We start from the raw sequence: 123,480 nt of genomic DNA, 5'->3' as shown, positions 1-123,480 counted from the left end.
GCATTTTAATAGCAACGGCAAGAAACAAAAGTGGTTTGGCTCAGGGTCATGCTGGCCTCCTGAATTCATACATTGCAAAAGCTGTACCCCTCCCCCCCTTGCCCACCTCATCCTTGGAATTCCATGCTTAGAACATAATTCACAGTCTGATTGACAGGACCCAGGACAGACATGTGGAGGACACACAAAGACTCTGTAATGTGTGAATTGGTCATCAGTTCTCTATAGGTTACCTGCATGTTTCCTAGCAGCTCTGAGGGAAGGGGAAAATGGGGAAGCAGTAAACCATGAACGTCCCTGCCAGCTCCTCCAACTGAATTACACCTCATCCCCCAACATCTCTTTGCCTTTTCAAAAACCTTGGAAGATCTTGACCACGGACTAGGTTTGCCATCTCCAAGCTGAGAAATTCTTGGAGATTTGGGGGGTGAAACCTGGAGATGGTAGGGTTGGGGGAGGGAAAGGACCTCAGCATGGTATAATTCCACAGAGTCCACCCTTCAAAGCAGCCATTTTTCTCCAGGTGAACTGATCTCTGTGGCCTGGAGATCAGTAGTAATTCCGGGAGATCTCCAGCTACCACCTGGAGGCTGGCAACCCTACTGTGGATCTTCCAAATCAGGTCTAGTTTGCTTTTCTTGTTGTTATGGAATAAGAATTCGGCTCAAAGTCTGTGGAAGGCATATGGAATGGCAACAGTCTGTGTTAGAAGAAAACATTCACCAGCAAACCCAGACATTTTTTTACCTAAGTCTCTTGTGTTTTCTTTTGCTTACTTAACAGCCAGGTGTTTCTTCTCTCCATTACAACCAGGGGAGATTCACACAAACCGCAAGGAAGCAGATGTCAGCCCAAATTCTGTGAAATGCTAACGGCGACGAACCAACAGTTGGCCCCATTACATTTCCCATGACCCTGAAGCAGGAACACCGTTTAAGTCTTGCTGACTCCTGCAACTTTAAGGGGCTTTTGCAAGAGGCGTAATGCAAATCTGGAGAACAGGCATTTGCATCTATGTCTAGGCTACTAAATCCTGCAGCCAACAGCAAGTTTTGTGTTCATGTGCAAGTACAAAAAGTAGCACATCTCAGCTTCCTAGAGATCGTTACAAGGGAGAAGACTGCTCAATCTTGAATTGTGGGTAAGCAGCTCAGGGGGATTTCTCGGGATCGGAGCACTGGACTTTGTTGCCTTACATGACTACTGATACCTCCCTGTATAAGCAGAAGCTATAATTGTGTCAAAAAAATTGCTAACCTGCTTATTTTACCTAATTCACAGTGATCGCACAGCATTCGGGGTTTTGGGACATGGTTTTACCATTTTAAAAATACAGTCTCACTACGTGGCCCCTTCCAACATTTCAGAAATGAACAAGTCCCTCCAGCAAGGAACTTACAATGCAAAGAGGCGAAACAATACAATACATTGTCGAAGGCTTTCACGGCCGGAGAACGATGGCTGTTGTGGGTTTTCCGGGCTGTATTGCCGTGGTCTTGGCATTGTAGTTCCTGACGTTTCTTACAGGATGACTCAGCTCAACTCCACCCCTCCTGAGTAGATACAAATGACCTACATCTTTTCCACACTGTGACACTGAGAGATCTCTGTCTTTTGGTGCTACACCTCTGAAGATGCCAGCCACAGCTGCTGGCGAAATGTCAGGAACTACAATGCCAAGACCACGGCAATACAGCCCGGAAAACCCACAACAGCCAATACAATACATTACGATACGATACGATACGATACGATACGAGAGGTGAAACCACAGAAGGTGGCAAGGGAAAGATGAGGGGAAGCAAAGCTTTGGGGAAAGGCAGGTATGGGTACTTAAAAATTTGATACAGTTAAGAACGAGGAACAGGAGGATAAGCCAAAAGTCATGCAGAGAAAGTAGATTTGGGGAAAGGAAGGGTGGCACTTAGGGTTGCCAACCTCCAGGTGGGGCCCAGAGACACCCTGTAATTACAACTGATCTCTTGACTACAGTTCCCTTGGAGGAAATGGCTGCTTTGGAGGGTGGATTCTATGGCATTATACACTGATGAGGTCCCCAACCCTACCTCCCCCAGGCTCTACCCCCAAATCTCTAGGAATTTCCTAACCTGGGTTTGGCAACCCTAGCACCATATGCATGTTCAGGGAGGGCATTTCTCATGCATAGTGGGCAGTGAGAGAGAATGGGCAGTTGTGATTCCAAGAATATTCACTCACCCAGCACTGCACTTTCATTCTTGGCATATTAAAGGGGAGTCCTTCTCAGTATTAAGCATGGGATACATTTACAGTCTGGCTGTTTCTTAGGGCTATCTCCTCCAGATGGGGACTAGAGATCTCCTGGAATTACAGCTGATCCCCAGACTACAGAGATCAGTTGCCCTGGAGAAAATGGCTGGTTTGGAGGGTAGCCTCTATGGCATCGCTTCTCTACCATACTCCATCTCCTTGCCAGGCTCCACCACAAATCTCCAGGAATTTTGCAACCCAGAGTTGACAAACTTACAGTATCTTTATATAAGTCCTATGCAGATAGTTAGCAGATCATTTCTGCTCCACTTTAGAGAGGTTACAACTAATGATTTGCAGAATAGAGTCCAAAAAGTGTGAGCACATTTTGCTCAGCCTCCGACAAGCAAATATGTCATTTTTTTAAAAAAAACTTGCACGTAAATAAATGCACATTTATTTGCTTCTTTTGTAAATGTACACTGCCTTCCTGTCCTGATGAGAGATTTTATATATATTTACAATATATTAAAGCAAACTGATATAAAACAAGAAGACATTAGGTGGTAGCAATAAATACAGCACCATCAAAGAGCAACAATAGCATTTAGAACTAAAACGAATACATGCAATTTATAAAAAGCATCTATTAATTAATTGTGAAAGAGTTGGACATAAAACTGACCTTAAAATGGCAACATTTAGAAACCAGCAGCGAGACTATTGTAGTCTCTCAGGATGCTTTTCTATTTATATGAAAGTTGCCATTGGTTAGGAACAGCATCAACAAATCTCAAAGAGGTCTGAATGAGACTGTGTGAGCTATTCTGATTGTTATTCATTTAGGGTTCAATTTAAGGCCAGTGTGCTGTAGTGGTCAGTGCTGGACCAGGATCTGAGAGAGCCTAGTTCCAGGTTCAAATCCCTACTCTGCCACAGACTCAAATCCTGCTCTTCTACTGCAGACCAACATGGCTACTTTACAGGGCTGATGTGAGGATAAAATGGAGAGGAAAATAATGGAAGCTGCTTTGGGTACTCATTGAGGAGAAAGGCAGGGTATAAATGAAGTAAGTAACTAAGTAAGTAGAGATCTGAGTTTTCTTTCCCATAAAAGACAATTAAATTACAGTGCAATCCTAAGAAGAGTTACTCCTGTCTAAGCCCATTGAAATCAATGGGCTTAGACTGGAGTAACTCTTCTTAGGATTGTACTCTAAGTCTGGGAAGGCGAGGGCGATTGTGCTATTGCAGAATCGTTGTCGTGAACAATCATTCAAACCACAAGAATGTTGTTTACTTTTGAGCTTTGCATAGATATCACAGTCTTTGCTTCTCAAGTTGCATAGCCTTTTGATTTTTCTGTGCACAGTTTTCTCTCTGCCAGTTGAGGGTTGGAATAGGGCTGCAGTAATAGTCAGGGAAAGCATTTTCATATAAGGAATGTTGCAGCTTATTGTTATGTGTGTGATTCGGTTTGAACTGCACCAATTTTGAATATTTGTTATCCAGTTTCTTTTCTTCCTATTATTTATTCTGATTTTGTAATCTGCTTTGTGTCTTAGCGAGAAAGGCAGGGCTATCACTGCAGTGAATAAGTAAACACTTCATGCCTCTTGGCTAGTCGATGAACACTTTTATACGTCACAATAAATCTGTCTTTAAGGTGCTACGAGTTATTTTTTAAACTTTAGGATAGTCACCTTAGAGTTAATCTAGTCACCCAGTCCCATCTTTCCTTCCTGATTTTGCAAAGCTAACTTCCCAGTTCTATGCATCATGCCTCAGAAAATAGAGTCGGTAACTCCAGTGGGGGCAAACTTCCAAGTGAGCATCAACAGGCAATAGCTTTTTTGTATTAGGCATCCAGCCTCAAGGAGGGTTGTGGCGAGTTCCAAAAGCTCACCTGTCTTGTTGATGTTTCATGTGGTTTAAAAAAACAACCACGTATTAAGGTTTTGAATTCCCCCCCCCCCCCGTGAGCCAGAGTGCTAACTCCATCTATGAATATTGTGCTACTAATCAGTGCTGTTGTGAATGGTCACTGAACTTTGTATACTTTTGATTTGATTTTTGCACACAAATGTCCTGACTGTCCCTTGTGCACATTTCATGACCTTTTAATATGTGTGTGTGTGTACCAGATGATTCTCTTTTGCTGCTGAATTTAGTATTATAACCTCATGCAGATCTTGCACGAAGTCCCACTGAAGTCAATAGCATAATCTGCTTCCAAAGCAAACATATGTTGCTTAGCTGTATTCCTAAACACACTAACCAGGCAGTAAACATTCACTGTGTTCAGTGCTTTTAGGTGGATAGCTGTGTTGGTCAGTAGGATTTGAGTTCAGTGGTATCAGATCTGGTATCTGAAGAAGGGAACTTTACCTCTTGAAAGCTTATACTCCAAAAAACTTTTTGGTCTCTGCCACTGAACACAAATCCTATGTTCAGTGGGGCTAACTTTGAATAAAAATAGACTTGGGCTGCACAGTTGCACTCCTAAAATGCACTTACTTGGAAGCAAGGTGCATTGAACGCAACGAGGGGCTTTTATTCTGAGTAAACCAACATAAGATTGTCCTGTAAAGATACGATGGTAGGTACCCTTACTTGGGAGTAAGCCCGCTAAACATATGGAAGTTACTTTAAACAGGCATAAGATTAGGCTCTTAAATGGCAGTCCTAAACAGATTCCCAGTGCAGTCCTAAGCATGTTGACTCAGGAGTAAGTCTTGCTGAGTTTGATGAGTCTTACTCCCTAATAAGGTTGTTATGAGGTGGTGAATTTCTTTTTTGGAAAAATCACTTTTTTTAGATGTGGCCAATGATTCCTCTTGTTCTCCCTTTTCTCTTTTGAAAGCAGGGATTCTGTTTTATTTCTCTTCAAAGAACAACCAATGAGCTCTTTTGCAGCTTCAGCCTTTGCAGTTGTTTTATGTTATACACCCCTGGGTGCTGCTTTAGCAGGAGGACAGAAAGGTATGGGAAGACATTGCCTGCCTCTGAGCATCTACAGAGTGACATTCTGAAATTCTGCAGGACCTGCCCCTCCTCTCTTCAGTTTTCGTTCCGATCAAGAAGGAATTGATTAGAAACTGACTCTAAAAATCCTTAAAAGGGAGGGGTGATTGCTGGATTTCAGGGAGAAACTGGGTAAAGAGGAATTAAGATACTTACTCTTAACAACCCTGCTCCCTAATCAACAGGATTTCAGCCTTACTGGAGATATCCACTGTGCAGTCCTATGCAGACTCAGTCTAAACCCATCGGTTGATCTGATTGCAATCCTATGTAGAGTTACTCCAGTCTAAAGAGATTGAAATCAATGGGCTTAGAGTGTGGAGTGACTTTGCATAGGACCACACTGATCCCGATGCAGCAACCCCTTAAAGACCAACTAGATTTCCAAGATACGAGCTTTCCAGAGTCAGAGCTCCTTCTATCAGTCAAGAAAAAAGGAATCTTTATAATCCAAGCGGAGGGTAGGAGGCGTATTGCACATTGTAAATCGCACTGTAAGCGACGGGCGGCCACCGCACACCCTTCTTCCCGTTTACTCAGAAGCAAACTCGCGAAGCCCAATGGGGCTGTTCAGCAGGTAGGCGCGCAGGGCGCTCCCCGCCTGGGCTGGCCTCTTTTGCTCGCCCCGCCCCCGCCCTCATTAGCCATGCGCCTATGCAGATTCCCGGCCCCGGGGCCACGCCCCTCGCCTCCCTATTGGCGGCGCGGCTCGGCGGCGGAGAGGGAGGGGGCGCCGCGAGGAAGGAGCGGGGAGGGGGAGCACCGCCGCCATCTTGTGCGCGTACCTAGGCGAGCGGCCCCTCGGCGCGCCAGCGGCCCTCCAGCGTCCTTCTCTCGCAGCCACCTTCGGGCAGCCAGCGGTGAGGGAGAAGCGGGAGACCCGGCTGCGACGACGAGGCCGCCCGCTCCGCTCCTCCTTCCCTCCCTCCCTCCCGCGGGATTTGTGGTGCTGCGCTGGGGGAGGATAAATGGTGCCCAAGGCAGACAGCGGCACCTTCCTCCTCCTCTTCCTCCTAGTGCTCAGCATCACCGAGCCGTTGCGGCCAGGTACGGGGGCTGGGAAGGGACATGCCGAGGGTGGGGGTGGGAAGGCTGACTCTCCGAGCAGGGGAGGGTGCTGAAGGAGGGCACCCCCGACCCCTCAGTGAGAGGCTTCTCAGGGGGCGAGGGAATGGACTCAGGGTTGGGTAAGCTCTGAAAAGGGGGGCAGTGGTGGTCTCCCCCCAAACCTGCATCACTTTGAATGCTTGGGTTTGAGGGAGGATGTCTGAAGGGGGCGTTACCTTAACAAAGAGGGCGCTCAGTTCGGGGAGTTGCCCTTCTGAAGAGGTAGGGATGCCAACTCCGTTTGGGAAATTCCTACAGGTTTGAGGGTGCAGCCTGGAGATGGTAGGGTTTGGGGAGAGGATCTTGGCAGGTGTAATGCCACAGAGTCCACCCTCTAAAGCAAGCCATTTTCTCCAGGGGAACTGGTCTTTATGCTCTGCATATCCGTTGCAATTCCAGGAGGTCTCCAGGCCTCACCTGGAGGTTGGCAACCCTATGGAGATGCAGACCTTGGGGCTACAAAGAGTGGGCAGGCCTAGGGGCTTCCCAAAGCCTGCCATAGTTGACATAAGCTGGGGTAAGGTGCTGCTATGGCATTGTTGGGCTGTCCGTCAGCACTTTGCTGTTTCGAATTCAGCTAAGTGCCAGGAGCACAGCCTTGGGTAAGTCCCAGCTGTATTATGTTGATAATAATAATAGCACTGATTTTGTTCACCACTCTGAGTGGGGCAACAATCTGTCTAGAGGAGCAGTATATAAGCATAGTTGTTGTTATTATTATTGAACACCTGAGTGCCTTATTGAAAGGGGGGGCTCCCCTCTGGTGGTCAGGATGAGGAGTTCCTGTGGCTTCTTAGTGGCTGTGGTTGTTGAAAGTACTGCGGGGTGTGTATGTCTGTCAGGGTTTGTTTTGGTAACTGGGAACCCAATCTAGAATCCCTGTTTGAGAAGCGGGGAGCCTGGTGGTTTCTTTGACACGGAATGTAAGCATTGTTAAGTTCTTTTGATGAGAGAGGAATCTTTGTTACTCCTATAGTGAAGAGAAGGGGGAAGCCCCTACATTGAGTCTCAGGACCTGTGGGTATTAAAAGTGCTTGAGAGTGTAGTTTCAGTTTTGATAATGGGGGATTTGGTGCTTAATAGGGGAATCCCCTTTTTGGCTGGCAAAGAAGAGGCAGCATGCTTGTCTCTTTGAACTGGATGAGAATGTGGTTTAAATATTCGGAGTGGGGGTTGTTGAGTGTTTGTAGTGAGGGGAGTGTCTGAATTCTTAGGTTTGGCTGTACTGAAGTGAAAGGGGCCCTTCTCCTGGACAGGGGCTATGGGGAGCTCTTAGTGATTCTAGGGGTGAGATTTTGTAATAAGGGTTCCATTTGTTAACATTTAGTCTGTGGGTGGATTCCCATGAATTATGAATTAGAGAGTTGCTAAGATCTTAAGATGAAGGTTGGTCTCTAATAGGTGACTTGGTCTGACATAGTTTCTGCCGGTTATGCTTGCTGAAGCAAGACTCCCCTTATTTGTTCTGTAAATAGTGGGGAGCCTATGTTAGTTTCCTAGGAACGGGATTAGAGCGCTGAAAATACTCAGAGTGAGGAAGTTCTCGGAACTTTTCTTTGTAAAAGGACACAAATTCCTAATTCTGATTCACACATGCAATGCAATAAGGTGGCAGGATGCTGAGATGGTAGAAGATTCTGTACCTTCAGACAGTATCTGGAGGATCACCTTTTGGAATGCTACCATATATAAATAGCAAACCAGCACAGCAAACTGACGGGCGGGAAGACTCTTTCTCCCTGCTGTGCTACCTTTCTATTTGCATGCAGCCTTTTATGCAAATAAATGTTCTAAGCTGGAATCCATCACCTACAGTCCGAAGTGTTGCATTCCATTCTCCTACCTCACGCTTTGGTATGTATAAACCAGGCCTGAGTTCCAAGGGATGCTTTAACTGAAGATGGTGAGGGTAAAGGTCCTTTGGATTTGCATCCCAGAAAGGGGAAGGGGATTAAATAGCAGTAGTTAAAGCCCACAGAAGAATAAAGTGCTGAGTTTTAGCCAGAGGTCAAAAGGGCATGAGATTTACTCTGGAATTGTGGTATGTGGAGACTGAAGTGGTGTCCGAAATAGGAGGTGAAGCCTGGAAAGGACCCTGGAAGATGCCTAAGAGATTTAGGGAATAGAAAGACTTCAGGATCGCTTGTGGCATAAAAAGCGATGGTTATCTTTGAATATATCTTAACAAGTGCAGACTTTACCGTTCTCTCAGGAGAAGAGCAAGATTATTGCTTTTCTACTACAGACCAACATGGCTACCTACCTAAGGAAGAGGGTATAGGATCCGGCATTGGGAGTAAACAGAAAACTGAATAATATTCTCATTTCCTGGGGCTTAGGAAATGGGACCTGAGGAGAGAGATGTTTTCTAAGAATTCTTGAGGTGAAGTTGTGTGTGAGAGCATTGGGAGATGAGTCCAAGGGTATGTGTGGCAGGGTTGGGGAGGGGGCGGGAACGCACATGCAAAAGAAGGGAAAGGCAAATGATTGGCCTTGGTATAATACAAGCATTTTTCTATAAGTGCTTTGGTGGTAGCCTTGCTAGGAAGATATTCTTGAGTTTGGAGTGCGTAGGTTGCTTAGGAAGTGTGTGTTGGCAGCCTGTTCTCCAAGGTGGTGGTGGAGGGGAAGCAGTCATATGTATAATGGTGCTTTGTTTGTAGGTACTTCATTGAGGTGTCTGCTCCTCCAAGACTTGTTTATTAATTTAAGCTCCCCGGTTTGTAAAGTTGCTTTAGCTTTGAGGTAGCCAGTATATGGAAACCACCTGCTTTGTCCGCCAATTGCAGTATACAGAAGCTGTTTGTGAGAAGGAGAAGCAGGGTGTGTGCAGAATGAGATTTACTGTGCAGTAGAGTTCTAGCTACTGATGGAAACTGGTTTTGTTGCTGTTTTCTTTTTTTGTAATATGGTTTGGTATGCTATTGGCCAATACATTTTCTGAAAAATTTGCACCTAACTGGGGGCGAAATTAACTCCATGATGCATGCCCTCTCTTGCTAATCCATGTTGCTTTGAAAGGTGTTTCTATCAGGAAACCATCTCCAAGAGGCCATGATGTAACATTTTTGAAGTAATGTAGCTGAGTTACATAAGGGTCTATTGCATGTGTATTGTCAGCATGAGCAGGAATTTGGGGGGGGGGGAGTGGAGGGCTTGAGACTGTAGGTTTTGTAGACCTGGAGGAACAATTGTAAATCTTCTTTGTGAAAATGCTATTGCTAGGTTATATAATATTGTTTGCCTGCAGGATTTAACAGGTTTTGCTGTCTGTGCATTTGGAAATAAGAATATTTGATAGAACTTGAACTATGATCTCACAGTGAAACCAAGTTGTGGCTTGTCAGATTGCTTGACTGCTGATGCAAGCACTGTTATGTAGCGCAATGTTTAAGATCTGATGATAGCATTAAAAAGCTTTAGGACATACCCTGGCCTTCAGGTGTCTTTCCTTGAAAGAACTTTATTGGTACAAGATGATCGAATCTTTTATAGCACATTCTTTCCTCTCATTTTATTTTAGTGGCATTCAAAAACCTGTCTATAATATGTGTAGACAATGGGAACTTTCAGTCCCTTGAACAACCAAAGCAACAAGGAAACAGGCTGTTGAATTTTTTGTTTGTGCAGAAATGTATGAACTTTCTGTCTAATGCATGGGGTTTTATCCCTGTGTAGGAACTGGGATTTTGATCCAACAAAATTATGTAGTTTAGGGGGGGAAACGGTGCATTCAACAGATTTCTTTGAAGTCTCCACGGAGGTTGCTCATGCTGATAGACAGGCAAACTCCATTTCAAGCCATAAATTTTCCCCTCTCTTCAGCAGCATTCAGAATTTCATAGAAGCCGTTGCTTGCTGGGCTTCCCTATGTGCCCTGTATATCATTAGTCTGTGATCACTGTTTAATTGGTGAATATATGTGCACTATCACTTTCACATTGTGATGAAAAGAGTTTAAAAGTGAGTAGTAGTGCCTTCTGTTAGTGCATGATAGACTTATTCTTTGGATGTTTAGCTTTTAGGCCAATTGAGTCTTTCTCCTGTCTCACTCTATTAAGAAATTAACAATGGATTTAAATGTTGTAGATAAGGAAGTGTCCGCAAGAGTAGGGAGATTGCTTCAAGCTCTTACTGTAAGAACACCTCTTCTCCCTGCTGCTCTGGCCCTTCTTAACAAACCAATCCATCTGTAGTAGCATGTCCCTTCTTTAGTTCTTCCATTCCTTCTTGAAGAGCTTCATATTTGGGCATGGGCTTGTAAAGATGAAAGAATTTTGCCTTGGATCTTCAGTGCTTGTATTCAAAAGCCCTTTCTTGCATAATGTTAGTGTTTCAGAGCATATTTACCTTTTAACTCAGTTGTCCTGTCCTATCACAAGGGCCTGTCTTTTTAAAACGGTACATATTTTTGAATTACCTCTTCAAGGAACTGTGGAGAAAGGAGCAGAAGGCGAATTTCTAAAGTTTTAAAAATGGTGCTTACTCCCTCATTCTTGGCTTCTCCCTTTTTGCTTAGCTCGCCAGTTGGTGAGTTGTGGGAGGAGGTAGTGTTAATCTCCCATCTGTCTCCCTTTCTGCCCTGACTTTGTGCACTCTTTTATGGCGAGGCTTCACTGCTAGAAGAGCAATACAATATAGATGCTTCCTGTCTAGTGTCTGCTCTTCGCTGAGCTGTCCATGGTGACTGGGTGTCACTCCAAGCAACTTACCATGCACAGCTTGTCAATCCTAAAGGAGAGATGTAGGCTGCTAATTTTGTTCCTAGTACTTCCTTCAGGAAATGCCTCCAATATAATATTTAAACAATAATTAGGCTTTGTGCTTTCCCCTGTAATGAGGCAGAAGATATAGTAGGATGCAATCCTGTTTAAGGGAGCCCCTAACCTTCAACTTTATTTATTGTCCGCTTTTCTCACTGAGATCCACAGCGAATTACACAGTGCAAGTGAAGCACAATACAATCAACAGGTAGGACATTCACTGAGCAGGTACAGTAATGAACAATGTTAGTACATTCAGTGAAAACAAATAAAGTAGCAGAAAATTTGAAAGCATAGAGATGAAATGTTTCTGAAACAATTTGTAACTAATTTATATGGCATGTTAAGCAACATGGAAACTCTAGTGGTGCATATCTGCATCAGCATACAGTATCCAATAGTATAGCATATAGTCCCTGTCCCACTGATGCATCCCTGTGAGCTATTTCTTATGAAACAGTCCTATAGTCGAAGTAGAAAGTCCTCCTGAATAATTCAGTTTTGCATAGTTTGTGGAAATCAAAGAGAGTGGAGTCTTCCTGACCATCTCAGGCAGGCCATTCCGTAAGGTGGGGGCCACTACAGAGAAAGCTTGTGTGTGGCAGCAATGATTTTTCCCAACTGCAGCATGATATTTGCAGAAGGCCCTGTTCAGAGGAGTGAAGCTCCCGCGGCAGAACATGGGAGAGATGGTTGCACAGATATGAGGGGCAGAGGCTTTGACTGTGATAGTCATGAACCTGAATTGAGCCTGGTAACTGGCGGGAAGCTATTGTAGTGACTGCAAAGTGGGAGTGATACGTATGCTCTGTCTAATTCCTGAAAGGAAAACTGCAGTGTTCTGCACTAGTTGGAGTCTTTGAGTCACCTTTGACTCTAGTAGTCTAGTCTCGATGTCACTGTGGCATGAATCCAGGTGTCCAGATTGACCTTGTCAAGGTAGAGAGTCATCTTCCAGGCTAGTCTGAGTAGAAGAAGAAGGCCTTTTTTGCAGCTGTATTTATTTGTTTCTCTAGGCCTTTGACTGAGTCAGCCAGGGTCAACTGAATTCCATCTGAGGTCGGAAGCACAGTGCCATTCAAGATCTCTGTTTTTCCAACCAGCATCATCTCTTTCTTGTCTGGGTTCAATTTCAGTTTGTTTGCTTTCAGCTAATTGACGACCTCTGTCAAGCAGCGACTTAGTTCTGCTGCCTCACCAGGGGATTTGGATAGCAAAATATAGAGCTGGGTATCATTTGCATATTGATGGCATCCAGTTCTGTAGCTATGGATGAGTTCTCCTAAAGGCTTTACATAGAGGTTGACTAATATGGGGGATAATATTGCACCTTCAGAACCCCACAGGATAATTCCCAGACAGAGGATAACCGGTCTTCAGTAGCAACCCTTTGTAGGTTGCTCAGAGGGTTGCTACTGGTTTCCTTTGTTAGGTACACATAGGATAATGCCTTTATATTCCTGTCTTTAAAAAAAAAGAATCTCATTGAGGAATACATTACACCAAAGTAAAGCTATTAAAACTCATCTGTACCCCACGTTATAAACCAGTGTCAGAAGATGCCATATGAGCAGGGATAAATAACATCCTGTTCGATGAATATCCTCCACCATGAAGTTGTCTTCACTTGCCTTCTAAATGCTAGTAAGGGGGGAGATGGACAAACCATCCTGGGGTGGGGATTTCAGAAGTGGAGCATCATCTCTGCGAAGGCTTCCAATCTTCTAGGGATCTGCCATACTTCAGGGTGCAGAGGCATTTGCCAGTGGCTTTCCTCATTCATGTCAGTGTAAGGGAAACATGTTCTTTCTACATGAGCTGTGCTTGGACCTAAATGTTCACTTCCACTGGATCCTTCTGCTGGTGGAGGCAGGGCCGGCGCGCCCATGGAGGCCAGGTAGGCGGTGGCCTCGGGCGCGTGTGCACGGGAGGGGCGCTGGAGGGGGTGTTGGGGGTGGAGGCGCGCGCAGCGAAGCTGGAGTGACTGGGCTGCCTTCAGCTACTGCTGCCGCCGCCGCCGCCGCCGCCACACACGCCAGCCGGGCACAGCCTCTGTGCGCCGCTCAAGCAGCGGCTCGCGGCTTCTGTGCCCAGCTGGGGCGTGCGGCGGCGGTGGCGGCACGGAGCTGGCTGGATGGCTGCAGCAGCAGCTGTAGCCAGCCCACGCCAGCTCCGCTGCGCACTCCTCCGCCCCGGCCGAGCGCAGAAGCCATGAGCTGCTGCTGGGGCGGCGCACGGAGCAGCCTCCGCGCGCCTCCCCAGCCCCGGCTCGCAGCTTCTGCGCTCGGCTGGGGCATGTGGCGGCGGCGGCACGGGGCTGCCTGGCTGGCTGCAGCTACTGCTGCAGCCAGCCACCTCAGCTCCGCTGCGCACTCCTCCGCCCCGGCCGAGCGCAGAAGCCATGAGCTGCTGCTGGGGCGGCGCGCGGAGCAGCCTCCGCGCGCCTCCCCAGCCCCGGCTCGCAGCTTCTGCGCTCGGCTGGGGCATGTGGCGGCGGCGGCACGGGGCTGCCTGGCTGGCTGCAGCTACTGCTGCAGCCAGCCACCTCAGCTCCGCTGCGCACTCCTCCGCCCCGGCCGAGCGCAGAAGCCATGAGCTGCTGCTGGGGCGGCGCGCGGAGCAGCCTCCGCGCGCCGCTCCAGCAGCAGCCCGCAGCTTCGGCGGTCGGCGTGCCGCCCAGCCCCCCTGCGGCGCGTGATGACGTCTGCGATGACGTCATCACGCCGCGCAGAGGCGCAAGGCACGCTGCCGCAGGCGCCAAAACCTCTGGCGCCGGCCCTGGGTGGAGGATGCGCTTTGCTTCAGAGGAATGCTCCACTGTGAGAACAGAACTGTTGAATTCAGTCTCAAGAGGACTTTTAAAGTAAAAATCCAAAGCTTGGAATTGTTCTAGGAAATATTTGATGCAAATCTTCTGTGACCATGTTGTATGGTCCTGGATTTCAGCTAAAATTCTGTCTGCTGTGCTTTGGACTATTTACAAAGAGTCTTCAAGGGCTGCTCCACGTAAAGAGCATTGCCAAGGACATAGAGGCAAGGAGTCCATCCTCAAGTAAATGCAGTGGCTACCAATTGTTGCATCACAGATTACAGAAAAGAAGGAAAGTGGAAAAGAGATAACTGGTCATCTCCCACTCCCCCCCCCATTTCAGGACCTGTATTTTATATTACAGCCATGTTTTAAATCGCCTTAAGGTGCTTTGGGAATCAGCCTTTGAGAGAAAGTGTAAAAATATAATAAAAATATGCACTTGCATTTTGTTATGTTATATCATGGTGGATCCTACCCATTTCTTAGCATTCCACTGAGCAAAATTTATGTATTTGTTAAAATATTTATGCTCCACCTTTCCTTTTGACTCAAGTTCTTTGGAGGATGCTTGGATCCACTCGATCATTTATAATGGGCAGTTGCCCCAGACTATCAAGGACAGCCCTTTTGAATTGGGCCCTGTTTATCCCATATCCAGCACCTGTGCTTTTCATGTGCATTTTCTTTTGCTGAAATGGGATTTTGTGCACATCACTAACGTCCACATTGAAAGTGCCAGTGAGCTGATTGGGAAACTTGGACTTAATCCAGATTCTCTCCTGTTCCCTGAGGTGGACTGGGAAGCGAAAATGGCCCTGCTTGTTCCTGGCTGCCAGCCACTATACAAGGTAGTAGTCCACTGGGAAATTTTCCTGTAAATTAAATGGCTGGTCTGCCCCTGCTCTCCCAACTGTGTGATTGACACTGTCATAGTTAATACTGCTGACTGTCTCTGGCAAATACGGTGTGCACAAAACTTAAATGCACAACCTGTTGCTACATGCACGTGACCTCAGGCTCTGGCCCAGGCACAGCTTCAGTTAAACACAATATGGTTTTATTTCATATGTGAATTCCTAAATGTGCTGGTTTATTTGCACAGCTATCTGAAAAAAGTGACATTATTGTAAGCTCTATCTGGCTTGGGACCAAGCTATATGTTAAGGCTGCAGTCGAGCATCATGCGAATGTGAGAATGTATGTGTGTGCAAGCCTCTTTGTGCTGATTATGTGCATAAATTCAGCTGTCATTGCTTGTTCTGCCATAGCTACTTTATTTGGCTTTTTGTACCTAAGGGGCAGAATTAAGTGTGGGATTGCCAAGGGAAGGGATGAACATATGACCAGTGCTTGACTTATGAAGGTTTGTGACTTACATGTTGCTTTCATGGTCTAGTGTGCTGTGCTTCTTGTGCCAGTTGCAGTGTATCACATGACAGCCTACATGGGGCAAAGTAGCAAATTTTCTGTATTCCAAACCTACAGAATGTATGCATGTTGTGGGGGGGATGGGACGGACAGCTGTGTTTTAGAGAGAGAGAGAGCACGTTGTTTGTATGTGGATGTCCCAGATTCAGTTCCTGGTGACTCAAAAGAATTTTGGAGAGCAGTTGTTGGGAAAAATCCTTTCACTGCCTGAGACCTCAGGAGCCAACCAGAGTGGATGGTACCAAGCTAGATGAACCAGTGGTCTAAGGCACCTTCCTGTAGTCATGCTCTCATTTTGCTACATTGGGATCTAAGCCTGTGCTTGGCAACTTGAATCTAAGAGACTAGGAGCTGCATCAGTAGTGCTGTCACATAGATAACATCCTTTCAGCTTCACCACCATCCTCTGGAATCCAGAGAGTTTTGACTACTGCTGTAGAGCTACTGAGGTTGATGTTGTTACCGAAGGGGTGGGTTCAAATGGCACTGACCAGGAGCAACGTCAAGATCTCTCAGCTAGGAAATATGGTACTTGGTCTTGTGCCTGGAAAGTTCTCAGTAGAGCTCTCCTCAATCACAGGCTTTAGTGGTCTGTAGGTCCTAGGTGTGACTGGGATTTATGGGTGCTGGTGGGTGTCTCTGTGGCACCTTGCAGTGTTGTACAGGACACCAAAGTTTGCCTTCCATATAGACTTGGCATGCTGGATGAAGGAAATGGCAAAAACATCACGGGAATGCTTTAAGCAAGTGCCTTTGTCCTAAGGCTTTGACTAACTGCTGAAGACCACAGCCTTTGTAATGCTGCAAAAATAAACAGGAGTCTTGTGGCACCTTAAAGACTAACGGCAATACAAAAGGTAGCCTGTGTTCGTCTTTAAGGTGCCCAAGGGCTCCTGTTGCTTTTTGCTGCCGCAGACTAACACAGCTACTCTCCTAGAATTATTCTCCTGCTGCAGTATTTGAAAATACCTAACCAGCGCTGCTTGTGTTAATTAACATTGGCATTAACCTGTTTCAGTTGCATTCACTTCTCCCCCCGCCCCCCTTCAGCTTCCTTGCCGTAAGATTAATAGGGCTTGAGAATGCTGACAAGTTCGATTTAATGCCTGAAATGATCTCAGGGCAAGAAGTCTTTCATTGGTTTATTGTGTAGAACTCTTATTTGGGATGATTATTGCTAAGGGCAATGGAATGTTTTACATATTTCTTCAGAGAGCTATTACTATTCAGAAAGGATTTTAGCAGTGGTTAGTTTTTTTAAAAAAATATTAATCTTATTAGGAGTTGGACTCGGCAGTGCTGAGTTGCTGTTACGTGGTGTCATTGGGCATTGGAGCAAGGCATTCACTAGGCTGCTTAATTGCCCATTGATTTCTCATTTTTATAGCAATCTTCCCACACCATGGGTAATCAAGGTTACCTGGAGGAAATAATTTAATGTTGTTAGGATCTTGTGTGTGTTTCAGCTAATCAGCGTTGGCCACAAGAATTTCCATTGCAAGTATAATTAAAAATTGATTTGGATCTAGTTTTGTCATTAATCTGAATATGCTTTGATTCCAGTTCATTTATGCTGTACATGCTGGACTAGAAATTGGCCCAAACAGTAAAATAATATATAAAATATTGCTTTGCCATTAATTAGAAGTGTAGTCTCCTAACTTTTTTTTAAAAAAATCAGTATTAAAGTGATAAGAATTTAGGTTGTTCATCAGTATTAAAGCGGTGATAAGAATTTAGGCTGTTCATTTGAGACTACTTTCAAAATAAAGAAAGCCTACTCTTGTTTGAATAGTGCTAGCGGGTAATAGTATGACAGAAGTTTATAACATTACATATGATGTAGAGTAAGAATTGTTCCCTTCCCATGATACTTAGAAATTAAGACAGCAGGATATGAGTCAACTAGAACTTTAGAGACCAACACGTTTTTTAGGGTATACGCTCTCTTCTTCAGATACAAGTAGGAATGGAGATCCCTGAGCCTTTATATCTCAGTCAGGATGATGGGAGGGTGAAGCAAAGAAGGGAGTCAGGATGTAAAGATGCAGCGTTACAATGCAGTTAGATGCTAATTCTTGCTGTAATCAAGCTGCATTGTCAAGCAGTGTTGACTCTTGAAAGCTTATACCATGGAAGTCTAGGTGGTCTTTAATGTGCCTGCTATGACCTTTACTTTCTTTAGGGTAGATTTTTCTTTTAATCTATCCCTTAACCCTCTGGGTAGTCTGCTGCCTCCAGGAATATTTTATTCCAAGATATTTTATTTAAATTTTCCCTTTGGTAACGTTCCTAAGCGTCAGGCTCCTTCGTGGTTCTATGTGGCCCTGAAGATAGGAATGGGATATAGCAATGACAGCTACACTGGGATATAACAAAACAAAAATAAACTTTTATTTAGTCAAGAAGCGTATCGGTTTCATAAACGTAGTTCTCGGTTCTTAAAGTTACTTCATTTACTCTCATTCACACAGCTGGCTTCTCTTTCCCTGACTGAGTGTCCTTTCACAAATATGCTCAGTTCAGGTTCCACACAGGTTATATTTCTCTCATAAACACTTCAACATATTCAGGCAGCACACAGCTAGCCTGCTTTCTTCTGACTGCCACTTTTCTCTCTACTCTCAGTCTCAAACTGCATTAACTCCGCCCACCCTCTCAGTCCTCAACCAATCATCACTCACTCACTCATCCATCTCCTTCACCCCCCCACTCTTCACCTATCTCATCAAGCATTTAAAGATACATGCACACATTTACTTGGAATCATTACAGTGCCACTGTACTCAAATCCTGCTGTTCTACTGCAGACCGACACGGCTACCTATCTGAAACTAGAAATCAGGGTCACCACTGAAAGTGGGCAGTAGGTTCAGTACTGATAGAGGAATTCATTGACTCACCCTGTGTCATTCACCTTGACTCTCAGTGAGAAAGATGGTCTATAAATAACATAAATAAATAACAGACATAAGAGCAGTGCTTATTAGACTGGAGAATGTTAAAAGGAAAACAGACAAATTCATGGAGGTGTTAATGGTTATTAGCAGTGATAACGAAATGAAAGCTCAATGATGACAGGCAGTGTTTCCCTGAGTACTAGTTGCTGGGGCACCGTTGCCTTCAGAGAGGCATTTGGGGGAAGAGGATAGTGGAACAGATGGACCTTTGTTCTGATCTGGCAATGCTGTTTTTATGTTCTTACTGGGGCTTGTTAAATGCTGTGTATTGAAAGTGGCCCACTGCTGTAACTTGATGAACTCAAGTAAACAAATGACAGAGTAGGATCCTGTTGCTGATGTCGAATCCTTGAGTTGTAAGCATTAGGCCATCGCTGCTGTTCTTGATAACATCTTTGCTGGTGGTGCAAGTTTATGAAAATTAGCATCTTATTAAATTATATTGCCTGATATGACTTATGGATTGCAAGGGAAGCACTCTGGCTATTTCCAGGCTTCGGCAAAAGATGCAAGCTCATTTGTGCTAGACTAATTTTGCAGAAGATCATTATTGTTGTTTTTTAATAAAGATATTGGGATGATAAAATTGGTCCTTTAAAAACTAAATGGTGCGCAAATCTTCCTGTGCAGTATTACAGCTGGTAAATGTTAAAAACCCTGTTTTAATATTATGAGAACAGTATTATAGGCATCTTTTAAGCAAATGATTGTTGGAGATTGCACACTGAGGAAGGACCACGTTGTGTGGGGATCTCTGGAAATGTAATCGGTGACTGTCAAAATAGATTTGGAAGCAGCCCTGAGTCCAGCTGGTGTATTGACCGTTGAAAAGTATTCCAAGTGTGAGGCAAGACCTGCCTAAGCAGACTTGGACGGATGCCCGGGCGGCTTTGTCTTGACCACCCACATTGTGTGCATCTTGATTGGCTCAGGAAGCAGGTGTCAACTTGCCATCTCTTACCCTCACAGAGACAGGAAAAAGTCTAGTCACACACCACCATCGTCTTTATTGGCACTTCCAGTTGAAAAATCAATCTGGTTTCCTTTGCTAAACTTCCAATACAAAGTGTGTGAGGATACCAGAGGATAGTGTAGTGGCATTTGATGTTCACAGAGAATCATAGTCACTGGTAGCTTTCAGTTTTCACAAGTTCAGCCTGTGAATTACCATTGTCCTTTTTAATCTCTTGTATTTTCCTCAGACAGTGCAAATCCATTTCATTTCCTTGTGTGCATGAGAGAGTGGCTTGTCTTCTCAATGAGGCAGTCTTTGACCTTGGGACTCTTTTATTCCTAGCTCAGTCACTATGCTACATCGGCTTGCAAGTACAGCTCATGGTTTGCAAGTTACGAGGTGTCAGGGTGCTGAACTCAAGATGCAACTGTTGAAATCACACTGAGTTATGTTTCTGATGACAGTGGTTGTCCACATGTTCCCAAGCCTGTTTTCACAGTCACGTAGGCTAAAAGTGTAAATCTCAAACTGAGGAGTGGTGAATTTTGAACCCAATACTTTTCATTTGCATATAACTATGGCACATAGACTGTCCTGGCTATAGGAGCCTGTGGTGTTGCTGTTTTCTGATTCATGGTGTTATACCCTTGACTAGATGATTCTGAGAAGTCTGCAAGGACAAAAGAAAGAAAAATGAGCTGACTGAGAATATGCATGTGTGTTTCATGTGCTGAGGCCATAAATGCAGTCCCAGCTCCTTGATTCTTGCTGAGTACCACCTGTTCTTCAGGGTCAGCAGTTCTATGTATTAAATACATGACAATAACAAAGCAAAAATCCAACAAATGTACACTGGAGAAAGAGGGTTGCATCAAGTACGTGGTTTGTCTTGAAGGCTGGTAGACTTTCATGGGTGGAAATGTTTGTTTGTGAACTCTCCGCTGCTGTGGTTAGTCTGCTCACAATTCATATTTGTAAATTTTTATTCTCTGCCAGTTAGAAAATTATTATATGCTAATAAGATGTATCTTAAAAGCATTATCAGTAGCAATGAAAGTTGAAACATCTTAAGTCTGAAGTATTCTCTAAAGCTTTTTCTGCTTTCTTTGCTGCTCCGGGTTTACCCTAAGCCTTAGAAGCCTCGCCAGGCAGAGGGTATCAGTGTTTCTTGTCTCTTGGAAATCTTGCAGTGATGGCTGTGCACTGGGAGGAAGGCAGTGATGTCCCTCCCTGCACCACCACCACCTTGCTGCTTCCGGCCTTGCAGAGGCCATAAGGGAAATACTGTGTTACACACTGTAAGTGTGCTGCTGAGCATTAGGCCCAAACCACATGTGACATGATAGCCATGGGGACATGCAACCATATAGCAGCTACAATTTCCCAGTGGGGACTCAATTATGTACCTCCAGATTTGGATCAGGGTCACAGTGTGTTGGTGGGGGAGGCTTCAGACTCCACCGGTTTTCCTATCTGAGATGGCCCAGGGTGGGCATTATTTTCCAAGCTGGGCTGCACTCGCACTGAATACTTTCACACGTAGCCCTTCCCTTAGGCAAACAATGCCCCCTGGGACTGTTTTAGGTAGGAAATGTTGGAGGAAAAGAAGGCTTCTCTCCCCCCCCCCCCCATTATAGTCTTGATCTGAATCGGGTCTGCAGTCATTCAGAATTGAGATCCTGTGGGCAGTTTGCCATCACGTGTTAAATCCAGAGTGTGATTTGACCTCTAGTGTCCAAAGCAGGGAGCGGCTGTATCTTACCAGGGAAGATAGTCTCAGTTACTCTTGGCATTCCCTGTTTAGTGCATCCTCCTCAGTTCTGCAGCAAGCTGATCTGTTCATCTGCTTTGGAATCATAGTTTAATTGAGAGCCGTGGATGCGCAAGCTGTCTTGTAGGCAACACGGAATGGGAATGGGACTTGGTATTCAGTCGTCACACTATGTGGTCATTTGGAATGTCTTTACTGTAGGGGCTAGGGCTCCTGCTTGCCTATCATGGTGCATGCACTATATTCCTCTTAGAGCTTCACATGCACTGGTCTGAACCATGGAAGCTGAACACTAAATCTCTGTAAAGGCTTGAGGACACGCCAGACCTCCACTCAGCAGACATACTGAAGGCCAGCAGAGGCCCTTGTTTAAATGATCATTTTATAAGAAAAATAGTTGACTAAAAGTAGTTTTGCAAATATTTGGATGTACTAGCATATATATGACACGGTCCAGCCAAAGTTAAGCCTCATTAATCTCAATGGCTGACAGTTAACTTATGTACTAATTGAGTTAACATCCTACTTTTTCTTCATTGAATCAAGGTCTCGTTCATTGGGTTTCCTTCTAGGCAATGACCAGACCTGCTGACCTTCAGCATGATTGATGCATCCTGTGACTTTTGACCAGATCCTGGTTACTGCCATTGAAATCCGTGGGACTTTAAGGATGTGTGTAGGTCGGTTAGCCCTTGTTTACAGAGCTACAAAGATTGGATGAAGTTGATGTTTTCAGTGAACACGAACAACATATCGCATTGTGCTCGCCTTTCTTAACAGGCTGGGTGGATGCAGCCTGTCAGGCTTGAAGTGACCTGTTTGCCTCTCCAAATGGCTAGTCCAGTTTGGTAAGAACGGTCATACAGCTTTGTGAGGCGCTCTTAACTTGTTTAAACTCAGTTTAAGTTCAGGAAAAAGTCGAAGGCCAAAAACAGAGTAACATCTGTTTTAGAACCAACTTAAAAACACACACGCACAGTGTAGCAAGCAAGTTTAAATTTATCATAACACTTCTTCAAGCTGGAAATGAAGCAAAAATGGTGGTGGGGGAAGACAAAAGGCCTAAGTCAGAGATTGTCACAATCTAGAGTATGGCAAACCACTTCTGCTCCTGTCTTGCCTGAAATGCCCTGTGAATGGGGTCGCCAGGAGTCAGTTGCGACTCAAGGGCACATTTTTCTCCTAAAACAGAGCAGAGGGGATAAGATGTAAGCTTTGCTAGGTTAAGCTATGCTACATATCAGGTTGCACCAAAGGCTACTGGGACAAAGACATAATGGCCGATCTGCCTTTGAAAATATAAAGGTAGCAGTCCTTTGGCTTAAGATTCCGTTAACTGAAATGCTTAAGTTGTAGTGAGCTTTGTCTGCTATTCTAATGGAATGTGGTGACCTACATTCTTGACAATAAACTGCTCTAAAAAAAATCGAAAATCTATTCAAGTATCACTTAATGCTAAGAGTCGGTGAGATGGAGAGGGATGACAGAACAATGGCAAAGATTCAATTTTCTTTCATTTCATTAATGAAATACAATTCTTGTACAGAAGTACTCTTCCCAATAACACTTTGGCAACCATCAACTCCCTCTGCAAACTTATGGCCAACAATCAGAGAAGTCACAAAATTAGCAAGGACAACTCAAGAACTGCTGTCCTCATTAAAGTCATAATTTCACACACACACAGCCCTAAGATCACATCAAATTGTTTTTGTATCTTGCATGAAGTAACAAACAAAAGTAATTTGCTATCACTAACTAGAGCTTAAAACCTGCCTTGCAGGGATTAATATTCCAGCAATCCATCTTTCGTAGAACCATGCAAAATATTATGCAAGAGGAAGTACAAACAAACAAGTACTCCAAAAAACTTATTTTGAACTGGTGAGTCCAGTATAGAGCTGATGGAAGTGGGGAGACAAGGGGACAAAATCCCAGGGGCCCTGATCACCCTAAAGTCAGGCAAATCATGCAATTTTCCACAAGTTTTTAGGCTGGGTTTAGGGTGTACAGGAGGCTTTCAGATGGAATCTTGCACTGGAGGGAAATGGTGTTTCTAAACAAAGAGGTAGCAGAATGAGTTTGGAAAGTAACTCTGAAGTGGCGGTGGTATTCTTGGCTTAAAGCTGAATGGTGATTGCTGTCATTTGAGTTTCTCTTGTGTCAGCACTTGACTTGGACTTCTTCCCTTGTTTACTTGGTGTCAGGAAGCAATCATTTTATCCTCACCAGTAGTTTGGAAGGAAGAGCGCTGTTTGATTCAAGTTCCTGTGTTACATAACTTGCAGCTCTGTTCAGTGTTGGGAGAGGGTTTTCTGCTTTCCTTCACATTTGAAGATCCTTGGAAGTTTGGAAAATACCTCACTGTCTTTCAGCACAAGAAAAGGTCCCTGTTTAAACATGCTAAGTCTTCCAAGGGGAGGGAGAGGCAGGGGGGATCTCCAAACCAGGCATTCCATTCACATAGCTCTGGTGTTCTTGCCAGTCCTGATGTTCAGCCAAAATGACACGTTTCTTTAGCTCCTTGTTGATCTTCACTGGCACTACACTGGCCCTTTCAGAACAAAGGACGGAGTTGCAAATGCTGCGACTGAACTGGTGGCTTGCAAGGATAAGGCAAAATTTACTGTGATCCAAGTTCTTATAGAAACCTGAAACAGTTTCAGCTGTGATCTCAGCTTGCTGTGCTGAAACAAGCCCTATTGATGGCAGTGGGATAAATGGCTGTGGCTTTGAGTAAAGCGCATGCTTTGCATGCAGGAGGCCCTAGATTCAATTCCTGGAATTTTTAGGTAGGAGGTCTGTTTGTATGGGACAGCTTCTGCTGATACGGCTCTATGAGAATTGGCATGCAGTGAAGTACAATGCTGGAACAAGCCTTAGGCTCAGTTGTGACGTCAAGGCAGGCTGTGGTTTGTGCTAACCATAGTTTAGAATCCAAGTGTATAGTTTTAGTTCTGCCATCTTAGACAGTGTTATATCTTTCCAAGCCACTGACCTCTGTTTAGGGTGGTACCATAAGTCAATACACAGGCCAGTCATGGTTTACAAGGTTGTCATTTGTGTCCTTTTGCGTTCTGTCCTCTCAACATTCTGCTTCATATATTTGCTGTTATCTGAACATAAGGTGATTGTTTATCCATTGAAATGTCCTGTCAATGGTTTCTCTTATGGTTTGTTGGCTCACAGTGACCTGTGGTTGGTCAGCTCAGCCATGATGGTGAACCATGGTTAAGCGTTACTAACCATGGTTTACTAGGATGGCTGAATTTGTGTTGGTCATGCCTGTGACAATAATACATGGGCTACCTTACACTGAATTATCTCCAACTCATTGCACAACAGGCCTGGAGTCTTTAAGCTCCTAGCATATTGCCAATGTGGTTTACAGGATTCAGCAAACTGCCTTACCATTCATAGTAGGGCAAATTCTTCCCTGGGTGCCAAACTCTACTTTGTAAGTCTAAGAATAATGAGCACTTCTTTTTGCTTTCATACCTGGATTTGGCTTTTTACCACTATTTAGTTTCTCTTCCCTTTCATTGCTTAGAAATTGGGATCTTTGGTATCCCATGGTGAAAAGCTGATTGTCATTAATACCTACTTTTGTTGATCAAATCTCTACTGGCTATGCAATTTCTCTTCTAACTTCTAACACTTGCAGTGTCCTGTCTGGTACTCCATCCTGTGTGGCTAAAATGGCTCATTGCTGCTGTGTCTTGCAACACTGACTGGTATCTCTCCCCCGCCCCCGGAAGCTGATTGAGGATTTGAGTTTTCATAGCTGGGATTCCAGAAAACATTCTCTGTTCTGTCCTATTGAATGTCATTCAGCTGCTTGTTAAATTGGAATAAGGATTAGCGATGTCTTGTATCCAGTGAAGCATGCCTGGAACGCTGACTCCTTCATATTTTGCCTCACTCTGGCAGATTGTTCTTTGGGTTGTAGGATTTGTGTAGAGGAACAACCACATGGTTTGGGGGCTGCAGTAGGAAGGGGATGAAATTGTCTCATCCTCTTTCTTTTGCATGAATGCAAGAGGGAGGAAGAGCAGTTTCATGCGTGTCTCACTACAGCCTCCCAACCCACATGACTGTTTATCTATGTGGGTCACATGACCCCAGGAACAATGTTTTTGGACTTAAACAGGACTAGATGAGTGGAGAGGAACATGGGGAAAACTCATACTTTCTGTGTATGCATCATCGGATACGAGCCATTAACATAGCATGTTCTGAATGCAAAGGAAATAAAAAGAATGAACTGCCTTTAATTATGCTAATGTAAGTTGTTTGGGATGTAGAGACCTAGCAGTGTTGATGCCACTTGTACATGAATCATGATACTTCATACATTTCAAGTATTCCACAACCCTGTAGTAAAGAGCTTTTGCCCATGTCTGAAACTAAGCTTCTATTTAACCAAAAGAAAGATGTGTCTTTTCTCTTGCAAAGCTTTCAGCAATTAGTTTTCAGACATGTCAAACAGCTAAGTTCTTTGAACCACCTGTTTATCAGTACATTTATTTTATATAGGGTGCAATATTACTTTGCAACTCCTTATCAAACACACAGACACCTGTCTAGAGTTTATTTCACTTGTTTTTTAATGAAGCAAGTAATTGAAATATAAATGGTTATTAATATAAACCATATAAAAACAGAACACAGAAAGGCAATAAGAAATAAGTTTGCTAACATTTCCTAATAAATTCTAAGTTTAACATAATCAAAGTTTCTATGAAATGCATAGGTAAAGATAAATTCCCACCTAAATTCTGTCAAGAGATTTCTTCCATCAGAGCTCTGACATTCTATCTGAATTTGCATTTTTATAAGTCATCATATGCAAATATCTAAGAGCTTTTCACGTGATAGCACAAACAAACGATAATTGGTCTGATGCTTCATTGAATATTCATAGTTTCTATTGTATAACCTTCCAATTAGTAAAAAATGGCGTTATACTCACACTTGCAAAACAAAGCTATAAATCTCTGAGAAATGTCAGAAAAAGTTAAGTTGAGAGATCACTATTGGTTGAATCTCTGATAGAGGAACATTAATCTCGATAGAGTCCACTATTTTAATTAACTGTCAAAAGATTAAAGCACACCTGTTAGAATTACCTAACACTTAGAAAAAAACACACAGACGGTTCATGCAGAGTTTGAAAGTTCATCTAGAATGCAAGTACATGGCATAGTATTGCTTAGTATTGATTACTGTCATGTGCTTTTATCTATATTGGTGCAACACTGTAATACTGGATTGTATTTATCCTCACATTGTGTTGTTGAAGAATACCGAGTGCTCCCAAGGCCTCTAGTGTTCTCTGGCAGGTGGGAGACTTGAGCGAGGTACTTTGCTGATAAGTCATGATGTTGCTGCACCCAGACATGCTGGTGCCATCAGTGCAGGCTCTGCTTCTTATATTCTGTCCAAAGGCATATTAGGCTAGATGCCAGAACTGGCACGTAGAACATAAATAGACCTTGGGTAGCAACTCACTTTAGAGAGCCAGTTTGGTGTAGTGGTTAAGAGCGGCTGGACTCTAATCTGGAGAACTGGATTTGATTCCGCTCTCCTCCGCTTGAAGCCAGCTGGGTGACCTTGCGTCAATCACAGCTTCTCAGAGCTCTCTCAGCACCACCCACTTTACTGAGTTATTGTTGTGAGGATAATAACATACTTTGTAAACCAAAGGTTACAAAGTTGTCCTGAAGGGCATTCGATATAAATTGAATGATGTTGTTGTTATTATTTAGCTCATTTCTCCTTTGATTTTCTCCCTGATGGGAACCTAAACTGGATTACATCATTCTCGTCTCCATTTTATCACCACAACCCTGTGAGGTAGATTAGGCTGTGAGAGAGTGACTGGCCCAAAGTCACCCAGCAAGCTTCCATGGAAGAGTGGGCATTCAAACCCTAACCACTACACCACACTTATGGAATGTGAAGTTATGTACTAAACTAGTTTAGTAAAGCTAGTAAATGGTCTCTGTATTTTTCATAGGCTTGAATTTTACAGAATTACATTCCACCCTGTAATTCTTGCATCTCATAGCTGCTTGACCCTGCTGTGAGTGTTTTTTAAAACTTCCTACATAATAGGTCTGCCTAGCAAGGGGCCACTCATTGGATATGAAGAACTGGACTCTAGTCCATAACAGTTTATGCTGTAATAAAATTCTGTTAATCTTTAAGGTGCCACTAGATGACTTTATTTTAGCCAAGCTTTAGACTGCCTGTGTGTGGAAAGGTGATGCTCTGCCTTGTTTATTTATTTATTACATATCTTTCACTGCCTCTCCTTGAGAGAGCTCATGGTGGCATGCATTGCATTCCCCATTTAAATTTTTTTTACTTCATTTATACCCTCCCTTTCTCTGCAGTGGGGACCTAAGGTGGCTTAATAATTCTCCTCTCCTCTGTTTTATCTCCACGACAACCCCATGGGGTAGGCTAGACTGAGAGTGTCTCAGTGTCCCGGGATCACCCACATTCTTTAAAGACAGAGTGGAGATTCCAACCCGGTTCTCTCAGATCCTAGTTGGACACTCTTAACTCTACGTCACACTAACTCTTTGTTCCCAAGGGCAGTCTCCCCTCCAAACACTAATCAGATCTACGTAGCTCCTTCAAAGTTGTTTTGTCTTGGGTCTTCAGGCTATGCTACTAGCATGATGCAAGAGATGGGGCCCTTCCATATGCCATTACCTTTTCCTGCTGCCTTTCTCTTCTTCCCTCTGGAAAGTGTAGGTCACATGCAACACTTGAGACAGAACTGAGAACCCATTAGATGACAGTTCTGTGTCCCTCCTTGTCAGCTCCTAAAATTGAAATGGAAAAAAGACAGTTGACCTTCCTGGTATTGGTATGTTTAAGTCTCTTACTCTTTTGTAAGTTTCTTCCACATTTCAAATTGCAGGTTCACGACTAGCTCTGGCAAGACTTCTTTCAGGAGAGTGTCTGATCGGGACAGATTGTTTACAGAGTCTTGATGACCCAACAAAATGGTCAGGTCTACCATCAGTTTTTGAGTGTCACACTGTTGCCTTGAAAGTTTTTAAAGTCTTGGCTGGCAGTGTTGGTCCTGGCCTTCCAGGTGCTTCTATGTAGCTTGGTACCTCTCCTTGTTCTTCAGTAAAAGCTTTTTTTAAAAATAGAGGATAAATCCCATCTTAATTAAAATAAGGTTGTACTTCTAGTTCAATAATGTTGATTTGAGCAAAGAACTCTAGATAAAGGACACTAACTAGAATTAAGGGAGCTCTCTAGTATGATGAACCCCAAACCATAGTTTGGAGATATATGAAAGAGCTTTCAGGCTGCTTAAGTGCCCTTTCCTCCTCTTGTGCAGTGTAATCTAGGTAGGTAGGTACTTCTGGATCTTTGTCAAACTGTAGCTGGCCATTGCAAATGACATTAAAAACTGTAACTTGAGTTTGCCCTGCAAACTAAGAACAACCTGGGTTCTTTAAGCTCTGATGATTGGCTTAGCAAGCTCAAAACATAATGCCCTAGTTTAGATGTAATGTCAGAATGTGGCTTGTGGGGAACCGGAAAATAATTACCTTGCTGGACATGATGAGAGGCTGGACATGGGTGTATGAGCAACCCTAAGGTAGCTTCCAGGCTCAATCTTGTCAAATAACGATGGTTCAGTATTTCATCTCAGTGATACGAATACAAGTGTCTAAGCCATGCAGGGTCTTTGACAGTTTTCGGTGCTTGTTGCGTCTCTCGGGCTGCATTGGAAGGTGTGTGACCTTCAAAAGCATCTTTTGGAGTGGGAAGATGAGAGGATAAGACTGGAAGGGGAGGAGACCACTGGAAAATGTTGAGTGCATAGTCCCTTCCATCCCGCTTAACACATTTTTTTTAGTTCCCTTTATTTGCATATCATTAACACAAATCATGATGGTTCGAATACATTTTACTAAATTCAGTTGAGAACCTTTTGAACAGGTTCTCATATGTCGCTTCTCTCGTTTTGCTTAAAATGTTTCAGATTTTTCTAACTCTTTTATAAAGCAACCCCGCCCCCCTCACACACACACATTTCACAACACAGGGGTGACATTTTGCTTGGCACAACCGGCAAGAGTTCCAAGATGTACGTTTTTCATAAAACCTGCTGACTTGTGAGCTCTCCAAAGCCTCTGTGAAGAATTTGTATGCCCTAGGCTCATTCTATCAGTTGCAAAACCTGGTGGGGAAACAATTGGAAGTCCCAGCCAGAAATGTTAGACGCTCATTTTCCCCACAAGCTTTCAGAGTAGTTGCTCAATAGGCCCCCTATAGGCCCCTACTTGCGATCTTTTTAAGCAGGAGATACCAAGGATCAAACAGGAGATACTGGGGAATCAAACCTGAGACCTTCTGCATACCAAGCTTGTGCTCTTGAGAACTTTGCTTGTTATCATCCTTCAGTTTGGATTACGTGGGGTAATTGCCTGGCTTTTCGAACTTGGAAACTTAAGGGGTTCTTAACAGTCTGACAGTTCTTTTGCCTTTTAGTAGGCCTAGCAAGTAGCATTTCTGCTTCAAGAGCTTACCCCTTGAATACAGGAATTTGTACAGTGTTATGGGCTGGTTATAGAGGACATAAAGGGTAAGCCCTCTGACAGCAGTCTCATATAGCTGGTAGTTCCACTGTCCATGGTACCCAAGTTCAGATAGTGAAATGACAAGAACTTATTACAGATTGGAAGCCTCAGAGTCGCTTTCGTAACCTGAGTGAGGTGTAATTGGAACGAATAGGAAGAAAACAATCCTCTCTGTGTTAAGCCTGCAATTGTAGGCATTCTTGGGAGTAAGGCTCCTTGAACTCAGAGGGATGGATTTTTCTAATAAGCTCGAGATCAGGCTGTACCTTAGTACGCTTTGAAGTTACATTCAGAAGTCCTTCTAGCTGAATGTGTCTGGCATTGCAGAGTATCTCTTATTTGTGCAGTAAAGCATAATAATGAGTTTTAAATTACAGTGTGTTCCCTCTTTCTGCAGTTCGGGGAGACAGAGATATTCCAGAGTGGTAAAATAATGGGTGTGTTTGAATAGTGTGGCCTGTTGTAGTAGAATATTCGCCTTGGATCTCTGGCTTAATAAAAGCCCAGTATCTTCAGCAGTCTGTGCTTTAAATCTTTATGTTTGGAGTAAAAGCATCTTAAGACAGGTTGATAGAAGCTACATTGTAAGAATCTACTTTTAAAATGCAAGCTAAAAAGTAAACCAGCTTGAAGCATAGCGTGAAAATCCATTACACTCAGTGGGTTGAATCTTGTGGGTTTGTTCTGCTAGCCGAGGTACTTTCTTCTAACGAAGGACCGTTCCCCTGACACAAGATGTGTTTCCTGGAAGAAAGCTTCCTCAGTGAGTAGAAGAGATCTGTAGCATCCAACCCATTGGTATCCGTTGAAGTTTTTGAATGGAAATGAGTATCTGCTTCTGGCAATCTTAAGTCAAGTACATTTATTCGGAAATGAATGCCACTTAATGCTTAGGATCGGGTCTAGGCTTGCAGCCTAAACTTTTCTTTCAGAAAGCCTCTTGCAGTTGCTTGGGCAGGAATTTATGAGACCAAACAGTGAAAGCAATTTTAAATCTGTGGAAATTGGATGAAATCCGTAGCAGTCCCATCAGGCTGGGAACTGTTGGGAATAAGCTTCTCTGTTGAATTTCAACTTTCTATTGTTTAGAGAACCAAGTCTTCTTTTATTTCTTTTCCAAACATTTATGTGGTCTGGCACTTAGCAGAAGTATGCAGTGGGTTTTGAAATCAGATTATTTTAAAACCAGAAGTAATGCTCAGTTGGCTGCTATGCAAACACTTCCAAACCAGTTGCTTTCATTATGTATTAGTATTGGAGTGTGATGATGACCTCATACAACCGAAGCCGATTCTTTACTGTTGTGTTCAAAATAAAATGAGAGAAATTAACAATGCAAAGTAATATTACACTTCCATTCCCTAAATGGCTGTAATTCCATTAAGTGTTTCTGTTGAGCTCATAAACAATATGAACATTGCTGAACATTGAACATTCGCATATGCTCCCAAGCTGCACGTGTCATTGTTTTTCCTCCTCCCTGGCATCCTGTTTTGCTAAGTTGGGTCCCCAGTATGGTACTGTGGGTGCCATGGTGCCTGCTGATACTTTTCCTGGCACTTGCCAAGGGCTTTTAGAAAGTGGGTGGGTCTGGGTGGGGCTTGTGCCCGGTAGGGTTTCTGATTGGCCATGGGAGATCTGATTAGCTATGCAGATTAAAATGTTGCTACTGTGGCAGCTGCTACCACAGTGCTTTTTTTCTTTCTTTCACATTTTTCTTTCCCATTGTATTTTTAAAAACTGCTCCGCTTGTCTTCTGCACTTGGGCTTTCTCTTTGTGCATCCTGTTCTGTGTCTTGTGGCCACTATTTTGTGGTCGTGGCCACCATCCTGTGGCAGAATTCCAAAGGTTTGCATGGTTGGGGGACCCAGGCTGTAAAGAGAGAGCAAAATTCCTATATTCTTAATTGCTGTAATGCACACAGCACGGTGTCTTCAGAGGATACAGCCTGAGCCTTCAGCTGTTGCTTGCTGGTCTCTGAGCATCCCATTTGCATTGTTTCATGGGAGTGTGCTTACTTCATTGCTTATTGTTGTTCCAGATGGTTGAAGCCAGACTGTCCTTTCAGTGTAGTCTTCCCCCTAAAGATATTCCAGTAGAGTGTGCCCCCCCCCCCCCCGTGGACGTTTCTCCTTCTTTCAGTTTGGGCTTTCCACTCTACAGCTCTGTTGGCCTGGCTTGAACAGTTGTCTGTTTCTTAAGCGGCTATGTTGGGATTAAGTGGCAGAGTTCCCCAGTGCTATCCTCTGTGGCCTGCCAATCTATTTTGCTACTGATCCCTGACCGAGAGACTTTTTGTGTTTTCCTAATGCTGTGATGGGTGCTTTTGCCATGCTCTGATCATGCAAGCTGAGGAATGCAGCCACTGGACAGCTTGCTGTGGGGTCATGCCTGACAGTTGTATTGATTAGGGTATCTTGTCCCGTGCAGCATATCATACAAGGAGGGAGAGCTGCAGCATTCCAAAATTTCTTCTTCAATGTTAACTGAGATTAAGAAACACTCTTCCTCTTTATATTGGAGCTCCCTTTCATACCCTACCTTCAAAAAGAAACCAAAGGGAAAAGGGCACTGTTCATACCTTGGGAACCTAGCTTAGTTTAGCGTGGAATGTGCTTAGGAGCTGAAGACCAGTTGCATATGCATTTCAGTGCCACTGATGGCTTTTATGTGATGCTAGTCTTTGTGTTTGAGTCAGCATTCCGCCATGCTTTGTACATTTCAGCCCTTATCTCTTCTTAACCATTGATCTTAAAACTTCTAAGGAATGATTTATGAAAGAGGGGCAAGTATTTTGTCCATGCAAGATCTCCTGGAGCTCAGAGTCTGCTTCAAAGTGTGTTTCTCTGGAGAGGTGCACTGCTAGCACATCAGAGTGGCTTGTTTCTAGGCTGTAGATCACTAGCATGTCAGAGATGTATGCAGAGGGACTGGCACACATGGGCCAAATATTTAAAAAATGAGATGCTGTGCCATGTAGTCTCTGCATGGGTAAGTTCATGCATAAACTGCCTGTTGGTGCTGCACTCTTTTTCATGCTCACACTTTTGTCTCTGCATATCGGCTATAGATTTTTCTATTGTTAAAAGCTAGAGATTTATGTCCTGCACACGCAGCTTATATATATTAAAAATAGAGGGTCTTTGGTTCTCCTGTCCAATGCACATTAATATTTTAAATGGCTGCAAGTAAGTAAAATAGCTGTCTGGCTTCCCAGAACGTGAGTGGCAAGTACTTGAAAAATGTAGTGGATGGATTCTAATTTAGAAGCTCCCTCCATGCCATTTATTTAATTACAACCAAACCACTGCTGTTCCTGAAGTAGAAATGTGATGGCTTTCATTAAATCTCTTTTGCATTGGGGGTGCATTTCTTCCTGCTCACATCAGCACATATGAGGTATTCAGAAGCCAAAAGTTTTGAGAATTGAGGACTTGGGTGGGGGTGGATTCTAATAGTAGATGGCAGGGGATGTATGAAGCTGCTTTATATATGGCCAGACCAATAGTAGCATTTTGTCTACTCTTGACTGGCCGCAAAAAGCAGGAAAGCCTTCCTCTAGAGAGTTACAAAACAAAAGGCTCGAGGAAGTACACCAAAAGAGACACCAGAAAGTGAACCGTGCGAATTATATTATCAGTGAATAGACAAGTGCTACGTTATATCATATATCATAACATGTGTTTCCAAACGTGTTATGTGCGAACTTTTTTGGAAACACATGTTATGATATATGATATAACGTAGCACTTGTCTATTCACTGATAATATAATTCGCACGGTTCACTTTCTGGTGTCTCTTTTGGTGTACTCTTGACTGGCAGCAGATCTCCAAGAACTTGGGCAACAAAGGTTGTTTCCTGTATCTGCTATCTGAGATTGTTTAATGGGGGAATGTCAAGTGTTGAAGTTGGGAGTTTGTGAGAGGGGCCATGGTGTTGAACTTGAGGGATGCATATGCATGAAAAAGCTCCCTGATCCAATTAGTGGCATCTCCAGTTAAGATGAAAAAGATGAGGTAGTAGGTGATGGGAAAGTGAACTGCTGCTGGTCAGAGTAGACAATACTGACCTTGATCAAGGTCAGTACTGATCAAAGGTTTGACTTAGTATATGGCAGGTTCACATGTTTGTTTGACTTTCTACTTGCAAAGTGTGTGATCTGCTACTGAGCCATAGCAGATCTGGAGTATCATCTGGTGGGTCAGGATGCAGTCTACCTTGCCTGATGACTTGTGGGTGGAACCTGGTTGCTATGAGATGGAGAGAAGAGCAAAATCACTTATACTGGGTGGGGAACAGCCTGCTTCCTTGAGTCTGGCTACTCTTAGCTCTAACTCCCTTTCTTGTAGATCCTGAGAAGGAGTCTCAGACCTTCAGATTAAACTCTGAGACTTTCCAACCTTAGCAGCTGTTGCCTGGTTTGAACAGCTTGTGTGGTCATATTAGCATACAATGCTAGGATGTTTCTGAGGTTTGTGAAACGGTACTGGCACAGCTGGCTAGCCATTTCTTTGTTGGCACAAATGAAGCTGTTTCTTGCTTTGCATTTACAGACAAGCTTCAATATGAGTACAAAATATTCCATGTCTCCTGTTAGTTCCAGTTTCATAATTCTCATCCTATTGCATTGGTTGTTGGATGTCTTCTACCATCTCATTGCATGGTTTTATATTTTGTAATCTGCCTTGAGTCTCAACAAGAAAGCTGGGCTGTAAATAAATATTTTTGTATCCTGTTGAGAAGATAAGAAATCCCTCTGATGTGCAAGCACCTGCCTACTGACTGCAGAGTTCTGGTGGGCTTCTGCAGTCAGGACCCAGACCGGTTAGAACCTTCTACACATGGGGGGGGGAGATTCAAAAGGAGCTTGTGTGTGGGAGGGAGGGAGGGAGGGAGGAGGAGCATGTCCATGTGAGTGACAGCTGGAAAGCATCTTTTTCATGCATACATCCATCTATATCTTCCAAGTGGGAAGGATGAGCAGTGCCAGGTGCTATAGTTTCCACGCTAGGTTAGAAATATTTCTCTTTCATTTTCTTTATTAGTCTCTGCACCATACCTTCTGTAGCCTGTATACTGTCTAAAGATGCTGATAGTAGAATAAAGTTCATATTTGTTTAAGAGATAAAGAGACTGCCTGGATTCCTGCCTGTGAGTTTTGTCAAGCTGCCAGTTTTAATGAACAGCCCCATTTGCTGCTGCTCTGGCAACAAGCTGGAACGGGGGTGGTGGTAAAAACCAGGAGGTGGCAGTGACACCCCCCCCAAAGCTCTTACGAGAGAGTTGGGGAGTAGTGAGGGATCCCTGTTAGGAAGGATGGGTTTCCTTCAGCAAAACTACCCCCCTTCGGAAGAGAGTTGAGTCTTGCTTGCTTGTGGGATGGTTTCACAGGTTGGAAGTGAGGGCCACCTGGCAGATGCCGGGGTGGGAAACATTACAGGGGAAACAAGTTCTCTGTGTCTACTTCTTCTCTGGCTGATCGCAGGCATCAGGCTGGTCTTTCACTTATCCAGGTGTCCTTCCTGATTGGGAGGTGTCATTTTCCAGTGGGGACCTTAGTCTTCAGGCTGGTGACAGAGGCAGAATGTCGGTCTCTGCACCGAGTAATCTCCCTCCAAGCTACGGCCAAGTAAGAGTCAAATCTCTTCATGGCCTCCCTTGGGGAACTTTTATTATTATTATTATTATTTTACAAGGAAGAGATTTAAATGTACTTGCCCTGTTCCTGACAACTGTGATGTGTGTGTAGTTTCAACTTTGGTTTCTGTGCCATAGTTTGGCTGCATGATTCCTGTAAACATGAATGGTAAAGTGTTTTAATTCAGAAGTTATTTGACCCCCCCCCCCCCAGTGTACAGAGAAGAGCCTTGAACATGGATTGGACATTCTTAAGCTCTGAATGAAGTGTTCGCCCTCCCCACCGGTGTTATTTACAGAGACCTTGATCTCAGAGTTTAACATTCTCTCTCTCTCTTGGCTGTGGAGAGCTACCATTTTCAGTTTTGCTTCGTGATGACGTGTTTTGTGTTGTATCATATGTTGTGATAACTCTGGGGGAAAAATAGCGAGTGGGTCAAAGTCTAGCTGTAACATACATTGTCTTGTGTGGTAGTCTAGCAGGTCTGAGTTCTTAGCTGATTTGTGACCTGAAGGATTCTTGTGAGTGGGCGGAGGATAGGCTTATTTTTATTTCCTAGCTTTGGCTTGAGGTGGTTTTATGGTCTGAGGCAAAGCACTCTGTAATACCAATAAACTCCTTATTTGTCTGCACTGACTTCCCTCACCCCTGTTTTTAGGTTTTCCTATGTTTTGATTTTCTGTTGTTGTTCCCCCATTACATTTGGTATTTATTTGTTTGCCTCATTTATAACCCATATTTCTCCCCGGCGGGGACCCAAAGCAGCTTACATTGTTCTGCTTGCCTCAGAGCAGCCTTGTGAGGTACGTTAGGCTGAGGGTGTGTGACTGGCCCAGGGTCATCCAGCAAGCTTTCCTGGGGATTCAATCCTGGGTTTCCCAGATCTATCTGAAAATCTAACCACCACACTGGCCCTGTATGCATGTAGTTTGAAATTTAAAAGACCCTTAAAACCAATTTTAATTTTGAAGCAGTTGGCGCTATTAACTTGTAGAGCAGTTATGCCACAGTAGGAATAATTTTTCAGTGTGAAACATATACCCACTCATAGAATATTCAGTTCTCTCTTGTCTCATAAACCTAGGATTGCATGTGTGAAAAGGGGGAACTTTGCATTCTTTTGCTGTTTGTGGAAGCTGATGAAATGTAATCTGCATTTGACTCATGCCTGTTTGGGTAACTCTTTTGTTGACTTTGGAGACTAGTCCTATTAATGCCTTAAAGCGTCAAGAGATGGCTGTATCCTTGCTCCAAACCTTAATTGATTTCAGACTGCAAAGAGCCAGACCACTGTGGAACTGAGAAGGCAGTCCTGCTGATAATGATCGCTGTCTGTCACTTGAGCTGCTACAAATCTGTCTCCAGACAATTGTTCTCAGCAGTCACGATGCATGTTGATTAAAAATAATATTTTGTAATAAGGAGATTGAATTTGCAAGTCAAGTCGAGTTTATTTTTTGTTGTGGTTGAATTTGTGTTTAGGATTCCTGATATTTTAAACTTTTAGCACAAAGTCATGGAAGCAAGCTGTGCAGTATAGCTTAGTTGCCGTTCTGTTGGTTTTAGAGAATGTAATGGAGTCCCCAGTGCTGTCAGAAACAGGTTTTGGCAGGCATATCTGCTGCAGTAAGTATGCAGAAGCTTTCTTTCTCTCTCTCTTTGAGATTCATGTGGCATTTTATTGGATCGGTTAATGTAGGAATGACTTGCAGTACACAGTTTCGGAAGCAAACCGAGGGGCAGAGCTACTGTTAACCATATTGTCCATATGACTATTTAGTTAGGGGCCAGCCTGTACCTGTAGTGTTGACAGGTCTATATTTTATTTATTTATTTATTTATTTATTTATTTATTTATTTATTTATTTATTTATTTATTTATTTATTCGATTTATATACCGCCCATCCCCAGGGGCTCTGGGCGGTGAACAGTTAAAATTGATAAAAACAAAAACTAAAATCAATATACAAATAATAAAACAAATTAACAAGGTGCAGTGGTGGGGAGAACCCACTACTGGGAGTTTTAGCCTGGGAGTTATTCCTTTTCTTTCATTTTTCATATTTTGCCTTTTCACCAGTTAAGGCTGTGTCTTTGGTTCGTCAGCAAAGAGAATGGGGGACACACACCCACAACTCAACCCGAAATATACTGTAGATGCTACAAGTGTCATGGTATAACCATTAAAATATATTCAAAATAAATGTTTATTATACATTTATTATACATTTATATATTAAAAAAGGCATGAATATCAAGCTGCACAGGAAAGCTTTAGATAAGCTGTAACATTCTCCAAATACAGTTGATAATCATGTCAAATGACCAACACAAGACCATACATATTTTGGCCCAAGGGCCTTCCTCCTATGCAGCCTGACATTCACAGCCTTGGTTTTAATTTTATTATTGTGTACACTTTATAATAAATAATTATTTTGAATCTATTTTAATGGTTATAGCTTGATCTTTGGTTAGTCATCCATTGGAAAGTACTTAAGGGGGAGGCAGAAATTCATAGATGGTGCAGGGAAGTGTAACTTTTGACTGTGTTTCTGTCTTGCTTTTCTTCTATCAAGAAGATGAAGCTGATGTATGTAGAGTTCTTGGGGCGGCTTTCATTCAAGTACAACCCTGCGTAGTTTTAGTTTGTGCCTCACAGCTATATCCACAGGTTGCAATTCTAAGGGTATTTTTACAGAAGATCCCTTTGGCATAAATTCTGAGTAAACTAGGATCTGGCTGTATGTTCCAAAGGTCATGCTTTCTACAGAAATTTTGACGCCATTGGGTTGGGGAACAAACCTTGGGAAAAAAATTGGTGTGTGTATGGGGTCGGGGTGGGGGAGCGGGAATGGAAATATATGCAGCACTTCCTTATCAAACCTAAATGTATCGTACTGCTTTATCCCTCCCAAGGAAATGGAGGTTATTTTGACCCCAAAAATCATTGAAAAAAAATTGGTTTACCCATTTAAAACTTTCTATAGACATCACTCTCCTGTTATGCCTTCTCCTCAATGAATGCCAGGGCCCTGAAGTCTCTCTCTTCCCTCCACACTTCCTTTCTTTTTAAAGTGTGAGGTTCATCAGAAGTGTAAATGGGGTCATTCTGGCCCCTGATAGACTTGGCTTGAAAGTGAAAGTACTTTGCATAATTGTAAATAGGGGTTCTAGTGACCCCAACAAATATTGGAAAATGATTAGTGCTGTTTCCACGTATGAATAAATGAACCAACACCTTATCTCCATTTTATAGGAAGGTGGAGCAAATAGTGGAAACTAAAATTTCTCTCCATAATTTATATCCATAGACTTTTGCTGTGTAAAAATATCACACCTTTGGCTTTGGGGTTTTACGCTACTTTTGGAATTGGGAGTCGCAGTGACCCCCAAGGAAACCGCTCTTTGCCGTCTGAATTGTTGTGTATATGGTAGGAACAGGTAAGAGTCCTGTGTTTGCACTCTCTCAAAGCTTCCCTTATGTCCACAGACACATAGAAAAGCTCAAATTAAAATGTACCCCAATTTTGGAAAACGGGGTCATTGTATCCCCCTGAAAGCCAAGCCTGGGAATGTTTGTAGGCATCCTCTGAACTTCTTCACATTTTCCAGACTTGAAGGAGCCATTCATCCTGGAACTTTAGATGCCCCCTAGCCATCTGTCCATTAAACGGTTTCCCTTTGTTATTCAGGAAGAGCTCTTAATTGTAAGGCTCTAACAGGTGCAGCCTGATGGCAGGTTACAAGAAGGCTAGCAGTTACAACTGTTAAAAATTATTGCTTTCTTTAAAATGTCTTGTTCTTTAAAAGGGGTGGGGGGTCAATTTTACCCCACTTACATTTCTGTGAGGATTTAATGTTTTCAGTGAGGGGTAATTTTGACCTCCGATTCCAGATTTTATAGTTTTTGTCCTGCATTGCTGAAGAAAGTTATTCTTGAGGCCTGATTTTTTTTATTAGTAGCTTATGCCATGATTGAGAGAACTATCAGGTTTCCATTTTGTGGGCTGTAAATTGAGGTCATTTTGACCCCAATTCCCAAGTATTGTAGCCTGGTTTTTTCCTTGAAGGGTTAAAAATATAAAATGCATCATTTATAAGTTTGCATACTACTTGGCATGTTTATGGAATTAAAAATTATAAATACCTTGCTTTTCTACAAACAAAACTGCAAATGTACCCAGCATTAGAGAGAAGGAGAGCTGCAAACTGCTGCATTCCAGACAACTTAAACAAATGTATCTTACTCCTTGCCATTTCAGAGAGAGGAAAAAAATGGAAGTTGGAAAATAGCAAACACAGTTTTTTAAATAAAAGGAAGTTATTTGGGGAGGTAATGTCTCCTACTGTCACAGCAGCATTTTTGAATGTTGAGTTAAACTTTATAACATTGAACACTAACGTTATCAGCAGACACATTATACTATATTAATTGTGGACAAAATAATATTTAAACAACGAACAACTCCTTGTCTGTATTATAGACAAAATTTATTGTTACCTAATGCTATAGTTTGTCTTACTTAAAAATATTCCTATACTGCTTTGAAGTATTCCACTCTTTCTAAAAGAGGAAATACATTGTACCAATTTATTTCAGTATTCCCCCAAATGTCCAGAGTTGTTGTTGTTGTTGTTGTTTTTGAAAAATCAGTGCGGGGAGTGGGGGAGGAGAGAGTGCTGGGGAGAAAAGCCTAAAAAATACTTTGCATCCTCCCAAATATTTCCACCCCCCCCTTAGTCCTTCACATTTCTGGTGCATTCATAATAGGCTAGGAAAGACTCTTAACCCAAGCCTAAAAATGCAGGACTATTCCTCACTCTCTTCCCAATGGGCCTTTGGCAGAGCATTTTCCAGCCTTACCATTTAAATGTTTTCATTATTAGTCAACATTGCAGGGAGGGAATGATAATATATACCTTATTTTTATATAAAAGAGGCCACTTTCCTAGCTACTGTGGCTATGGAAATTGGTGTTGATTGCACAGATGACGGCTTAAGAAGCATTTTATGTTGACTATTAGCCTATTTTCAACATTGTCTTGTTGTCCTGGCTCATCTACTCTGTGTGTGTGTGTGGGGGGGGGGGTGTAATCCATATTGTAGATGGAGAAGCTGAAGCTGGGAGAGGATAGCTTGTCTGAGGCTCTCTCTAGTATGGCAGAGGCAAGATTCAAGCTAGGGGCTCCCTAATTTGTAAGAGTAATGGTTGGCTGTGGCTGCTCATACTAGCCCATCCTTAAGGAAAGCTGGGTGCTGTTAGCAGGGATTGAAAGTGCATTGTGAGAAGCAGCCTGACGTCTCAAGCGTCTGACTAAGCAAGTAGTCGGCGTTGGTAGAGCCACACCCGTTTTCAAAGCTTTTTATTTGTTCTGTGTTTACAAAATTTGACACAACCTTTTACAGGTGGTTACATGTTGAGTCTTGAACACGTTATTTCTTCTTCAAAAACATAGATGTGTAAACCATTTTAAGGGGATGTATTCATTTGACAGAACTTACTGGTTGTATAGTGTTGTAATCCTTTGAAGTTTCCAAGTAGGTCTATTGAGATTTTGTTTGACACCTCTTTCAAACAAAACTTGCTTTTTTTTGTCATGCAGAGCTGCGCTGCGTACCAGGGCAATTTGCTTGCCGCAGTGGTTCGATCCAGTGCATCCCCCTGAACTGGCAGTGCGATGGATGGCCCACCTGTGAGGATGAGAGTGATGAAGTTGACTGTCCGAGTAAGTATTCCTAAAATAAATTGTGTTCTCTGCTTAAGTCCCATGAACATTTTGTGAGGAAGTGATTATCTGAGAACTGTGTATGTGTGTTGAATATATGAAGCTGTTTTATACAAAGTCAGACCAGGGTTCCATCTTGCTCAGCATTATGTACTCTGACTGGTGTAGCTCTTCAGGGACTTGGTTGGAGAAATGTCTTTTTGCAACAGCTGCTACTTGGAGATGCAGGGGACTAAATTGGACATCCTTCGCATGCAAAGGAACATGTGCTGTCCAGAGACCACGAAGAATACTGTAAGTTATCTGATTGCATTGATGTTAGTAAAGTGAGTTGGAGCCAAGAGCCATTAAGCAAAAGAACTCCTGGCACTGTTCCACAAATGCCTGCGCAGGAGATCAGACAGTGCTGTAATGGACAAGTTCTGCAGCACCTTCCATGCTACTGCTTGTACAAAACAGTTTGTGCAACATATTTGGATTTTCTTTGCTTTTCTCACACAACACTCTGGCATACGGTATAAAACATCTCTTCTGCAAGTAATAGATGCGTTCTGTGTGCAGTACTTGACCCTTGGTTTAGCTTTGCTATCCCATTCAGTGTAGCTGAAATCCTAATTTGATTTTAGGTAACATACATCTCTTGAAGATGGTTTTTTTGCATGCTACAAGTTCATCAGGATTCCAGAGGCCCAGGTTTCTGTCCCTTGTGTCTAAAGAGATGTGGCTGAATGTGGTATGATGTCAAAAATTGAACATGAAGCAGATAACTGATAATTTGTCCACAACCTGATTGGGAGTCCCATTTGCTTCTTAAGAGAAAGAGAGCACACTCGGATAGGTCTTCAGTTGCCATTTTGCAATAGTATTCACCAGCTGTAGTTTACCCTCCATGCTCATGAAAATTGTGTGGTTGTAACAGGCTCCCTTGCCTGTGTCTGAACTAAGCTTCCACTACTCCAAAGGAAAGATTTATCTTTTCCTTTGGATAGTGTTCAGCAATTAGTTCAAGACCTGTCAAGCAACATTATTCTTTGAACCATTTGCTTATTTGTACATTTATTTGTAAAAGGTTCTTTATTGCTTTACCGCTTCTAATCAAAGTACTCAGACACCTGTTAGAGTTTATTTCTTTTATTGAAAATACACTGTTTTTTTAATGAAGCAAGTAATTAAACATATATGATTATTAATATGTCCTATAAAAATAGAACACAGAAAGGCAATCAGAATTAAATTTGCTAACATTTCCTAACTAACTCTTAAGTTTAAAAATAATCAAAGTTCTTACGAAATGCATTCGCCTACATTGCAAAGAGAAGAATCTCACCTAATCTGCATGAGATCTCTTCCAATCAGAACGCTAACTCATTATCTAGATTAGCATATTTTATAGGTTATCATATGCAAATATCTAAGCTCTTTTCACGTAATAGCATAAGAAAACTATGATTTGTTTAATGCTTCGTTGAATATGCATAATTTCTATTGTATAACCGTCTAATTAGCCAAAAATGACATTATAGCTAACTTGCAAAACAAAGCCAAATGACAAGAAGAGTTAAGATACTAGATTACTATTGGTCCGGTCTCTGATAAAAAACAATCTAGATGGAGTCCACTATTTTTAATTAGCTGTCAAAAGATTAAAGCGCACCTGTTTTAGTTACCTAACACTCTAAAAAAATGCACAGACAGTTCATGAAAAGTTTAAAAATTCACCTAGAATACAAGCTGTCACTATATATTAGCTTAGTATTGATTAGTATAATGTGCTTTAATCTATATTATTACAAGATGGTGATTGCTCACTGTTTAAAATATGCAAGTTTGCAATAGCCCTCCAGCTCATGATAGGGATCTGACAGAAATTGACGGTGTTCATTTAGTTATTTTTTAAAACAGAGTTTTAATTGATTTTTATTCAGTTCCCATGCTTTTAACATTTGTTTCAAGAGGCATATTTTATATGTGCTCCAAACTTAAGAGAACCACCTCCTCCCCTTACATCTTTTGTTGCATTTCAGGTAAAAGCCTGTGCACTCTACGGATTTCTAGAGTGGAAAGTTATTCTGTTCTGTGTTTTGGGGAGAGGTCTTCCTGGGATTTCAATCCTCCATCTCCATAAACTCTCAGCCACATTTTATTTATTTTATTTTTATATTTTATAGTCTTACTCACTGAGACTCAAAGTGGACGCAGCGTGTAAGATAATGCAGTCAATAAGGCATCTAATAAGCCACACAGCGTAGACTATAGAAATTTGAAACAAAGGAGAAATATGAAGTGAGAGATGTTAATTCGTGTGTCTTCCTTCAGAATTCCAAGCATCTTGTTCTTCTTTCACTTCCAAATTGCATCTAGTTGTTAGGCAGATTCAAATTGGACTTTGTGGTTGATGCATTAATGTGTAACTAATTTGTAGTTTGTAGTTGTTGTCCTTGCATCAGCATGATCAAGCTAGAAGCAAGACAAGTTTTATAGCTGGGACTCTTGTACAAGAAGTATGAGTGCTGATCTCCTGCAGTTGGGTGTTATCTTGAGAACCTTGTGTGTCTTTTCCCTCCCTTTGTGATTATAAAACATAGATGTCTGCTTATTCCTTCAGTGAAAGCTACTGTGGCCTGGTCTAAACAGGTGGCACACTGAGGTGGTTCACGCACACAGGATGGTAGAATGGATTGTACCACTTCAGAAGGCAGGTTGCAGCATTACATCTTCTTCAAAGCTCCTCTGCATTAATAATTCCCTGTGAGTGGGGAAAACAACCACAGCATACAGATGGCAAGGCTAAAACTTTTCTCCCTGAACTTAATTAATGGAAATTTTCCCCCCTATGGAAGAACATTCAGAATAGGCACCCTCCTCCTGCAATATGACATGGTATGACCTATTCTACCACTTAATTTTGTTGCATGTATAGATGAAGGCCTCTGTTTCCCTTTGTGGCAGGCAGAGATGGGATTCCTTGCTGTTCAGTTGTTTTTGTTTAATGCAGTTCTTTGCATTTTGACTTCATCCTGGATATTTCTTTTTAAAACTTGACCAGATGTCAGGTTTGATAGATATAGGAGGCTTGGAGAGACCAGTTCTTTACTCCTGTCTTTCACCAGTACTTTACACATTCACTCCCAGTTGGAAAACCTGGCTGGGACTTGCCCCTCGCTTGTTCCATTACAGCAGCCTAGTTGAAGAAGGAGAGGTGGGAAAGAGGTGAGGCTGAAGAGCACTGCTGCCCTATCCCCTTTTCAAAGTTACCCATAGGCCAAGTTTAGAAACTCTGTGCAAGTGGTCCTGTATGCCCATGGGGCAAGAAGCAGACCCCTCTTAACAAAGCACTTGGTGATGTGATAGGGGAATCCAGCTCATCAAAGAGAAGAACCAGCACTTTCCTGGCACACACTCTCGGCTTTGGCTAAAATGGCTTTTTGAATCCTGGCTCTGTCTATTCTAGTATAGAAACAAAAATTGCCAGATGCTAGGAAATCTTACAGCACCATAATAAAAATCCTTTTAAGTTAATATTAACTGGATGCCTTGCAAGCAAATTCTAGATAGGAAAACCCCAAGAGTTTCTACCTCTCGTTTCAGTGTTGGTCTAAGTGCAATTTGGCTCTTCACAGCTACTTGTGTGCTGCTTTGCCTGAAGAGGTCAGTGCCCTTTCCTGCAGCTTTATAGCCAGGTAGTTTCAACAGAAGCAGAAACCTGACCTTGGTGGTGGTTTGTGTTTATGTGCTTCTAAGACTAAAGACCGTTCAATGATTCATGTTTCATAATGAGCCTGTGGAAATCTCTATCATGTTTAGTTGCTTCATTATTTTTTAAAAACTCTGTTCACCTTAAGCTGTTAGACTAGAACGGCGAGTGAGGGCTTGAGAGGAAGGGAATCTGCCGCATAGTGTTTAGTAATCAGAAAAAACCTTGCAAGAGGCACACTGTCATAGGGGTGTGTGTGTGTTGCTAGCTGGTTCCCCCCCTCCCCTTTTCCATTCCTTTGGCCATTTTGAGTTTTCTTTTGATAAAGATGGAGCGCTCTGTTTGCCATATAGAATATGGGGCTAATTTGTAATGAACCAACTGTTTCTAGGCCTCCTGATTACAGGTATGTCTATAACTAAGTAAAGGAGGCTAGGAACAAGAGAGCTTCAGCACGCTTGACAGAAGACCATGTTACAAGGAAGAGAAGCGGAGGTAGTTAGGGGAGGCTGAGCTGAGAGATGCCTGTATCAAAGTGAGTCGTATTTACTCATGAATTCTGAAAGATAAATTTCTTGTCCTGTTTTCTCTGATCTACAAAACAGTGTAGAAAATGTGTAAAGTGAGTGTATGAAAAATATGCAGGCCTGAAAGCTTGGATGTAGAAGCAATGTTAAGCAGTACCCAAGAGATAAATCTCAGTAACTCTTCAAAAGATTAATCATAGGAAAAAAAACAAGAAATGGGGAATGGAAATAATTACTGAACTTAAAAAGGATTAAATACTGTTTTGAAGACTGCAGAGAAAACATAACAGCAGTTTTAGGATACATATTTTATGTTGCATTTTTTAGCATGTTGAGATCCTCCTTACCAAAAGTAGTGGAGTTTGAGGGGAGGAGAAGCATTCCTTTTTGTAAGGTTAGGATGTTGTTCAGTTCTCATGGATTTGATCATGTCCAACTATTCTATGAGGTCAAGAATTCCTGTGTGTGTGTGTGCGCACAAACAGCAAGCTATTCTTCTAATTGCATCATGAAATCTTCTCATAGCCAAAAGAGGAAAAGTGTAACTGGTCTGCCTCCTCTCTCAGGAGTAGGAATCTTAAAGGAGCAGCACCTTTGCACAGTGCTGTTCTTCAGTAGTCTCCTGATGGGTTCACTGGCATTTGGAGCAAAATGAGGCAGGAGGTCATAAAATCTTAAGTAGATGATATGGCTTGTTCTGAGCTTTCCCTGGAGAATGGATCTAGACAAAGTGCCAGCCAGCCGTTCTTACTGCTGCAAGACCAGAATTTCTGTGCGATGCCCAGTTTGGTGATCGGTAGTGCTGAGGATCCATGGGGGCAACCCTGCCATTTTTGCTTTTTGGTGGTCCCTGTAGACTCTCAAGGCATGCAGTGGGACCTTGTGGTTGTGTTTCTATTGTCTTTCTCTTCCTCAGGCTGGTGATAAAAGTGAGATTTGGGGAGCTGTCTTTGCTGCTGTTCAGCAGGGGTTGGCACGCCTGTCATATATCATCAGCATTCTCTGAAACCAAGAAAGCTGTTGTGTTGGTGGCATTGTGTGCTTTTGTTTATTATTATGGGGTGGTTGTTAGCAAGAGTAGGAGAGAAGGCTGCTTGTTTACCTTTAGCCCAGCAGCAGTCAGTGACAGAACCTAGCAAGTAGCATAACAAAACCGTTTCTACTAGAGTCTGCTTTAATTACAGGTGATTTCTAAGCACGAACAAGAACACAGCCAGCCCATCAGTGGCACAAGTCAGTGCCCACAACTGCCTCTTGTTAAAGGCTATAATAAGTCATTGCAGTTGCTAAAACATTAATTTCATAGTTTCGCAATAAAGTTGTGTTTTTGTAACTGACATAAAATCAGACCTGTCGCTTAAAGTATCCTGGGGGCGGGGAGTGGGAGGTGGTTGCGTTTCTAATCAAGCTTTAAAACTATTTATTAGAGCCTTGCATGTGCGTGTAATCAAATGCCCAGCCTTACCTGAGTGACACTGATAGAGTATGTATTCTGCATTGCACACCTTCTCTGTGAAAATCTTTTATGCTAGCTGATGGTGGGATAAATCAAATGGGCAGGATAGAGGCAGGATAATTTGGAGGCCTTGGCAAGTAAGCTCCTATACAGCAATAGTACCACAATAGTAGCAGCCAAGGTAACTGAAGATTTCCCCTTACTGCATGGGATGATATGAAAGTTCTTTTGAGCCCTGGATAAGCCTCTTGTTTATGGTATAACTGCATTCTTCTGCAGATAATTCAGTAGTGGGGTGGCATTCAATATATTTGTTAAAACCAGAACCAAAAACAAAAAAGATTTTTGTTAAAACCTAGTTTCAGGTGAGTCGCTGTGTTGGTCTGCAGTCAAACAGTGAGATTTTAGTCCCATAGCACCTTAGAGACCAACAAGATTTTCAGAGTATCTGATGAAGGGAGCTTTGATTCTTGAAAGCTTTTGCCTTGAAAATCTTGCTGGTCTTTAAGGTGCTACTGGACTCGACTCTTGCTGTTAAAAGCAGGAAAACTGTTTATTAGCGCCATCAGATGGAAGACGTCTGCCACCGACCTACCTGCCTGTCAGCCTGTAGCAATGGCTGTCCAGTGTTTTTCTGTTGGAGAGTGTCATCAGGTGAGTGCTGGTAAGGCTGGGAGGAACTGGGTAATTAGAGTGCTTATTCTTCTTTGTTGTCCATCAGATCGCAGTAAAAATGCAAAGGACTGGGAGAGGGAATGGAAGAGGACAGCCTCCCCCCCCCCCAAAACTCTATAAAAATGTTTGCCTGTGACCTCTCCTCCCCCTCCCCGAACCCCAATTACAGAAGAATTGGATGGTTTTTAAAACTGCTCTTGATGAAAGCACCAGCTCTGTGGATTATAGTTAAAAAGTCCAGTAGCACGTTTAAGACTAACCAACTTTATTGTGATACATGGAGGATATGAAGAAACTGGCCAGAAATATATAGGTGGTACGGGAGGCCGGAGAGGGTGTAGGGAGTGAGGGCCATGTAGATGCAAATCAGTTGCAGAAGTCATGAAGGAGGTGGAGTGCACTTTATGGATTATGACTGTCTTAGGCTAGGGAGTTGTGCAAATCAGTGGCTGGTTCCCACAGTGAAGCATTCCTCTGAATTTCAGGGACAGAAGGGCTGAACAGAATCATCTGCCTCTGCTCCCCAAATCAGAACTATCTCAGTCTTTTTACATGAGGCCTCTGATAGAGTTGAAAGTTCTGCAGTAGGGCAGAATCATTAAGGGGCCCTGAGTGTGTCTGTACTCAGCTGTCATCACTAAGTCCTGCTTATTACTTTACTCTCTTTCTCTCCCACATCTCTCCTTACTTTGCAATTTTTATTTTTAACAGCAAATTACATTAAATTCCAGCTTAAATGTAAGCCCTGACACTCAAAAATTCTTCCTTTTTTGCTGCTCCTTCTCCCCATGCATTAGCCGTGGTTTTGTATCTTTGATCTTTAGCTTTAAAAGGATAAAGTCCTCTGGCTCCCTCTAACTGTATGCTAGAAATCACTAGGAGGATTTACCCGGCACACACCCTCCTTTCTGCTTTAATTCCTGCTTTTAAGAATAAAATTCTGGGGTACAGGTGGGGGTACAGGAATAGACAATTAACAGATTTGCCACTTGAAACGGCAGCAGTGTTTTCTTCAAGTTGTATAAGGTATCCCAATATTACTGTTTGGCTACTTAGATTCTCTGTTAACATCATAAATGCTGCCGCCTTCTAGTTTACTGAGTGATGTTGCTTTAGCTGATCGTATTGCAATACTGTATCTCTAATTCGTGGTTGGCATTCAGGTGCTCTTTGGAACATTAAAATAGTTCCTCTTTTGCTCTTCCATTGGATTTGAAGTGCCTTGCCATACTTTTCTGATCTCCTGGCTTGTTGATTCCTAGGTGAATCCAAGGCGTTTACTTTACTCAAAAGCTTCCCTTCACCCGCTAATGGATTTCCAGACACTTCTTCACAGTGTAGTCAGCTGTGCCCTGAGTCCTCCTTTTGTCATTAGGATTTGACTCTAGTGGTACCTTAGAGACCAACAAGATTTTCAGAGTGTGAGCTTTTGAGAGTCAAAGCACCCTTCTTTAGGTATCTGGTATCTGAAGAAGGAAGCTTTGAATCTCGAAAGCTCATACCATGATAAAGTTGTTGGTCTCTAAGGTACCACTGGACTTAAATCTTTCTTTTCTACTACAGACCAACATGGCTGCCATTGAATATAGAATATTCTGTCCATCGGGTGTTCCTTACTGCTCTAATAGCTGCCTTAGGTGTATGCTATTATTGTGTGGTCTATGACCGTAATAAAGATTGACTGGCTGCCTTAGGTCTGCCTAACAGTAAAGCAACATTGATGGCTCCCTATGGAGAAGGGGTAAGAGGACCAAAATGCCCCTTCATTCCCTGGTCACTGTAAGAACAAGCACCTTATTTATGATGGTGTCTATTCTATAATAATAACATTCAATTAATATACCGCCCTTCAGGACAACTTAACGCCCACTCAGAGCAGTTTACAAAGTATGTATTATCCCCACAACAATAATCACTCTGTGAGGTGGGTGGGGCTGAGAGAGTTCCTAGAAGCCACGTGCTCAGTATTATCAAGGTCACCCAGCTGGCTTCAAGTGGAGGAGTGGGAAATCAAAGCTCCCCCTACACAAAAAAAAATCAAAGCCCCTCACACAGCAAAAACAACCAGCTTTTAAAATGCAAAATAATAAAAATCTTTGCCCCCCCATCCCTCGCAGACATCATGCCAACCTCCTCCTCCCAAAGAGAGAAAAAATCCAGTGCGTCTATGACTCTCAAACAGGCAGTAGGTAGGAATACACTCCACTCACCACTGGGCAGCAAGATCCAGTTGCAGTCCAAAGCAGGCCAGGAGAGAAAGCCAACAGCCCGCAGGCATTGTCTGTTAATCTCCCGGCCAGGGCTAATTGGAGGCTGTTTGAAGCAAGCCTCCTAATTTAACTCCTTGCAGCCGTTTAAAAAAGACACTCTCCTTCTTGAGAATCCCGTTGGCCAGGTAAGAAGAGCTGCAAGGATTGGCCGCTCACACTCCCCCCCGCCTCTGATTTACTCCCCTTCTCCACCCTCCCATTAGGTTAAAAAAAGGTAGCAGGCAGTGTTTCTTTGCTGTTCTTAGGAAAGGAACAGCAAGGAAGAGTGCTGCTGCGCTTCCCAAATTTTACCAAATTTTACTGAATAAATTCGGTAAACTTAAATTCAGTATTACCAAATTTATTCGGTAATGCATATTTAAGTTCGGTAATACCGAATTTTACCAAATCAGGTAAAATTCAGTACTTTTACTGTATTTTGAACTTGAATTGCACATCCCTACTTACAATATCATTCTCCCCTGCTTCATGTTATCCTCACAGCAATAGCCCCGCTGAGGCAGAATGACCAGCCCCAGGTCACCTAGCACACTTTCATAGCAGAGTACATGGATTGAAACCTGGGTCTTCTGGATCCTTGTCACGTGCTCTTGCCACTGCACCACATTGATAGAAGAAACCAGTTGAGTTGCCCATAAAGAAGTCTGTTGACATGAAACTCACTGGCCCTTAATAAATTGATTTGTGAGCAATCTCAAAGCCTATTTGTTCCCAAGTTGTAGACAATGCAGGTTGATTGTAGTGCCACTTATGCTAGTTTAGACTATTTCCTGTTGTTGACAACTTTGAAAGAAGTAGGTCACTGAATCATCTCTGAACAATGCCAGTCTTGTTGAGTTGAAAACATTTGTTCAGGCTTAAAAACAAAACCAAAACACCTTAATTGGAGAGAGCCTCTGATGGCTCAGCATTTTAGATGCTCTGCTTCTAAATGAGAATTGCAAATGACCACATGCCCAGTCACTTGTGCATATGTATTGGCCACCGGAGAGCCAGTACGTATGCACACAGATGTTATTAGTTGGAAGGTGTTTCAGATGTGTTTTGCTATATAAGTAAATAATCTGAAGTGGGCCTACAGGGAAGATGGCAGCAGTGAGAGAAAAAAAGTTGGGATTTCTTGAATCATAAATAGCTGCTGAGTCCTCCTGTTCCAGCACTATGCTCTTATTACATGTGGACTACTGCTATTTACATTATTTATAGACTTGTCTTTTGTATTGAGACTCAAGGCGGATTATACTCCGTGAGTCAGTACAGTCAGTTTCAAAGTCATTTCAATAAACAATGTAATAGGGTGTATAAATGCACATTTGCAAAGATTTAAAACTAGCACTAATCCAATACAGAGTTGAAGAAATGTCGAAACAGAGCATAAGCAATTCTGAGACTGACATATTAAACAACGTAGAAACTGTCCAGTAGGATCATACTTACAGCAATAGACAGTACATAGTAGTAATGTCTATAATCCTTATCCTTTTATTTAAGCAGCTCTTTGAGACCACTTCTTTACAGTACAGCCCTCCTATCTGAGTAAAAATCCCTCTTGAATAATTCAATTTTGCTTAGTTTGCAGAAAGTCAGGAGAGTGTGAGCTTTCCTGACCTTTTCGGGTAGGCTGTTTTCAGATTTCCGCAATCAGTTTATTGAATGTCCCAGCTGCTGATTGTATTGAATTACACTGTGTATTCTGCCTTGAGGAAGGTGAACTAAATGTAAATAAATAAATAAAAAAAAATGGTCAGACTTCTGAGAGCCAGTGTGGTGTAGTGGTTAGGGCAGCGATGGCGAACCTATGGCACGCATGCCACAGCCAACACGCAAAGCCCTCTCTGTGGGCATGCGAGCCAGGGCTCATTTGGAGGCGTGGGTTTTGGCCCTGCCCACGTGATTCCTTTTCCCAGGGCTCATTTGGAGCCGGAACGCACAGGAATGGCGTTCTGGTAGATCTGAAGAGAGGTCACGTTGGTTTTGGCCCCATCCACATGTTTCCTTTTCCTCCGAGTGCAAGCCGAGTGGTGCTGGGCTTCAAAGGAACAGTAAGCTGCTTGGATTACTTCTGCTCTGCTCCTTTACTTTCATTTGTGACTGGGGCGGGGGGGGGGAGAGAAAATGAATGAGTGCAAGGCGAGTGGTGCTGAGCTCCAAAGGAACGCAAGCTGCTTGCATTCATTCTGCTCTGCTCCTTTACTTTCATTTGTGACTCGGTGGGGGGGCGGGGGAGAGAGGTTCGGACAACTGTATGAGTTGTTTCTAAACTAAAACCTCAGTATTCAGGTTTAATTGCAGTGTTGGCACTTTGAAACAAATAAGTTGGTTTTGTGTTGCAGTTTGGGCACTCGGGCTCAAAAAGGTTCGCCATCACTGGGTTAGGGTGTCGGACTAGAATTTGGGAGTCCCAGCTTCAAATCCCCATTCTGCTTTGGGAACGTGCTGGGTTCTTTGGGCCAGTCACACACACTCAGTCGTAAGCTATCTCACAAGGTTGTTGTGAGGATATACTGTAGCATAGTGGTGAAGTGGTTGGGTTGCAAATCAGGGCTCTTCTGGTTTGAATCCTGCTACTGCCATGAGCTCAGTAGGTGGCCTTGAGAAAGCCACTAATCTCAGCCAGCTTCCCAGCTGTATTGTGGGAATAATAACAACATTGAGTTGTTCACCACTGAGAGGGGCATTAATCTTTTTAGAAGAGCGGTATATAAGCACAATTGTTATTATTAAAATGGAAGAGAGGAGAATGAATGATATAAGCCTCTGGAGAGAAGGGTGGGGTATAAATGAAGTAAAATATTTGATTGCGCTGTGTGGTCAAGAAGTTTCATTTTGGTTCATTCTTTCCATATTGAACATGTTACCCATCAGGTTAAAGTCTGTGCACTTGGAAGTTGGGGGGAAGTCTTTTTTTCTGTAGGAGCATCAATTATTTCACTCTCAGGCAAATGTTCTGCTCCCCACATGACCTGTTCTTTTGCCATTCCCATACCTTTCTGATAGCCCTGTTACCATGTTTACTTGAAAGGACAATGATCCTGAATGTAAGATGACCCTCTCCCCATGTTTTATGTTAAACATAAAGGTTTTTTTTAAATACTGCACATAACTGTAACTTGTATGCAAATTTAAGATAGTCCGCTCTTGTTATGGCATACTTCAAAGTAAAACTAATCTTGCATTTGAGTAAGTGCAGTATCACCACCTTTCTTACTGGAGGGGACATAGGGCAATGGAGCTGACTAGGCACCAAGTGAATGCATGTTGTTGTAGCCCTGACAGATGCTTGTAGATCTTGAGGGCCACAGGTTACACGACTGGCTGTTTCTGCACTTACTGAACTTTCTGGCTATCATCCAGTTGTCTCATGAGTTATTCAGAAACAAGGCGATTTCACGCCCTAAACTGCCTTTCCTGTGCTTACAGCTAAAGCTTACAGTTTTAGCTTACAAATGTTATGAAAAAAAAATCCTTTCCCGCTATTGCTGCTCCCTCCATCCTCTGGAGTACTGTGCCTTTTAAAAAAAATGGTTAACATGCTATAGTGTTATACTGCTGAAGAGGTACTTCAGATTTTTTTCCCCTAGCTGTGCCCCGCCTCTTTTATCAGTTGAAACACCTCTTGCTCAAATGACTGTATTTCCATTGGTGTATCCAATCTTGGCTCAGTTTTTGAACTCTATTTAACAGCAGATTTTAAACTCTTTGTTTTTTGGATAGGTAACTGTGGTACAGGAGATGTCTCAGGAATTAAAACATCATGGCCTCTGAAACAGAACTGATTCTGTTGTGTGTATAGTTGCTCATACTGACTTTGAAAACCTCACTAGATCTAACTGTGATTTTCCTTTGCCATGCGGCATGGAGAAGGCACATTTTCTTGAGGCTGAACTGCAAAACTAAACCTGTGATGCATCATCGTATGTCTGGCTGATGTGCTTGGTGGTTGAAGCTTTGATCGTGCTGGTATGCCCTAACTGAAGAGCATAGTCCTCAAAGTTCCTGGATTTTTCCTACGTGTACCGACTGGTCCTTGAAGTATGGGATGACAAGTGGTGGCTCAAAAGTTTTAGGATGATGAAGGAAACATTCAATGAAATTATCACTGTCCTTACTCTGACCGAGGCTGCAGAGACAAGCAGCTTTTATGTGGAAGCCAGTCTCAGTAGACAAGAGAGTGGCTGCAGTGATATGATATTTAGCAAACACAAACTGCTACCAGCAAGTCAGGGAGCAGTTTGGGATCAGCTTGTTCACAGTTGCTCAAATTGTGCTTTGCTATTGAGATCAGGTTTCTAAGGAAGACAGTGTGCCTGGCAGTGAGGTTGACAAGGTGAGTTTGGTGTAGTGGTTAAGAGCGGCAGGACTCTAATCTGGAGTACTGGGTTTGATTCCCCACTCCTCTACTTGAAGCCAGCTGAGTGACTTTGGGTCAGTCACAGCTTCTCAGAGCTCTCTCAGCACCATACACCTCACAGGGTGATTGTTTATAAACTACTCTTGAGTGGGCGTTAAGTTGTCCTGAAGGAGGGTATATAAATTTAATGTTGTTGTTGTTGCTGCTGCTGTTATTGTTGTTGTTGTTGTTATTATTATTATTATGTAATACTGTTATTGCAATGCTATTGACAATTTTTTGGCCAGTATAAATTGTCCGCTTTACTGTAAAGGGAACCCTGTGGTTAGAGATTTGCTCCTCAGCCTGTATCTCTAAAGATGTTAATACTCATACATTGTTTGAGATCTTGACCTCTGCATCCTTCCAGATCATGGACAGATTTGGTAGGCTCGGGTTCCTGCACTGCATAGGGGCCATCGATGGGTCACATATTCCTATCTGCTCCCCAGGAGGACAAAGTGTGGGACCAGAAAGCACTTCTCTGTCCTTCTACAAGGAACAGTAGACCACAGGGAAAGGTTCATTGATGCTGAGATAGGATGGAGTGGGAAAAATCATGATACTTTCATGTTCATCAACTTGGCATTATGTGAGTCCATGGACGCTGGGGTTTTCGTTCCTGGCGACCCTACCATTACCATCAGTGAAGTCTCCATCCCACTGCTGGTAGTGGCTGATGGCTCATATCCAATGCATCATTAGCTAATGAAGCCTTTCCATAATGGTCGTTCCTGGTGCCAAAGGGTTTTTCACCATGCTTTTCGTAAAGCCAGAAATGTGGTGGAATGTGCATTTGGGAGGCTGAAAGCAAGATGGAGGTGCCTGTCTACATGCCTTCCAGTTGCTGAGCACAATGTCACCTCTGTTGAAACCGCATGCATTATTTTACACAACATTGGTGAGGAGAAGAGGCACATTGTGTACTTGATCAGGTGGTAGAACCTCCACCAGTTTCTGTTCCTCCAAGTAATGATGCCTTCATCTGAAATAACAACAAGCATTTAGAAGAGGGGAAGCGGGTCAGAGCAGAACTGGCCAATTTTATGGTTGAGCACCTACGGTCTTGATTGTGTTGCTGTTTAGTATTCATTGTTTATTATGTGGTTTGAAAGAAACCTTCCCTCAAGAACACATCAGCAGTTGAATGTTGTCAAATAAAGTTTAATGTTATAGAATTTGTTTTGTCTTTCTTGGTACTTTTTCCCTTTCTGATTGTCCTGCAACTGCTTGGTCCTACCATGTACCGGGACAGTATAGGATACATTTCCAATGGGTTGGAAGGGGGGTGGGGAGGCAAAAAACCAAGTGGCAACACATGTCCTAAAGTAGAACCATTAGGGCATCCCCCACTCAGTCAGAGGCATTTTTAGACTCATTGGCAGCGCCTTCTGTTGGCTGCCTATTGATCCCCTTATGCTGCCGAGTCAGAATTTCCCCTATTGCTTTTAGAGTGGAGACAGCACTACTCAGAAAAGCAAAATTTTGTTGCAGTACTTCCTGGAATATTTTTCTCTCCTCCCTTCCTTCCTCAACCAATTCACTGTGGTGTCGAGTCTCCTCTGCAATCATCTCCTTGTGCCAGCAGTAAGTGTCCTGCAGTTTCTTTTTTTCTCCATTCCGTCTCTAGATTGTGTTCCTCAGTTGAGAGAGTCATCACTCGCTCTGCCACACTATAAAGACCAGCCACACAGCATCTCCTGGTATGCTGATTTCTCTGTCATGTTGCTGGCAACTGCTCTGCCATGATCTTCTCCTGTGCAGAATCTGAGAAATGTGGAGAAAGAGGAATCATAAGTAAAATTTATGAAGGATTGCCTTGAAATTCCTTTACAGCAGGAAAAAAACCCTAGTAGCTGTGAAGATACATAAATTTCCTTCTCAAAGACCACGGAACACTTTGGCAGCCTGCGGAGAAAATGTCAGGCAAATTAAGCGTCTTTACAGATAGTTGAGGATATACATGAAACAATTCCTATGTCACTGACTCTACAGCTGTTAAATCTCATCCTCAGTAGCAATCTCTCCAGATATGTCCCCTGAGAAATAGCTAGAAATATGAAATAGCGGTATATTAGGCTTAAGCACCTGATACTGTTCTATGGCAATATTTGGTTGTAAGTTTAATTTGCTGTTGGAAAACTGTAGCATTAGATAATACCTTGTTCTCCTTGGGGTGGGGAAGGAGGTACCTGTTAAAGCTGTCCTTGATGATTCCTCTCCACAGACCCCGAGGATGACTTCTCTCCTGCTTGGCTATGTTGCTGAAAACATGGGAAGTAATGTGAGGAATTTCTGCATTTAAATTTCAATTTTTATAGCATACCAGGATAAGCAGAAGCTCGTTACCGAACTTACAGCAGTTGTCAGAAGTTTTAAAAGTTCAAGATGGGATTGGGAAGTGGAAGAGTAGAAAATACACATTTTGGACAGGCTTGTGCTATCAGTTGTCTGGGGACGGGGGATTGCGCACCAGAATCCATTTGTTCAATTATATGTGTGTTTTCTAGATTTCCCTCATGTTATTGTCACCGGATCTTTCTCTACTATGGTTTCAGACGGAATATAAAGTAGACAGCATGGCTGCTACCACAATGATGTGACTTTGGGGGGCTCGAAATGCTAAACGTGTGTACTCACCTTGAGGGAGTGGTGATGAGGATCTGAGGTGGTCTGGGTCAGTTGTTACCAGGTCATGTATAAATAACTCCTCCGATCCTTCCCTCAGTTCCACGGTCGCCCCATAGGAACACTGGAAACATAAGAGATGTTTCTGGCTAAGCACTCACGCTTCACACTAGCGTCCCCAAGGAGGATTCCTTTGGGCCACTATAGAATGGGCAGGTTGCTGAGGCATTCCCAGAACGGCCCTTGTGAACAACAATGTGCTTATATTTTAAGCACATTGCCTTTTTGTTCTGTACTCAAGTGAAGAACAATTGTGTCCCATGCTCGCCATTTGTTCAACAGTCCTTTCAAAGCAGTCGATATTGCAGAGTGAGGCACGCAGTGCCACTTGCACCTTCTCCTCTCCCCCCAAACTTAAATCTAATCTCCCTCTCTTGCCAGGACATCCCACATACCCCATTGTTTTTTCTCTGTCTGGACGTTTTTGGGGTCTTCCTAACTATGCTCTCTGTATGCAAATAACGGATTCTCTTGAGGGGACTCTGAGATGCTCAAAAATGCCACCTGAATGACTCTTCCAAGTGCTTGGCTGCTGTGAAGAGGGTTATTGATCGACCAACTCACGATTTTCGCGTGTGCTCTGTTTTGTAATGGATACTTTGAAAAAAGGCATCAGCTATAATTTTTCATCAAAAAAATAGCGCTCCAGTGCTAGAACCACTTTTCTGTTAAAAAAAAATTAGGAAAAAAATGCAAGAGCCCCCCCGCCCCCCCCCACACATGAGAGAAAACAAAAGGCAAGAAAAATACAAGTTGTGGTGTGAGTCACAATGGCAAAGTAGTGTACTAGTGCAATTAAAACTTCAACAAATGAAAAAAATAGCAAAAAATGGGTAGGTGGCATTGCAGCACGCAGATCTTTCAGCATTGGGGAAAAAAAGCCACCGTGGCTCTGGGGAAGGGTGGTGGTGGTAAAGCACACCATGTCATTCACACATTAAAAAGTTTTATAAAAGGCTCTATGGGATTGCACAAAAATTAAAGACCAGAGCAAGGGTGGTCCAGGAAAACATACATTGACGTGATGGAAAACTGCTTTACAAGCAACATAGAAACAAAGACATATATATATGCAAGCAAAGGTTAAACCCAACACTATATGCAAGGCGAAGCAAGACCCCAAGTATGGAAACAACCTCTAACCTCTGCTGATCCTCTCATGAATTTGTTGGAGTTTTACAACTTCTGTCAGCCAGAAGTTTCTGGAAATGAGAGCAATGAGCTACAACTTTGTGATGGGATGCATATGGAAGCAACTCAGTATTAGAATCACTGTGTTCCCCCTTTTCCTAGAACACACTTAGGGATTTTGAAGAACCTTTTGAAAAGCATATCCCTTGTTCTGTGGTTTTTGCCTGGATAGAAGTAACAGGTTCTGTGTTGTGCCCTTGCTATGTGTTTATGCTATAGACTTTGCACTGATTCTACAAGTTGAATTATTTCTGGTTTTGTGTGTATAGATTCAATGCAGTCTGTTCTTGCTGTACAGTAATTTAAGAAAATGTCAGTAGTGCTGGTAGTAGAGTTTAGAAACCTGCCCCCCTTTAATTGCTGAATGATATAGGTATCCACTTCAGAAAGAAAGTTACATTATGGAGAGGCATAAATAGCATCACAGATTTGGGAGATCAGAGATCACTTAAGTTTTTAGTCAACCCTTTAAAGAAGGGAGGGAGATAGTGACGGAGGGTAATTGGTAGCTTGGCAGTAGTCAGTCTGCCTCATGATATGGATGAATTTTACACTGACTTTCTTTAACATTGCTTCAAACCCTGTTTCAAGCGGCTTGGCTGCTTTCATTTTCTGTTGGCACTACCGCTTTCATGGAGTGTCAGCCTCTGGAGGTGGTGCCATTACCACCGCTAGGTTCTGCCAGTTTAGTCATTTTGCCATCTTAGCACAAACCATGGTTTGCCACCCATTTCAAGCCGCAGTTTTTGATTCTCATTTACCAGCGAATCACAGCTTGTCCCAAGTGATAGCTAAGCTTCCATAACTGAAGTTTGGTGTTTTTCTGCCCAACCTGAGTGGCTGAGCGGGATCTTGGGAGGGGGGAGCAATTAGGAAATCCCCCTCCCAATAGCTTCTGTCAAGGGCTTAAGCAGGCTAGTATTTTGCTCCTTCCCTTTAATGGACTCTTAGTTGCTCTCAACATCCTGTGCTTTTGGAACCTATTCAGACCTTCCCTGGCCAGGGTGTCTTTGGAGGGGCGAGTCTTTCTTTTGATGTCTTCACAAGTCATAGTTCTCTTCATACCTGGAGAGTCTCTTGAGTACGTAGAGACTCCACCTTGTCTTTGGGTGACTTGGATTTGCTGTTTTCATGATTGGCATTGGGGGGAGGGGCAGCCACTTCATTGCTAGATGTAGTGAATAAGCCACGGTGAATCTAGTTTGCTGATGAAAGTGATTGTCTGTGTTGCTCAGATACAATATACATCTCGCATGCTCCAGCAGGATTCCATGTTGTGGGCAGAGTTTGGCTGAAGGGGTTGGGGTAGGGGTGGAAGCAATGAAACTTTATCCACTCTGGAACATTTGCCAACATTTTGAGATGCACTTGCACGCATTATGCTGTGAAGATGTCTGGTGTAATTGCTGTGATATAACAGAGCCTCAGTTCTTCAGATTCCTTTGCTGGGTTCCTACAGAACTGCAGTTTTCTGTGTTGTCTTTAGTAAGAGTTAAATTCTCAGCAGAAGAGTCTCTTGCCTAAGGGGAAGAAAGCACTAGGGGAATGGATCTGTGAAGTCTAACTTTTAAGCCCTAGAAGGTCTTTGCTTATGTGTGAGCTAGGTGCTTCTTAATCAAACAAGCAAAAATATTTAGCCCAAAAGAGAGAGCTTAATTTACAGGAATCTTCTTTCACTGTACTTTTTTCCTTCTGGAAATGTCACACGTTGTTCTCTGTTGTTTTGAGATGACCTTTGTTGTCTGTCAGTTCGAATATTAGGAAGAATTACTGAAGAGATTCCCTGTACTGTGGCTGATTAAATGAAAAATTCCCAGTTTTCTACTGCTTCTGAATGTGTCTTTTTTTGGTCTTTTTCACTCTAGATTTCACTGGAGACCAGCGAAATTATCACGGAAAGGAGAGTGTGGACTCCAGGCATAATCGCAGAAGAGGAGGGGACACAACCCGCTTTCACACAGTCAATATGGCACAGCCAGTTCGGTTTAGCAGTAAGTTGTGGACTTGGAAGCAAATCCAGCAAAGAATTCTAGAAATACTTCAGCATACAAAGCACATTAAATGAGTAGCTCACAAAATTAGTTCCAGTGGCTTTTAAGCTCTTCTGAAACATATGCTAAATTTAACTCAATTGATTCAAGGCATCCTTGACAGAGAGTTAAACATCTGTCTTCTGATATGTGTTTTAAACATTGCCATTAGTTTTCCCCATCGGCTGTCCTGGTAGTTTTAAAAAAAAAGAGGGAAAAAAATCAGGAATGGCTTTAAACGTGTGTGTGCACATCTTCAGCCCTAAACTTTTCTGTTAATTTTAATGGCCACAGAAACTCCATGTTACTTCTAACTTGCAATGCAAGAGTAACTTATCTCTTTTTCCAGATTTGTTATGTCAGAGCGATTAATAAAACTACTATAGACATCTCCAGACAAAGTTAGACACATTAAAGTGCCAGTGATTTTCATTTGTGCATACTGAAATAGGGCAGTGTTGCCGATATGGTGCATGGAGAAATCACATAGCAGTTTTTGCTAGAGCGGATGCTGGGGTGTTTGTGAGAATGAAAAGTTGATCCTGGCAAGCCTAGAAAGGAACTCTGAGGATCAAATGTAGACCTGTCTTGTATTACATACATTCTGTATGTTTTCTGTTATCTGATCAGTTGTTTATACCATATCCTTTTAAGTCTGAATGCCTTTCTACAAGTTGATATACCAAAGTACATATTAGGTGTAATTCTCAGTGAGTGTCAGGTGATTAATAGTCACTGATAATTGGCTTTCCAGAATGCTTCTTTGTTGTTAAATGAAAAGGGGGGTGGGGAATTTAGATTTAGGAAGGATAGTATTTAACTTTTTCCCCTGTAGAGAGCCAGTGTTGTATAGTGGTTAGAGTGTCGGTCTGGGATTTGGGACACCCAGAATTCTCATTCTGCCATGGAAGCGTCACGCACTCTCAGCCTAACCTGCTTCATAGGGCTGTTGCGAGGATAAAATGAAGGAGAGGAGAACAATGTAACCACTTTGGATCCCCATTGAGGAGAAAGGTGGGATATAATCAAAGTAAGTAATACTGTTTCCAGACCTCAGTGTTCACACTCACCGGGGAGTCCTGGTTGCCTGTATATTTATTCTAGTGGGCTAATGGCAACTCCAGGGAGCTGTTTTGGGCCTCTTCTAGCTGCTGTTTAGCAAGCGGTCTGGCTATCACAGATCTTCTAGTGTCTCCTCTTATTTGATCATGAGGCAGTAAATCTTGTGTCAGGGCTGTACCATTTCAGACTAGCTGTGGAAACTCATGTGTTAGGAACATTTTTTAAAAAGCTTCTGCATGTGTGTGTGTGTGTGGGAGGGCTTTAACCTACCTTCTCTTCATCTGTGTGAAGAATTTTTTTTTAATTGGAGGATCATTCAGTCATGCAAGCCCACATTTCCAATCTGAAGTGGTAGAGTCTCTCAGTAAGAATTGGGCCTCCATTGTAACAACTGATTTTACAGGCTACTAAAAACATGATGCGTCAGGTTGAGATCCTAACTGGGGGTGGGAATTGTTTCCCTTTTTTCTTCTTCATGCTTCCTAGGGAAATGCCCGTCAGGATGGCATCATTATGACGGCACCGCCAGTTGCTACCGAGTATATTTGAATGGGGAGAACTACTGGGACGCTGTGCAGACGTGCCAGAGGGTGAATGGCTCGCTGGCCACCTTCAGCACTGACCTGGAGCTCAAGTTCATCTTGCAGCAGGAGTGGGACTCGGAAGAGAAGGCCTTTGGGCGGAAGGACCAGCGGAGGTGAGTGTGCTTAGAGAGGGGCTGAATTCTTCAAGGAAGCAGGGATTTGCCAACAACACAACTTACGTGACAGAAGCCTTCAGTTCGGCAAATGGCTTCTGCTAAGCTGGCTGATGGAGGTATTGATATGCAGCTTTTCAACCAAATTCAGCTCCGAAAGCAGCTCATTAAAATCAATAACCCTTTTAAAATTAGACTGTGGCTGAGATGCCTTTTGGTTAGGGTCTCCACCACAGTAATCTCACCAAATGCTGCAGTGTCTGTGGGGACCTGAGAGCACATTAAACTGTCTGTTGATAAAGATGGCGACAATTCCTGACTAGCATATTTTTTCCTTTTTAAATCTTTTGGATTTTAGTCATTACTCAAGGTCATTTGATATTAGGAGCTCCAAAAAAAAAAAAAAGGGAAAGAGGATGGTAAGAGAGAGTCCCAGATATTAGTCCTTTGTTTTGATTCCAACCTCCCACCTGAACCTTATGGTGCTGCTGCCTGCTGATAAAGGCTTTCCTCTTGGAAGTTTGCCCTCACAAAAACAATGACCTGAGCATCACAGATGATCTTGCTCAGAGGAGACCCAGCAGCTGTTTAGCACAGAATACTGTAGCTACAGCATGCTGCTGTCCAACTACTTGGAACCTGTAACAATCCTTGTTTTTATCACAAAAGAATCTCTGTATCAAATTATTGTTCTGTATTGTGAACTGAATTGTTTCATCTCTGTTGGACCACAGATAACTGAAGGCACACATTTGCGTTGTCTGCTGTTCAGTTGTTTACATTAGCGGTCCTGGGATCTTTCCAAGACAACTGAAAATATAAAGCTACGTGCCAGTTATTTTGCCGTTTGGCCTTTGCCTGCCTCCTACCTCCTGGGATCATTATCCTTTTGTCTGAATATTCTGATTCTTAAAAATAATGTATAATGACATCCTGTTTAGAGAGCTACAATGAGATCTCTCATGGGGCTGTCCTTGGAAGTGCTTTAGGAGCTGCAGTTCACCTAATACATAAATTTAGCATGATAACTAAGGATGACGGTTTGATTCTGGGCCCTGCCTTTTAGTTAGAATGGGCCACAGGAGCACAGTACACCTATACAGATGCTAGTTTGCTTCTGGGCCCAACTTGAGGGGCTGGTTGTAGCCTTTAGAGCCTTTCATGGCTTGGGTTCTGTGTTTCCCTGAATGAGCACTTTCCCCATCTGTTTCCTCTCATCCCATAAGATCAGCAGAAGAAGGTCTGCTCCAGAAATTCTTACCTTCCTTTTCAGAGGTCTGAGTGCCATGGACTTGGAGCAAGGCTGCCTTGACATTTCCACTGCCTCTTTGGAGCTGCCTCCCTAGGGAAAATCTGCTTTTGCAGCAGTCCTCTATTGCCACGGTTTGTTCAGAACTTGGCTGTTCGAAAGAACTTTCCCCAAGCTCAGTGAGCTGGTCTTGTTTTCATATTGCTCCATTGCCACTGTGTTACTGGGTACATTTACACAGTATTTGAGCTGTTGGTTTCATTGCTGGTACTGTTTTTATCTGATTTTTCTTGAGTAACGTGTTGTGCGTTTTTGAAGAGGGCAGTATTTTATACCAGTGCCACAGGTTAGTATTGGGGGAGTAATTTTTTTCCAAGTTAAAAAGTCCAACTCGCCCCTTTTGGAATAACAGTGCTGGATCATCTCATTGAGGTTGCATTGCAAAACACAGAATTTCGAGGTTTAAATGTAATTGCAAGAAGGTCATAGCAATATTTGCTTGCTTTGAGTGTTTCTTGACTTTCCCAGGATTGTTCCTCTTAATGATCCTGGTTTTAGAGACATCTGCCTGTCCTTTTACGGTTAGTGGGATCTTTAAGAGGACTGGTATACTAGTGAAAATCAGCATCAGGAAACTTCGTGTATAGACTTCCCCTTTGTAATAGTATTTCTGAAAAATGTTTTTCATCTTTGACGTTTTACAAGTGTAGTCTCTTGAAAATCTCATTGTAGGTTATGGGTTGGATATCAGTTTGTCATCACGAACCGAAACCATTCTCTGGAAGGTCACTGGGAAGTCGCCTATAAAGGTAAGAACTGAAAACAGACATGAATTCTCACGCATCTCCATTAATATGGTGTAATAGCTGTCTTCACATAGGTGTGTTGGAAATGACAAAACAAAGTAGTGTCAAAGGGAGTGGCAGGTAATGGAAGAATCATGTAAAAGGGCTTTACAAATAGGTTTTGCACAGGGAATTTGAGTATTGAGCCTGTTACTGGTTGCTGTCAGATGCAGTTAGTGCCCCACCCAATTCCAATCCACAATCCTTGCTTGTGACACAGCCCCAGATTCACACCTAAGTTTTTCCTTTCCTTACAGTTGTCTCTCCCACTCTACCTCTCCCTTCCCAATACCAATTGCAAAATCAGTTGCCTGCAAGCTTCTGGGTTTAGTCCAGTGTAAGTATTCATGCAGGGCTTCAGTAGGTTTCATGGCAATGCTCAAACTCCCTCTTGGCTAAGTGGCTATGCAAATGGAAGGGTACTTCTGTGCTCCATCCTCCACAGTCACCACTTTTTAAAATTACGTTTTTATCATGCCCTTTGTACAGAGAGTTCAGGGTGACCTACTCTCTCTGCTCTTGACCACACTTGTGAGGTCGAGACTGAAGATTAATAAGTTGTCCAAGGTTGAACTTTGTGGCTAAACTGGGATTTGAACTCAGGCCTTCCTGGTCCTAGTCCAATACTCTTAATCCATTGTGCCTTTTATCTCTTACCAGATGCTTGTGCCTCTGGCAACTAGTTTGCAGTAGCCTTGTTCCCTTTGCCCTCTTGCTTTCCTTCTGTATCTCCAAGGGTTACATGCTGCTGTCCCTGACAGCTTTGCTGTTTTTAGGTACAGTTGTGTGTGGAGAGGAGAGGAGAGGTGTTCCTGCTCAAATGCAACTGAAATGTTTCTTGGCCACACTTACTTTTGGAAACTATATTGGAAATCTACAGCTGCTAAGGGAGAGAAAATAATCTTATCACTCTCATGTGAACAGAAAAACAAGTACTTTAGCATTATGTGTTTAATTCTGGTACAAGAGGCGGATTATCTTCTTTGTGCAGTTGCATGCTAATTGGTATGTGTTACACTTTTTGTTGATGCCTGTTAATTGACTCGTGTTTGATATTTTAGGGGGAGAAATGAAGTCTAAACCAATAGCAGAGGGGGAAAGAATCCCTGCACTGCCATCTTCTGGCACAACTGCAGATGGCACTTAGGGTACCTTTGAACATCACTGAATTCGTTTTCTCCAAAGATCCCGATTTGTCATCAAATGTAGCTGTGAAGGCTTCCACTGAGGCTTTCCATTCTTTCTTGCATTTTATAATTTTATGAGGGCAATGCTGCCCTAACCTGGGTTTGCAGAAGTAGTGCTGAAACTACAATATAATGGTTACATTAGTCCCCTGGCATGTGTGTATTTGTGTTTGGAAAAGAACGTTAGAAATATGACACATGGGGGCAACTGTGGATATGGAGGTGGGACACATCCGGCAATGCTGTTCTGGGGCCTGCAGCTTTATAAAGAGGATACTTTAAATTCTTTGGAAAAGTTCTTACAGATCTTGTGCAAGTTCAAAAAGTCACCTTTTGCCATCTTACAGATTTATTTCAAAGATGAGTTATTGTCGTATGGTATATTATTGCCTAGCAAAACATCAGTTCAATAATACACTAAAATATCTATCAAAGCACCGAACAGTTGATAAAATTACAGGTAGTCTTGAATCTTCTCCTTACCAACGAAATCCATAAGTTATACAACATGTGAAAAAATGAGCAGCAATATGAAAACGATGAACTGCATAGTTTGTGATGCCTGTCTGTAACACTCAGTTATACTAGAGGAGCGCAGTGACCATTCACAACAGCTGTGATTGGTGATGAGTCTCCCTGGCTATGTTTAATTTAAGAACATAAGAGCCCTGCTGGATCAGTCCTGTGCTCCACCTAGTCCAGTATACTGTTTCACACAGTGGCCAGTCAGTTGCCTTGGAGGGCCACGGAGCAGAGTGTAGAGGCCCAGTCTGTATGTGTATGTTACATGCAAATTGGAGGGGTGACAGGAGGAGTAACCTGGAAAGGCTGCGCAAAGTATGTTGTACAAACTGGACTCCTCATTCTTGCACCTTGAGACAGCAAATGGTCTGTGCCAGCTTGGAATGTTCCCTTGCCTAAAGTCCATGCAAGTAGAAAACTACCCTGGAGGAAGAAAGGTTTTGTTCTTTAGGATTTGAGTCCAGTGGTATCTTAGAGACCAACAATGTGAACCAGTTTGGTGTAGTAGTTCAAGAGCGGCAGGACTCTAAGCTGGAGAATCAGGTATGATTCCCCACTCCTCTGTTTGCAGCCAGCAGGGTGATCTTGGGTCAGTCACAGCTTCTCAGAGCTCTCTCAGCCCCACCCACTTCACAGGGTGATTGTCATGAAGATAATAAACCGCTCTGAGTGCGTGTTAAGTTGTCCCAAAGGGTGGTGTATAAATTGAATGTTGTTATTATTATAACAAGATTTTCAGAGTTTAAGTTTTCGAGAGTCAGAGCGCCCTTCTTCAGGTTTTGTCCTGTCTCTCTCAGACTGGTGTGCTGATTTTCCATTTGCAGGGAGTTTACAGTATAGGGGAGGACTCCAAAACGTGATTCTTCACATTTATGAAACGAAATGGTGCAGCCTGTTACTGCACCTCATTGCAGCCTCCATGTGTGAACTGGGCTGTGTTGCCACTCCAAAGCTCCCAGTGCATCATGGCCTCCTCTTTCTGCATACTTAGATCAGGCAGCTACTTGAGTGATTTTCTTGAATTGTGCCTTAAATGACTTGGTAGTGGCTTCTTCTGTAACTGGGCTATGATGAATTCTTGTCATTTTAGGTTCATCAGAAGTATTCCTGCCACCTAAGCCTACATTCAGCACGTCCGTGTCTGAAAATGAAAACATCCTGTGTGCCCAGTTTCAGTGTTCACATTTCCCGACCCTTCGGCACCGTGGTTTTCACAGCTGGTATGCTGAAAACTGCTACGAAAAATCATCATTCCTTTGCAAAAGAAGTGAGTTCCCTGCTTTGAGATTCCTGTTTTATACTGTGTATCCTGTGCACGAGAGGTTCAAGCAGGCAAAAATGCCATTATTGAGCTTTTTATATATTGTCGAAGGCTTTCACTGCTGGAGAACGATGGTTGTTGTGGATTTTCCAGGCTGTATTGCCGTGGTCTTGGCATTGTCGTTCCTGACGTTTCGCCAGCAGCTGTGACTGGCATCTTCAGAGGTGTCACACCGAAAGACAGGGATCTCTCAGTGTCAAACTAGTTTTTGGGGTCAAAACTAGTGTCAAAACTAGTTTGACACTGAGAGATCCCTGTCTTTCAGTGCGACACCTCTGAAGATGCCGGTCACAGCTGCTGGCGAAACGTCATGAACTACAATGCCAAGACCACAGCAATACAGCCTGGAAAATCCACAACAACCATTGAGCTTTTTGTTTATTAAAAAGCACTGTGTCCTGCATTTCAGTAAAATGCATCAAGGGTTAGGGTTAGTAAAATCCATTAATGCAACTGAAAACAGTGTATAATGGTCAATGAAATAATAATTTATGAGCAGTCTATTCAAATATCAAGAGCAATAGAGTCATCCACTAACCAGCCAAGACCTCGTATCAACAAACAGGATAAAATGAGAACCAGAAGTAGTGTGTTACCGTTATCAGCTTAGCCTAAATAGAGAGTGGTTTTGACAAGCTTTCTAGAACTTGAAGGGAAAAGGCCAGATGTGCATCTGGAGTGGGGGAGAACAGTTTCAAAGCCTCAGTGCCAACACCAAGAAGGCCCTGTCACATGAGCCTGGCTGCCAAACCTCTGATGGCAGTGGGAAATAGAACAGAGCCTTTTCAGATGACCCAGCAAGTGAGTCTGTTTGTATCCGACCGAGAAAGCAGTCCTTGAGTACTGGGATTATACCAGAGTTTGATGACCTTTTTATTTTACACCTGTGTTTCAGTGACCAAGACCTCTCAGTGAATTCAATGCTGTGGGAAGGTTTGAACCAGGAATGTACCATCTATCTTTTGAAACAACACAACTGTCTGCTTTAATTGTGTAGCGATGAATAACTGAAGTGGCTACTAAATTTAATGGGTTGATCCTGTGACTCCCTTCTGCTATGCACAGAGTCCCTCTCTATCAGAGCTGTAGGATCCAACCTATTCCATTTCTCCCCAGCATCCTTCCAATGAATTCAGGGGAGCATATGTAGTTCTTTCCTTTACGAGTTTATCCTCATGATAACCCTCTGAGGTAGATAAGGCAGACAGAGAGTGGCTTGTCTAAAGTTATGCAGTGAAATTCATGGCTGAGTTGGAACTGAAACAGGCCTCTGCAGTGTCGGTTTGGCACTTCCACCGCTCTGCCCACTGGGTCTCCTTGCAGAAGGTGTTTCCAGAAGGCTCTCTGCTCCTTTAGGCCACCGTTTGCAAAACATACCTTGTGCAGAATTGGTGGAAGTGAAAAACTTTTCATCTGTAACCCTTGAGCATAGCTCATTAATCTAAGTGGCGCTGGCACGTGCCAGTGATAACCAGCAAAGTCACTTCATACACAATGTTTACACTTGTGGCAGGTGCAGTAGCTTGGGGGGGAAGAATTTTATTGCCCTTGGAACGGTATAAGTGCCAAGAAGAGTGATTTTGGCTGATTCCGCACATGTTGGATAATGCACTTTATCAATCGTTTGAGGTGGATTTTTTGTTCCGCACACACAAAAATCCGTTCCAAATGATCTATAAAGAGGATTGGAAGCGCATTATCCAACGTGTGCAGAATCGCTCTTTGTTCCAACAGCTGGTGCATCTGTGTCAAAAGATCCCGATGCTGCCCCCAACAGTTGTGCAGCAGCTGCATATGTATTGACCAGTGGAAGGACTGTCTGGAAACTGGAGCAGTAAAGCTGCCATCGCCCAGATCCTGTCTTGCTCAGCATGGCCAGTGCCTCCGGTCTCGGGGAGCGTTTCCCTTGTACAAGGGGGTCCCAAGAGTTGGAGTTTTTGGGTCACTGCCCTGTTCTTTAGAATTTCTCTCTTGTGTCGCAAACACCCCGAAACAGGAACTGGCACGACTATGGGGCTTCCTCCATTTATTTCAGGCCAAACCTGTGTGGATATCAAAGACAACATTGTGGACGAAGGCTACTATTTCACCCCCAAAGGAGAAGATCCCTGTTTAAGCTGCACGTGTCACAAAGGAGAGCCGGAGATGTGTGTGGCGGCCCTGTGTGAAGGGCCCCAGGGCTGTCAGCAGTATCGCAGAGACCCCAAAGAGTGCTGCAAATTTACATGCTTGGATCCAGGTAAGAGCTGAACCAATTTATCAGCTTCCTCTTGAACATAAATTAGTTTGTAGTTTTTAAAAAAATAAACTTCTATTATGAAATTCTTATTACAAAGCTATGAGGGAAAAAGTAACTTGCTTGACTAGAAAGAAAGCTATTGCTGGGAAATCTTTTCCTGAAGTGACAAACAAAAAGTGTCCTTTGCCTATTTTTGTAGCCGCAATATTAATTCCAGCCCTACTGTGAAGTTCAGATGGCTCTTGATGAGCAAAAAATTAATTGGCTTTTCAGTTCCTTCCCATAGCACTCATCCCCCTCCCCAGGCACACTTAGTATCCAGCCACAAGCCCCGCCCACCCTACTGTATTCCCTCCCATGGAAAGAGAAATTTGAGAAAGGCATTTCTTGGTTATGGGCTATGAATGACTAGTATGAGGAGAGGGAATTTGGCTTTGCCTGATGATGACGACATAACTGCACTTATATACCACTCTTCTAAAGAGATTAGTGTACCTCTCAGAGTGGTGAACAAATTTGGTGTTATTGTCTCCCCAATGTAGTTGGGGAGCTGGGACTGAGAGGAGTGGCTTACCCAAGGCCATCTATTGAGCTCGTGCCAGTAGGGGGATTTGAACCAGCAGAGTCATGATTCACAGCCCAACCTCTTAACCAGTATGCTACAGCAGCTCTCTAATTGAAATCCACAGTGTGATTGCAAAATCTCCTGTTATCTTTCAAATATGGCTCCTAGTGACTCTGAACCAGGGTTTGTCTTTTCTGTATTTAAAGTTTCAAACCAAATTTAAAAGCTTCTTAAATAACACGTCAGACTGCACAGTTACTGAACGTTGCTCTTGATAATCTTCCCAGGCAATGGAATAGGTCCTCTGTGGTCTCTTATGTAATCTCCATATTACAAATACTGATCCGGGAACTAAGATTGCATCCCAATTCATGCTGTTGTTGAATTTCAAAGTCTAAGCTGCTTGTGGTTTTACCCATTTATTTTATTTATAGTCTGCCTTTCTCACTGAGACTCAAGGTGGATTACTCAGTGCAAGTCAAACTAGTAGTGGTGCATCTTGCTAGTTAAAATGTTCCTCTGACAGTTTTTTGCTCACTCCCTGTTACCTTTAGTGTCATGCATGCTTCCTTCTTGACCATTCCACGATCATTTAGATGTTGCTGATGAAGGCTGATCTTAAACATTACAGCTCCCTCCTAGAGACTACTGGAAAGCTTTTGTCTGTATCCGCAGTGTACCACGCATATGGCATAATGTTTAAAAGGTTCTTCGTGTGATGGGTTTGTATACACGTGTACCCCGTGCATTGACACTGCACATCCTGTTCATTCAAACAGTGCAGAATTACTCAGGGGATGCCAAAGTGGGTAAAAATCAATGACACCCTCTGAATAGATGTACTTCTAATTGAGCCTTTCTTTAACCTGGTTTAAAATTCAATCAACCCAACTTCAATGCAAATTAGCATTTTGAAGTGAACCTGTAACCTTTTAAAACTGAATCTGTGGCCTTCTGTCTGATCTGTTTGATTAAACTTGCTTTGCTGCATGAGAAGGAGAACTAGAAGGAGAAACGATTCAGAGGCCAATTGATATCGATATGACACAGCATGTCACTGCTTGTGGCAAATTGTAGCCATTTACGGCTGTCAAACAGACAGCAGTGGACCCTTTGAGAGCACAATCCAACTGAAGGGTAAGGAGCTCTAAGGTCCAGAATGCAAGAAAGGTGGGAATCAAGCAGAAAACATGAATATATTTCTGGCAGACTGTGAGATGGACCTTGCAGACTCTTTCCACAAGTGGAGGCACTTCCTTTTGTTGGAAGGGACCTTCCCTCCCAATTGCAAGAGGCTCAGAGCCAGATCTGCGAGATCATGCAGAATTTCATTTTAGAGTTCCGAAAAACTGAAAGGCCTTTTAAAAGCGAGCCACTGAAACTTCCAGGGTTTTCTGTCTACCTGTTTTTACCCTGCCTCCTTTCTGCAGAGCTCAGGGTGTAGTACATATTCACCCTTCCCTAGGCTGTCCTCACAACAGTCCTGTGAAGTAGTCAAGCAGAGAACATGAACTTCATGGCTGAGTGGGTGTTCAAACCCAGGTCTCCCTGTCCAGCTCTGCCTACTGGCACTGATTTGCCGCAATGTAGCAGGTGTTGTGTTGCCAGTGCTGTACTGGAAGGCTTACACACACTTGAACACATGATGCTGTCTTGTACAAAGTCAGACCATTGGTTCGTCAAGGTCAGTATTATTGTCGAAGGCTTTCATGGCCGGAGAACGATGGTTGTTGTGGATTTTCCGGGCTGTATAGCCGTGGTCTTGGCATTGTAGTTCCTGACGTTTCGCCAGCAGCTGTGACTGGCATCTTCAGAGGTGTAGCACCAAAAGACAGAGATCTCTCAGTGTCACAGTGTGGAGAAGATGTTGGCAGGTAATTTATATCTACTCAGGAAGGTGGGTTTGGGCTGAGTAATCCTGTAAGAGTTTCCCAGGGTGTGGAATGCTATTGGAGGGAGGCTTCACTGTATCCTGAGGAGGTTCTTTTGCATATGGATTGGTGCTTGATATGCTAATCTTCTCTGCAGGGCTATTGTAGGATGTAGAGTATTTTGTTAGCCTGGTGTTTTTCAGGACTGGAAACCATGCTCTATTCATTCTTAAAGTCTCTTCTTTCCTGTTGAAATTGTGCTTATGCTTATGAATTTCAATGGCTTCCCTGTGCAATCTGAAGAAGTAGTTGGAAGTGTTGCCCAGTATTTTAGTGTGCTGGAATAGGATACTGTGTCCTTTTTGAGTTAGGCTATGTTCAGCCACTGCTGATCTTTCCGGATGGCCAAGTCTGCAGGGTCTTTCATGTTCTTTTATTCTTGTCTGGATGCTACGCCGTGTGGTCCCGATATAAACTTGTCCACAGCTGCAGGGTATGCGGTATACTCCTGCAGAGTAAAAGTGTTTTTGCCATATATCAAAGGAATCACTAATCAGATAGGAAAGCTTATGAAAAGCACAACTTACAAACAGTATTCAGACCCACCAGAAAAATACAACAGATGCTATGATCAGCAAAAGACAGTAGAGACCCCCTCACCTCAGCGGTGGCCGGGGTGGGGAATTCATTCCATGGAACTTCACCCTCCCTGCATGTATCGCGTTCCCCAAAGAGCATCTCCAACGGTCTGGGAATAATTCGCTTTACGGCAAAAGATTTGTCTCTGTCAGGCCAATCATGTTGAAAGGCATTTTTGTGTCTAAATCAACTGGCAAATAACCTCAAATAGCCAGCAGGTGGGGCTGTTGCTCTTTTCTGTATAAAATTTGTAGCCATGCTTGCTGCTTTATAAAGATCCAATTTCCTGAAAATTTCCTCCTTCTCACCAAAGATGAATAATATTTGTCCTTGGTAGTATTAAAATGGAGACATCCCACCCCCCACCCACCCCGAATCTGGAATGCTCTTAACATCTTTCAAATACAAAGTATAACCTACAAAATCCCATGCTTTCTGGTGTGTCAGTAAGATGAGAGAGGCTTTTAAAAAAGCGATCAGCGAACATGCGGATTTGTGAAATATCTATTGCGGTCTTGCCGATGTTGCGAGAACCTACTCTTAAAATTCTAGTGGGGTAGCCAGGTTAATCTGTCGTCGCCAGAGCATCAGGCACTCTTGGCACAAGTGTTTTGAGAGCCTGAGCCCATTTGCATCTGATGATGATCCTGGCGCCCTGAATGCAATACAGTGAATAAATGCCTTAGCTTTTAAGGTGCCATGACAATCAGTTCTTATCCTTTTTAAGATGCTCCCTGTGTGTTTATACTTGGGGCATGAAATATTTGTTCTCCAGGCTCTTGATGGTGGCCAGAAACTTCAGCCAGTGTTGCCCTGATTCGAAATCCAGGTGCTTTCTGTACCTAGTTTGGAAGTGTTCAGGGTGCCCCCCCTATCCCATTGCCAATAGGAAGCACCTGGTGCTGGCTGGTAGCACAGTACTGCAGACAGCTAGAAATGGTGGTGGTGGTGGTGGTGGGGGGGCTTCTAAAACTGTGGCTCAGGACTAGGGATGTGCGTTTCGGCATTCAGAATGCCGAAAGAATGCCGAAACAAAAGTGTTTCGGCTTCTTTCGGGGAATGCCGAAACGTTTCGGGGAATGCCGAAACGTTTCGGGTAGCCGAAAGAAAAAAGCCGAAACGTTTCGGGATTCTTTCGGCTTTCTTTCGGCTTTTCTATGGGAAAATGCCTCCGTCTTCCAGGACGCCTGGAGGAGGCATTTTCCCACCGAATAAGCCCAAAATTGGTGGGGACCTTCCTCTAACCCTTCTCTAACAACCACCCAAGTTTCAAACAGATTGGACTTTGGGGGGCCATGTTATGGCCCCCCAAAGCAGGTCCCCCCATCCTCCCATAAGAAAGCGAAGGAGCAGCATATTGTTAGCATGCTGCTGCTGATCTTTCTTCATTATTTCCTATGGGGAAAAAATGAAGAGGCAGGCTTCCTTTGCCAGGGGTGGCATTTTGCATGCAAAATGCCCCCCAGCCCTCAGGGGCCCTTCTCCCACCCCTCCTCCCACCCCCCACCAAGGCTCAGCCTGCTCCCACTTGGGGGGGCCATTTCATGGCCTCCCCAAGTAGGTGCTCTAATCTCTACCACTGACAGCTGGGGGAGGCTTGTGTTGCCAGGGGTGGCATTTTGCATGCAAAATGCCCCCCAGCCCTCTGGGGCCCTTCTCCCACCCTTCCTCCCACCCCCCACCAAGGCTCAGACTGCTCCCACTTGAGGGGGCCATTTCATGGCCTCCCCAAGTAGGTCCTCTCAGCCCCTAAAGTCCACCCCTTACAGCCCCACACAAACCCAATTCCCCCCAGCTGCCACACACAGACCCAAATCCCCACATTAGCCCCTCACAGACCCAAATCCACCCCCACCTGCCCCACACCCATAACCCCAGGAACAGGCTGGCAAAGGCCAGCCCTCTCCCTTTGTTCCCTATGCTGGGAACTTCTAAACTCTCTTTCCCTGGGCAATTCTGCACAGCCCAGGGGTGCCACAATGGTGGGCACACTTCTGAGTGCCAGCTGGTCCCTGTGAAAGAGCACCTGAACCACAGACACCCTCCCTCAAATTCCCCCACCACCTACAGAGATGGCTGGCCAGCCAGCCCCATTGTTCCCTATGATGGGAACCAACTGCACAACAAAGAATAAAACAAGAACAACACAAAATAAAGTTTTAAAAAAATTATATTCTCCCTTCCAAAGTACAAGTAGGCAAAGCATTATGACACATTACACCAGCAGTCCCCCACACAGAAAAATTAAAACAAAACTCACTTAACATCAGAGAATCACAAAGCATGATTCCTGTCAAAAACACTTTATTTCTTGAACAGCTTTAGGTTACACAGCAGGGGGGAACACCAAAGGGCATGGCAGCACTATCTTACACAAAAATAACACAACTCACTTAACATCAGAGAATCACAAAGCACAATTCCTGTTAAAAACACTTTATTTCTTGAACAGCTTTAGGTTACACAGCAGGGGGGAACACCAAAGGGCATGGCAGCACTATCTTACACAAAAATAACACACCTCACTTAACATCAGAGAATCACAAAAACACAATTCCTGGCAAAAACACTTTATTTCTTGAACAGCTTTAGGTTACACAGTAGGAGGGCACAACAGGGCATGATAGCAATGTACTACAAAAAATAATACAACCCACTTCACCGTTTTTGGGAGAAGGGCCCCAGAGGGCTGGGGGGCATTTTGCATGCAAAATGCCACCCCTGGCAACACAAGCCTCCCCCAGCTGTCAGTGGTAGAGATGAGAGCAGAGCACCTACTTGGGGAGGCCATGAAATGCCCCCCCCCCAAGTGGGAGCAGGCTGAGCCTTGGTGGGGGGTGGGAGGAGGGGTGGGAGAAGGGCCCCAGAGGGTTGGGGGGCATTTTGCATGCAAAATGCCACCCCTGGCAACACAAGCCTCCCCCAGCTGTCAGTGGTAGAGATTAGAGCACCTACTTGGGGAGGCCATGAAATGGCCCCCCCAAGTGGGAGCAGGCTGAGCGTTGGTGGGGGGTGGGAGGAGGGGTGGGAGAAGGGCCCCTGAGGGCTGGGGGGCATTTTGCATGCAAAATGCCACCCCTGGCAAAGGAAGCCTGCCTCTTCATTTTTTCCCCATAGGAAATAATGAAGAAAGATCAGCAGCAGCATGCTAACAATATGCTGCTCCTTCGCTTTCTTATGGGAGGATGGGGGGACCTGCTTTGGGGGGCCATAACATGGCCCCCCAAAGTCCAATCTGTCTGAAACTTGGGTGGTTGTTAGAGAAGGGTTAGAGGAAGGTCCCCACCAATTTTGGGCTTATTCGGTGGGAAAATGCCTCCTCCAGGCGTCCTGGAAGACGGAGGCATTTTCCCATAGAAAAAAGCCGAAAGAATGCCGAAATAATGCCGAAAGAATCCCGAAAGCCGAAAGCCGAAAGAGATTCTTGTTTCGGCTTTCGGCTTTAACGATAGAGAATCTTCTTTCGGCTTTCTACTTTCGGCTATAGCCGAAAATTTTTGGCTTGCACACCCCTACTCAGGACCTTTAAATTCCTGTTGCTTATATTTAAAGTATATCCATAGGATCCAAGATGGGTGATAAACAGTAAATAAAATAATACAGCATTTGTCTATTAAAATACATCATTAAAAGAAGTAAGTTAGGACTTGCTCAAGCTATCCCTTAAGCATTTTAGAAATGGCTCCCTTGCTGCCCTGACAGAAGGACCCAAAGGTCAGTGCCTACCTCAGTCCTTTTGGGAGGCTGATCAATAACAGTGGGGCAGCAACAGAAACGGTGCAGCCAGCAACAACTCATATCCTCAAGAGAGCATGTACTTAATTCTTTCAGAGTAGAATTTGTGTCCTGTTTTTTTAAAGGCCTATACCTCTTGATTTTTTAAAATGTGTGGATCCATCAAGATACAAAATCAGATTAATTACCTACCTAATTCTATTTGTACTGAGGGAAAGATGAACAGCGTCAACTGGCTACAAGTTTACGAGAACAGATTTCTTCTTCAGTGATACAGTTATTGTAAGGTGGTTTTATTATGTGATTTCTTATTTCAGGGAATCACACTAGGCAGAATTAAAGCTTCCTTTGATGCAGGTTCAAGCTGAGACACGCTTACTTCCTCACTGAGTAACTCGCCTCCAGCAAACTGGCATATAATTCTACTATACTTTCATTCGGATGCTGCACGCTTTCTTCTTGCAACTATATGTAGCCCATCACTTTGAGGACAGTTTCCTGTACAGCAGGGAAACGATGCTTGCCCCCCGAAGCTGTTTCTCTGAGCTGTGGGAATTGTCACGTTTGCAAGATGCTTGCATGTGAGTTGCTTCCGTGTGGAAAATCTCCATCCCAGCCCCACAGTTTTGGGGCAGTGCTGGACTGGGATGGGGGGCCAATTTTCTCTTGCATGAGCTCCAGTTCCAGTATAGGGAGCCTTTTGCAGATGTTATAGCATCACCCCCGTGGAAGTGTTTTTTGCTAGCAGCCACACCACCCATGTTAAAAGTGAAGCCTCAAGTCACCAAGAGCTTAATTTTCTGCCTTACTAGACCTCTGAAGGGACTGTGTGGGAGGGAAGGCAGCATGGAATAGCCTGATCTTGTCAGATCTCAGAAGCTAAGCAGGGTCAGTACTTGGATGAGCAACGGTCAAGGAAGGCTGCAGAGGAAGGCAACGGGAAGCCACTTCTGCATCTCATTTGCCTTGGAAGTGCCTTGCTAGGGTGGCCATAGGTTAGTTGTGTCTTGTCGACACACATGCATGCAAAGGACTGTGTCCATGCTTAGTTATCCTGAATGGGAGGGCTATTTGGGTCCTCCCCTGAGCGTTATGCCAATAGTGCAACCTCCCTGCCCCCAGCTCATTTACGTTCTTCCAGAGGATTTAAACAGGGGAGTTAATAATCTCAGTGAGGAAGACTAGAGAGGACCACTGGTGGTCATCAGAGGCTTTGGTCACAAACACACTCCCTCCTTCATGTTAGAGGCTGAAAACCGCCAGGCCCAAATACCTTCCTGGACTGTCATCCATGGCTACAAGTAGAAGGTTGTGGTAGTTCTCTGTAGGGCAGAACAAGCGAAAAGTTGCCTTCGGCAGTCTCCACTGGGAATATCACTCACAAGTGCACAGATGCATGTGCAGCAGCTATAGTTTTGCATGAGCAAATATGCAGCTTTGATAGAAGAGAAAGGAACACAGGGACACAAGCCCTTCCTTGGCCCTCTTATCCACCCTTTCCCTCACAGACTATCGTCCAGTATGCTGAGCTCAAGGAGGAGAGCAATCAACATTCTTATCAGTGGTCGGAGAAATTGATGTTGGGGGAGGCTGGGAAGGGAAACGCAGCAGCTCCACTTTGCTGCGTTGAGTTTGAGAAAATTGGCAGAGGAGGAGGAAGATCTAGTACGGAACAGATGGGTGCTATTGCTGTTTTCTTCCCTGGCAGCTCTTCCGATGTACGCTGTGGGTTTGGGGTAGCCTTCTAGCGCCGTACAGAGGGAGAAACGGCTTCTTGCGCTTCACTGTGGATTAAGTCCTCTACTTAGAGAGTGAGCCAGAGGCAAATGCTACTGGCTTTTCTCTTGAAAGTGACAAGTCATGCTGCAGTCAAGAGATGCAAAGCATTTTTCTTGTAGTTGATCTTATTTATATTTTTTAAGGAGGGACTTGCAGCAAAATGTTGAGGATTGTGGAGTCAGTTGTCTCCAACAGTTGTCACAGCCACTCTTCCCTGGTAGTGTTCCCCCATGTACCTAACCTTCCCTGTGGCTTGCCACTCCCAGGCAGCCATGAGCGGTACTCTTCCGCCTCCCTCCCTCCCTAACATCCTTGCCCTTAACCCCCTTCCTGCCAAAGATCCCAACTCTTCCTCACCATTTAACCTTCCCCTGCCAAATACCTTGACCCTTTTCTACCCTTTGCCCCCCTCCCTGTCTATAGGGATAGGGGCCCCAAATCTTCTGCTTTGGGTGCTGAAAACAGCCATACCAACAGCCAGGCAGGTGAGAGACACTACCCTTTAACTGTTGAGGGATTGAGAATTTTGCTTTCTCCGAGGCCTTGGCTCTCCAGTCCTTCCTGGGTTCTCCCTGGGATGTACCCACGTCCCAGTCAGTAATTCCAGACTCGGCTTGAAATATAAATCAAGTTTATTGAGTTATAGGAATGTTGCAAAGCATAAAGCATTCATACAGGAAACAGACACAAAACAAATAAACTTATTGTTGCTAACTAAAAGTCTGCCTATCTAAAACTTAAAAGCTTGCTAACGTAAGCATCTCTGGTTGGCATTGGTTGGATGTTCATCTTACCCGTCTGGTAGAATATGTGCCTTCTTCATGCTTAGTTGGTCCAGCATGGAGGCATGCTAAGGTGAGGGAACAGTGAAGTGGTTTTTTGGTTTACTGAGAAGCCATCTTCTCTAGAACTCGGTGCATCACCAAGCAACTCGAGAGCCAATCAGGGTAAAGCAGTTAACTGTTGTTGCAGCTGTGAGCACATTCAGGGAGGACAGAGAGGGCTTCCCTGAGACAGGTCTTTGAGGGTGACTCACTTGGGAACTGGGAGCTGGCTTGCAGGTGTTTAATTAGCTTAGCCAGCACTTCTAACATTAGACCAAGGCCTGAAAATACTTACACACTGAACCAAAGTTCTGCCATTCTTACTAGAATCCCGGCCTTAACTGGCAACTTCCATACACTGTCCAATACACTTCTTGTTTCCTTACATCTCTCAAAAACGGCTTCTCTCCTCCCATGCTCCTTACCTTGCAGTCTGGACTGTTGAGGTCTCACCACACACCAGTGCTGCCAGGGGCTGGGGCTCCACAATCCAGTACTGTTGCCCTTTTTTGCCCTTCTCTGTTTGTCCTGGAACGGCAGGGAGGGGGAAGAGTGGCCCCTGCCCTTCCAGTGGCATCTGGGAGCTTCCCCCAGCCCCACCTTGATGTCTTTCAGCCAAGCTGCCAAGGGCATGCGGTTACCGTGTGGGCCTGTGGGGCTGCTCCTGTGCAGGTACGCTTTTAAGGTTGGGTAGGTAAGTGGCGCCTGTTGTGTTCTGAAGTGGCCCTGATCCTCAGATATAAGCATCTGCGCGGTTGGGCTGCTCCAGAATTAGATACACGATTTTATTGTGGTGATGCCCCCTTTCTTACTCTGTTATGAAGTCAAGGCAGTATACAGGGAGGAATCTCCTGTCAAAGTGCTGACCAGATCCAGACTTGTTCAGCTACGGAAAGGCCTGCTGTATTGTGTGCCGTGAAGCCATACCTCTGATCTCCTCTTGAGAGTGGTTTTTTTAACTGCTTAAAAAAAGACTCCTGTTGGAGTAAAAGTGCAAGATTTGGAATGACACAAAGCAGGCAAAGTCTGGGTGAGAAGCTGCAGTTGTGGGCTTTACTGCAACAGAACAAGTGGCTTGTGACACACTAACGGCATGTTGGTTTTGGCAGGTGCTTTCCTTGGGCGGAGTGTGCGTTGTTAAATGCCTGTTGAGATGGAACAGGAAGATTTTTTCTGTAGAGATAGTTCTACAATTAAAAGAATTTGTTGAGTGATCACGTTAATGAGCTTGGATGGGTTTATTCATTTAATGTGCAGAGTCTTACAGATTCTGGTTGTGTCTCCTCTACCCACCGCTGCCTCTTTCTTAGTGGAATATGCAGAATATGCAGGCTAGATGGTTAGCCCTTGACTTCAATAGGACTGAATCCTACGAGACTAAATTGGTTTTAAGTATGTGATTTTTATGCTTTTTTTATGGTACATCTTGCATTCTCTTCCAAACACTTGGTATTGAGTGCATCTCTGTTCTCACCCTGGTTCTAAGTACATACGCTTTTGTAGGGTGTGCGCAGACACGTCTCTTCCACTTCAGATAGCGTGAGCTTCCTTTTAATATAACCATCTATGGAAAATGAGGCTTGTATGGAAGCGAGAGCAATGGCTGTGAATATGATTCACCGTTTTGGAGTCCTCTTTTTATTCCGAGCTTGAGAAAATACCAAGGGTTTTGCTTCCAGCTGTCATCGTCACAAAGATGTTTTAATAGGGCAGGCCATCTATGATCTCTTCTTTTTCACGCATTGACGTTGGTTGATGTTTCCAAGAGTACTTGGAAACCAGCTTCTCAAATTGGGAGTGAGGAATTGCTACCATTGGACTGTACTTGATCTTTTTGATTTGAGGAGATGGAGTGAATTAACTGCCTGCTGGTCTTTTTTGAGTGGAATGTCCATGGGTGTAATACAGAGTTAGCAAAACGGTGACTATAAACATCTCTAGTAGCGCATGATTGAGCATATGTTTCATAAACAGTCCTTCGCTATTCCTCAAAATGTTCTCTTTAGGTGAAGGTCTTTCAGCTAAAACCCATTTGTTATTTTTCCTCACTGAAATCTGCATAAATGTTGTGCCACAGGGACCTTCTCCCCCCCCACCCCCACCTTGTAATTTTTTGCAGTTTTTTTTTCACCCTATATTTTGCAAGAGAGAACCTGAAATGGTTCTGTTCAGCATCACTGAACCTGTTTTTTGGTTTCCTGTCACAGATGGCAACAGCCTCTTTGACTCCATGGCGAGTGGCATGCGTCTCATCGTGAGCTGCATCTCCTCCTTCCTGATACTATCCCTGCTGCTGTTCATGGTCCATCGGCTGCGACAGAGGCGTCGGGAGCGCATCGAGTCCTTGATTGGGGCAAACCGTAAGTTGCAGCACTCTGGGAGCCGAGCTGTCCCAGGCGTCGACTACTTGCTTTACGTCAAGAATTAGCAGGAGCCTTGCGGCATGAGCCGTTGTGGAGCACAGCCTGCTTTATTGGAGGCATCTTAGGCATGCCTTTGAAGTGGCTCTAGTCCAAAAAGCCTTACGCCACAGTAAGGATCAGCTGGTCTTTATGGTGCCACAGGACTATGTGTGCTGCAGCAAGCTAATGCAGCTGTCCCTCAACAATTAATTTTTGTCTTCAGATGTTGTTGAGTTGTTTGCACTCTGTTTCTCAGGCCCACTTCTCTGTCATAGACCAAAACAACTTAAGCTAAATTCTGAAGTGGTAGACCAGTCTGCACCACTACAGGTTACACATCGAAAAAACAACAACAGGCTTTTTATGTAGAAAACTAGCAGAGGAGGCTTCCTTCATCTGCTAGATTTCTGTATACTTAGAGGATTTGGTTTTGGCATGGAAGACCACTCAGTGGCATGAATGCTTGCGTGCTGTCTGAAACAGTGCAGCCTAAATACGGATTTATGATCTTGGAGAGAAACACAGAATAGGGGTGGTTAAGGAAGGGAGTGAAGGAAGGCGATCAGGAAAGCATTTTAAGGTAGCAAGTAGAGTCCTTCAGAAGCCCATGTAGATTTTGGGGTGGAACTTCTAAGTCGTGTTGTCATTGCTGAACTGAGCTTTTGAAAAGGAGTTTTGTGAGCACCCTTTTTAGGTGCAGAATGAATGGCAAAGGAGACTATGCTGTAACAAGATGTTTTGATTTTGATTCTTTCCTCTTCACCCCAATCCCCAGTGCACCATTTCAACTTAGGCCGCAGGATGCCTGGTTTTGATTATGGCCCGGATGGTTTCGGAACTGGCCTCACTCCGCTGCATCTTTCTGACGATGGGGAAGGCGGGGCGTTCCATTTCCACGATCCTCCTCCGCCCTACACGGCTTACAAATACCCGGATATTCAGCATCCAGATGACCCTCCTCCCCCTTACGAGGCTTCCATCAACCCGGATGGCATCCTTTGTTCTCCCCCAGGTACTCCACCAGTGTGTCACCGTGGCCTAATAAAAGTGCTGTATTTTTGTCGTTTTGCTGGCATTGTGCTCTGCACATCCCGCTCTGCTACAGTTAGTTCTTTATTGGGCTCTTAGTTCTTTTATTTATTTCTTTGCAAGTTTCCTGCTTGCAGACTTCTGGAAGCATCTGGCGAGCTGTTATAGGGAGCAGGATGTGGGGATAGATAGGCTACTCTTATGCGCCACATGAAGGATGAAATAAATTCAGGGAGGCCAGGTCTACTTGACTAACCTTGACCTAATGATCCCTGTGCTTCTGGTAGATCCAGTGCAGTCCGGAGAACAGAACGATGTGACTTGGGGTGTGGTCTGGGAAGGGGCTGAGGCTCAGTAGTAGCGCCTCTGCTTTGCATGCGGAAGGTCCCAGGTTCAGTTCTCAGCACCTGTGGTTCAAAGGATCATGCGGGAAGGGATGTGAAAAATCCCAACCCGAGATTCTGGGGAGCTGCTGCCAGTCTGAGTAGGAAATACTGACCTCAACGGACTAACAGTATGATTGAGTATAAGGCAGCTTCATGTATGTCCTTGCGTACTGAGTCTTGAATTGTACAACAGCTCACTGGAACAGCTGCTGATGTAAACAGTTCTGGGAGGGGAAGGCCAGGCGATCCTGTGGCAGTGCAGTTTTCTCTTGGTGCGGCTGGCAGGCGGATGGGAGGAGTAATGGGAAGAATAATGCTCACTTGCTTTGCATGGTCGTTGTAAGAATGACAGCAAGCTGTAATATACAGTAAACCCGTTGAACACTTGGAAACTTTATATCAGTACATAATGAGCGTAGCTGTTGAATGTGATGATGCCCTTGCCTCCCTGACGCCTTCTTGCCATTTTTTTTCTAGGTGGAGTTCATTCCCAGACAGGACTGAACAGCCAGCCGTCGCTAGGAAACAGCGACGTATCACCACAACTCACAGAAGAGTCGCTTCCTCCTTCTCTCGGCCCTTCCCCAGTCGAACTGGAAGACTCTGCCGACAGTAGCACCCTCCTTGTACCGCCTGACACGCCCTTAAGCGAAAGCGCACCGGCAGAGACTCTTGCAGGAAGCCGGCACAGTCACTGTTCCCTGAATACCGTTGTATAAAGGAAAATAAAAAGCTTCCTGCCGGTCAGAAATAAATTTGAGCAACTGTTTGCACACCAGAGATACAGATGGACGATCATCGGTGGACCGAACTTCAGAAATAAGCTCCACTTCTTTGTTTCCTTTTTGAACACTATTCTTCTGTTCTAGTTTAGAATCGTGCCTCTTGGCTCTTGCTGTCATTCTCCATACTGGTTGGGTTGCCCTCTTAAAAAAATGGATCGTAGAAGCTGCACTCCCCCCCCCCCCCCACTGGCTATGGGGAAAAAAGTAAAGGATTTTTTTTTAAAAAACTTTATTTTTAAAGAGGAAAGGAAAAAGCGTAGAATGCTTTTGTTGTCCCTCTCCCTTCTCCTTTTACATTACAGAAAGGAAACCATGAAGAATTGTCACGTAGAGAGACTTAAAAGAACCCAGAACTTCAGGACTGCAGTATCTGGGAAGCAGGTGTTGAAGAAGAATGTTGCGAGTAGCCAGCTGTTACGGAATCTCTGACTGTCTCCTTGTTCTTATGCTCAGTCCTCAAGCAGAGAAGGCTGGAGTCTGGTGCTGCCAGGTTGTCTTTTTTTTCTTTTTCTTTTTGGAATAAAATAATGATCCCTGGCAGATTGAAGCACGAGCCGAAGACAGGCTCTGAGACACAGTTTGATCATCATGTAGCTTCCACCACTGTTTTGAAAGAGGGTACCCCATGAGGGTAAAAGAGTATGAATACTTGGGTAGGGTTTTTGGGGGGTGGTGTGCAAAGTACAGAGAGCCTGGTGTGGATTTGGCAAGTAACAACCTGTTTTGCTTTCCTGTAACCCTGCAAGTCTTGTACTGTGGCTGGTAAACGTGGTGTCCTGCAAACAAATGCAGGCCTCTAACAGACTCTGTGCATTTTTAGGTACACGAGCGTTTGGGTGGGGGGTGGGGGGAGATGGCGGTGTGGGAATAACCCCATAGCTGTTTAAACAATATCACTCAGTTTGAGCAGTCAGTCCAGGTCCTTCTCTTCCCCTCCCTCATCCTTCACAATTCTGGTTTTCATTTTAAATTGTTTGTTTTCCTCACTTAGGGCCAAACTTTACGTTTTTGGGCAAGTTGGGTTGGGGTTTCCCAGACCCAGGGCTTTTTTTCAGCTGGAACGCGGTGGAATGGAGTTCTGGAACCTCTTGAAAATGGTCACATGGCTGGTGGCCCCGCCCCCTGATCTCCAGACAGAGGGGAGTTTAGATTGCTCTCCACACCGCTCCGCGGAGGGCAATCTGTCTGGAGATCAGGGGGCAGGGCCACCAGCCATGTGACCATTTTCTCCGAGGGCAACCCACTGAGTTCCACCACCTCTTTTCCCAGGAAAAAGCTCTGTCCAGACCCAACTTGCTTTTTCTGCTGTCACGCAGTAGCTGTGGGGAAAGGCATTTCTAAGGTTCCTAAGAGCTCAGTTCTGCTTGGAACTTCAGTGTGGGGGGAGGAAGGCAGGGCCTCTGCTCACCCCCATGCCGCAGTTCCAAGCAGAATCCGGACTCCTGGGAACCTTAAAAATGCTTTTCCCTGCAGCTGCTGCGTGACAGCAGAGAAAGTGAGTCAAGTACAGGAGACTCCATCCCAGCTTACCAAAAAACGTAATATGTAGTTTGGCCCTACACAGTGAGGTTCATCCAAGCCTTAAACTATCATCTTAAAATTGGACGGCAAAGAATATGATCTCACGTGTTAACATGGCAGTGAACATTGCGGCTAATGACCTTTGCTCATTGGTTGCAGCCGGGAAATTGGAATCAAAGGTTTGCCTGTTTCTGCCTTCATCGGCTTGGGTACCTGGTCTTTTGCAGAGCTGTCTCCAAATCCGAGAACTTAACCTGGTTTGACAGGAGGAGGTTGTGTGGAATGTGTGTTCCTGTTGCCTTATGAAGGGCAGTAAGCCTGGAGGGATCAGGACGAAGTGTTAACAGGACACGAGCACTCCTCGAGACAAGTTGCACTTGCCATCCAGCCTAGCTGGCTCTGAACCTGACTTGCCAGGATGCCATCCTGCTTTGGCCCTCCCCGTTGTGTAAACACTCCTTCAGATTTGCTGTCCTTCTGTGTATTATATTGAGGGCGGGTGGCTCTTGGTCCGATTCCTCTGTGGGGGCTTGTGATGTTGTACGCCACACAAGCTGGGAGAACACAGCTCCTTGGCGGAGCGCATGCTGAGGGCTCCGGGTTCAGTCTGTAGTGAAAAGTATCTCTAGTTGCCCAGCTGGGAAAAGAACCTAGAAGACTACTGCCATAGTAGGTGGTGCTGGGCTGGATGGTTCCAGATTCTGCTTAGGTTTAAGGCAGCTTCATATGTTAATGTATCATTTGATGGTTGCCCGTGAACAATCGTAAACCCATTGGAGACAATTGGCAGTGCAGCAATCATGCTAATGTTTAAGCACATTAGGGAATCACTGCTAGGAAATCCCATTCATGAGGTTGGTATAGACTTGGCCATAGGCTAAAGTTGGCTAGAATCACTCTGTGGCTTTCCCCCCGCAGCTCAGCTGACTCTGCAGAAGTTGCCCCCCTGGAAGTAACAGTGGAACTTTGTCTTACAAAAAGATCCCACATTCAGTGAGCAGACTTCAGGACTAGAAGTCATGGGTGCTGTTTTGCATGGTGGCCCAGCAAGCTGGATGTGATGCCTTCACGAGACAAAGGCCCTTGTTAAATCTGTTTGGGGTGGTTGTAGAAATTGCTGCACGAATGGAGAATGTCAGTCCTGTGGATCCCCACCCCGGCTGCCTTGAACGCGCGGTACAAAGTGAGGGGAGCAGTTCTTCGCCCAGAGGACTTACAACAGCTTTGGGTTTGTGAACTGTCAAGTGCTGAGTTGTTGGGTGGCTGGGCAGCTGCGAGTGGAGTCCTGTGTTCAGCGTCTGGTGATTTCCTGAGCGTTTCTGAAGTATGAAAATAAAAGCGGGTTTTGTGCGTTTTTAGCACACTCATAAGTTTTATACATTGTAGGTACTGACTTTTTTCTTTAGTTTTATATGTGTGCGTGTGTGTGTGAGAGAGAGAAAGAGAGTGAGAGAGAGAGAGAGAGTGAGAGAGAGTGAGTGTGTATGCGTGTGTTCCAGATGGAGAATATACCTACATATACTGCAGTTTGTGAGCTCGTGCAAAGTGCCGCAGCAAATGCCGAGGTAGGAGCCGTGGTGTTTGGATTCACTGTACAGTAGAACCAGGGCGTGGCCAGTGCACCACTGGGCAAAATGGAAATCCCACGGTGCTATATTAGGCTTAAATTTCAAACCTCTTACGCACTGGGCTTTATTTCCTTTTTTCCCTCCAGAGTTTGAACGTTTACTTTCTCTATTTTCCCTGAGAGTAGTATTGAGGAACCTCATCTGGAGGCTTGTGTTAGCAATCCAACTGAGCATCACAACTGATACTGTCATACACAGCTGAATCGTGCGTATTTCAGTGTGGTTGTGGATTGCTTGTGCAGCTTATCTGGGGAGGAAAGGGGAAAGTCGTGTGGCTGCTTACTTCTGGATAGCATGGCCACCCCTGGGAAGGAAGCAGCCTCTTGAAATCTTTCCAGGTGGCTTGGTTTAGTTTTGCTGTTCTCTTTTCACTTGAAGGTCCTGGAGCTTTCCAGGTTGTGTCCAATGACCTCCTTCCACCACCCCTGCTTTGGTCAGAGGGAGGCCATTAGCTCCAACTGGTTCCCTTCTGTTGGTGACGCTCATTCAGCAGTAAAGATTCTGTGTGACCTTTTGTCGCGAGCAGCTGATTTGGGCTCACTCTGTAGCAAGTGCATTTGCACATTAAAAGTCTCTTGGGTTTGGTCTTTGTAGCTGCGGTTTCAGCAAGTTTGCAGACTTGATCTAAGAGTTCAGGACCAATTCGAGTAAGGTGACAACATTGGAGTGCAGTTGACTCTGTCTCAGAAGGACTAAACGGAAGAGCGCTTGCGACATTTCTGTTGTGAACAATGATGGAGCAGGGGCATTATACTTTGGAGGGAGGGACCTATTTTACCTCTTTTTTTTATGATAGCCCCTTGATTCAAGGAAGTGACAATAGATTACACATTACTGCTATCACGCAGAGCTCTATGTGATGACTGTCACATTAAACTTTGCAAATTAAACCCCCAACAACAAAGATGTACTAGGAAGGAAGTTTTTACTGGCTGTGAGGATAAGATGGTGGGGATTATTGTTTGTTTCTAGAAGCAAAAATGATTAAAAAGTAGGTGTGAAAATATTCAAGGAACGCAGAATTCCATATAGGGATGTTGTACTAACTTTGAGTCTGCAGACTGTGCTTTGGGTGCCATCCTGCCAGAGTTAAATGCTTGTATCTCTCATTCATTTGAATGGGAAAGAATATACCTGCATCTTTGCCCATTGGATTAAATGGAACTTTGTTTGGATCATGGCTCTTTCTCCTTTTATTCAGTGCTGTGCCCCCCCTTTCCCTTTCAAAGCAACTTAAAATATGTGTTTTCCTGTTACCAAAATTTGATGCTCTGTCTTGAATGGAAAAATTGAGTGACTTTTCATATTGGGGCTGCAGTGTTCAATCAGTTAATTGGCGAAATTATCCAGTTAAGAATATGAATACATTTTAAACTTGAACATTTTTTGAATGAAAAATGCCTCCCTAACCAAGCAACAGATTTTAAAAGTCTTAAGTCTTTACAAAACCTGCAGATAACCAATTACATCTTGGAGGAGGCATTCCTTTTTGTGTGATAGAAAAGTGGGAATACTTCTTTGAAGACAGGTGCCCCATCTGAAAACAAAGCATGCCTTTTTTTTTTTTAAGAGTTGACTTGTTTTTCTTGCACAACTTTGTGCAGGCTTAGTTATGCAACAGGATCTTTCATCACTTTTAAAAAACCAGGTGACAGCTCTAGTTATCGACAAGTGAGCAGTGTTAATTGCCTATGTGACATGGGAACACATCCCAGATCTTTTTCATTGAAGAACTTGGCTGCAGTCCTATGCATTCCCCTCTTACGGGTACAGATGAAGCCAGCCAGCTTGCCAGAGGTATGCACCAAAGATCAGGAGTGAAAGGGTGCTTGGCTTTTGGCTCTTAGCCTCTAGCTTGTCCCTGGTGGGTCTTGGCGCTTCCAGGAGCACCGACGCATGACGCCAAGCACTATAATAGTCAAAAGCAGAACTTGAGGCCCAGAAGACTGGGAATGGACAACAGACACTTTAGAAGGAGGCTTCCATTTGATACCCATTGACAAGTCCTCCTGGGCAGACTGTATTTCCCTGTGCCCCACCAGTAGTAGCAGGCTGCTGCTGGTGGGATTTTATAGCATGTACCTGGGCATATGTATGTAAGGGTGAGGTAGGTGAGGAGTTGCTAGTGAGGGTACTGGTATGAGGAGAACAGGCTGGTGAAGGGGAGAAAAGGGTTGTCAAGCGGTGACCGTCTTTCCAGTCCCTCTCTTATAAAGCATTCCTCATCCTTGATTTAATACGAAGTGAGGAGGCTGGCCAGGTACATATAACAGAAATCTCGGCCTGATCCTTACCTGCACAGGTGAAGTGTGTGACAACCAGAGGCAGGGCTTTTTTGGTGGTGGCACCTTTCCTTTGGAATGCCCTCCCCCTTGAGGCTTGCCTGGCTTCTACTTTATTCCCCTTTAGGTGCCAGGCCAAAACCTTTCTCATTACCCAGGCTTTTAACTGAAGATTTCCAATTTTTAAAAGCTGTTTTAGGGTCTGCTCCTAGCCTGAGGACTATCAACTTTGTTTTAGATCACTCTATTCATGTGCTTTTATGCAGTGGCTTGCTTTTACTGGCTATTTTTATTGGCATGCTTTTGTTGATTTTATTGGCTTTGTTTTTGTCTTGTTAATATTTGAAGTTTCTATTGTTGTTTGCTTAGATCTCATACTGTTTTATTATTCTGTTTTATTTCACAAAATGCATAACCTGCCTTTCTGCCTTCATAAGGACTGGGAAGGCAACATACACATTTTCTAAAGAAGAAAAAAACCAGCGATGAGCCTGAACATTTCTGAGAATTCCCTGCTGAACAGTCTCTGGGCGTGACCAAAGGAGAGAGTCAAAATTCCATTGTTCCTTTGACACAGATTTTTGCCCTGAGCTTCAGTTTATTAGAGTACCTTTTGGGACACAGCTCTCTCGTATGCTGACTGCCTCAGGGACAGTCTTATTTGGCATGGAGACCAGTCTCCCATTATAGTCTGGGACAGTGTTCCCTACTGCCTGTACTTGGCTGTATGGTCCATTAATAATAGCATTCTTCTTTTCAATGAGGTGCACCTCCACTGAGGATCTCTGCATGAATACATCCCTTCCCAGTTTGGAAACTGGGGGAGGGGGCAGCCAACAGGCACCGCTGCACCACACATTCTCTGTTCATTTCAATGTGGTTGGTTGTGGGGTGGGTTTCTCCACTCTGCTTGTTAGACTTTTCCCTGCCTTGATCGGTAAACATCGGTTGGTGAGAGAGATGGCAGCCATGTTCCAAACTGGGTTCTACGACCAGTTCATTTTTTCAGCTGGATTTTGTCTAGCAAGCAAGGGCTAAGTGAAAAACAGAGGGCTGAATGTTTTCAGTGCAAAATAGGAGCTCCTGCTGGGGGAGATCACAACCTCCACCCCCACATGCACATTTCTCCTTTTTTTCTGCCGGTGTTTCTAAATGCCATTTCTTCCCATTTTCATCCTAGACGCCAGAGTGCGAGCAGAAAGGTATTGCCTTCACCCTGTTTTCACTTCATACACCACACAGCCAAGTTTCCTTGGCTATAGGTGGCGGTATGAATATAAAATGGAGAGAAGGCATTGTGTTTCCTTTTCCCACTCTCGTATTGTTAGAGAAGCTTGTGGAACAAAATGCCACCTGGCATCAGTGGCAAATGTGAGCACTTGGCCCCCTGCTTTGAAGTCCCATTAAAAAACCCACCCAGAATCTCCCTTCTCCCAGTTTTTGTGCTGGGCTAAGGTGCCCCCTTGTCCTTGCGAGCATGAAGAGCTGGTTCTCATTTCTTTGGGCCACTTCTTTCAGGTATGGGTAATGGCGGATCTTTTGTGACCACACTTGAGTCCTGTACACTGAATGCTAGACTTCTGTATGCCTGGGAGGCATGTTCTGTGTGTGTGTGTGCGTGGTGCGTGTATGCATGAACAAATGAATGAGGGCCTGCTTTTTCCCTTTCGGAAATCCTGTACAGCCACGGCTGGGATTGCAGACTCCTTGTGCGTCATTGATTTGGGACTGGATATAATTGTGGCAGTGTGTGTATAAAAAGATTTTGATATTCCATGAAATACTATGTAGAAATGAAATTTGATACTGTAATAATTTGGTCTCTGTGACATTTTATGTTTCAATGTTTTAAATCTTTTTGGGTGGAGTTAGGAGACTTGAGGAGGAGGAGGAGGGTGGGATGGGATTGGGTTGACACTAATCTTTTATTTTTCTCAAGATGCTGTGAGAAACATTTCATCCAAATGCCAAATAAATTGTTTTCTGTAAAGAGGAACCCATTTGCTGTGTTTGGGTTATGTGTGTCCCTCCCCCTTTAAACGGCTTATCCTGGGCACAGAACCTAAAGAGAACTTCTTGGGGGGAGGGGGGGCTTCAACTTCTGCATCTTCACATTCATCACTAAAGACCAAATGAAAACGATATATGGACCAAACAGCCTGGTTGGGCAAAATGCAAGGTTCTTTACAGAGTCCAGCAAGGAAGTGGAAGATCTTTGAGTGAGTATATTGTAGCAAACAGAGAATATGGTCTGGGAGATCTAGGTTAGACTCCTACTTTTGACACATCTCAAGCTTGGTTTTTACACACACGAGAATAAGAATGGATTGTGTCACATCAGACTGCAGGTATTGGCTTTCGATTTGGAATGCTCATGTTAAAAAAAAAATCATGCCAGTAGAAAAACTTGCACAGAGGGGCTGTGCTACGTACTCTGTTCTAGTGGTTTCCTGTTTGCAGGGGATTTTAATGCATTCCCCAGTGCGATGAGCCACCTGTAGGAGAAGTGGAGAAGTCCATTCTTATCACTCACTCATTTGGGTACAAGTTGTTTACTATTTAAAAGTCTCTGTTACCTTTCCGCTATCACCCCAGCTTACAATTTCAGTTAAACTGTACAAAATACAGCAATAAAGATTTGAGAACAACTTGGGCAAAGTGACACAAATTTATAGAGTTTGTGATTAAATTTAACTGCTCTTAAAGGCTTTGACGGACAGGAAAGACGAAGTGAATTTGCCTTGGCTGAGGAATATTTAATAGGGGACCACTGCAGAAAAGGCCCTTCCTTTGGGGGCCATCCGCTTAGCCAAATATTGGCATCTAAAGGAGAGACTTGGAAGATGATCTTAACCAACAGGCAGGTTCATACAGGAGGAGGCCATCTTTTAGAAACCTTGATCTCGGACAGCTCAAGTCATCCACGTCCAAGCGTGTTCTCTCCCCTGCCCCCAACTGAGACTACATTGAATGGGAAATTCTAACATGCCTCTTAAGTCCCCCCCTCCCCCCATGCTACAATAGTGAGGACTGGTTCACATGACTTGGAGGACAGGGGTGGTAGAATGGACTGAACCAATTCAGACGACAGGTGGAGGATCATGTTCAGGAATGCTCCTTTATGTTGAGAACTCCTTGCAAAAAGAAAAACAGTACAGTAAGCCCCACTGTTAGCTTTCTGTTTGCATGGAGTTGAGGCAACTTTCAGCTTTCAGAGCTGGAATCCATTACCAGCAATTGGAAGTGGTACAGCCCTTTTTGCCCCCTCCATTCTCTTGCATGTGTGGACTGCTTACCAAAACAGTTTGGGGTACTTTCTGTAGGCAAAGAGCGGTTGTGCCTCATGCGGTATGTGAGCGATGCCCTTAATCAGGGACAAGATCAGTACATGTGATGTATCGCCCTGGGTAGCCTGATCACTTTTTAGCCTCTTGATTTAGATTTGGAATGAGTGTGAGGCTTGTTCGCTGTTGCTTTTTTAAAGCGCTTCTGAACTGAAAGGGAGCTTTCTTTTCTCATTACGATCTGTTGACCAGCTGTCATTTAACATTTTACTGGCATTTTTCTCCAAAGTACAAATCTGAGCATTGTTGAGGCATTTCCTAACTGGGCACATAAAAAGGCAGACACTTTGATACATGATTGGCTGTGCCTCAGTTTTTCCTTTTCATACTTTTGTTGAGCACCTAAAAGTTAGCTTTAGTTAATGGAGAACTTGGGGTTTACTTTTTAAAACTCAGTATGAGTTTGTGAAGCTGAGAACAATGCTCATATAAAAGAACATATTTGCCTTTTAAATGAAAAAAGTTCTCAAGTTACCAGCATTATTTCAGCATCAGGAGGAATATAAATCTAACTTTGCTCTGTCGCATTTGGGTGGCTTGCTTAGAAAACATATCAAGCTCTCGAGTTCTAATGAATTCCATAAACACATGAATGGCAGCACCAAATATTCCTGAGGACAATCTAACCTGGGAAGAAATGAAGCTACACTCCTCACTAACAAGAGGCTTGAAAATTGAGTTTATTTTGCTTCTAATGCCTGCTGCTTGAGCAATTCCATGTATGATCTGGTTGCAGTTTAAATTGAGCCGGATGTTGAGTGCTAGTGTCTGCACTGTGGGTGGCGTTCGATGTCCTAGGTAGCTACACGGCCAGTTACTGTTGCTTAGGACTGGCTGGTGAGAATTACGTTTTTCTCTGCCTTCTGCTTTGGTTCTGGAGGCTACAGAAACTACAATTCCCATCAAACGAGGTAAGCGCTCATGCTGAGGGGACTTGGGAAAAATAATTTACAGGCAGGAAACTCTGGATGGGGAGACTTCTTAAAGAGCCATCTTGTTACTCTGAATTCTGTGCAAAGATAGAATAAACTCCAACCCTACGTCTCACGCTATTATCAGTTGTTTCTTTTTGTTGTGTCCTCAACAGAATAGCTGCCATGGGGCTTGCCAGTTCTCTGTAATTAAAGCATGTACAACAATAACATTAAAAGGTAAGTAACAGAAGAATAAGCAGCACGAAAGCATTTCATAGCACTTTCAAGTCCGTTTCTGGTACACAGAGTGGTAAGTGGTTAAAGCAATCATGTTCTGAACAAGCCTGGACAATCTATGCCGATCCGGTCTAAGGAATGAAGGCTTCACAGATGGAAAGCAGCTCCAAATAAACTTCATTAATGTGGAATGAGATGCAGGGGGAAAGTGCCCAGTTCGTAATACAAACGATAACAAACAGTGAAAACGCATAGTATGAAACTCTTATTTGCATAAGGACAAGGCTGAATTTCAGAAGCTGTTAGGCTCCATGTTTTGGTTTCATTTCTCACTTGTGAGAATCAAATCTCTCATTGCATCAGGGTTTTTTTTTATAATGTCAATCTTCCCTTTAACATTTTCCAGTATTCCATTTGCACCCATTGAGTAGAAATGGTGCAAACAGGGCATTCAAGCGGCATAAAAATTGCATATAAATATTGTATAAATGGGGTAAGACAAATGAAATACAGACAACAACATTCAATTTATATACCCCCCCTTCAGGACAATGCCCACTCAGAGTAGTTTACAAAGTATGTTGTTATCCCTGCAACAATCACCCTGTGACATGAGCAGGGCTGAGAGAGCTCCGAGAAGCTGTGACTGACCCAAGGTCACCCAGCTGGCTTCAAGTGGAGGAGTGGGGAATCAAACCTTGGGTCTCCAGATTAGAGTCTTGCCACTCTTAAGTAACTGACACAAGATGACCCAGCTGGCTTCAAGTGGAGGAGTAGAGTCCCTTCTGTGAGGCTAGTTGTGTATTTGTAGACTGAGTTTTGATTGTGTGGAGTGTTTTTGTTAATATAGATATAATGCCAATAAAGGTTGCTGCTGCAGATTAGTCCCACGCTCTTAACCACTACATCAAACTGGCTCTCATTTTACTCAATGTGTGCAAATTTCTACCAATGGTGCAAATAATGAGGAAAATGAGGCAACCCCAAAACAGGCATATTGACAGTGTATTACAAAGAAACAAAAATGGCCAAATTGGTTTATCCCTATTTAGACTTTAAAGTGCCGCTGCCAATCAGAGTAAACCATACTGACCTCAGACCAAGAGTCTGACTCACTGAAGTCAGCTTCCTGTGTTCATGTATGGGATTAAAATATACTGGATAGCACCACTAATTTAGATCACTGAAATCAATCATCTCTGGCTTCTTGAAGTTCAACCTGCCACCACTAAGATTCTGCAAGATAACATGCATGCCCCTTCCGTTTTCATAAAGACGGGTGGAGAGTGCCATCAAGTCATAGATGACTTATGGCCGCCCTTGGTGGGGGTTTCATGGCAAGAGACTAACAGAGGTGGTTTGCCATTGCCTGCCTATGCAACCCTGGTCCTTGTTGGAGGTCTCCCATCCAGTTACTTGGGACTAAATTTAAAACACAATTCTTAGGATTCTGTGAAACATACCAATGCTATCTATCTGATTCATAAAGGGCTACCATGGAGAGTTCCTGCAGGACCCCTGTCTGCCTCCAGAGGGCAGCAGCAGGCAGCCCATTTTCTTAGGCATGTCTGAATTGACTAGCAAGAGTGAAGACTTAAAGCAGTCGTTTTACTCGCCACCTAGAAAAACAATATATTGATTTCTCCAGCTCATTTGGGTAGTAATTTGAGAGGGAAATGGGGCGTTGCAAATAGGTCAAGATGAAGTGTTAAGCTGATAAAACATTTAGTTTGCAACGAGAATGCTAGTAATGTTAAATCATGAGTGAAGCAAAAAAAAAAAGTTGATAACAATAAAACTGAGCTGCTGGGTGATTGAAATGCAAGAGCATAAGTCTTTGGACAAAAGATGGTTTCACAAGAAGACTCTCCTACGAGTCTCTTCAGCAGCTTTAGCTATTAAGGCTGATATCACACAGTCTCTGGAAGCCAAAGATGTCATCGTTTCTGACTGGCAGAGGAAAGCAGGCGTACGATCGACTGGATCTGAAGGCAGCCTTGTGTTCCTTGGCATCTGCGTTTTGACACAGCTGCTATTGTGTGACCTGTTCAGAATGTGGCTTGGAATTGTTTTGATGTGGACATACACACAGAGGGTCTGGTTATTCCCATATCAACCCTGTGTGTGCCATTAAAATGAAGGGAACTTAAAAGATCTTTCTAAAACATAGTCTTACAAGATAAATCCTGGGCAAGGAAACCAAAGTCCCCATTTAATCCAGCATCCTGCATCCAGCATTAACGACCTTGATGCTGCTAGGAAGTCCATAGGGAGGGGGTGATGAAAACAATAATCTATGTTGTTTATACCCCAGCAATTAGCATTTAGGGATATTCTGCCTCTGAATCTGGAGGTTCCATTTTGCTGTCATCACAAATAGCTATTGATAGCTCTATTCTCCATAAATCGGTCAAATCTCCCTTTAAAGCCACCTGAAGCCCTTGTACCTAGTGGCAGTGAATTCTATTCATTTTAGTTATGTCAGGTGAAGGTTTTTTTTGGGTCTGTCCTGGATCTACTGCTGATCAGTGTTGTGAGTTGATCACAAATTCTAGCACTGGGAAACACACACCCCCATCCATTTTTTTCTTTAAACATCCTCCCTATTCATTTGCCTGGGTCTGAAAACGGCTTATACTGCCAAAATGTACTCCAAAACAGAGAACACAACTTTACAACATGAAAGTAAATGCTATAATTCAAAGTTGGTCCAAGGTTACCCAGCAAACTTCCATGACAGAGTGAGGAGTTGAACCCAGGTCTCCCAGAGTCTAATCTGTCACTTGAAACATTTATACTATACTTGCTCTCAAGGCTGTCAGATCCTGTGATCAAGTCATGGGGGTGGGGGTAGTTGTAGATTTCCTACATTGCGTGTGGGGGTGGACTAGATGATCTATGGGGTTCCTTCCAGCTTTATGAGTCTGTGATAATATATGCCAAATGCAAAGGTAACAATGATAGCTTATTGTGTGTAAATGGTTTGGGCCTATCCTAGGTGATATTCTTACTCCTGTCCCACAGCAATTTTTTCAGACCCAGTGGAGTGCCCTTTTAGCTCCAACTAGGCCTCCAAACACCAAAGAATGGAATTGGGTATTACGTGATACAAAATCATAGCAACCAGAGAATTTTGGTGCAATGATAGTATCAGACTAGGATCTGGGAGTCTCCCATTCGAATCCCCGTTCTGCTTTGGAAGCTTGCCTGGTAGCTGTGGGCTTTATCACACACCCTCAGCCTAACCTACCTCACAGGGCTTTTGTGAAGATAAAATGGTGGAAGGGAGAAGAATGGCATTAGCTGCTTTGGGTCTCCATGGAGGAGAAGAGCAGGGCATCAGTATCTAAGTAAATAACTGTACATAGCTTCTAGTCTTTAGACAGTCAGTAGCTTTGAAAATCTTTGAATTAAGTCAATGCCTGGTGAAATATTGGCTGCTAGGAGGTTAATGTAGGCGATAGATTTTATGTATTTTAGCCATTTTAATTCGGGATTTGAATATTGTATGTAGGGAATAATTTCCATTTGGGATGAGGGTGGGGGAATGAATGTGACTAGCATCACAACGGCTCCCAGCTGCTAACAAAAGAGGGTGGCAGGTGACGGCATTCTGCTGAGCTCTTGTTTTCTTTCCAAGTCCTTTTTCTCTCTGTGCTGGTCCTGACATCTGTCGCTCTTGGAGCTGCGGCTTCAGCTGCCTTTCAGAACAATTTATTTGTTGCTTCCGAATCCCAGAATAGGCACATCTTGCCGGCTGTCACTGCTCTGGTGAAATGGTTGAGGCAGCCGGGCTTCTTTGGCACCACATGGGCCCACCCACACACTTTTGGGGGCGAGTTCGGTCCACGTGGAAGGGATCTCCTTTCTGTCTGAGTACAGCTGAAGGCTTCTTCTTCCCCTTGCAGCCGGCACTGTGTCCACACTGAATCCCTTTCCGTAGGAATGAGAACCATATGGCCTTGGATGGCTCTCTCACCACATACCCAAACAGATTGGTGACTTCTGTGTTTCTATCCAATAGGAAATTACCAGCTTTTCCCATAATGCTTTGGGCTTGTTTCAGCAGGATTCACGGCATTAGTTCTTGGCCTTTTTCTTGAATTTCTCATGGAATGAGAATGTCATTTTGCCACTATCCATCGTTAATGCCATGGGGGAAGATAGTGTGTGAGTGAAATTCTGTATCCCTTGGAATTTGCAGGGCTCTTTAAAGAAACCTTCAGTGCTAAGATCTAAAGCCAATGCAGCTTGAACAGATTTTGCTCTTTCACGTACGTATATGAAAAGTGTCCTGCCAACGAGTTACTCGTTACCCTTCGTTTAGTTGTTTGGCAGGAAATAGCAAGGGTTTTGGCCAACTGTAGTCATATGAGCTGTCCAGCTTAGTCTTCAGTATTGGCAATATTGGGTGACACCTTTTAATGAAGCTCATCAGGGAGACAAGAATTATGAAATGGAAGCACATTTTCATAAGAATTTGTGAGGATGGGTGGAAAGAGGTTGCTACGTGCACTTTGGTTTCTTTTCAGCTTTGACAGTGGAAGGGCTTTCTTCTACCTTTTGTCTCAACAACCCCCTCCCCAGCTTTTTAGGAGGAGTGCCAGTGTCCATGCCCTATGACTGAGGTTGTGAGATTAGAGTTTGGAGGTGGAGGGTGAGAATGGGTATTGGCAGGGCTTTTTTTCAGCTGGAACGCGGGGGAACGGAGTTCCGGAACCTCTTGAAAATGGTCACATGGCTGGTGGCCCCACCCCTGATCTCCAAACAGAGGGGAGTTTAGATTGCCCTCCGTGCCATGGCGTGGAGGGCAATCTAAACTCCCCTCTGTCTGGAGATCAGGGGGCGGGGCCACCAGCCATGTGACCATTTTCTCTGAGGGCAACGCACTGAGTTCCACCACCTCTTTTCCCAGAAAAAAAGCCCTGGTTATTGGTGTAGATTAGATTTCCAGTTTGATTTGGGAAAATCCATCAAGCTCCGCATCAGAGGGCCTACTAGTCCTTCCAGCAACGCCTTCAACAAAAGTGTGGGACAGTATGGTGGGTGAGGTCTGCCGTGACTGGTGGTGCATGCTGGGAACTTGGTAACATAAGGACATGGCCATGTACTACAGCTCGCAGCTCATACCAATCCCAACACGTCTATGCTGACCTGCATCTTATCCCGGATGGTGATATTTCCCTCACAGGCCTCAGGTGGTAGGCCTTTTTTGCTGACAGCCCCTTCATCTCAACCAACTTTTCTCCTCCAACAATGGACCACCCAACCGATACGAGGCACATACTCAGCAACGTGACACTGCACCAAACCTAGAAGCCAACTTAATCTGTCCATATGCTAAAAACATCAGCTGTACCATCTATGGCTCATTCAGCTGCTCATCCTCCAATGTAATATAGGCCATCATGTGTTAACAATGTCTTTCAGCTTTCTACACTGGACAAACATAAGATTGCCAGCACTGTTGTGGCAAATGCTTGGATGTTTTGAGGGTGGTGCCGGGGAAGGTGGATTTGGGGAGGATATGACATCACTTCCTTGTGACATTCTAGGAATCTCCCTTTATCTCTATGGTAAAGACCATGGGAAAGTTTTTGGAGTGTCACCATGGAGGCAATTTTCCTCTTTTCCTCATTCTGCTCCTCTGTTTCTCAAAAGCAGGGGTTAGGACCAAGGGTGGGCAAATTCCAGGCCTAGACAAACAGGTAAGTCCCTATACAAAAGAATAAAATGAACATAAAAGGTGACATTAAAATCACAGTGGTCAGAAACCTGTTGGTGAATGTTTTCATTTTCTAGGGCATTCTCGTCCTGATATGAAATTTACTGTTCTCTGATAAAAGAATTTCAAGAGAGAATCCAACATGAAATTGCTGAATTAGAATTCCTTAAGACCCCAAGCCAGGGCTTAAAAGTCACCTAGGATTCCTTATTCATTATAGTTGCTAATATCTGGCATATCCTAAACATGTCAATTAGTTCACCTATATCTTTGTAACTTCCTCATGTAAGCACAAAAAGACCTGGATTTTAGCCCATGGCTCTCAGCCTGTGGCCCTGAGTAAACTACTCTAGTTGATCCAGGAGATGAAGTTCTGTTGTATGGTTTTTCCCCATTGTCTAACAACGAAGCAGCTTTGACTCGAAAGCTTATATCCTAAAAATCTTGTCAGTCTTTAAATGCTACTGGACTGAAATCTTACTCTTCTAATGCAGACGATTGCGGCTACCAGCCTGAAACTAATATTTTTTGTGTTTCTTTGGAATTTGACTCCCCGGGAAAAGCATAAATAAATATAACATGTAAGAGTTGTGCACACTCTCAGCCTAAACTACCTGGCAGGTTCATTGTAAGGATAAAACGTACATCACCCTGTGCTCTTCAGAGGGGAAGAGCAGGATAAAATGCGGTAAATAAATAATAAGGGTTGCTTGTAAAGATGATCAAGACTGAAAGAGAGCAGCTTACACAAGTCAGAAAAACACAGCATAAATACTCGGCATGAATGTTTTTATGATTGATTGAGGAGTCCTTTCTCAGTCCAGGGGCAGGAGCTCTTTAAGAGTTGGGCAGCCATTGCTGCCAATACTGAGCGTCATATCAGTTAAGGCTGTGGACACAATGATGTATCAGCTGAGAAGTTCTTTCCAGCAATTGCATTAAGGTTGTGCCTCTGTGTGCCAAGCCAGCAAAGGTCCTTATTTGTGCAGAGAGCTGCATGAGTGAGTGGCTTTGGTCAGAGCCTGAATCGACGCCCCAAATGTGCGTGACGCATGAGAGGATAAGATAACTTGCCTTGACTTGCCAGATGCTTCAGGGTGCCTTTTTTCTTCTCAGAGATCTTAAAAATGGAAGACCCGATCTCCCTGTTAGCAGTGACTTGCGTACGAGCAGGAAAAGAGGCACGTTAGCCTCTGATGAAGAGAGAGGATTAGCTTAGGGTTGCCAATTCTGGATTGGGAAATTCCTGGAGTTCTGGGGGTTGAGGCTGTAGTTCAGTGGCAGAGCATTTGCTTGGCATGCAAAAGGTCCCAGGTTTGATCCCCGGCATCTCCAGTTTAAAAAGACCAGGCAATTGGTGATGTGAAAGTCCCTGGAGATCTGCTGCTTGCCTGAGTATACAATACTGGCCCTGATGGTCTGATTCGGCAGCTTCATGTATGTTCACATATATCGAGGCTGGGAAGGGTGGGATTTGGGGAGAGAGTATACCTCTGTGGGGTATAATGCCATAGTCCACCCTCAAAAACAGTCATTTTCTCCAAGAGAATCTCTGTCATTTGGAGATCAGTTGTAATTCCAGGAGATAGCCAGGCCCCAGATGGAGGCTTGCAATCCTAGCTTTGACTGAATCTTAGCCCTCCACCTATTTTTATCTTGCTTTTCCTGAGGTGAGCGTACAAGGTCCCCACCTTTTCCATTTTATCCTCACAACAATACTGTCTATCCTTGAGGCACATATCTGTGTTAAATAAAATACTGCTGAGGAGAATGCAATCTACTGTAGAAAACATTCCAGGGAGGGAACATTCCTTTCCAAAACAAGTTTTCATCTGTATGTTGCCCCTTCTTTCAGCTTTCTTATATCTCCCCTATTTGAAGGGGCATTTATTGACTGATTTACATTTTTTAAAGTACCACCTGGCAAAAGCTCTCAAGACCTTGTAGTAATGGTAGTAATATGTGATGTTATCACTGTCTACCAAAAGTTTGGGCTGGAATTTTTTGGTTCCTCATTGACTCAGATTTTATCAAGATTCTAGGAGTCAGTGAGGTGTTGCTTTAGCACGTGGCAGTTTGGCTGTTTGCAACAGGCCAGTTCCCAGGTGTTATCCTGTCTATGCTGATATCGCCTAGTTGTTTAGTTAGTCCTTTTGGAATAGCTCCTAGCGCTCCTATCACTACTGGAATAACCATTGTATTTTTCTCCTAGAGATGCTGAACTTCAAATCTTAGATCTTGATATTTTATCTTTTCCGTCTCTTTTTCCAGAATTTGACTGTCACCTAGGATTACCGCATCAATCTGATTGACCTTACTTTCAGCCGCAGTAATATCTGGAGTATTATGTTCTAGCTTCTTATCTGTTTGAATTTTGAAGCTTTCTTGTTTTCAACAACTTTCTTGGGTTTATGTTCCCAACAGTATTTCACAGATAGTTTAGGAGTAATCATTATTATTGTTATATTGCCGAAGGCTTTCACGGCCGGAGAACGATGGTTGTTGTGGATTTTCCGGGCTGTATTGCCGTGGTCTTGGCATTGTAGTTCCTGACGTAGCACCGAAAGACAGGGATCTCTCAGTGTCAAACACTGAGACCCCTGTCTTTCAGTACTACACCTCTGAAGATGCCAGTCACAGCTGCTGGCGAAACGTCAGGAACTACAATGCCAAGACCATGGCAATACAGCCCAGAAAATCCACAACAACCATTATTGTTGTTATTATTAACGGTAATTGTACATGTCCATCAAGACTTTTTAAAAAAAGGAATTAATTTCAAGAAGCCTAAACAGGTAAGCAAAAGCAAGGGAATTAGCATCAATAGAATTATGCAATGTAATGTTAACCCCCCTCCTCCTCGAGAGCAATTTTTTAAAAGAACTATAGAATGATAACTGTGGGGAAAAGCTGCTGTTTGAAAGCATGTGTGGGCATCATTAGATACAAGACAGAACTTGGAAAAAAGTTTGTTTTAAACAGAATGTATGTTTCAGTTCATGGAAGTTTTCATGTTCAAATGTCAGATTCTGGAAATAGCAGAGAAGCCTCTCTTATCTCAGTGTCTTTCAGGTTTGGAAGTGGCATCCATTGGCTAGGAGCTGCTGGTGTTTATCTCGACAATAGTTAAACTCCTGTGTGCCAAACCTAAAAAATTAAAAGGGAATAAGATGAAGACAGAGTTAGATTTTATTGTGGGGCTGTGAGGATCTCTTACATGGCTGCACATTCAGATGAAGGGACAGCCCAAGCACTTGTGTGTTTCGACACGAAAGGAACAACTACTTCAACAGAATTTCTGTCCTTGGTTGTGCCATTTCTTCCATGGCGATGGATCAGAATGTGGGAGAAAGAGGGAGCAAAGAATCTCTGGTTTTGGAGGGACACACAAAGGGAATTGATTCACTACGTATGAATGATAATAAAAATGTGCATTTTTTGCTTTTCTTTACGTATCTCCATAGTTTTGTTTCTTTTTCATTGTTTTGTAGCTTTGTTAGTACTGTGTATGCATGTTGGGTTTTTATATGGAATTCCTATGTGCAGTGTACGTAACTTGTATGTAGTGTTGATGTGTCGATGAGCCAGTGTTGTGTAGTGGGTAGAGTGTCAGACTAGGATCTTGGAGAATCCCCGCTCTGCCGTGGCAGCTCATGGGGTAACCTTTGGTCAGTTACATACTCTGAGACTAGTTTCAGGTGGGTAGCTGTGTTGGTCTGCAGTAGAAGAGCAAGATCTGGGTCCAGTAGCACCTTAAAGACCAATTTGATTTCCAGGGTATGAGCTTTTGAGAGTGAAAGCTCCCTTCATCAGATACCTTTTCCCACTTCTTGTATTTGATGAAGGGAGCTTTCACTCTCAAAAGCTCATACCCTGGAAATCTAGTTGGTCTTTTTTAGGGTGATACTCTCACTCTACCCTAACTCACAGGATTGCTGTGAGGATAAATGGAGAAGGATGTCAGCTGTTTTGAGTCCCCACTGGGGAGAAGGGTGGATATAAATAAAGTAAAATTAAAAAGTCACATTTTATGAGACTTATTTATATCACTTTTTACTGCCCTTCCTCCAGGACCCTGGGGTGGCATATGTGGTAGAGAGTGCCCTCAAGTCAGAGTTGACTTATGGCGACCCCTGGTGGGGTTTTCATGGCAAGAGACTAACAGAAGTAGTTTGCCATTGCCTGCCTCTGCAACCCTATTCTTCATTGGAGGCCTCCCATCTAATTACTAACCAAGGTTGAGCCTGCTTAGCTTCTGAGATTTGACAAGATCAGGCTCACCTGGGCAATCCACGTCAGGGTGGTGGCATCTGTAGTCTACTCCTTATCTTCCAAACAGTCCTGTGAGGAAGGATAGGCAGAGCGAGAATGACTCAACACGGCGAGCTTCACAGCAACAGTGGCCTAGTACAGTATTCTAACCTCTACACCACACTGGCTCTGAGTCAATGTGAGGAAATTAAAAAACAGCATGAAAGTAAAGAATCATGAGTTCAAATCACACCAAGGAGAACCAAAATCGAAAAAGGCATTTTCAAGTTGAAATGGAGGAGAAGGGTACCTGAATTCTTGAAATGAAGCTGTGGGCCACTAACATCTGCCTTTTGCTTTCCTGCACTGCACTTCCTTTTTGGTGCCAATGATGTTTTTTTCTTCTTGGAGGCGGATCTTCTAGAGAGGTGGAAAAGCCCACCAATTTTGGATGCTCAACTTCTGTTTCTAGACCGTCTTGCCGCTTGTTTAGACGGCCTGTTCTTTCCCACTCAAAGGCGCTTTGTGTTGCATCTAGCAGTGCAGGCTGGAGATTTTTGCAGCTGCCTTGAAAGTGACAAAAGCTTATTTTTGAGAGCAATTAACCCTCACTCCCCTGATGTATCGCTCATAATTGTGGCTAATTAGTGCAGGACTTGATGGGTTGCAAGCTGTTATTTCTTTCTCAGAAGGTTCATTGGGATGGGATCAATATCCTTGTTTGGGATTTTATTTGAAATAGGGCCTTAGAAGGGTTAGCATGACCAAGCTTTTCTGTTTAACGCAGCCTGCCGTTGGAAACTTCTTTCCTTCTTAATTCCCACAAATATTTGAAAGCCACAAATCATTCCTTTCTTAACCTTTTGTGCCAAAATGTCCCCGTGGTCTAGGTGGGGTAGATGAAATTCAAATCCTGCTTCAGAATATGACTGTACCTATCTCTATATCCAAACTGACACCATTTCCCCCCATAAATGCAGAGGAGTTAGCTGTGTTAGTCTGTAGTAGCAAAATCAAAAAGAGTCCAGTAGCACCTTTAAGACTAACCAACTTTACTGTAGCATAAGCTTTCGAGAATCACAGTTCTCTTCGTCAGATGCATGGAGGGCCCTCCATGCATCTGACGAAGAGAACTGTGATTCTCGAAAGCTTATGCTACAATAAAGTTGGTTAGTCTTAAAGGTGCTACTGGACTCTTTTTCATTTTCCCCCAGAAGATCTTCTTTGGCTCAAAATGTAAAATGAGCATCTAAACACATGCAATCGGTTCGTACCTACCTGGTTTGGCATACAAACATGCCCTGTTTGTAATGCTCAAGTGACATTCAAACCAAGTTGCATCTCTCTGAAAAGTTCTTTTGTGGCTCAGAATGTAATCCTGAACCTTCTTAGTCAGTTTGCAATTACCTGGTTTGGTACATGCATGTATCCAACTCATTATACTAGATCTGGATATCATCCGAGTATTATTTCTGCAAAATGAGATTATCTGCACATGCAGGGTAAGTATTCTGGCTCGCTGGTATACTTGTAGGTGTCTACACAAAACTTTTTGAACGTTAATACCTATCCTTGGCATCTCTCTACACAGGACATCTGGCACATGTTCTTCAAGTGTCAAGTGATGCAAAGTTCCTGTAGTTTTAAAAGAGTCACTTGGGATCACTGAGGAGAGGAAGGTTGAAAATACAAGCAAAATTAGGCTAGAATTAGGTTAGGTTGGAATTTGCAATTCCACCCAGAGTGTGGAGGTGGGGAGTGGGGAGAGAATTGCAAAGTTCCTCTCTGCCAATGATCTTTGAAAAGTTTTATTTTAAGACCTCTGGCAGATTCCACCCAGAGTGAGAAAGGGGGAGACTAGAGGCTTGCGCCCATAAACTACACTAGAAAAATGCTTCTAACCTAATTTTGCTTGTATTGTTAACCTTCTTCTCCACAATGATCCCAAGTGACTCTTTTAAAACTACAGTTCCCAGGAAACATTGCATCACCCAACACTTGAAGAACACGTGCCAGATGTCTTGGGTAGAGAGACTCTCAATGAACTTCTCTTTGCTGTGGAACTACAGGTGCATACTCCAACATTTCCAGCTGAAAGAGAACTTTTGGAAAGGGTGAATTTTTTTTCCTCCAAGAAAGCTGATAAACACTAAGCAAGTTCTGAACTGAGCTGAGAACAGTTTGCCTATGACTAGGCCTGTAATAAAGAATTCCAAAATTCTGCACTCATCTAATCTGTTCTATTAAAGCTTTTAAAAATTTAGAATATGGGGACAAAGGCAGCTTTGGACACGCACCAAGGAACTGTTTATTGGAGCATGGATTTCAGTCAGGGTTTCCCACATGCCGCCCCAGCACTCTGGGTGCGTCGCATTGACTCCCACACTTGTTTGGAGAGAAAGTCGCTCTTTACAAGCTCTGAGCTACTTTGTCACAAGGTCTAGAATTTGGTCTGAAAATGTGCAAGTATCTATAAACTTGTGCATCTTCATTTAGATTTTCTTCCTCCTGGCTGTTGAGAGGTTAGGTGAACAAAATTCCATTTTGCTTATGTCTTTGGCAATAGCTAGCATTTCTACAGCACTTACGTAACTCCTCGCATACTTTATCCCACTGTAATCCCTACAACAACCCTGTAAGGTCTGTAACTATCACTAAAAGGAGGGAATTGAGGCTACAAAAGAGTGGCTTGCTAAGGCTGCTTAGCAATTCCCTGCTCAAAGTGAATTCTGTACCGCAGCCTTCTCGATTCTGAGCCCCCCCTCCTCTTAATCAATGTCCGTTTCCTCTTGGCTTTGAACCCCCAGATATGTTCTCTAATCATCAAGCCTCACGGTGCTCGTCCAGGTTTGGAAGTTCTCTTCCAATATCACACTCGAGGGCATCGTTAGGGCTTATGGTTTTCATTACCCATTTTTGCTCATTCTTTGCTTTGCCATCTCTCATATCGGGGCTTTTTTACGGCTTTATTTTGAACGGCAATTGCAAAGAGAATGGGGGGAGAGAAGCGAGTACAAATTGATTATTTCATTAGCAGCCAAGCACAAAAACATGAATTTTACTTCCCGGGGAAGGGGAGAGAATGCTTGCCTCTTCAACGATCAGTTGGTCCCCCTCCACGAAGCCCTCTTGCCCCGCAAATGGCTACCCGCTCTTGCAAAGTATAAGCATGTCGCTAAGATGAACTGGCGAGAGGCAAAGGTAATAAGCTTTAGGCATCAATAATAATAACACCTCTCTGTAGAAGTAGCCGGAAATTGAGGAGAAGTTGAATGAATTGGGTATGCTTCGCCTAGAAAAGACTCTTCAAATACCTGAAGGGCTGTCACATGGAAGACAGCAAAGACATCTTGTTTGCTGCTTTTAAATTTACTTTATTTATACCCCACCTTTCTCTGCAGTGGGGATCCAAGGTGGCTTACCTTAATTAATGAGTTTGCTATGCCGAGGAAAGAATTTGTTTGTTTACTTCATTTATACCTTGTCTTTCTCCCCAGTTGTTATCCAAAATGGCTTATACAGCATTCTCCTCTCCTCCATTTATCTTCACAACAACCTTGTGAGGTAGGTTAGATTGAGAGTGTGTGACTGGCCCAAGGTCACCCAGCAAGCTTCCATGGCAGAGTGGGGATTTGAACCTAGGTTTCCAGATCCTAATCTGACATAACACTGGCTCATCGATACGTCAGCATTACATATAAATTATGTGTACCACACACAGGAATTACATATAAAACCCCAACATGCATACACAGCACCAACAGACCTACAAAACACAATGAAAAGATACTCTAACCACTACACAATACTGTCTCTCACAGAAGGCAGGCCAAAGATCTAATAGGGTTGTATTTAATTGGGCTGGGGCTCAATGGTAGAGCATATTCTTGGCATGCAGAAAGTCCCAGTTTCAATCCCTGGCATATCCTGTTAAAAGGATGCGGTAAGAGATGATGAGAAAAACCTCTGCCTGTGACCCTGAAGAGCCGCGGCCAGTCAGAGTAGACAATACTGACGTTGAAAAGACCAATAATCTGACTCAGTATAAAGCAGCTTTGTGAGTTCCCATGTGTTCAAGCTACAGGACAGTAGCTCTTCTCTGAATGTTGGGAGAAGTTAGAATAATTTGACAATGGAGCCAAATTATTTAGGAGCCTTGCTGGAGGGTGTCAAAGCAGGGGTAGGGAGGTTGCCAATCTCCAGGCAAGGTCTGGGGAGTTTCCAGAATTACAGCTGATCTCCAGACAGAAGAGACCAGGTCCTCTGGAGAAAATGGCAGCTTTAGAGGACGAACTCTGTGCTATACCAAAGATTCTAGGTAAAAATGGATCCCCAAATTCTCCCCTCCACAAGTACCACCTCCAAATCTCCAGGAACTTTCTAGGCTGGAATTGGCAACTATAGAGGTAGGCCATCCATCTATCAGGGAGGATTTGCTGCACTGAGCAGGAGGTTGAATTAACTGGTCTCTAAGGCCTCTTCCAGCTTTACCAGAACAATCCTTTCTGAGCTCATTGACTTCAATGGACTTAGAAGGGAGTTACTAACTCTACTTAAGGTAGTTGACAAACAAAGCCTGGGTCCTCTTACGGGGCTATTGGACCTGAATCTTACTCTTCTACTTCAGACCAACAGAACTACCCACCTGAAACTGTCTGCTTAAGAGGTCACTGAGGAGCCTATGAAAGAATCCCACTTGGTGTCGGGGGGGGGGGCAGTGCGCTTTTTCTCACTTCCCAGTCCCCACATTTATATTCCACCTTTCTATTACTGGAGTACTTAGAGTGGCTTATGAAAAAGCATCTGACTTCCAAATAAAAGAGACGCTTCCGCTGTAACATCAACAGTGCTCAAATGAAGTTTCTGCCTCATTTTTAAAACACAGTACCCAGCAATGAAAGCCAATCACTAAAGCAGCCCAGATTAAAAATAAAAAAAACTTTAAAAAGAGAGCCAGTTTGGTGTAGTGGTTAAGAGTGCAGGACTCTAATCTGAAGAACTGGGTTTGATTCCCCACTCCTCTGCTTGAAGCCAGCTGGGTGACCTTGGGCTAGTCACAGTTCTCTGGAGCTCTCTCAGCCCCACCCACCTCAGAGGGTGTTTTGTTGTGAGGATAACAACATACTTTGTAAACCGCTCTGAGTGAGTGTTAAGTCATCCTGAAGGGCAGTATATCAATTGATTCTTCTTATTCTCAGTGCTTTTTTTCTTAAAAAAAATGTTTAGGGGTACTCTCAGTTTGACTCAAGAAAATCACCATTTTATAGTTCAAATTGGAAAAAATAAATGCAGTCAATGGACAAAATTACTAAGAACATGCATTACCTCATATTACACAGCTCATAATAAGTTCCAGATTGGTATGAGGTTGTGTTCACGAACATATTCCCGATGTGTATCAATATTGCTAACCAAGTCCCTCTATAGTGACACGTGCGCACAACCAAAGAGTTTCGGTATAGACAAACTCTTTGCACTCTTTGTGCAAAACGTACACAAATACACAAATTGGTCGCCGCCATTGGGGATAGCAACAAGACTGACCAATCACCGTGCTGGATTCCAACTACCAGAGCACCAAGTGGCTTAGAGAAGACTTGTTTGTATTTGTCTGCACCCTAATCACCGATTATGCCAGCGATCTCGGTGACGTGTTCAATGCTCAAAGACGTTCCATTTTTTGTAAGACGAACAGCGCTCCTAGTGAGTTTAAATATAACAAAACATCTTTGTTGCCAACATACGCTACATAAAACTTAACAAATCACGTAAATATCCATAATATGTTTGGAGTTGGTTTAGCGTGAATTCCAACATTTTAAAATTTTTACTTTCTCCCATTAGATTCACAAAATGTTTAGGGGTACACGTCCCCCTGTGTCCCCCCCAGAAAAAAAGCACTTCTTATTCTTATTCTTAAGCAGGAGTTGCCATAAACCCCCAAAGCACTGATAAAGTCAAAAGCCTAGCACTCCAAATCACATTCTCTGGGTTCAGCCTCCTCCCCTACTCCCAGGCCTTCTGAAGAAGAAATACCATTACCAACCTCCAGAAGAACAATAGTGAGGGGTCGATCAGGTGGCGGGAACAGGCAGTTCTTCACAGGGCCAGGATCACTTCAGAGTCTGGGGATGGGTAGGGACCAGGTCAAAGGATGGTTAAATGAAAGCTCAAAAATCAGCAGGGCAGAGGCAGAGGCTCTATTGAATTGTAAGTCAGGGACAGCCAGACTCTGGTAGGGTTGCCAACCACCAGGTAGGGCCTGGAGGTTTCCCAGAATCATAACTGATTTCCAGACAGAGATCAGTTCCCTTGGAGAAAATGGCTGCTTGGGAGGGTGGACTGAATGGCATTACACCCTGCTGAGCTCCCCAGCCTTCCCAAACCCTGGCTTCTGCAAATCACTCAAATCTCCAGGAATTTCCCAAACCGGAGTTGGCAACCCTAGCCAGAGGTCAGATGACAGGTGTTCAGAAGCTGAGACCTTGCTGAATTGAAGCCAGGAGTCACAGGCACGAGGAACTCTGTGGGAGCTGAGACTAAACTGAATTGTTCAAATCTCCACAGGTAGTATCACACAACATCTTAAGTTAGGGCAGGTCGCATGGAGGAAATCCCATGTTGTATATGTATTTCCTGCCTTTTAAATTTCTACATAACAGTGTTATATCACTGAGATGTATAATGTACGTATCATGCAAATCTATTGATGCGCAAACACTTCCCAATGCATTGAAATATGCATGAGCTTGGCAAGAAAAATTGCATTCTGGACAACCAAAAATAATGAGTAGCAGAAAATAAAGTATCACGGGGATTTGAGGAGTTTGCAAGATGAACATAAAAGCAGCCCTGCTGGATCACCCTAATGGTCTATCTAGTCTGGCGCCTTATTTTCTTCAGTGGCCAGCCCTCTGGAGCTGATGTGGGGAGCCAAGAATATCATGCTCTGCGGGCAGAAATCCTTCCATTTGTGAAGACATGCTGCCGGATCCAAGCCTACACACTATGCAGTGAGTTACTCAAATGTGAAGGACAGGGAGCGTGGCTTGCAAAAGGCTACCAGGTGAGTTCACGGCAGAGTGAGATTCAAATCATGAAGTTGTGATTCATAGTTTAGCATCTAGGCCAGTATCTCACATCTTACCTATCTATGCTCTGAAAGTCCCCACAAGAAACAAGATGCACCCTTGCTGGTAGCTGTATCTTGCCTCTTTGTGCCCACCTTGCTATTTTACACCCCAGAACTTGTGGGGGTTAAGCTTTTGTTGCTGGGCAGCATGCACGACAGCCAAACGTGCAATCCTGTTTTTGTAAACAGCCTTTTCCAATTTTAGCCAAGGGCTTAATTTGGGCTGCTGCTAATGGCTCCAAGAAGCCTGCTTTGCTTACAGCGGTTTTGCTTCAATTGATTTGTAATGGGAATACGGACCTATGTTGGAGGGAATGCTTATTTGCATTACAAATGCCCCTCCTCTGTTTTCTCTTCTGTGTGATCAACCATCTGATTGGGCATTAACATAATATGTAGCAGGCAAGAGGCTCAAAGAGGCCTTATGCTTCATCTATGGAAAAAAACCTCCATAGAGGAACATCAGCATGCTTGATAGAGAGTCCCAGTTGGGCAGGCAGCTAGATATTTTGGCTTCTGAGCTCATTGCTAACATTTTTCTCCTTCAACTTTTATTTGCACACTAGCAACAAAGCCTGTTGTGTTTAACAATATAACAGGCTCTAGCTGGGTCTTGTGAGGGCATGTGGCCCTGCATCGGCCTGATTTGGCACTTGTAGCTTGGCCCTCAGTCTAAACTACCTCACAGGGTTGTTGTAAGGGGGAGGAGAACGCTGTATAAGCCATTTTGGATAACGACTGGGGAGAAAGGTAAGTAAATGAAATAAATCAACAAATTCTTTCCTCGGCTTAGCAAGATCATGAATTAATTAAACAAATTCACATAAAATGAAGTATAAAAGAATGCAAAACAAGGAGGGAAGATGAAATAAAAATCAGTCCCACCTCTGCGTCAGATTCACTCTTGGCTCTGTTTCCAGAATGTAACATGGAGAAAATATCTCCATTACGTCCAATAATTCAACTTGTCTGTATGGAATTTGCTTCCCATGTACAGAGGTAAAGGTAAAGGTAGTCCCCTGTGCAAACACTGAGTCATTACTGACCCATGGGGGGATGTTGCATCACAACATTTTCTTGGCAGACTTTTTGTTATGGGGTGGTTTGCCATTGCCTTCCCCAGTCCTCTACACTTTACCCCCAGGAAACTGGGTACTCATTTTACAGACCTTGGAAGGATGGAAGGCTGAGTCAACCTTGAACTGGCTATCTGAACCTGGCTTCTGCCAGGATCGAACTCAGTTCATGAGCAGACAGAGCTTGGACTGCAGTACAGCAGCTTACCACTCTGCGCCACAAGGCTCTTTTGTTTGGTTTAATGGCTAACATGTTGAATTTGGGCCCAAAAGATTAAACTTCTACTCTTCTGTGCTGATCCTGAACATGTAACTTCATCTCAGTTCCATCAATCTGTTAAAGTGAAATAATATTTGGGGCTGAGCTGATTACATCTAAGTGCCATCTAGATACAGAATCTGGTACCAAATGCAGTTTGAGAAATCCCAGTCTTTAAAAAAAAAAGGGAGATTCAATTCTTTTTATGTGGTGGAATCTCAGAGTCTGGAATCAGATATGCAAAGCTGGATGCTTCAGAAGTTGGATGCTTCAATGCACTGGCTTCAAAATCAAAAAGGAGCTTTGTGGTACTTTTTATGCTATCATCTTCATTGTGGCATAAACCTTTGTGGACTAGAGTCTACTTCATCGGCTTAATGAAGTGTATCCTCAGTCAGCAGCTATATACACACAGATCTAGAGGGATGTTATCATGGGCTTAAAAGACCATGAAATCCAAAGAGGTACAGTTTATTCCCAACATAATTTCTTTGACTAGCAGAAGAAAATCAGTTTTGTAAATGAGTTGCAAATGTCTTCAGTTCGCAAAATAGAGACAGCTTGCAGAATATAGCTTTTTTTTGGGTACAAAATTTAGATTCTTATTTTTAGTCCAAGCATGTACACAGCCCGGCTAATGTTTTGTAAATAAAGATTAATGACCATCACAGATTAAAAGTTGCACTCCATTTCTCATAGATGGCAGATACAATAAGTACTTTTTATGAAGTGCAAAACAAGGTTGTACTAATTCATTATGCCTAGTAGAAATGATACATTAAATGGCTGCTGTATGTATTCGAAATATTTAGGGCTAAAGAAATCACTGTAGTTTTGTTTAAGAGCTTCCAGAATTATTCTCCTCAGAGTCTGGAGTTTCAAATTACCTGGTCTGGTTTCCAAAATAGAACTGATGCATTTGGAATAATCGTTGTGCTCTTCTCTCCCCCGGCCCAGTTTTCTCAATGGTGCGCTGTGTATGCACAATTTGTCACAGCTTACATACTTTCAATTCCTCTGCATCTTCCCCATTTTATATTATCATCAATATGCACAAACATATTTATGAAACATTGCAAAAGTACAATATAGGTAAGATCCTCATGTTGTAACTGTTCACCTACTGGAATTTCTTGTCTCTTGATTAGATTTATGTACAGTCGTATCAAGATTCTTTTTTTCATGGTGTCTTATTATCAATGCATGTGTACATCAGTAAAACACTACACATTAAACAATCTCGATGCGATCATTGGTATGATCACATGAAGGCTGTTTTGGGGTGGTAGTGCTTTTAATCAATGTGCTTTTGTGCCATAGGGAGAGAGAGAGAAAATACCAATGAAATGAAGGAATTCAAAGCTGCACTGAACCGTGTATACTCCAGTCCCAGTTTTAGACATTGTAGAAACAGTCTTAGTTAAACCAGAATTAAGAAGGAATAAAACACACTGCAGCTGAGACATTCTCCAACAGTAAAAGAGCAGAATGCAAGCAGCTGACTCGTCTTTGTTCTTCCACATCTCCAAAGGTTAGCAGTGCCATCTGGTGTAGTATCTAGCCTTTTAAAAATCTGCGCACACGCACGCACACCAATTTAAGAGCAAATTTCTAGTCCTAGTATAGCGGAACCTCTCCTTCCTGAAAATATCTGTATTGTGTTCCCTTCTTTACTCTTGACTGCCTTCTTGCCCCAAAAATTTGGAAATATTCATGCACAACAGAAGATAAGCAAATTTATGCAAATCTGCAGAATCAGTTGTAGATGCAGAACTTGGTCTTCTACAACCAGATCAGAATCATGTTAACTTGGAAGTGAGAAGAACATGAACATACAACACTGCCTCATATGGGGTCTACCTGGCCATTAGTCCATGCAGTTCAGTATTGCCCATCATCTGTCATCAGCTCCCAAGGAAGGACATTTCAGAGAGGCTCTCTACATGAAGCCTCTGGCACGAGAAGAACACATGTTGGGGGATGTAATGATAGATGGGAAGGGTAGCAAGGCAAAGGCTTTTCTATACACTGGAGCTATGTGAAGGGGCTGTGAAATGCCAGAAGGGAAACTTCTTCTCATTATAATCTCTCCAGGTCTAAGCTCAGCTCTGGAAGGCAGCTCCAGCCCATTTCCATTCCTCACTGCCCTCAGGTTGTGATCCCGCACAGTTTTTGACTAGGGGTGTGCAAGCCAAAAATTTTCGGCTATAGCCGAAAGTAGAAAGCCGAAAGAAGATTCTCTATCGTTAAAGCCGAAAGCCGAAACAAGAATCTCTTTCGGCTTTCGGCTTTCGGGATTCTTTCGGCATTATTTCGGCATTCTTTCGGCTTTTTTCTATGGGAAAATGCCTCCGTCTTCCAGGACGCCTGGAGGAGGCATTTTCCCACCGAATAAGCCCAAAATTGGTGGGGACCTTCCTCTAACCCTTCTCTAACAACCACCCAAGTTTCAGACAGATTGGACTTTGGGGGGCCATGTTATGGCCCCCCAAAGCAGGTCCCCCCATCCTCCCGTAAGAAAGCGAAGGAGCAGCATATTGTTAGCATGCTGCTGCTGATCTTTCTTCATTATTTCCTATGGGGAAAAAATGAAGAGGCAGGCTTCCTTTGCCAGGGGTGGCATTTTGCATGCAAAATGCCCCCCAGCCCTCAGGGGCCCTTCTCCCACCCCTCCTCCCACCCCCCACCAAGGCTCAGCCTGCTCCCACTTGGGGGGGCCATTTCATGGCCTCCCCAAGTAGGTGCTCTAATCTCTACCACTGACAGCTGGGGGAGGCTTGTGTTGCCAGGGGTGGCATTTTGCATGCAAAATGCCCCCCAGCCCTCTGGGGCCCTTCTCCAACCCCTCCTCCCACCCCCCACCAAGGCTCAGCCTGCTCCCACTTGGGGGGGGCATTTCATGGCCTCCCCAAGTAGGTGCTCTGCTCTCATCTCTACCACTGACAGCTGGGGGAGGCTTGTGTTGCCAGGGGTGGCATTTTGCATGCAAAATGCCCCCCAACCCTCTGGAGCCCTTCTCCCACCCCTCCTCCCACCCCCCACCAAGGCTCAGCCTGCTCCCACTTGAGGGGGGCATTTCATGGCCTCCCCAAGTAGGTGCTCTGCTCTCATCTCTACCACTGACAGCTGGGGGAGGCTTGTGTTGCCAGGGGTGGCATTTTGCATGCAAAATGCCCCCCAGCCCTCTGGGGCCCTTCTCCCACCCTTCCTCCCACCCCCCACCAAGGCTCAGACTGCTCCCACTTGGGGGGGCCATTTCATGGCCTCCCCAAGTAGGTCCTCTCAGCCCCTAAAGTCCACCCCTTACAGCCCCACACAAACCCAATTCCCCCCCAGCTGCCACACACAGACCCAAATCCCCACATTAGCCCCTCACAGACCCAAATCCACCCCCACCTGCCCCACACCCATAACCCCAGGAACATGCTGGCAAAGGCCAGCCCTCTCCCTTTGTTCCCTATGCTGGGAACTTCTAAACTCTCTTTCCCTGGGCAATTCTGCACAGCCCAGGGGTGCCACAATGGTGGGCACACTTCTGAGTGCCAGCTGGTCCCTGTGAAAGAGCACCTGAACCACAGACACCCTCCCTCAAATTCCCCCACCACCTACAGAGATGGCTGGCCAGCCAGCCCCATTGTTCCCTATGATGGGAACCAACTGCACAACAAAGAATAAAACAAGAACAACACAAAATAAAGTTTTAAAAAAATTATATCCTCCCTTCCAAAGTACAAGTAGGCAAAGCATTATGACACATTACACCAGCAGTCCCCCACACAGAAAAATTAAAACAAAACTCACTTAACATCAGAGAATCACAAAGCATGATTCCTGTCAAAAACACTTTATTTCTTGAACAGCTTTAGGTTACACAGCAGGGGGGAACACCAAAGGGCATGGCAGCACTATCTTACACAAAAATAACACAACTCACTTCACATTAAAGAATCACCCCAAAAAATTGCTGTCAAAAGCACTTTATTTCTGTAACTGCTTTAGGTTACACAGTAGGAAGGCACCACAGAGCAGGAAAGCAGTGTACTACACAAAAATAACACAACTCACTTCACATCAGAGAATCACACAAACACAATTGCTGTCAAAAACGGTGAAGTGGGTTGTATTATTTTTTGTAGTACATTGCTATCATGCCCTGTTGTGCCCTCCTACTGTGTAACCTAAAGCTGTTCAAGAAATAAAGTGTTTTTGCCAGGAATTGTGTTTTTGTGATTCTCTGATGTTAAGTGAGTTGTGTTATTTTTGTGTAAGATAGTGCTGCCATGCCCTTTGGTGTTCCCCCCTGCTGTGTAACCTAAAGCTGTTCAAGAAATAAAGTGTTTTTAACAGGAATTGTGCTTTGTGATTCTCTGATGTTAAGTGAGTTGTGTTATTTTTGTGTAAGATAGTGCTGCCATGCCCTTTGGTGTTCCCCCCTGCTGTGTAACCTAAAGCTGTTCAAGAAATAAAGTGTTTTTGACAGGAACCATGCTTTGTGATTCTCTGATGTTAAGTGAGTTTTGTTTTAATTTTTCTGTGTGGGGGACTGCTGGTGTAATGTGTCATAATGCTTTGCCTACTTGTACTTTGGAAGGGAGAATATAATTTTTTTAAAACTTTATTTTGTGTTGTTCTTGTTTTATTCTTTGTTGTGCAGTTGGTTCCCATCATAGGGAACAATGGGGCTGGCTGGCCAGCCATCTCTGTAGGTGGTGGGGGAATTTGAGGGAGGGTGTCTGTGGTTCAGGTGCTCTTTCACAGGGACCAGCTGGCACTCAGAAGTGTGCCCACCATTGTGGCACCCCTGGGCTGTGCAGAATTGCCCAGGGAAAGAGAGTTTAGAAGTTCCCAGCATAGGGAACAAAGGGAGAGGGCTGGCCTTTGCCAGCATGTTCCTGGGGTTATGGGTGTGGGGCAGGTGGGGGTGGATTTGGGTCTGTGAGGGGCTAATGTGGGGATTTGGGTCTGTGTGTGGCAGCTGGGGGGGAATTGGGTTTGTGTGGGGCTGTAAGGGGTGGACTTTAGGGGCTGAGAGGACCTACTTGGGGAGGCCATGAAATGGCCCCCCCAAGTGGGAGCAGTCTGAGCCTTGGTGGGGGGTGGGAGGAAGGGTGGGAGAAGGGCCCCAGAGGGCTGGGGGGCATTTTGCATGCAAAATGCCACCCCTGGCAACACAAGCCTCCCCCAGCTGTCAGTGGTAGAGATGAGAGCAGAGCACCTACTTGGGGAGGCCATGAAATGGCCCCCCCAAGTGGGAGCAGGCTGAGCCTTGGTGGGGGGTGGGAGGAGGGGTGGGAGAAGGGCCCCTGAGGGCTGGGGGGCATTTTGCATGCAAAATGCCACCCCTGGCAAAGGAAGCCTGCCTCTTCATTTTTTCCCCATAGGAAATAATGAAGAAAGATCAGCAGCAGCATGCTAACAATATGCTGCTCCTTCGCTTTCTTATGGGAGGATGGGGGGACCTGCTTTGGGGGGCCATAACATGGCCCCCCAAAGTCCAGTCTGTCTGAAACTTGGGTGGTTGTTAGAGAAGGGTTAGAGGAAGGTCCCCACCAATTTTGGGCTTATTCGGTGGGAAAATGCCTCCTCCAGGCGTCCTGGAAGACGGAGGCATTTTCCCATAGAAAAGCCGAAAGAAAGCCGAAAGAATCCCGAAACGTTTCGGCTTTTTTCTTTCGGCTACCCGAAACGTTTCGGCATTCCCCGAAACGTTTCGGCATTCCCCGAAAGAAGCCGAAACACTTTTGTTTCGGCATTCTTTCGGCATTCTGAATGCCGAAACGCACATCCCTATTTTTGACTGGAGAGGTGAAATTGACAGAGCCTTTGGGGAGGTGAAGATGAAATTAACAAACCCTCTGAGGAGCAATCTTCGCAGGCTCTGTCTTTTAAAACTACGCTTCCAGGCTAACATTGCATCTCCCTACTCTTGACGAACATGCACCAAGGTGTCTCGTGTAGAGAGACTCTGGGCATTTTCAACCCCTTTTTGCCATTTTGGGCCCAATTTCAACCCTGAATGGCCAGGATTGGGTCCAAAACAGCTAGGATAGGTGATGTCAAGGGGCGTGGCATATGCAAATGAGTTATGCTAATGAATTCCTGCAGCTCTTTTTCTACGAAATGACCCCTGGGTGTTAGCATACATGACCCTCTCTGTGTGAATGTGGTGCAATGGTTTAAGTGCTGGACTAGGATATGGGAGAGAGATCCAGGGTCAAATCCCCACCCTGCCATGGAAGCTCACTGGGTGACCTTGGATCAGTCACATGCTCAGTCTTACCTACATCACAGGGTTGTTGTGAGAATGAAATGGAGGAGAGGTGAACAATGTAAGCTGCCTTATGTCCCTTTTGTGGTGTAAGGTTGGGGTATAAAGGAAGTAAAGAAGTAATGAAATTAAATCTGTTAAGACCAAAAGTCTGTAGAAGGCCAAGGTAGTGTGAGATCAAAGTGTTGGTCTAGGATTCAGGTTCAAACCTCTATGTCTCTTGAGTAGGGTTGCCATCTACAGGCTGGAAAATTCCTGGAGATTTTGGGATGCTGCCTAGGGAGAGTAGGGTTTGGGGAGGGGAGTAACTACAGCTGGTTATAATGCCATAGAGTCCACCCTCCAAGACAACAATTTTCTCCAGGGGAACTGCTCTCTGTCACCTGGAGATCAGTTGTAATTCTGGGAGATCTCCGGCCACCATCTGGAGGTTGGGAACCCTATCTTGAGGAACGGGCTACTTAGAACAGTAATTACAAACCTGCTATCAGAGGAGTAACCACACTGCAAATTTAATCTGGTTTAATTATCATTATCATCATATTTATAGGCTGCCTTTCTTGCTGAAACTCAAGGTAGAGATTCCAAGATAAAAGCAATGCGATCAGCATAAGTTGACCAATGAACTCTCCCTTCCAAAGGAATCCTGGGAATTGAAGTTTTAACAGAGACCCTCCACGGCCTCATCCAAGGACAATTCCCATAATTCTTTGGGGAAAGTGATGACCACTGAAGTGGTGGTTTTAAAAATTTAGACAATTCAAACCCCTGCTCTGCCATGAAGCTCATTGGATGACCTTAGGACAATTATTCTCTCTCAGTATAACCAGGGCCGGATCTAGGGATGCTGGCGCCCAGGGCAACCCTAGTCTGATCCCTCGCGTGCGCACGCAGTGCGTGTGCACTCCTGGTGCTGCGTGATGATGTCACTTCTGTGATGTCATCGCACAGGACAGAGTGCGCCGGTGGAGGCGGTGTGCGGGGCTGGGAAGCCGCCCGCGCCATTCGCCTCCCCGCAGGACAGGGGGAGGCCAGCTGCCCCCTGTTCTGCCAGGCAGGCGAATGGCGCAGGCGGCCTTGCAGCTCCCCGTGCTGCCTTTTGCCCGCCTTGCAGGACAGGGGGTGCGGGGCAAGCTGGCTGCCCCCTGTCCTGCGGGGCAGGCGAAAGGCAGCGTGGGGGGCTGGGAGGCTGCCCGCGCTGCTGCCCGCGCACTCCTGGCAGTTGGCAGCTGCTCCCAGCGCCCCCTCCCTGGCAGTCCCGGGGGCAGGCTACTCCCCCTGCCCCCCCCCCCCGATCTGGCCCTGAGTATAACTTATCTCACAGGGTAGGTTGTGAAGAAAAAATGGGAGAGAACTCTACATACTGACCTAAGGTTCTTGGAGTGGGCTAAAATGTGTTAAATAGATAGGGTGGATGTATGTAAGATGCTCTGCAACCTTTAGAAATATCAAAGTATTAAGTTAGCCTCATTGATTATTTCAGCAGCCTTTATTTCCTAGTAAACCGTAATTGTAGAATCTGGACTTTAATTCAACTTGACTTGGTTACTGAATGCAGTTTTAACTCTCTTATCCAGGGAGAGTTTAATTGCCTGTGTAGTAACATTCAGGGATTGTTCTCTTGTGAAAAATATGACTGACGGATTGAACAGGACAAGGAAATGATCCTGACATTCTTGAGCCTCTGCTAGCTCTTTAGCAAGAAGGAGAAAGGTTTTGTTTTGCCCAGGAATGGTAATTAAAGCAAGGGCTGTGCCACTAGAGACAGTGATAAAACCCGCAGCCTCAAACACGTTCAAAATTATCATATTAATGCTGCAAGGCACTTCCTGGGGGTCTCTTCATCACCGGCAGAGGAAAGGACTATATACACCCTGTTTAATTAAAACCAAGGGAAATCCTCTGAAAGTTAAATGAATGGATATTGAGAGGTTCTAGGGATTGCTCACTGTGATCTGCATTTTGTTTCAAAAGTGTGGTCTTCAGTATCCTGGGATCTACTTTAAGCTCACGAATATCCTCCAAGCTACCAGTTAGGAAGTTTCCAATCTCATCTCTGCCATGAATCCAAAAGGGGGCCTTAGGCAAGCCATTCTTTCCTATATCCCCCTCCTTTGTGATATGTTACTGGTTTGCCTTATGAGGAAAGCAATCCAAATCTCAGAAAATGCTGTATCACTGCTAGCTGTTAGACCAAGAGTCCTTGGTATTTTTGAGCACCTTTGGGATTCTGACACAGAGTGGTAGGTGCAACTACAAAATGGCTACTGCTGCCACAGGAGGTGAAGCCAACCAAAAAATGGTTGTTGCAGGGGCTGAGCAGCACACACTGAGGAAGCCCAAGTGCAGAGAAGGGCATAATTTAAAAAAAAAATTGGGAAAGAGGAATGAGAGAGAATTAAATCCATACTGGGGTGCCAGCTGTTGGGCAGCCAATCAGATCTCCAGTGTCCAATCAGAAGCTCTTCTAGGCAAGATCTGCCACTTATCCCACCCACTTTCTAAGATTACTTGGTGGGTGCCAAGAAAGATATTGGTGGGCGCCATCATGCGTCCATGGGCACCATGTTGGGGACCCTGGTATTAGACAGTGGTTGCAGATAACCACATTGGTCAGCAGCAAAACCTCCAGACAAAAGGCGTGTAATACTTTTTAATCAGGGCAACCAAAATATGACCAATTTTGCAAATGTATGTTAGCCCTCCTAATTCATTCATTCATTCATTCATTCATTCATTCATTGCATTTTACCCCTTTCCTTTCCTCCAAGGTGATCAAGGGTGCTTACAGAGTTCTCCTTCTCCATTTATCCTCACAAGAACCCTGTGAGGTAGGCAAGGGTGCGAGAATGGCCTTCCCAAGATCACCCAATGACAGTTATAGCTGAGCAGGGATTTGAACCTGGGTCTCTCCCCAGTCTTAGTCTGGCACTCTAAGCACTATACTGCACTGATGAAGTCAGACCATTAATCTATCTAGTCCAGTACTGCCTACTCTCTAGGATCTCAGGGTAAAGGCAATTGCCTGCGCTTAGATTCTTTCAGTCAGAGATAACAGGAATTGAAGATGGGACCTTTTGTCCATAAAGCGTTCACCTTTCTACTGAGCCATAACCCTTTCCTAAACAATGTGAAATTCAAGACAGCTTTTGTGTGACCAGTTTCTTTAGCAGGGGCATGGGAAACTTTATAGAACTTGTTTATTGCCTTTCTGCTGCACCAGGACCTGTGAAAAATGCATGATGCAACTCAATGGGCAAATTTTCCTGCCCAAATCCCTGCTGGATGGTGCCATAAAGATACGATTGCGAATTGGGCTGGCTTGGTCACTGTGAATAAGTGATTGGAACATTGAAAAACAAATGTGAATGTGTAGGCTTGCCAACCTCCAGGTGGAGCCTGGAGATCCCCCAAAAGTACAACTGATTTTCAGACAACAGAGATCAGTTGCTCTGGACAAAACAGCTGCTTTGGAGGATGGAATATATGATCTTATACCCTGCTGAAGTCTCTCCCCTGCTGAAACTTCACCTTCCCCAGACTCCACCCACAAATCTCCAGGAATTTCACAACCCAAAGCTGGCAACCCTGAATGGGTATGTGACTGTTTGAATGAGTTGCTTTATCCATTCTGCACACAGGTGAAGTCAGCAGCAGCCTGTACACGGGCTTTCTCTGTGGTGGCCCCTATCCTGTGGAATGACCTGCCTGAGGAAGTCAGAAGAGCCCCCACTCTCCTGGCTTTCTGTAAACGATGCAAAACCGAACTATTCAAAAAGGTTTTTTACTCAAATGGGAGGGCTGCATTGTAGGGATGGGGTCTCAGGTACTTCACTAACAAGTCGGGGATCATAGACTTCATCACCATTTTTGCCTCATATATTATCTGCTGCTTTAAATATGTACCCCTATGTACAACCATCACTCCATGCTGTCTAATGTTAGTCCTAGAATTGATTATGTTTTGCATCAGTATCTCTACTATATCTTGCATCCTTGCTAATGCTATGTCTTTATACTTGTATATGTTTACCTTATGGTATTGTATTGAAATGTACTTACTGGATATTGATTGTATTAACCTCATGCTGTGTAATCCGCCTTGAGTCTCAGTGAGAAAGGCGGACTATAAATGACGTAAATAAATAAAATCATAAGGGTGTACTTGCTTCCACTGTGCTCTGTATATCCCACCTCGACCCCTTTCACTGCTGAGTCCACACTTGGGCAGTTTTTCCCACCCCATGTGGGATTCAGTTTCTCAGCCAATCTGTAACTAAAGGAAAGACCTAGCCGGAGACTTGCGAAGGAAGTCCTATTACCCAAGAAGAGAAGAGAGGATCTGTTCGATGCTTGCTTCTCCTCCTTTTGTGAAGCGCACAAAAGCTCCAAGGATCAGTCTATATTTTCATTCGGCTCCCCTGAGCTCAGATTTAACATCAGGTACAATCCTGGCACCGGAATCCTCCACATGCAGAATTTCTTCGGCTGCTGCTTGAATCCACCCCCAGTGCTTCAAAGCCATTGTTTCTCAGGAGCCACCACCTGCAGTCCTGTGTAGGCTGCATATGAAAGCCTTGAGCCCTCCATGCCGCCAGCCAGCCAAACAAGTTTGAATCGCTCATTACTTTGGCAAAGTAGCTCTTTCCTTTGCTGGAATCGCACTCATTAATCAGGTGGGCCTTGTCTTATTTAGCATTTTAATTGGAGGAGGGGGGAGTGCTTTACCCACCCACAATGACCTGGGAATGTTGAAGGCTAAAACCTGAAGTTATGAGCCCCCTGATGCTGGTTCCCAGCATTGCCTGTTGCAGTGGGTGGTTCTTTTTTATTTATTTAAAACATTTTATGGCACTGTTCTACCAGACTTAAGGCCCTGAAGTATACAACCAGTTAAAACCAGTCTGAAAAATATATTCATGCACAGGTCTAATTAAAATGACAATTAAATTAAACTCATAAACAGGAAAGAGGGTCAGTGAGGGAACGCTAAAAACAAAACCCCAGAAAAGCCTTCATTTACGGACGGAAGACAGTGATAGATGGGGAGAGATCAGGGGGTTTTTTTCTGGGAAAAGAGGTGGCGGAACGCTCAAGAGGGAAATGAGGAAGAAGCACACGGGATTCTTTGAAATCATATTATTTTCAAGCACTATTGCAGAGTATTTTCAAGAGGTGCTGAAACTCCGTTCCTCCATGTTCCCCCTGAAAAAAAGCCCTGGGAGAGATGAATGTCCCTGACAAAAGAATGCCATACTTTTGATGCCATAACCAAGAAGGCCTTTTCTTGGGTTGTCACCTGTCTAGCCTCAGATGTCAAGGGTGCCCGAAACAAGGTCCCTGAAGATGACTGTAGTGGTCAGGTAGTTTCCTATGGGAGCAGGTGGTCCTTAAGATATGCTGGTCCCAAGCCACATAGGGCTTTAAAGTCAATAACAGCAGCTTGAATTGGAACTGGAAGCAAATTGGGAACTAATGTAGTGGAACAAGACTGTAGTGGTATTTTTCCTATGATCCACTCCATTCTGGCTGCAGCATTCTGTAGTGTAGCTTCTGGATAGTCTTCAAGGGCAGCCCCATGAAGAACACATGGCAGTAGAATTATTTTGGCTGGAGGGCTGAATGCTGGGACCTTCTGTGTGCAGGGTCCTGTGATCAACCAGTAAGTCATATTCCTTTCCACCCCAACAGGAAACGGTGGTAGGAATCTCTTGGCTCGCCAACCTCAGGTTGAAGTTCTGACACCAAA

General features: G+C 43.9%; 1 protein-coding gene across 1 annotated transcript; it reads left to right on the top strand.

Moving 5' to 3' along the window:
* The first annotated feature begins 6,014 nt into the window (after positions 1-6,014).
* On the top strand, positions 6,015-90,515 carry DGCR2 (DiGeorge syndrome critical region gene 2). The gene is made up of 10 exons (XM_054996082.1): positions 6,015-6,300; positions 40,914-41,036; positions 59,793-59,918; positions 61,497-61,716; positions 63,698-63,774; positions 66,610-66,786; positions 68,876-69,079; positions 80,700-80,852; positions 81,670-81,906; positions 82,787-90,515. Exons 1-10 carry the CDS (start codon positions 6,222-6,224, stop codon positions 83,026-83,028), a joined length of 1,638 nt encoding a protein of 545 aa, XP_054852057.1. The 5' UTR covers positions 6,015-6,221; the 3' UTR covers positions 83,029-90,515.
* The last annotated feature ends 32,965 nt before the right edge of the window (positions 90,516-123,480 follow it).

The sequence above is a fragment of the Eublepharis macularius genome, chromosome 13, assembly GCF_028583425.1.
Source record: "Eublepharis macularius isolate TG4126 chromosome 13, MPM_Emac_v1.0, whole genome shotgun sequence".
In the NCBI taxonomy this organism is placed as follows: domain Eukaryota; kingdom Metazoa; phylum Chordata; class Lepidosauria; order Squamata; family Eublepharidae; genus Eublepharis; species Eublepharis macularius.
The sequence above is the reverse complement of the archived record's forward strand: the minus strand, read 5'-3'. Positions and strand labels throughout refer to the sequence as shown.

Coding starts and splice junctions, on each gene's coding strand:
- DGCR2 (XM_054996082.1), top strand. CDS start 6,222: ATGGTGCCCAAGGCAGACAGCGGCACCTTCCTCCTCCTCTTCCTCCTA. Junction 59,919..61,496: donor ACAGCCAGTTCGGTTTAGCA/GTAAGTTGTGGA, acceptor TTTCTTCTTCAT/GCTTCCTAGGGAAATGCCCG. Junction 69,080..80,699: donor ATTTACATGCTTGGATCCAG/GTAAGAGCTGAA, acceptor TTCCTGTCACAG/ATGGCAACAGCCTCTTTGAC.